Here is a 144,179-nt window from a genome sequence, read left to right as displayed (position 1 = left end):
GCAAATCCCCTGGCTATCAAACAGGCCCTTCAGTGGAGATAAAGATCAGGGTGGACAGGCACTGGGGGCCCTGTCTTAGGAAGCCCACTGCCAGGCAACACGTTTCTCTGGCTTCTTCCCATGGTTTCCCTCCATTTAGAGCTCTCTCCATCTGAGAGCTTTGCTTGGAGTGGAGTTTGGCAGGTGTTGTTGGGAGCTTCTAAGATGATCCCCAAGGTCCCCACCTCCTTGCATCAATGCTCTAGTGTAATCCCCTTTCCTTTAGTGTGGGCTGGACCTAAGGACCAGTGTCCAACAAACAGAATACAGCAAACATGATGGGATATCACTCCTGATACTGTTACTAAAAGATCATGGCTTTCATCTTGGGCACCTTCTTGTTCTGAGTGAAGTCAGCTGCCATGTTGTGAGCTGCCCAATGGAGAGGCCCACACGGCAAGGACCTGAGGGAGGTCTCCAGCCAGCAAGGCCAGTGAGACCAGAGAGAAACTGAGGCCCGCAGTCCAGCAACTCACAAGGAACTGAATCCTGCCATGACCACGTGAGTGGGCTTGGGAGAGGACCAGTCCTCAGTCAAGCTGTTAGATGACTGCAGCCTCAGAGAGACTGTGAAGCAGAGGACCAGCTAGGCTGTGCCTGGATTCCTAGCCCACAGAAACTGTGACATAATAAATATTGTTTTAAGGGCCGGCCTGTGGCTCACTCGGGCGAGTGTGGTGCTGATAACACCAAGGCCACGGGTTTGAATCCCTATATAGGGATGGCCGGTTTGCTCACTGGGTGAGCATGGTGCTGACAACACCAAGTCAAGGGTTAAGATCCCCTTACTGGTCATCTTTAGAAAAAAAAAAAAAAAACTATTATTTTAAGTTGCTAACTTTTGGGCTCAGGGTTTTTATTGCACACCAGGCTGTCTGCCCTACCCAGTCTTGCTTAGACGGAGTCCCATGAAATGAGGGTCAAAAGAAGGCAGGCATTAGTGATTCTGAGGTCTACTTTCTGGTTTCCTTAGGGCTCAGAACTGGGAAAGTGCCCTTAAGGGAGGGTACCTTTGCCATCTTAGGCCTGTTTTTTGGGGCCTAAGACCTGAGCCTAATCCAGCATCTACAGAAGCCTAAATGGTCTTGGGCTCAAGAGAGGGAGCTCATGGCTCTTGCTGTTCACAGTGGTCAGTGCTGAGACCCTTTATCCCCAGGACACAGCCCAGCTTCTCTCAGACATCTTGCATGTAGGAACTGTTACTCTCCGCCAGGACAAGGCAGGCAGAGGGTTTCCCCCATGGTAGGCCAGGACAGATTTGGTGCCCTGCAATCTCTACCTCTAGTTGGGACTTGGGACTGACAGATTTTGGGGGCTTGGGTCCAGGCAGAAAGATAGGTGACATAAGCAACCTCACAGAGCACTCACCAGACATAAACACAAACAGACCCAGATGTGCACTGAGACTCCCCTGTCCCTCTCAGACTACAGAGGGCCCATGTAAGGGCAGGCCCACATGGTTCCTGCTGGGGCTTCAGCCCAGGCCAGGACACTCAAGCGAGCCTGATATGACCCACTTTCTATATTCCTATCACCAGAATGCTTTGGAGTGAGAGAATCTCGCTCCAAGAAAGGCACTCTTCACTGCTTCAAGGCCAAGGGCCAACTCTCAGCAGTCTGATCAGGAGACCATGGGCTGTCTGAGCCAGGAAGGACCTTACAGACTATCTGCCCCACCCTTAAGCTCCTGGGACCAACTCCACCATTTTATACCTAAAGACTCAGGCCTGGGGAGAGGGCTTGACTTGCCCAAGGTCACAGAGCCTAGAAATGCCAGGTCCAGAATTAGAACAAAGGTTTTCTGACTCTCAGCACAGTACCCAGAGCCCTAGGCCAGTGATTCTCAAACTTTAGCTTGCACTGGAATCATCTGGAGGGCTTGTTAAAACCCAGATAGTTAGGCCCTCTCCCTGGAGTTTCTGATTCTGTAGGTCTGGGTGGGGACTGAGAATGTACATTTCTGACAAGTGCCAGGTGGTGCTGATGCTGCCAGTCAAGGAACACACATTGAGAACTAGTGCTGCAGACTGTCTGTCTCCCAAATCGCTCTCCTGATGGTTCCCCAAAGCACGGACCAAGGGCAATATGCATAGTCCCCGAGCACCTGTCCAAGCACCACCTCTTTTGAGGGAGTGGGTGTGGTTGAGAGAACCGTGAAGGGCAGCACCGTGTCTTGTGCATCTTTGCAACTATTTACCAAGCAGCTCCCGTATTTGCTGACCCATAAAACCCTCGGATGTGTATGAAACGTGCCACTTTTGTAAGGAAACAGTTTTGTAAAAATTTCTTTTTATCATAATCATACTGAAAGTATTTTATTTTCTTCAGGTAAATTGGGTATGGTATGCAGGAATATTTTTTGTTAAGAAAGCTACCAATAGGATGTCAATAGGAAGTGAAATGATGATCTCTGCTGTAATGTGTTTTGTTTCCATGTTTTGCCACTAGGGCCTGGTTTTATCACTGTATTTTACTTTTTTGGCACTAAAACTTCTATCCTTAAAATGATGCTTTGGATACTGGGTGGATCTATCAATGTAGATATAGATTCATATATGGATGTGAATTTGGATACAGGTTCAGCTGCAGATACAAATAAAGATAGAGATACAGACGTACAGATATAGATGTATGTGTAGATATAGATATACAGTTACAGATACAGATATAGGGTGTTCTGTGTGTTCTGGTGGTACGAGACATGTTTAACATGCTGGCCAGTATGGCACTTCCTCCCTTAGGACTTCATGTTGCTCACAGTGAAGGATGTGGGCCTGTCCCTCTTACCACTGAGTTTATGACCTCCTGTGTAGGAGGTAAGGAGTGACTATCTGACCCAAGGTTCATGGAGATCTTTGCTAAAAGGGCTCAGGATAGCAAGAGATGGGTTTTAAGAAGATAAGAGCCAACTTTTTGGAGGATCAGAACCATACAGAAAAACTCAAAATTAAGATCATGGAGCACAGCTCTGATCACATCACTCCCCACCACCCTACCACCTGTAGAAAATGAAAAGTCTGCAGCCTGGAAGACTTGGATGGGGCCCAGCACCATTCAGCTGGGCCCTCCCTCTCATGTCTCAAACTATGGGATGGTCCAGCCATACCAGATTTCTATGCACGGAGACTTTGCTCATCACTGTGCCCTCAGCCCAGATTGCCTTTTTCCACCTTCTCTGCCTGCTGAAGTCCTACCCATCCTCCAGGGAGCCTCACTCTTTCACCAAGCTCTCAGAGCCCAGGACTTTTATTTCTGGGCCCTGGGATCCCATGTGGCCTAATTCCTGTGGCAGAAGCTGCTCGTTGTCTTCCAATCTCCATTCTTCCCTTCCTCTATGGCAAGGATCAGCAAGCTCTAACCCGTAGGCCAAATCTAGCCTGTCGCCTGTTTTTGTGATGCCTGCAAGCACAAAAGTATCTTTTAATTACATTTTTAAATGATTGAGAAAAGTAAAAGAAGTATAATATTTTGTGAATCATGGAAATTATATCATATTCAAATTTCAGCACCCAGAAATAAAATTTTATTGCAAAGGAAGACATGCTTCATTTATGTATCATCTATGACTGCCTTCATGCTTTTGTGGCAGAGTAGGCAATGCTACAGAGAATGTATTGCCCGCAAAGCCTGAAATATTTACCATCTGGCCTTTTACTGAAAAACATTGCCAACCCCTGTTCTACAGTGTTAAAGGTGTTTTGTTGTTTGTTTGTGTTTCTGTTGAGCACATGGGCTGTCTGGTTAAAGCCTATATTGCCCAACTTCCCTTGCCCCTAAGTGTGACCATGTGACCGAGTTGTGCCAGCAGGTTGTGCCAGAAGTATGTTCCCTAAGGAGAGAGGACAAATCCCCTCAGTCCGTTTCCCTCTGCCTGGAACATGGATGTGGAGGAGAGTCAAATTGGACACCCCAAGATGGCAGAGCAACAAGGTGGAAGGAGCCTGGGTGCCTGGTTGACCTTGTGGAGTAGGATCGCCTCCCAGTCCTGGATGATCTGCCCTTGGATAGGCACATGAGAGAGCAATACACTCAACTGTGACGTGACTCTGAGACATCTCACATACGTCTCCCGTAGCAGACAGCAGACTCCCTGAGGGTAGGACTGAGCCTCCTCTTTCTTGCCAGAGCTCCCAGAACAGGGCCCAGCACATTTGAAATCTGGTTCTGCCCCTTATTAGCAGGTGACCTGGACAAATGACCTCCCTGGCCTGTTTCCTTGTCTATAAAATGAGACTTAGCAGCACTCTTGCAGGACTGTTGTCAAGTTTTGTGAAATGTGAGTGAAATACCTAGCCCTGTGCCAGCACATAACAGGAGCTAAATAAATCGTGGCTATTATCAGCTATTAGTTTTCAGAAATCTGATCCTGTCCCCTGCCACTCTGCTTTGAACCATTGGTTCCTGTTTCCCTTAAGATAAAGTCTAACCTCCCTACCATGACCTGGAAGACCCTTTGTGCTCCAACTCGGCCCACCTCCCCAGTCTCGTGGCTCATCCTTCAAACAACACAGCCAGATGGGGTTGCTCTACCACCCCGTTTTTCACTAGGGCTGTCCTAAGGTCAGAGTGAAAGGAGAGAAACGTGCCAAGTCCAAATGACCCCTTGAAAATGTCGTTAATCACTCATAGGTACGGTACTCAGACCTCTTACTTCTCAGTAAGACCAAAACATAACTGTTTTGAAGCCGTCCTTAACTACCCCACCCACCCCATCCATAGTCTCCTGAAACTCCTCCGCCTGGGCAGGCTCTCCCACTGTATGGTCATTGCCTGGCTGCTTCCAGGACATTTTTTTTTTTAAACTGGGCCTTTCCTCGTTTACTCACTGCCAGTTCCTAGGGCCTAGCACAGAATTTGGTGCAGAAGAGGTGCCCTGGGCGGGCGGGTTGGCTCAGCTGGCTACAGCGTGGTGTCACAGATGGCGGAGGGGGTCAGGGCTGCCTTCGCTTCCAGCAGCGGGCATCCCGGGAAGGGCGGGGAGCGCTGTGGGGCCTTCCCCTCCCCGTCGTCCTCTCAGACCCTTTCCCTGCCCAACAGGGCGCCACTGGCCTGTCCCACACCCTCTCTGCCGCCTGCCCAGTGACCTAATTATTGTTTTTTCTTCCAGCCCCGCGGAGGGGAAAACAGAAATTCCTGGTGGATGACACAGGCGCGGCGGCCGCCTGAGAGCCGAGCACGGGACCGGCTGGGCCGGCTTCGCCCGCCCTGAACCCGCCGCCCGCCCCGCCATTAGGGCCACGGGAACCCGTCATCAGGCTAAGTACAGAGCGGGCGGCGGGGCAGGCGGGGCGGGAAATTGCCGGTTCCCGCTGCCCCGCGGGGCCTGCGGGCGCCCCGAGTCTGGGGGCCCGGGGCGGGCGGGCCGGGGTCTGGGGAGCCCGGGGGGTCACGGGCGGCCCGCGGCCCGGGTTCGCCTGTCATTAGCGCTGGGACGGCCCCTGCTGGGGGACGAGCGCTGGCGGCGCGGAGGCCGCTCGCGGGGCAGTCGGGGGCGGCGGCGGCGCCAGGCGCGGGGCGGGCGGGCGGGCGGGCGGGAGGAGGGGCTCCGCGCGCTCAGCCCAGGGTGCGGCCCCGCGGCGCGAAGCCAGGCCGGGCCCGCGGCACCGCGGAGGACACGCGGCCAGGCCGGGCCCGCGGCACCCCTTCCCCGTTCCCGGCCCTGCCCCAGCTCTTAGAGAGAGCGCTGTGCTTGGGCCAGGGCCGGCGGTCCTACGCCGGGGGGATTGCTTAATCTGCCGCTCGCCATCCTTGGGCCCTTGAAGCTGGAGGGAGCCTCAGTTCCCCATCTGAGAAATGGGCGGACAACGGCTACGAGTGACATGCATTAGATGTGCGTGGGTCAATCGCCTGCTCCATGCCTAGCGGATAATAGATGCTCCATTTTCTTAATGCCTATTAAAGAGAAAGGCTCTCCGTCATTCATGCCTTCTGCTGATAGATACTGATTGAGCACCTACTATGTGCCAGGTACTGTGTTAGGCCTTAAGGTTAGAGTGGTGAATAGGACAGATAAAAATCTTACATTCTGGTGGGAGACAAACGATAAACAAATAAATACACACGTCAGATAAGATGGTGCTTCAGAGGGTGGTAGGTGTTATGGAGACACATAAAGAGGTAAGGGCAAAAGGCATTATCGTGGGAGTGGAGGAAGTTGTTCTATTTTAGACACAGTGGTCCTAGAAGGAAGGCCTTCCTGGGACAGTGCCCTGAGTGGAGAGCTGAGTTAAGTGTGGGCACCAGCAAGGCAATTATCTAAGAGAAGGTTTTTTGGATAAAGCAAACAGCAGGTGCAAAGGCCCTGGCTCCCCTCCCCACACCTTGCTGGTAGAATTACCTCTCAAGCTCCTGGGCTCCCAACCCTGACCACCTCTCCTCCAGCAACCAGGAAGGAAGCATGAAGGACAGATCTGGAGCCAGACAGACCTGGTTTTAAATGCTGGCCCTGCTGCTCTCAAGCTGTGTGATCTTGCACAAGTCACTTCACCTCTCTGAGTGGTATTTCCTACATCTGTCAAATGGGAAGAATAATGGTATGTCCTGTACAGGTTTAGGTGAGGATTCAATGAGGTGACACTGCAATGTTGCAAGTGCAGACTTGGGCATCCTTATATGCCCAAATGGATGGTCTGCGGAATCCCTAGGAAAACCTCAGTTTTTCCATCTGAGATTTGGATCTTTCTCTGAATTGGAGTGAAAAGTGGACTTACCTATCCCCTATCCTGGTGGTGGTGATGGGGAGACCAGTGGTAGAACCATGAGCAGCTTGGACAAACTCTGGGACGGTCCCAGCTGGGTTTTGCTATTGGTCACCCTCTGGAATTCAGAGCCCTGTTTATAGGAGGAGAGAGAAGCAGATGAACAGACAGCTCCCTGATCCATTCTCCCAGACTGTCCGAATCTCAGTCAGGCATTCAGTGGGGTTCAGAGAGGAGGCCTCCAGCAAGCCCAGGTCAGGGCAAAGCTGTCACACTGGTGAAGTTCAGATTTCAGGTTCTCACCCTCTTCCCCTGACTCCCTCTCCCTGCCTTCTTCGCTAAACTTGCCCTTACTTGAAAAAGGACGGGAGGTCAATCATTTTACTGCACACCGGAGGGGAGATTTTAATCCTTGGAGATACTCCGTCATTTGACACATGAGGAATCTGAAGCCCAGAGAGGGCAGGACTTTGCCAGAGGCCATGTAGCAGTCCTGGGGAATGACAAATCATGCCAGTAGACCCTTGATCTAGGGTAGTGGTGGTTTCTCTACTGTACTTCTTGGTCCATTTATATCCCTTTTATATATGAAAGAAACTGAGACCCAGAACTGTCACATGAATCAGCCAAGCCTTCCTAGGCCAATAAGCAGCAGTGGGGAATGAGAAATGTACTCTAGGCTGGGGTGGGGGAGGTGGGAACCTTTCAGAACCCCTCATATCATTCCTAGTCCCATCTGTTTTGAAGGTGATCAATGAACCCCACAAGGGAAAAGGCATTTGGGGAGACCTATGGCCATCAGCTCTTCCTCCTCACCCAGGAAGCCTAAATTTCCCCCATCCTGAAGGGCCTGCAATATATGGTTACTGTTACAGGCAGTAAACAAATATACACAAAATATAAGTTCAGACGGAGGTAAAAAAAAAAAAAAAAAAAAAGAGGCACAGCACCTGATGGGGGTGTTCACCTAGACTGGGTAACTGAGCAGAGGCTGCACGAAGTGGGGGACATGCTTTGTAGAAGTCTGGGGCAAAGGAAGCTCAGAAGGAGGGACCTGCAGAAGTCAAGGCCGTGAGGCAGGAACGTGCTTGGCATTTTCAAGAGAGAGCAAGGCAGGCGGTATGGCTGGAGTGACATGAGAGATGAGTGAGTGCGTAGGAAATGAGTCCGGAGAGGGGAGGGGCTGGATGAGCTGCCCACCTATTCTGTGTAGGCCTGTGTCCAGCTCCTGCCTCGGAGGGTGCTGTGCCCTCCCAGGGCAGCCTGGACACCCCCCCCCAGGAGCCAGTCACACAGTAGGTTGTCAGGATCACTCCTTTGCTTCTCCTCTTTCTGGCTCCCTCCACCCCTGTGTCTCCTCTACCTGTAGAACAGGATTACAAAAATGCGCACGGAAGCTGGCCTCCCCTGAAAAGACCTTAATCTGAAGAGTCAGAAACCTCTGGATTCCAGAACAGGCTCCACTGCTGAGTGACTGTGTGAGCTTGGGTGAGCTACTGAAACTCTCTGAACCTCTGTTTCCATATCTGTAAAATGGGGTTGAATATACCTACTGCTTAAATAGCTAAGGAAGCTAAGTGTATGCCTACTGCCGACCCAGCAGGTACAGTTGATATATATGCAAGAGAAATAAATGAACACGTCCAAAAGGCACAGACAAGGTGTTTGTGGGGTCTATTCACAATAGCCCCAAATGGAATCAACTCTGGCACCCATCAGCAGAAGAACAGTTAAATATGACATGGTATAATTTTGCAATGAAATATTACACAATAACAACAAAAGAAACTACCGATAGATGCAGCAACAGGGATGAATCTGACATATTGTTGAGTGAAAGAAGCCAGATTCAAAAGGTAGGTACTGTGTGATTCCATTAATAGGAAGTTCAAGAACAGGTCAAGCTAATCTATGGTGAGAGAGGTCAGGATAGTGGTTACCCCTGGGAGGTGCTGACTGAGAGGGGACTTGTGGGAACCTTCTGGCATGTTGGAAATATTTTATATCTTGATCTGGTTGGTGTCACGTGGGTTTATACAAATGTAAAGTTCATGGAGCTCAGCTCTATGAACAATTTGAGATTTGTGCAAGTTCTGCTATATAAGAGTACTTCAAAAAATGTTTGCGGAAAAACAAAATTAAAAGGTAATCTGAATCTTTCCATGAACTTTTTGAAATACCCTTGTATGTACATTATATTTCAATAAAAAGGCATATAAAAAAGAAGTCTAGAGAACCAGTGAAAGCTAAATAGGATTAAGAATGTAGACATGCAGGCCTCGAAATAGGCTCTTGTCAATATTCCTGCCTCCCTAGTGCCACTTTATGAGGGACAGGGGAGCCCTCCCCTGGCCTGGCAGCCAGGCTCTCGTCTATCCTGTCCTGCCATCAACTGCCATGACCACTTTCAACCAAGCATCAGCTAGGGTCAGATGATACTGTGCTGCTGGACCTTATTATTTTTTTTCTTTTATCTTTTTGGCTTACTTTTTTCTGCTGCTTTGCTTCATGAGGAGAAGATTATAGTGTTTATCTTCATTTAATGTGGCAACTCACTGGCATTCAGGTCCCCAGGCCTGGGGTGCAGTGGCAACCCTGGAGTGGGGAGTGCTCAGCAATCACGGCCTGGGGAGCAGCTTTCTTCCTATGCAGATGGCAAGATCCTCCACCGAGGAGCTTGAGGGCCTCAGGCTCACCCAGCAATGGAGTGGCAGAGCCCCACCCCCACTGCCCTTGTTCCCCCCAGGATCAACCGACTGGGGACACCTGTACCACCACTTCCCTTTCACCCTACCCCAAAGTCACTGTCCCAAGCCCAGAATGGGAGAGTGACTTCCCCAAGGCCACACAGGAAGTCTGTGGCAGAGCCAGGCCAAGCTACGAGCAACAGGAGGGTGAGAGGCTAAAGGCCTGGGCTGCCTGGGGTGCCAACCAAGCTTCCCCCTCAGGGCCACGGGGACAAGGCCCTTCCTGAGCAAAGGCTGGGGGTTTGTGTCCCCCCTACCGCCCATTCTGAAGATGGGGTCATCTACAGTATTAATGGGGGGTGCTTTTACTATGAACTTGGCATGGGAGGTGGGTTTCTCTGCCCCTGTACAGGGTGAACCCCATCACCTCATCCCCTCCTGTCTTGGGTCACAATCTAGGCTCTACCTCCCTTTTGGCCACTCCTTCTCTTGCTTCCCATAGAAATATCACAGACTGTCCCTGTTTCAGCTTGTGTGATCTTGGCTTGAGCCACTTGGTGCCACGCTAGGGTGGCCCGGGGGAGAGATGCCAGAGGAGAACATGGGACTGATCTTCCCTCCCTTCTCACCTGCCTGCAAGTGGCAGTTTCAATGTTGCCTCCTCAGAAAGACCTCCCCTGGCTGACCTCACCTCCACGACTCCAGGATTCTCTCTCACAGCCTGTTCTGTTTCTTCCCCAGCCTGGTCATTCACTTGCGGTTATCTTCTCATTAGTGCGGGTCTTTGGTGACAGTCTGCCTTTCCCTACCAGATTGGAAGTGCCTGAGGATAGGAGCCGTGTCTATTATGTTCACCAGAGTGTCTCTGGTGCTTGGTTCACAGGTGAAGATAGCTGTTTGAGGGATCAATGAATGAACGAATGAATGAGAAAGAACTACTTTGGTTGGGATGTGGATATCCAGGTGAGGGAGTGCTGGGGAGGGGAAGGAAGAGTGCTGGAGAGAGAAACAGAGTGACAGAGAGTGTGTGTGTGTGTGTGTGTGTGTGTGTGTGTGTGTGTGTGTGTGTGTTTGTGTGTGTGTGTGTGTGTGTGTGTGTGTGTGTGTGTGTGTCTCTTGGGCTGAGCCTGCATAGTTGCATGAGGTGTCAGAAGGAAACCTGGGATGGGGTTTGCAGGAGAGGGCAGGAAGCCCCAACCTCTCCCCTGTTGAAGGTGGGACACCTAGGAACTCCAGGCCCCTCCTCACCAGTGCAAGGCCTCGCTGTGAAACTCTGTGGGGTCCCTGTGGGGGAAAGGCAGCTCCTGGGTCCACAGACACAGGAGACACAAGTGCTGACTCTCCAACTGCACAGGACTCCTAGTCCAGCAGGGACAGCCACTCCTCTTCCTGCTGGGGAGGTAGAGGTGGCCCAGGCCTCTCCCTCCAGGCACACTGGCCCTCCAAGGGGGCTCTCCCTCAGGGCTTCTATCCTTGGGAGGCCCCAGAGAGCCTCCAGCCCAGCCCCCAGAGAGGCCTGGCAGCCTGTGGGATCACACAGGGAGCGAGAGGCAGGGCTGGGACTCACTCTAGCCAGGACCTCCAGCTCCCTCTGTCTACTGTGTGTAAGGACCTTATTCAGGCTTGCTGCCACAGGGAAGGCTGCCCCAACACCAGATCCCACACTCTCTCTGCAGTCAAACTAGGAGCCCAGTGTCCCCCCATGTAGTCCCAGGGAGTAGGGCCACTGCTGTCACGGCATTTTCCCTGGCAGGGCCTGCAGCCCACGTCTGATCATCTGGACAGTGTGCAGGGCACTGTGAGGACTGGCTTCAGAAATGCCTGTTCTGTTGGTCTTTGCAAAAGTGTCTTCTGACTCCCCCATGAGACTGGATCTTCCCCAGGGCAGGGCCTGTGCCTCTTCCATCAGACTGGAGACTCCTGGTTCATGGGCACCTCAAGCCTCAGGTCTCCAGCCCTTTGGCACTGAGTCTCACCCCAGAACTGCCTCCCCCCTGCTGATACCCCCTGGGTTGGAGATACCTCTTCATACACCCCCTCCTCCAGGCCATGCCCCTCTGCAGGCCTGGGGGTGGAGGCCTGGCCTGGGTCAGGTTGGGGTATGAGTGGTAGATCTTCCAGACCCCTCTTCCTGGAAGCTCCTTGTGGTCATGGGCCATGTCTTTTTCGTCTCTGTGTCCCCTGTGCCTATCACAAAGCCTGGCATAGAGGGAGTTCTTGTGACATGAAAGAGGAGGATGTATACAAGTAACTAGGGATGTCATTTGTGGGGATCTAGGAAGAGGTTCCAGGCCCCCCAATCCCCATCCCCCCCAACTCCCCAGGAGGCACAATCTGGAATTCCCTTGAGAGAGACACATTCCTTGGCATTCTCTTCACAGGACTAATTCAGAGGATTAGATTAGTTTATTCTGCTCTTGGGCCCAGAGGCCTAGGAACTTCTGAGAGCTTGACTGAAGATTTGAGTAGTGAGGGGTCTGGTAGACTGTTTCTCAACCTTGAGCAGGGAAGGGCTGAGACCCCAGGGAGGGACTGACCCCTGGAGACAGGCTTGGGCTGCAGGGGCTCTTGGGGCCTGTGGGAATAACAGGGCCTGTCTGGGAGGGAGCCTTTGACAGACGCGTTATCAGACCCTGTCGCCGGTGTTATCTGTGGCTTCTCAGCAGAGAAGGAGACACAGTCACTCAGACCACTTCAGGCCTGGAACAAAGCAGCCGAGTCAGCTGGCGTCCCCATGGCTCCACCGTTGTCAGTCCCGTGGGCTTGGCAGCCTGTGGCTCACACTGGGTGTTCAGGGGGGTGGCTAGCCTGGTCCGGCGACAGCTCGTCTGCTGGGACTCCCCCGCCAAGTGCCCTCCACTGCCAGGACCACCTCCCTCAGGCCTGATCCTCAAAGGGGGGTGAGGCATGGGGTCACCCAAGTCTTTCCAGGGCCCTGCTGAAATGTCAGCCACAAAGGAGGGGACAACAGAGGGGCCTATTCAAGAACAAGGGCCAAGTGTTGGCATGGAATGGGGGCTGGGGCCAGGCTGGTCAAATGTTTACTTGGAATGATTTGAGTGGGCACCCTCAGGCCACGAGGGCAGCTGGCGCCTGGCACGGGGCCCCTCTACCCACCACCATGGGGCACTGCAGGATTCAGACCCATCCCAGATGGGGCCCAAATCCAAAAGCACCCAGAGGGGGCTGCCAGCCAAGGCCTTGGCATGGTCCCTCCCTGCCAGTTCCTGCCCACTGTTGGGGAGAAGTGGGAGCTGGGAGGGCTGGCTCCTCTCATTCAGGAAGCACCTGCTTCTCTGGCCTGCAGGGTTGCCATGAATGTTTGGGCAGGTTGTACACTACAAAAGAGCATCTTGTCGCTGGAGCAAGTGGGCCCGAAACCCTTGCAACTAGGCAAGGGGCCAATTCAGCCCAGAGGCTGCTTTTTGTAGTTGCGTGCTAAGAGGGGCCACCTTTGTGTACTGGGCACTGAGGACATTAAGTTGACAACATGGTTCTTTTGGTAGGAGCTCACAGTCTGATAATGGTAAGGTTGCCAGATATAATATAGGATGCCCAGCTGGATTGGTCTTTCATATATGTATATTTGTATAAGTATGTGCATGCAGTATTGCAACGGGTGAAGCATCATGAGGGATGATTGAGGTCTGAGGCATCTCTCCCTACTGTCTGCCCGCATCATGTAGGGCCCTAGGGTGATGGAGAAGACTGGGTGGCTGCAGAGGAGCTGGAGGTAACAGGGGCGAGAAAGAGTGATGGGCTCCCTCTGGTGGCCGTGTTGAGGACGGGCTGGAGGGGCCAGGAGGAGCAGCCCACCTGTGAGGAGCCTCCTGCAGGCATCCAGGCAGAGAGGTCATGGTGCTGGGACCAGGGCAGCAAGTGTGGAGCTAGGGGGGAATGGCTGATTCTGGACACACGAGCTTTTTATTATGGAAAACAGCAAACATATACAAAAGCAGTGAGACTAGTACAAGGAACTCCCATGTCCACATCACGTCCACATGACCATCAGCTCATGGCCAATTTTGTTTCACATGAACCTTTTACCCCTCCAGGCAACTGGATTGTTTTGAAGCAAATCCCAGACATCATATTATTTTGTCCATAAAAATGTCAGTATATATCACTAAAAGATAAGGCTTGGATATATTTTGAAGCTGGAGCCACCAGGAATTTGCCTAAAAACCCCAAGCAGCCATTAAGAGGGAGGGGCCCCTGACCCCAGCAATCCCAGTGCTGTGCAGTCAGTTTTCTGGCTTCATGATCATCCCTCCTAAAGCTCTCTAGTCTTTTCCTCCCCTGGGCCAAGTCCTCTGAGGCCTGGGTCTCTTCTCTCTCACCCTCTTGTCTGTCATACTCCTTGCATAATGCTCCTCGGGCTGTGGTCTTTGGGTTCTAGCACGGGCTCTCCATGGGAAGCTCCGGACTTCTTCCCAAACCTCGCAGCAGCCCCCAGCCCTCTCCCCTTCCTGGTCCCTTGATAACGTGATTGTCGAATGTCTAGGCCTTCAGAGATGACCGCTCCCTGGGATCTCAGGAAATGCAGGTGCCCCGGGTGAATGTGAGGAAAGCATGTAAAAAGTCACAGACAAGGGACAAGGACACAGATTCAGATGCAAAAACCCTAATAAGTACAGGGAAGGTTCTTTGCTCTCCAGAAGGCTACCGTCTCCAGGAAGCAGCCTGCCTGCCCTACTGGGAGACTTTGGGGAGGCCACTTCCCCTCTCTGGGCCTGAGAAAAGGACATTTCATCATGTAGAGCTTCTGCCTTCTGTCCCTCCCAACAGATTCTACATCTCCAAAGTCCCTGGGACAGGAGGAGCTGGGGGGCAGAGGTGGGCTTCAGGAGAGGCTGCTGGGGACACACTGACTTCTGACCCAGTCACACACATACACATGGATCTCAGGAGGCAGACATAGTATCCCCACTTTATAGGACAGGAAAGGGAGGTACAGAGGAGTAAAGAAACTTGACTTGGTTCCTCCAGTTTGTAGGCAGCACCACCAGTGTGTGAGTCCAAGGCCAAACCCCCGGCATTGGTGCCCAGGTGCCTACCCAGTTTTGGGGGGCCCACCCCTGGGCAGTCCCAATTTTGCCAGCATAGTCCAGATTCAAGCCACCCTGCACCTCAGAGCCTCCTGAAGCCTGGAGCTCCCCAGCCCCCTCACGCAGCGCGGGGAGGCCAGTTCACTTTCACGTTTGGTTCACTTTTTCTCACAAGCCCCTCCCATGGGTTGGGCTCAGTGGGCGCCGGGCACACCAACATGTTTCTCTCATTTCATCCTCACAGCAACTGAGTGAGGTGCTATCCCCATTTTACTGATGTGGAAACTGATGTTCAGAGAGGTGCAGCAACCTGCCCAAGGCCACACAGCTCCATAGTGGTGTAGACAGGATTGAAAATATAGTGCTCCTTCAGCTATGCTGCAAGAAGTGGCTTAGGACAGTATCATGTCTAATGGCCTGGAGCTTGATGATCATCTTGGCTTCGGGCAGCAATTTTGCAAGTAATTCCTTTATCTTGTTTCACCTACATGATAACACTTGATCTTTCTAATAACCACTACAATAATCTGAAGACAATCTGGCTTTTACAGGTGAAGTGCTACATGTGCCCCCACCCCTGGGGGGAGACTGTGTTTTGAAACTTCCCCAATTTTCCCCAGTCTCTGTTGCTCCCTGCACAGCCTGCTGACGCTGGTGTTCTTCCAGCGCCCCCTACAGCCTTGCAGTGGCATTAAATTGCCCTGCTGGGTCATTTTGCTTGAAAAGTTTTCTTTCTCTTTTTAACTCAATACCTTTCTCACTTGCCCTCACAAGTTTGGAGCCACCTTGTCCCTCCTTGCTCAACATATTTAGCGATAGTTAAAGCATGTTTGTCTTCTGTAGTTGTGTCTTCAAGAAACTAGGATATAATAAAGGCTCCACAAATTGGGGAGGTCGTCAAGCTTGAAAGTCTGGATCTCCACCAGTCTGGTAGCTCTTTGGGGCAAGGTCTGTGTTCCCCCATTATCTTAGACTAGGGGTCTCCCAGGGAAGGGACTGTGTTTCCCACAATTCTCTGCCCCCCCTTCCCTCCATGCTGGGATGAGGCCCTTCAGAGCAATGACAGGTGGGGAAGAGGTGGCCTCTGGCCTCTGTTACCACAATGCCAGAGGGTGGCGCTCTGTACCTGCAACAAAGGATGGGAGTCCTGTGTTTCCTGAGGCTCGGGCAGGGCATAGAAGAGTGGGAAAGACCTGGTGAGATGCCAGCATCGTGCTCTTGCTGTGCACACAGGCCTGTCTCAGAGCCCAGAGGAACTTGAACTTGGGCAGCAGTGAGATTGAGTCTTTCTGCGGGTGTGTACATTTGAGTTGAAAACTGCGGCTCAAGGAGACAGGAGCCCAGGACTGGGCATTCGCTCTGGGCTTGGGGGGCAGGGTCAGGAGGGGAGAGGAAAGGCCAGCTCATGTCAAAGGCCCTGTGGTCTCCAGGTCTTAACCCTGAATGTCCTTCTGCCCATGGGTCACCCTGACTCTGAGGTCCTGTAGGTCCTCCAACTCCCCATTTCAAACATCCTGCCCACATTTATTCCTCCTTCTGGGTTGCTCCTCTTCTTAGTTTATTCATTCATGAGGCATTCAACATTTAGTTGATCATTTATTAAATGCCAGGGTTTTCTTGGAGGGGGGGAGTTTATTGTGGTATAATTTACATATTGTAAAATTCATCCCTTTTTAACATACAGTTATATAAGATTTGACAAATGTATAACAGATGTGTAAACACTACCACAATGAAGATACAGCATATTTCCATTAACCCAGAAAGTTCCTTCCTGCTCCTTTGTAGTCAACCCTCCCACCTCCAGCCTCTGACAACCTCTGATCTATTTTCTGTCTATATAGTTTTGCCTTTTCCAGGATGCCATGTATATGGAATCCTAAAGTATGTAACCTTTAAATTTGGCTTCTTTTACTTAACATAAATGCTTTTGAGAGTCATCCATGTCGTCGCATATATTCATAGTTTGTTTCTTTTTATTGCTGAGTTGTGTTGCATTTTCTAGATATACTACAATTTATTTATCTGTTCACCAGATGATGAACATTTGGGTTGCTTCTACTTTTTGGCAATTAAGAATAAGGAATGCCACTGTAAGCATGCACATGTAGGTTTTTGTGCAAACATAAATTTTCATTTCTCTGTTGGTTGGCTGGGTCACATGTAAATGTATGTTTAACTTTATAGGACTCTGCCAAACTGTTACTCAGAATGGCTGTACCATTTTCAAAGTAGTAATAACCTTAAAGTTTAAACTTTAACTTGAATGTCTTGAAAAACACCAGGAAGAATCCTATTCTTACCTGGAAGCGTTACCTTTTGGGCAAATGTAAGTTCTATTTCTCCAGGGTAGATGGCTAAGAGTGGGACTGCTGGGTTGTACATTAAGTGTATTGCAAGAAACTGCCAAACTGTTTTCCAAAGTGACTGGACCATTTTGCATTCACGTCAGTAATGTATGAGTTTCGATTGTTCCACATCCTTAGCAGGGGCAGGTTAAAAAAAAAAGTTTTACCATGAAATGTTCTAACATCTACAAAAGTAGAAAGAACAGTGCAGTGAACCTGCATGTACCTGTCACGCTGCTTTAGCGGTCCCCGCCTCGCTGCTGATCTTGTCTCAGCCGCGTTCTCCCACAATGACCAACTATTTTTACAGCAAATCCCAGATGCCATATCATTTTATTCATATTCAATATTATGTCTAAAAGATAAGGATTCTTTAAGAAAAAGAGCCGTGGTATCCTTATCACATCTAAAATATGTGCCATTGTCACACTTAATGTTCTCAAATATCTGGTGGGTACTCACATTTCCCTGATTATCTCCTGAATGCCATAACTTTTTTTTTTTTTTTTTTTACAACTTATTTGTTTAAGTCAGGAAGCAAATAAGATTTACACGTTATGATTGGCTTATATGTCTTTAAGTTACTTTGTTTAAAAGTCACTTGGAATAGTTCCTGTCTTTGTGGTGTTAAAGTAAATGAAAATGGAGACCAGGCCTGAAGAATCCCTGAGCAGACAAAGCCAGTTAGGCCTCATAAGTGACCTTATCCTTGCTTGATTTGCAAACATAAGCAAAACTTAACTTGAGCTATAGCTTGTAAATGTCTATGTTAAAGAAAAACAGAACTTAAGCGCAACCAATCAGAAGTAGCCAACAAACTTATAATTAAATAACTAGGGACTTTCCAATGGTATAGGCCAAAGAAGGCAGCTGTAAAACTGTAACCAATCAAATATTTTTTCTGCTTTACTTCTGTGTCTGTCCTATAAAAGCCTCCCCCTTGCGTTCCCTTCAAGGAGATCTTGCTTTTGGTTTGGAGCTCCCCGATTCATGAATCGTTTGCTCAAATAAACTCTTTAAAATTTTATTGTGCCTCAGTTTATTTTTTTAACAGTGGTTATGTCACTAATTCAATGCCTGGATTTATTTGTTTCATTTTGCTTTAGGTTTTCAGGAATTTATTTAAAGATTTTAAATTGTATTTATGGTTCCGAAGTCTATTACACAAAATAAAGTATATTCAGAAAAGTCTAAGTTTTGTGTCCTTTTCACCTACCACCCCCATAACTGTTCATTTTAAAAATTCTGCTTTATCCTTACACTGGCTTGCTATATATAATATACATGTAAGCATGCGTATTCATATCTGTCCTTCCTTTACTGAGATAAGCACTAGAATACAATCCACCTTGCTTTATTCTCTGTACATCCCACCCCAGCGATCTCTCCCCAGTAGTCTGTTGAGATCTTCCTGGTTCCCTTTTACAACCACAGAGTCCTCCATTGTGCTGATGACCACAGCCCTCTGCTGATGGATGTTTTTTTTGTTCTCAGTCTTTTGCTATTACAAATAGAATTGCAATAAAAAGCCTGTGCTTATATCTTTTGGTGTTTTAGCTAGTGTATCTCTGGGGGAGATTCCCAGCAATGGGATTCCTGAGTCAAAGGTTGAGTACACATGCAATTTTGCCAACTATTGCCAAATTCCCCTGCAAAGGAGTTGCACCATTTTGCATTCCCATCAGCTACGGCTGAGAGTGCCTGTTTCCCCACAGCCTCTGCAGCAGAACGGGTTGCCAAACTTTTGGATTTTTGCCAATCTGATAGGTGGGAAATGGTATCTCCCAGTAGTTTTAATTTGCATTTCTTTTATTTGTGTGACGTTGATTATCTTTTCATAGGATTAAGGGCCATTTGCATTTCTTTTTCTGTGCATTATCTGTTAATATTTTTAGTCCATTTTTCTAGGATATTGTTCCTTCTATACTTTTAGAAGCCTTTTATAAATTAGAGACAGTGCCTTTTCTGTTATACAGGCTGTGGGTATTTTCTGCAGTTTGTCATTTGTCTTATTTCTTTGTTTGTTCATTTATTTATTCATTCGTTTGGGGACACAGCTGTGAACAGGGTGGCCCTGAGGGGCTCCACCAACTCGCACAGCCCAAGTCAAAGCCTCGGACGGGTCCTGGATGCTCCCCCTCCCAACCTTCCCTGTGCTGTCCGTTCTGTCCCCCACGGGCCGCCCTGCCCCAGCCTGCCCCGACCTACTCAGGCCTCAGCATCTCCCAGTCTGAGCTCAGAGAAGGCAGAAACAAGCCTGGTGATCTCTGTAGCCCCCACGTGCGAGGTGAGTGAGTAAAGAAAGGGCGAGTGAAGGAGCGAATGGATGGACGGATGGGTCTTGTGAGGATAAAACAGCCTCTCAGCTCAGGAAGACAAGTCAGGCTGGAGCTTGGAAAACACTTTCAAGATCAAGGTTTCTTCACCCTTTACGCTCTCTTCAGATCTAACTTGAGTCTGAATTCTTGCTCCCAAATTGCTCACAGAAAATATATGATACCTGCTTCTTTTCATGATTTAAAAGAATGCCTGCTTATTGTAGAAATGTGGAAAATACAGAGCAGTACAAAGAAGAAAATAGAAATCATTCATTAACCCATTACCCAGAAGAAACCCCTGTAGACATTTTGGTGTATTTTCATTCAATTTCCTTTTTTTAAAGCACATTTTATACATACATGCATACGTATGTGTATGTATACACACATTCATATTTATACACTTCCCTTAACATTATAATATACATATTTTCTCATGGCATTAAACTTCTGCACATCGTCATAATTTTAAATGATCACGTGATATGCCATGAAATGAATGTATCATGTCCTAGCCCACCACTTAACCTCTCTGTGCCTCAGTTTCCTCATCTGTAAAATGGGGATAATAACAGTACCTCCTCCATATGTTCCTTATAAAGATTAACTGTGATTATGGTGTGAGAGTGGTAAGCACTCAGTAAGAGTTAGACATTTGTCATTATTATTATTACTATTATCTCCTAATTGTGGACATTTAAATTCTGATTTTATTCTATTGCAAGTGACACTGTGATAAATCTCTCTGCTCAGGGGAGTTTTGTGGGAGCATCAGAGAGCTTGTTCCATACCCCAGCCTGAAATTAAGCACAACAGGGATAGAGAGAGCAAGGTGTACTGGGGGACCTCTTGGCTGAAAGTTAGAATAGCAGAAATTGGCAACTGGCAGCCTGGGGAAAGGGCAGCCCAGGCAGGGGGAATGGCATCTGCAAAGGCTCAGAAGCTTGAAAGAGCATGGGGAATTCTGATGTGGTTGTTGGGGCAGCAATTCTTGTCCCTGTTTGACCAATGGGGTAATTGAGGACCAAAAAAGGGAAGCCACTTGTCTGACTGCATGGATGGGAACCAGGTCTGAGCCTCCCGACTCTCTGCCCCGTGCTCCCCACATGCTTGGATGCTGTCATGCCCTCCTGAAAAACATCTGCGCGCTTGATGGCAGGAAGAAGAGATGAGGAAGGGGAGGAAGAGGAAGAATTTGGGGCTTTCAATGGCTGCATGCCTGTGAGCCCCAACCCAGCCAAGGCCCAGCTGTCCCACAAGGCAACCTAGCATGCACTGGGAGGTGGAGCCCAGTCTCAGCTCCGTTTGTCTCCACGTCTTCTCCTGACACCTCCCGAAATGCAGACCCCTGGGCTGGCAGCTGGCAGGTCTCCTGAGGCTCCACTCTCCCCTCCCATTCCTGTATCCTAGGGGCCTTGTGGACAAAGGCTGGAAAGCAGGGGCCCATTTCAAGTTATTATCCAGAGCACATAATTAGGTGTTGCCTCACCCTGCCTTTATTTATTTATTTACTGACTGGTAAGGGGATCATAACCCTTGGCACGGTGTAGTCTGTGCCACGCTCAGCCAGTGAGCGCACTGGCCATCCCTATATAGGATCCGAACCCACGGCCTCGGTGCTACCAGCGCCGCACTCTCCCGAGTGAGCCACGGGGCCAGCCACCCTGCGTTTATTTAAAGAGGGAGTGTGAACATGGTTCCCAGTGCTTCTGCCAAGAGGAAGGAGCCCGAGAAGTCCAGGGAGAACTAGGGGCTTGGGCAGCATGGGGTTTGGGGTCTTTGAGGCCTGGCCAGCCTGAGGCATAGGCTCTGACAAGTGAAGTTTGTGGGCTCCTGAAAGTTCTCCAAAACCTTTCCTGCCACCTGTTACCCCTCAAAGTCCACCAATAGAATCTCAGAGGATTTCTAAGTGCTAAGGAAAATGCAAATTAACACTTCTTGGAGCACTTCTACCCTTTATGGTCTGAATTTGAGAGCTTTTCAGTAGAAGCCCTATTGCTGTCTTAGTCCAAACATTTCTGTGTAACTCTTTCACATACTGAGGAGCTCCTGCCCCCTGCAGTTTACAGAGGGTAGTGCAAGGATTGGGAGATGTCAGTCCCACAATGGCAGAAGCTCTGCACCCTAGGTCTTGGGAATTTATCTACTCATGGGACCTGGCATTTCTGAAAGGCCATTATGAGTTAAACCTCAGACTCAGAATGTATGAACGGGAGGGATACCTGAGATTTCTAGACCCTTTCTCTTATGGGGCAGAAAGAAGAATAGGGAAACCTTATATGTGGCAGAAAGAAGAATAGGGAAACCTTAAAGAAGGGAAGGGACTTATACCCATACTACTTGGTGGCAGAGCTGGTACTAGAACACAGGACTCCTGATTTCAGCTCCAACTCTACAGGGCTGTAGAGTTCCTCCTTCCATCAAAGAGCAGTGAGGGGACATTCAGCACCAGCCAGGGTGCAGCCATGAAGAGCTCACAGTTCCTGCCCTTGAGGAGCTCCCAGAGGCTGATGAGGACATGGAAACAGGAACTCACCTGAATCAGGGTGAGTGGGGGTTGGCAACGGTAGGTCCAGAGAACTGTGGAGAACAGGTTGGTGAGAGAGACATCAGAATGTTTCTAGACAGAGTTAGTCCAGGAGGTTGAAGGATGAGTGGGACTTTTTTACCAGGAGAGTTAGGGAAGGGTATTCCTGGAAGGGAGAAGGGCAAGGGCACAGTCCAGGAAAAGGTGGCTGATTTCTCCTGCTCCCCAGTGGATTTCCCGGGGCTGTAATCAGGATTCCCAGGATCCAGGGCAGACCCTCCCACCTCAGGGCCCACGGACACAGTCTGTAACCCTTATGGGAGCATACATATCTACAAAGAGATTGGTTGGACACGTGTGTTTTAATCTAAAAGAGTGACCCTCTAATGGTGGATATGCAGGCATGTGACAGATGCTGAACAAATCCTTTCTGGGGCAGTGGTGGTGTAAATGCTTGTAAGTGTGTACTGCCGTGTGTGTGTGTGTGGGGGGTGCCTCTTCCTCAGTCTTAATTCTGTTGACTTTCAAATTGCAGTTTAAGAGCCATTTGCTCACATCAAACTGTGGAGGTGGCCACTCTGTCCCTCCCTCATCTGGACCATGTTCTCTCTGATCCTCAGTTTACCCACATGTACAATGAAGCAGGTGGGCTTATCTGTCTCTAGGGCCCCTTCTGCCTGGGGCGGGTTCTTCAGCCCAGTCTCAGGCTCTCCCTTTGCTGGGATGGCAGAGGTGCCCTCTGGTGGCCAACATTGGCCATGCAACCTTGGACCAGGCATGGCTCCTTGCTTGGCCTCTGTGGGGGGGGTGTGTGTGTGCACGTGTGTGTGAGCCTGCTTGTGTATTGAGAGTGGTAACACAGGATGTATGTGACAGATTCATGATCCATAGAATGCAGGATCTTATCCCCTAATGAAAACACAGGCAGAGAGGTGGAGGCCATTTCAAACAAAGGAAAAGCTGGCAAAACCTTTCTGGGGCCTGCCTGGGGCTCCCAGGGTTACAAAATGCCCTGGGCCATCTTCCTGCTCATACACTGAGAGCATCACTCCTCTGCTCAAAATCTCATCCTGTTGCTCCTCTGTGAAACGGAGTAAACATCAAACTCCTGGCCCTCCAGAAGCTCACCCCTGCTTGGTAACCCCTGTGGCCTCATTTCTTACTCCTCTCCTTTCCTGTCCCACTCCAAGTGACCTACCCCATCCTTTCCCACATCCTAGCCTCTGCTTATGCTGGCTCTTTTCCCAGAGTGTCCTACCCTCTCCTTTAGTCCCCACAGCACCTTTCAAGACTTGGCTAAAATGCTACCTCCTCCAGGAAGACTTCCTGAATTTTTCCACTTGGGTCTGCACTCTCCTTCCTTTGAGCCTCCTGGCAACTTTGTCTACGTTTGTATCCCGGGATGTAGAGAGTTTATAGTTTACCTGGGTAACTTGTGTTGAGGATGTACTGTTTGTGCCCCCTCCCTGAGAACTGGCTCCTTGTCTGCTTCATATCTGGGTCCTTCCAAACACTGAGCCCTCTCCACTGGCATCCAGGCTGTCCTCTGCAGGTCCCTTCTTCCCACTCCTCCCCTCTGCCTCCTCTGTGCCCCTGGCTTCAGCTGGTAGGGGTTGCTGTCCCGAAAGGAGGTCTGGCAGTAGAGGAGGAAGAAATGAGCCTTGGGCCCTACGTGTCAGCAGGCAAATGACCACCCAACACCCAGGCTCCAGCTGCTGAGCTGTGTGTGGGAGGCTGGGCACTGGGTGCCTAGAACGAAGGGTAAGGCCCAGGTCACTGTCTGGCTCTTTCTTTCAAGGACAGAGGTAATAACTACAGCCGAAACGGTAATATTCCAGGCTATTTGTAGAAGTCGCTACTGTCAGTGCATGCTCTATCACGTGAAATTCTCACACACATACTTTTAGATGGGGAAACAAGAGCTCAGAGAGGCTGAGTAAATGCTCAGGATCACACAGTCCTGAGTGTGAGTGCTCAGACGCAGTCGCCGCCTGCCAGCTGTCCCCATGTCCTCTGGAGTACTCTGCTGTCGTTGTGCCTTACACATAGTAGGCGCTTGATGAGTTCCTAGATGAATGTATAACTGTCTTGTACACTTTGACTTCCAGACCACCCCAGGCCCATGTGTGTGCCTCTGTGTGTGGGAAGACTGGCAGAACAGGGATAGTCTGAGAGCGGAATGGGTCTGCGGCTGACAGGGGGAGGTGGTGCCTGCTGTGCAGGAGGGGTGAATTCCCTGACTTTGGGTGCTAGGGGTTACTATGTCCTGGGCATGACGAGGACTGGCACCCACTGGTGCACTGTCCCAGTTGGGTGGGATCTGTGATGCTGTAGCCCGTGGATGTCCCACAGCTTCAGGAGCCGCAGGGAGGTCCCATGGCCAGGAGGACTGGCCTGCAGGGTGAGGACCTGGAATTAACCCAACTTCTCTGAGCAGCAGATGCTAGGTCAGGAGTAGCTGTGCAGGAGATTTATTAGGGATCACGTGTGTGAGGGAAAATGGGGAAGGAGCCAGGGGAGGCTGGGGGGCTGGCAGACCACAATGCAGGCCTGTCACTGACTGGAAGGAGACTGTGGGAAGTGCAGCTTCCGCAGACATGTGCCTTGGTGACAGGTTTTCGAGCCAGGGGCTGAAACCATTGGTCGCTTATACTGCTCTCAGCCAGCGATCTGAGAGGGGCATTTCCAGGTCACCACAGATGTTCTGCCTCGCAGGGGTCCTTTTGCCAGCCTGGCCTGGAAGACTGCCACCAGCACCCACAGTCAGAGGGAAGGAGGTTTCAGGCCTCTGTCACCCAGGAGAGAAGTTGATTGGCCCAGACTGGGTCAGATGTCCAGCTCTGGTCCAGTCAACTATGGCCAGAGGATGGAGCACTGGCCCAGCTGACCACTCCACAGGGGCTTAGAGCCCGATTTCTGAAGTGAAGGTGCCCATGGAGCTGGTGGTGCCATAGGGTGTGGGCACTGGTAGGGGAGATAAGGCCGTGTGAGATGTAGGTGGCACTCTTGGTGAATGCGTCCTCTCACTGTGACACACAGTGGCTCCACCAGGCCAGGACCCTTGCTCATCTTGGGGCTGGGGCATGCACACTGCCTGTCCCCGAGGAGTGTTGGGGCAGGCCTGCCCTGCTATTGCCCACCCTAAAAGGCTAACCTCTGCTGGCCAGGACAGGCCCTACACCTACCTGATGGCCACCACTCCAGGACAGGAACATCGGGATCTGTCTTCCCCATTATTCTTGAAGCCCCTAGTAGGTAGGAACCATTGAAGTTAAACAGCTCGAGCTCTTGTCTTGGGTTTGAGTCCAGCTCTCCCACTCACTTGAGCAAGTCCCTTATCTTTTTGGGCTTCAGTTTCCTCCTCTGTCACGTGGGGATTATCACACTAAGATGGTGAAGAAGCCATATGGCATGGCGGTTTGGGCTTCAACTTTTGAACTGATTTGAATCCAGCTTCTCTAGTTACTTAATCTCTTGAAGCCTCAATAGATGGGAATAAAGAAGATTCTTTTTCTTTCCCCGAAAGTTAAGTGCAGGGATTCAGTAAGAGAATGCCTGGCCAGCTCTGAGCACAGATCCGGTAAGTCACTGTGATGTGGCAGTGCTATGTGCAATGTGCCAGGTGTACTTGTCACCTCCTATCTTCACCTCTTCCCCAGCCCCACCCTTCATGTCTCTCTGGCTAATGGGTCTAGCAGTAGTTGGTGTCTGGCCCACCACAGTGACTCCACTGTGCTCGGAGAGTGGGACTGCATTGCAGACCTCCTGCCTGCATAGCCCGCTCTCATTTATTCCGTGTTTGTTGAGCACTTTCCACATGGCAGGTGTTTCCAGCCACCTCAGCACAGCAGGATGTGTCCTGGGGACATCCTGGGAGAGGGCATCAGGGCAGATGACACCAAGGACCGGATCCTCCTCGCGCTCCACGTCGTCCACCTCAGCACTACATAATCCCCACCCCTACCCAAGAACTGATGTGTAGCCCTAAGATGAGGTGTCCTCCATCCAAGCGAGATGAGGACTCGAAATAGAGATGCAGTTCGGTCAGGCAGGGATTTCTCTATTTCTCATACGCCTCTGAGATTCCTACCTGCCTCCCAAGGGTAAAGGGACCATCACACTGGTTCACACAGGTGGGAAGAGGTGGCTGTCAAAGAGAGTCAACCCAACATTCATCTCTACCTCTGCAATACTGGCAGCTAAAAGACAACAAAACTTTAAATATTAGGGAAAAGATTTGTGACCCAAGAATCTTCATCCCAGGCAAGATACCATTAATTCTGTCAGGGCATTTTCGGGGCACACAAGGACTGAACAAAACACTCAAACCAAATGAGAAGTGAGTTAGAAGAGAGATCTGAAGAGAGGCGATGGAAAAGTGTAGCAGAAGGAAGGAATGGAACATATACAGCCACACGTTGCTTCGTGATGGAAATACGTTCCACGAAATGTGTCGTTAGGCGATGTCATAGCTGTGCGAACACCGTAGAGTGCACTTATACACACCTGGATGGTACAGCCTCCTACCCACCTCGGCTATGTGGTACAGCCCATTGCTCCTGGGTTACACACCTGTACAGCATCTTACTGTACTGAATACTGCAGGCAATTGTAACGCAATGGTAAGTATTGATGTATCTAAACATAGAAAAGGAACAGTAAAAATATGATTTAAAAGAAAAAAATGGCCCACCTATATAGGGCACTTACTATGACTGGAGCTTGCAGGACTGGAAGCTGCTCTGGGTGAGTGAGTGAATGAGTGGTGAGTGAAGGTGAAGGTTTAGGACACTACTGTGCACACTGTAGACTTTCTAACCACTGTACACTTAGGCTACACTAAATCTATAAAAAAACAAAGTAATCGTGTTATGACATTCTGACAGCTATGGCATCACTAGACAATAGGAATTTTTCAGCTCTATTATCTTATGGGACCATCATTGTATATACAGTCCTTCATTGACCAAAATGTCCTAATGCAGTACATGACTGTAGTTAAATCTAAATTAATGGTGACAAATGCGATTAATAATTTGTAGTTTTTAGTAGAGATTCTTGAAACAAAGAAAGTTGTACTGTAAGGGAAACCTGTTAAGAGCTAGCAATGAAATAACCCACATCTGCACTGTCCATATGGTAGCCACTAGCCACATGTAGCTATTTATAAACATCCTCTTTTTCTGATGGCTGGCCAGTATGGGGACCCAAACCTTTGACCTTGTGTTACAAGGCTGTGCTCTAACCAAGTGAGCTAATCTGCCAGCCTCCACATGTAGATATTTAAATGCATATTAATAAAAATGAAGTAAAATCAAATATTCAGCTCCTCAGTTGCACTAGCCACTTTTCAAATGTTGAATGGCCACACACGGCCAGGGGTGACTGCATTTGAGAAGATATAGAACATTTCTGTCATTGCAGAAAGTTCTTTTGGATAGTGCTTGTCTAAATGATCCTGGCAAATCCATGAAGAGAAAAGGGTGTTTTGGAGAGTGGAGAATAAAAGTCTTCTACAGGTCTTCTAACAGGAGAGAGGGTAAGTGAACAAGCAAAACCAGCTGCAAAGTTGAAAAAGCAGAGTAGAACTTCTAAATTTCTAAATAAGAAGTGGTGATGGAAAGTGGTGGTGGGATTTGAAGTAGTGAATAAAAGGAAATTTTACCAAGCCAGGAAAGGAAAAGGAGGAAGAGGAGAAAACTATGATGAATAGTAAATATGAAATCAGATGGGAGAAATAAAACTCAGTTTATCAGCTATCACAATAACTCTGACCTGGATGAATTCCCCTATCAAAAGTCAAAGATGCCATTTCCAGTGACAGCGTGGAGTGGATGTGCAGAGAAATATCCCCTGGGACAGAACATCTAAAAATTGTGGGTAGAATTAAGAATATATATATTTTTAAAAAACATAGCTTAGATGACAGAAAAGAAAAGGAAATGTCAGTGTTCAGAAGCATCACGGGAATTGAGTCCACGGGGGGAAATATGTCTGGGAGCCAATGTTTGACCAAAGGGTATCTTCCCATGCCTGGTGACCCAAAGCCTGGGTTTTAACAGGGTGCATAGCTCAAATCATGGAAGATAATTCTCAGGGTCCAAGCAAAGTGGGAGGTAGGCTAGAAGAGCCCTGCAGAAAGCTGGGATCCCAAAGGGCTAGACTCTCTGTAAAGTAGGAAAAAAAGTGTCCCCAGGGGCTTGTCCACCTCTGTCTTGACTGGGGTTGGAGCAGAGAAAACAAGCGTCTTCCCTGAGAATGTCTAGGACAAGCCCGATTTCAAGTGGGGGTGGTATCAGAAATCACACTGCCTGTGTTGCCTCCCCACAAAACGAACTAAAAACGAAGCTTAACGTGTTCCCCAGCTGCCTGATGAAGCAATTGTGAATCTCCCTGGAAGAGCACACTTCAAATCTAGGTTTCAAAGTATTCTCACAGATAAAGAATTCCAAAGAAACAGGGGTCACAGTAAAAAAAAAAAAAAATTATTAAACAGAAGGAAAAATAAGCTATATGAAATGAGAGTCAGCAGAAACAATATTGCTAAATCAGACCAACAACAACCAAAGATACTGGAATTATCTATTGTACAAATAATACAATAAAATTAAAATGTATAAAATAAATATGTACAGAATAATTACGTGTGATTTGCTAAAAGAAATTAAAGATATTAAAAATATAACTCCATACAGCATAAATATGTACAATCAATATGTGCCAATTAAAAAAGAAAAAAAGAAAAAAAAGAATATCCTCAAAGGAAAAAAAAAAAGAAAGAAAGAAAGGGGCAATTGAATGTGTGACAAAAGAATGAGAGACTATCAAAAGTAATCAGGTGAATTTGGAAATAGACCATATAAAATTTCTAGAAATGATAAATATAAGTGAAATTAAAACCCAATGATGAAGAGTCAATTCTAAGAAAGATAAGTCAACACACTATACCTTATACCTACTGATTGTGATTTTAAACTATGGACAGAATGAATGGACCATCTATCTCAGGACTTGAAAAGTAAATAGCAGCCAATAGGTAGGAGAAAGAAACAAGAATTTTAAGTATGACTGAACCGGGGTTTAGTTTCCCATTTTTTTCCTCCAGTACTGCCTGGCCTGGACTCAATAGCAGCTTAAAACCTGGAAGAGTGTGCCAGGCATAGGCAGACAGAGCTCCAAGACAGAGCTCCAGACAGAGGAGGAAGAGCTCTTTTTCTGGTTTGAAGAGCAGGAAGGGGCTCCTAAAGCTCAGAAGTGGAAAGTTTTCCTGTGTATTTCTTCTTTTTTCCTATCATCTCCCCACTTCAACTCCCAGGCAATACTGCCATGCTGGGAGAGCCAATGGTGACATCAGCACCAGCCAGGTAGGTGCCAAAATTCAGAGGGAGAGAAAACTTCTCTTACCAGAAGACATGGGCAAATCCCTATTGCCTCATCCTCCACCCACCTACCCCACCCTCTGTCCTCCTGCTGCTTGTTTCCAGACACAGATGCAGTCATAAGAACTACATAGCAGGGTTCTGGCTGACGGACTGGAAAGAGAGGTGCCGGGGCCAGAAAGTGTTGGGGAAATTGTGGAGAGGAGAGAGTACAAGAGAGTGATCCCATAGGTTGTGTATGAACTTTCAGGATCACCTCCAAGCTGTGCATGCATGAATCTGACCCCAAACAGAATATGAAAGCCTTTGAGAACTGAACTATCGGGTAGACTGTCACCCAGGTCCCAGACTGGCCACTGGTGCTGCACATATGGAATCCACCTGAATAGCACTGCAAAGTGGAACTGATATTGGAACCAGATCTTGTGGGTTAGAACTCATGGCCTGGACCTAACCTAGGTCAATTGTCTGCTAAAATTAAAAACAACAACAACTATTCTCCTTACAATTTAAACAAGACCCAGAGTCTCATAACATGATATTCAAAATGTCCAGGATACAATCTAAAATTATTCAGGATATGAAGAACTAGAAAAATCTCAACTTACAGTAAAAAGACAATCAGGATATACCAACCCTGAAATAACAGATACTGAAGTTATTTAAAGCAGCTATTATACCACCCCTACTCCAAGAAATAGGGGTGAATACTCTTGCAATGAATGAAGATAGAAAGTCTCAGAAAAGAAATAGAAGCTATAAAGAAGAAACCAAACAAATTATAGAACTGAAAAATACAGTAACCAAACAAAATAAATAAATAATGATAATAACTGGACGGGCTCAATAGCAGAATGGAAATAACAGAGGAAAGTGTCAGTGAATTTGAAGTCAGATCAAGAGAAATAATCCAATCTGAACAAGAGAGAAAAAAGATTGAAAAAATTGAACAGAGCCTCAGGGACCGGTGGGACAACACCAAAATGTCAATTATTCATGTCATCTAAGTCATAGAAAGTGTGGAGAAGGGGAATAGTAATTTAAAAAGTTATGGCTGAACACTTCCCAAAATGATAGGTTCAAGAAACTTAGCAAACTTGAAACAGGATAACTCAAAGAAATCCACTTCCAGGTACACGATAATCAAACTTCTTTAGAGACAAAAGAATCTTGGAAGTGGTCAGAAAACAACAGTGCATTACATGTAGGAGAATGCTGGTTGAATGACTGTTGATATTTCATCAGAAACCATGGAGGCTAAAAGAAAGCGAAACTACATTTTTGAAGTGCAAAAGAAAAGAACCAAGGGATGCAAGAGAGGTAGGGACTATGTCCCTGGGTGAGGACCTGGTCTGTCTATAGTAGCAGCGGGAACACGTTAAAGGGTTTGAAACAGAAAGGCATGATTGGGATCATGTACGGACAAGATCATTCTGACTGCACTGGGGAGAATGACTCGGTCGGGACGGGGGTGAGGGTGGGCAAGAGCGGATGTGACCGATCAGATATTGGCTGTCTGGCCTCGGCTGTCACGCAACTTCTCTGAGCCTTAATCTCCTCACCTGTGAGAGGGGAATAACACCACTGTGTTAGCCTACAAGCCCCCAGTGAGGATAAATGAAATCGATGTAAAGTGCCCGGCACAGGAGAGGAAGTTCAACAAGCGTGGCTCCCTTTTGCTGTCACCCTAAACAAGGTGAAGTCGCTAAAACAGTTTTCAGTGTCTTCTCCCTTCTTCTCTCTCCCTCGTTGGGTCTTTCACTCCCTGCCCCACTTGAGGAACGTCTATGATGGGAATCGAGTGTAACTTGAGTCTGAGTGCGGCAAAGTCACGCTCTGGGTGAGAAGCGCATGCAGGGAGCATAAGGGCCGTGTGTCGAACAGGACTGGGGTCCTGGGATCAAGTCCCACTCCCCCGCTCTGGCAATATTTTTGAGGCTGCAGCTCAAAGCTGTCCGGATCTCTTAGAAGATAAACAGGAATAAAAACCTCCCTTGCAGGACTATCATTTCTGAGGGAAGCACAAAAAGTACTTTGCAACAGGAATCCTTTTTCTCTTGCTTTCTCTCTCTCTCTCTCGCTCTCCTTTTTTTTTTTTTTGCTTCTTTTCATGTTGCTTCTGGAACATAAACTAGTTCAAAGCTACAAGTCATTGAGCCCCAAGACATTAGAACCCACCTTTGAAAAAGCTCCCCCATCTTCTCATATCCTGGGAGAATGACAATCAGAAAAATCATTCATTGGCTGCACATGGCCTGCAAAAGCTGTTTTACATGCTGGTCACTTTTTTTTAAAAAAATTGAGGTTTAGTATAAACTGAGGAAAGTTCATCACATTCTAATCTCACTGGTACAGCTCAATGACATTTTGCAAATGTAACTACCACCCTAATCAAAATCTAGAGCATTTTCAGCATTCTAACTTTCTATGTGTCCTCTTCCCAATCAGTACCACCCCTGCCCTCAGAGGTCATGATTATTCAGACTCCTCACCGTTGATTAGTTTTGCTTGTTCATGAACTTCACAGACAATCTACAGTATGTACTCTTTTACTCAGTGTAATGACCGTGAGAGTTAATCGTATCATTGCATGTAGTTGTAGATGCTCATTAGCATTGCTGTATAGCATTCCATTGTATGCATATACCACAGTTTATCCATTATCCTGTTGATGGATATTTGTGTTGTTCCTAGGTTGGGGCTGTTAGAAATATTGCCACTATAAACACCATCTAGCACAGGTCTTTAGGGAAACATGAGTACTCAGTTCTGTTGGGCCTATGCCCAGGAATGGAATTGCTGGGTCATAGGTTGCACATATGTTCAGCTTTCATAGATACTGACAGTTTTCCAAAGTGGTTGAACCATATTGTATTCCACCAGCAGCTAAGTGACAGAAATCTAATTCAAACTAGCTCAATCTAGAAGAGTACAGGCTTACACAAACAAACCATGGGACAAGGGAGGGCGCAGCTGCCTCAGGGTGTGTGGGAGACCCTGCCAAGTTCTCTTTGCTTCTGTCTGCATGTCAGCACTATTCTCTCTGACTAAAGACTGGCTTCCCCCACATGTCAACCTGGCCTCACATGTCCCAGCTCCACTGTCATAAACAGACAATCCCTCTTCCCTTAATTCCAATTCAAAAAGTTCCAGGGAACTTTTGCTCTACTGCAGGGGCAGTGCAGTTCAGTGGAGGGAGCAAGGCAGTGGGGTCAGCTGTCTGGACTCCATTCTCAGCTCTGCGCCATCCTCTTCCAGCTGTGTGACGCTGAGCAAGTCACCTAACCCCTCAGTTTCCTAATGCATAAAGTGAAACAAACACCTTCCTCAGAAGGTTCTTGTGAGTTTACGTAAGTCATAATAGTTGAAGCCTCTTGCCCATAATAGATGTTTAATAAATGTCCCTTTCCTCCCTACACCTTCAGAGCAGTTCTTGCAGAGTTGGGTTGTGAATCCTCCCTCCTCATGATTCTTAAAACTGTGTTCTGTGTCTAAGGGCTTCTTCTCCTTGTCACAGGTTGAGACAACAATGACCAGGGAAGAGGGTCACCACTCTGGACAGGACATGTACCTTACTGGCTCCTTCAAATTACCGTGCACCGGGTTCAGTAGAAAAGGAGGGATTAAGATGCTGAATCAGTTAGGAATGATGTTAAAGGTAATTCCCCAAACAGCAGCTTTTCCTCTGAGAAAAAGAAATATGGGGATAGGCAACTCAGTGCTGGCACAGTGGGTCCTCAATGCTGTCGGGGCCCAGAACCCTTCCTGCCACCATGGTGCCACGCTGGCTGTTCTGCTTCTAGCACAGTCACCCACTGTTCCGAAGAAGGGGGAGGGGGTCCAAAGGCACATGGCTGCTGAGCCTGCCCTCTTTTAAGGGGCTTTCCTAGAAGTTTCACCAACAATCCCCCTTCATGTCTCATTGACCATGTTGCACAGCCGCCATGCCAGGGGTGCAAGGGAGCTGCAAAATGTCCTGCAAGGTCTCCACAAATATTAGCTGCCATGGTCCAGAGGTGGTGCCAAAACCACACCGGCAGAAGCCGGCAGCTTCTTCTGGGTAATTTTGGGAATGTTGTCACATGGTGGAGAAGAGACCATCACTATGGAGAACACATTTTCCCTTCCAGGATGTCTGGCTAAATGGACATGGAGAGCAGGTTCCAGTAACAGAGCTGAGAGCATCAACGTCAGACGTGCAATCAGTAGAGAGAAGAGCTGCCTGGAGGAAGAGTCACTGAGTCCTGCTAGCAGCTGTGTGCTGAAAGGGCCAGGGCCACCAGTCAGTGCCCACTGAGGCCATCACCATAGCCCCTCCTAAGGAAAATGCCCATGTGCTCCTGGCGGCCATGTTCTGTCTGGAATGGCCTTGCTCCAACCCTTTCCTTTGGTCTCAGTTGATTGGATGAAAGGCTGGCACCTACCCCATGAGCAGCCAATCCACAGCTGGCTAACCGCTGGGCTCTGGAACTCTTGTAGGCCACTCAGATTGCCTGGTTCAGGAACTTGACCTAATTGTATGGAAAGAATTTGCAGGTGGGAGCAGAACAAAAGGAAGTCGATATCTGACATCTGGGAAATGTTCTGCAGCAGGGTGCGGTGAGCTTGTCCTAGATCTCGCAGCCTGGGCTGTGAAGGCTCCAGCTCAGATCTCATGCACTTTCCTCCTACCTCCCAGGGGTCTTCACCACAAACTCCCCCGACTTAGGTCCAGAGGGCCTCTGCTCCGTGCAACCAAACATGCTGGCCCTCGGCAGTTACAATTCAAGGTCATGAGGTGCTTCCAACAGAAAATCATCAGTCGGTTCCAATGATGGGATTACAGTCAAGCTTTTCGAAGTTTATTCTGGTAAGGGTGAAACTCTTGACATTATTGTGAATATTCTTGCAAATTCAGTTAAAAAGTTCAATACTGAAGATTGAATTATTTGTGTTTGCAAATATAAATATAAATTTTAGTAGAGCACAGAGGCAAAGCAATGTTCATATCTAATTAGGAAATCCACGGAGCAGAATTGAGCTTGGAACTGTTGGTGGTGCACATGTAGCTGAAAATTGGAATAAAGCTAACTGTAATTGTGTGTCAATTGAAGTAGAAACTGTAGCTGTCTATATGTATATATATGTACTCCTATGTATGTATATGCATACGTGAAGAGTAATTATACTACAATATTTTTGTGGCAAAGGTGATGTTGAATATAAAACACATTTCTCAATGGCAGCAGGGCCAGGACTAATACTTCAGGTGCAAATTTTAAGGGGGCACAAACAAAAACTCAGTAATTTTAAAACAATATTTACAAAATCAAAATTAATGCAAAAGTCCATGATGAACAAAATATCAAAGTTTAGGTAGAGGCAAGATTAGTATTATTAATTTTTCTTTTTGCCTCAGGCTCCAACACGGCATGGCAGAGAGCTGCACAAAAGCACTCGTTCTCTTTTTGCTATCTGTCTGTCGTCAGTCAAATTTTTTAAATGTTTGAGTCTTTGAAGAATTACTTTGTAAACCATTTTAAGTGTTTACAATAGAATCCTCTAAATTTTGTTTAAAAGCAGTTGAAAATCTTTAATCAGAGTATTCAACAAGGGTGCCAAAATGAATTTTAACTTTTGACATTTTTATCACATTTCAGGTATTGAAAAGAGAGCTTTTAGCAAATTTCAGTTATTGTACGCTAGAAAACAATTACATTTATGTCTCAAAAGCAAGGGAGGAGCTGAGTAAATTAAGTAATGAGAGTTCAAATGATGGGCAGGATTTAATTTAGAAATTCTATAATTTTTTCTTTTTGGAATGTTTTGACTTGTGAGAAAAATATCTTGATGGTGCTCCTATTTTTAATTGGGCAAATTTATATTTTGTAGTTGGATTGAAGGGAAGACAGAAGGCTGTGGTTTTGCAGCATCTACAATTGGCCAAATGTTAAACAGAATGACAAAGTCAACTGAAGTGATGAGTTTTAACTTCTCATAATAGTTGTTAAAGTGAAAAGACACTCCATGTGAAAATATTTGGGCTGAAATAGTTAACTCATTTCTATCTAAAGAAATTAGAATTGAGAATATTCTCCATGTAGCAGAATTTGTTCTGAGCTTACCAGGTGCCTCTGCAGAGAAACTGTGTTCTCGTTAAACGTGTTATGATCTACAAAGAAGAGTCATGAAGTGTGTCAACAATTTCCATTTTATTAATCATAAAAAGTAACTCAAAGATGATAATAGGCACTTCTTTTGAGATAGGAGGTGCTCAGTTTCCCTGGGTTCAGATTTCAGGACACACCTCTGAGTTTCAGGTTACTCCCCAAGGTCTCGGTCCCCTGCTCTAGGCCCTCCCCTAGAGGAGAGTCATTGTTGCTTATTGTACCTATTTTTGGTACCAATGTGGAGAGATTGAGACTACAGGGAGCAGATGTGTGCAACTGCAGTGGCTGAGCATGATCAAGAGAGAAGAGCTTATCCAGATTTATTTAATCCCAGTAGCCAAGCATACTCAGTAAAGTGGAATTTATCCTTTAAATGACCTTCCACTGGAGGTGCTAGAGAGCCCTGAATATATTTGAATACATTTGGTGCAAGTGGTGCAATCTGACAAATAAGCATGCTCTAAAAAGAGACCAATCTAGCATTTGCAAGTCTGTCTGTCACATTTGCAAGTCTGTCACATAACTGGGAGCCACCCCCGAGTTTACTATTCATTAGGTAGCATGAATATGTATAGACAGCAAAACTATAAAAGTTGAATCCAGGAAGAAGACAGGGTTGTTGCTCATTTTCCTTGGGGCCAGCCTGCACTTTGCCTCACCTGTGGGGTGTGTATGCTTTACTTTTGTGTTAAACTTACTTTTAGTGGGCAGCTGCTTACTCTCTTGAGCCAGCCTGCACTTTGTACTATATCTTAAGTATGTATTTCTCACTTTTGCATTAAACTTGATGCAGCAGCTCTCAGTCTCTGGAGCTGGGCTGCACTTTCCCTGTAAAGTCTGTATCTTTTATTCTCTGTATTAAACCTTGCTGTGGATTGATTGAATTATTTCCCCCAAAGTTCATATATTAGAAGCTTAATTACCACTGTAACTGTGGAGGGTGGGAAATCCTATTACGGTAATTGAAAGGTGGGGCCTTGAAGAGGTGATTAAGGAGATGGTTTAATGGTGGTCATGTGTGTGGTTCTGAGGGCTTTAAAGAGTAGAGCATGTGGGAGTCTCTCTCTCTGCTCTGGCATTTTCTGCCATGTAAGATCCCTGTGTTGCTGTAAAGCCACCACAAAAGAAGACCCTCACTAGATGTGTTCCCTGGACTTTGGACTTCCCAGCCTCTGAAACTGTAAGCAAATAAATTTTGTTTTTATAAATTACCCAGTTTCAGGTATTTTGTTATAAGCAACTGAAATGGACTAATACAAACCTGTTTTCACTTTCTACTATGACTCTGCTCTTGAATTCTTTCCTGTGGCAGAGTCAGGAACCTGGTAGAGCACAGGGTAGGTTGAGTCTGGCTATCGAACCTCGCCAGACCCTCTCCTCCAGTATCACTTTGAGAGGAAAAAAAAGAGAACATATATTTTTAAAAAACACACTCTTTAGAAAAATACCAGTGACAGTATTAGAAACAGATATAGCTAAGCAATTCGTTAAAGTACATGAATATGTACCAAAATTTTTTTCATGTACAAAAATTATTTTTATGTTACTTTTAATGCTCAGACAATAAATACAAAAAATTTTTAAAAATTTAATGTATACTGATATGTTATTTTTAAAATAAGCTTTTAATTTTAGAATAGCCTTATTATCAAAAAGACAGTAAATAAGAAATGCTGGTGAGGATGCAGAGAAAAGGGAACCTTTATACATTGTCGGTGGGATTGTAAATTAGTACAGCCATTTTGGAAAACAGTAGGGAGTTTTCTCAAACAACTCCAGATAGAATTCCATATAACCCAGCAATCCTACTGCTGGGTATATACCCAAAGGAACGGAAAGCATCATGTTGAAGAAATACCAGCACTCCTGTGTTCATCGCAGCTCTACTCACAATAGTCAAGATATAGAATCAATGTAAATGTCCATCAACAGATGATTGGATAAAGAAAACGTGGTCTATATATGCAATGGAATACTACTAAGCCATAAAAAAGAATGAAATTCTGCCATTCATAGCAATGTGGATGAGCTTGGAGAAAATTATGTTAAGTGAGATAAGTCAGGCACAGAAAGAGAAATACCACATGTTCCCACTCATATGTGGGAGCTAAAAAAGAGAACAAAACAAAAACAAATAATAATAGTAAGTTGAACTATTAAAAGAAGAGAGAAGAACTGTGATTACTAGAGGTGGGGAAGGGGAAGGGGGAATGGTGAGAGGCCAGTTAATGGACACAAAATTACTGCTAGACAGGAAAAATAAGGTCTATTGGAGTACAATCAACCCAGGAATTTATAACTAACAATAAGTTACTGCATGTTACCAAATGCCTAGAAGAGAGATCAAATGTGCACATCACAAAGAAATGATGAAGTTCCGCAATGATGCATGTGCTAATTCCTATGACTAGATCATCACACACTATACACGTGTACTGAAATGTAACTCTGTACCCCATGAATATGCACGATCAGTATGTCTCAGTAAAAATTTTCTTAAAATTTCGTAATAGCCTTATATTTACAGAAAAATTGTGAAGATAGTACATTTTCCTTATACTCACACCCCACTTCCCCTATAATTAACAGCTTACATCAGTAGGTGCATTTGTTATAATTAATGAACCAATATCAATACATTCTTAGTAACTAAAGTCCATACTTTATTCAGATTTCCTTAGCTTTTACCTAATGTCTTTCTTCTGTTCCAGGATCTCATTCAGGATACCACATTGCATCTAGTCATCATGTCTCCTCAGGCTCTTCAGGCTGTGACAAGTTCTCAGCCTTTACTTGTTTTTACTGACCTGATAGTTCTGAGACGTGGTGATCAGGGATATTGTAGGGTGCCCCTCTGCTGGACTTCGTCTACTGCTTTTCTCATGATCAGGCTGGGCTTATGAGTGTTTGATAAGACAGGATGAAAAAGCCGAGGTGAAGTGCTGTTTCCATCCCCCATAACGAGTACGTACTGTCAGTACAATTTATCCCTGTCGACGTCGGCCTTGGTCACTTGGCTGAGGTGGGGTGTATCAGGTTGCTCCACTGGAAAGTTACTCTTTTTTTCTCCTTCCCATACTGCATTTTTTAGAAGTAAGTCTGTGTGCGTAGCCCACTGTCAGCCCACCCTCCCCTTCTGCATAAATTATTTGGAATTCATCTGCATGGGAGACTTGTCTCTTCTCCCTCATTTGTTTGTTTATCCAATCATTAATTTATAGCACTGTGGACTTATGGATATTTACTTTGTACTTTGGGTTATAATTCAATACTTCTTTATTGATTTTGTTGCTTAAGTTGTTCCAGCTTTGGCCCCTGGGAGCTCTTCCAGTTTGCTCCTGTGTCCCTTTGTCACATCCCTTCATTGTGGGGTTTTCATTTCTTTGTTTTTCTTTTTAAAAAATTTTTTTTTATAGCATTTCTTTATTTTCTGGCACTACAAGATGTTCCAGGTTTATCTTGTGTATTTCCTGCCCCTGTCCTAGAATCAGACATTTCACCAAGGAGCCCTGGTCCCTTTAATTGGAGAATGGACTAGAGACCTAGATTTGGGCTCCAGGTGTGCTTCTGAGGAGTCGTTGCTTCCAGGCTCTCTAAGCTGACAGAGTAAGGAAATGTGTGTATACAACCCATTTGTGTACATGCATCTATAAGTATTTCTATGTGTAACCATCTGTATCTATATTAAACTAAACATGAGCCCATACTGATGTCTCCAGCTCGAATTCATTACCACATGGATTTTTCTAGCCCATCCTTGCTTGTCTGCAACCTTTCACTCCCACAGTGAGAAATCTGGCTCCACCATCCACCATTCATTTACTTAATTGTTCAATTCCTGTATACATATAGTGGTTTCAGAATTGTTAATTTGTACCCCTGTGAGATGCCACTTTATCAGCTAAAGTACTGTTCTCATGTGCAGGTTCCTCTGTCTTTAGCTGTGCAGACCCCACTCATTCCCAGTGTAACTCAGGCCAGCACCACCTTCCCCACCCACTTCAGGGAGGCAGTTTCACACATTTGTAATACAATGAGTCTCTTTTGTCACAATCTGTGTTCCATCCTGGGATTCCCCCAACATCCTAAATTATTATTTTTGAGTTTTGTACACATTGAGGTCCACTCTTGTGGTATAAAGTTCTGTGAGTTTTGACAAACGTTCAATCTCATGTATCCACCATTACAATGATATACAAAATAGTTTCACTGCCCTAAGAAATCCACCTCCTATACTTCGTTCATTCAACACCTTCCCCACAAATCCCTGGCCACCTGTCTCTTTAGTTTTCCCTTTTCCAGAATGTCACATAAATGAAATGAAACCGTGTAGTATTTAGCCTCTTCAGACTGGCTTCCTTCACTGAGTACTGTGCACTTAGCATTCCATTGTGTGGATGTGGCACAGTCTCTTTATCCATGAACCCATCGAAGGACATCTTGGTTGCTTTCGGTTTGGGGTGATTATAGATAAAGTTGCTATAAATATTCACGTGTAGGTTTTTGTCTGAAGATAGGTTTTTAAAGTCAGTTGAGTAAATGCTCAGAAGCATGGTTGCTGGATCATATGGCAAAACTATGGTTAGCTTTGTAAGAAGCTGCCAAAATGTCTTCGAAGTGGCTGTCCTGTTTTGCACTCCCACCAGTCATAAGCGAGAGTTCCCTGTGCTGTGCATCCTCTCTAGCAATGGATATTGTCAGCTTTCTTTTCAATCCATTCTAATAAGTGTGTGGTGGTATCTCATTTTAGTCTACATTTCCTTAGTGACAAATGATGTGCAGCATTTTCATGTGCTTATATGCCATCTGTATGTCTTCTTTGGAGAAATGTCCAGATCTTTTCCCATTTTTTGATTGTGTTGTTTTGTTTTCTTATTGTTGAGTTTTAAGAGTTCTTTGCATATTTTGGATATAAATTCTTTATCAGATAGGTGTTTTGCAAATATTTTCTCCCAGTCTGTACTTTTTGTTTCATTCTCTTAACAGTGTCTTTCTCAGAGATATATGTTATTTTTTAGAAATAATTTTTCTGGGCCGGCCCGTGGCTCACTCGGGAGAGTGCGGTGCTGATAACACCAAGGCCCCGGGTTCGGATCCCATATACGGATGGCCGGTTCGCTCACTGGCTGAGCGTGGTGCTCACAACACCAAGTCAAGGGTTAAGATCCCCTTACCAGTCATCTTTTAAAAAAAAAAAAAAAAAAAAAAGAAGAAATAATTTTTCTTTTGAAGATAGCTCTTAAACAGAAATATTTTACAGGTCTATGAACACAAAAATCATCTGTCAGTCAATAGTATATATTTTTTAAAATTATTTAATTTAAATTATTCTTAGCATTCTCTTTCACTACTAAAATATCTGCTTTGGACAATGAATTGTGAGATCACCAAATTTCGGAGGCAGCAGCCAAGAGTGGTCCAGCTTGGGTACTTTCTGTACAGTCTTTGGGGATGACAGGCAGCCAGGAAGGTCAGAGATCTGTCCTGCTACAAGTGCTTACTAGCCAGCTTGGCAGCCCCTTCCCTTCCTGAACAGCATGAGGCCTGGGTTTACTGTGTTGCTTTAATTGGACCCCAGGGGGAGAGGTGAGAGGCCACCATCACCAGCCTGGCCTCTTGGGCAGGCTTTCCTCTTAGGCCTACTGCTCTTCTTGCCAGAGCTCAAACCATTGAGGATGTGGGGCCTTAGCTCTAGTTAAACCAGTAATCACTCACAGATCTCTACAACCCAATAGGACTTTTCCACCCAGTATCTCACACGTTCTAACCTCTGCAGGGCAGAAAACAATAGGCCTCTGTAGTAATTGCTACATCCCGTGGGCTCCTTATTCTTCGTGTGTGTGTGTGCGCGTGCTTAGGTATGTGTTTTACACACTTTTAAATTACAAAATTAGAATTATATCATACACAAAATGTTGTAACATGCCTAACATGTCATGAACATCTTTTCATGCCAATGCTTATTTAATCTGTTTCAGTTTTTTTAAATTAATTAATTAGTTTATCAATATACAATGTAGTTGATTTTCGTGTCCCTTTACCAATTCCTCTTTCCCCCCTCCCTTTCCCTCTCCCCCGACATCAACATCATATCTGTTCACTTGTCTTAACAAGTTCAAGGAATTGTTGTGATTGTGCGTGTTGAGAACATCTTACCATAAACATCTGTGATTCTGCCTGAGGGTTTTTTCCAGCCTGTCCTGAAGGTAGGAGGAAAGGGCTGGGGAGTTAATGCCCCTGAGAGCAGCTGTCAATCAATAACAAATGGCAGATAGAGGATAAATAGTGTCCTCTCCTCCTCTCTCTTCAGGTGGGACAACTTTGAAGCATGTTCTACAGGGTCTCCTGGAGTTTCCTGGTGGGACAAGTCCCAGCAGCCCACAGCAGTGACCTGCTCATTAACACGCAGGCACTGGTGCCCTTTCCTTCCCTCTCTCTCATCTCCACTTTCCTACTGTGCTTCCTGGGATCGCCTCCCAAACAAACTACTTGCTCTCAGATTCTTGTCTCAGTGTCTGCTTGTCTCGAAGAGGCGAAGCAATGAGTCAAAGTCACTGGACTTGAGGTCTCTTGCTTCTGAACTGATGCAGGTGTTTTTCTTTTTACACTCATATAACAACGTGAGCAGCTCTGTCTTGGGCTCTTTCTGCCCCATCCCTGCTCCCCAGAGAGACCTGAAGCTCTTTCCCCCTGAGGCTGAAGGGGTCAGGAATAAGCAAAATGCGACTTGTCACAGAGGAAGTTAGGCTTAAGTAGGGGCTCCAAAGCAGCCTCTGGAGGAGAGAGAATATAGGTCCTGAGGCTGGGTTTCCAGCTGCAGCAGCCTTGATAAATGTAAAAGTTCTGTGAAGACTTGTGTCTTCTCTTAAAAATGGTGCAAAATCTGCGTTCCACTCCTCAATATATGAAACATAATGTTGGAAATTACTTACCGGTGAGTAAATGTGGGCTCCAGGAGGAGGGGTCTTGTTTTCCCGCATCCCTGCACTCTCCAGCGGGAGAGGTCAGAAGCGAAGGGAGGGCGCTGCCCACCGTGAGGCTCTTTCGCTCATGCCTCTTCTGTCTTCACTTAGCTCACACGAGTGATTTCTCTGTGTCATTACAATCTCTTCAAAAACATTGTTTTCAAGGTTGTACAATAGTCAATCTGGTGGCTATTTCAGAATTTGCTGAAGCAGGCTCCTACTGTTGATCATTTAGTTAATTCCAATGGTCAACGCTCTGTGATGAACACCTTTGCATATGGAACTTGATGGAAGTCCTGATTTCCCTCTTCGAGTGGATTTTAGGAGAGCATGGTGCTTCAAAGCATGGGCTCTGGAGCCAGACTGCCGAGCTCTTCCATATACTCTTCCAGGCACTGCCCCTTGCACCTGTGGGACTGGTGTGACTTGGGAAAATGACGAGGGGCTGTACCTCAGTTTCTCATGGTATAGGAAAAACCCAGTATGGGAACTCCGGGCAACTATGAGGGAGCTCAGATGAGGGGAACAGGGGTGGATGCAGGAGAAGGGTGGGGGGGACAACACTAGCCCACTCCCTTGGCCTCTCCTTCCTCCCTATCTGCTCTGTACACACTGACACCCTGTGTGAGGCAGAGGGGTCAGAGACATCAGCTGCTCCAACTTTCTCCTTTTTAAAAAAAAAAAAAATTTATTATTATTATTATTTTACATTCTAAGATGTTGTTGTGGAGCAGTTGGGAGGGAGGGGGAGAGGAAGCATGGAGGGGGACAGGGTGGGAGGAGGAGGAAGGAGGGAAAGGGGTGTGGTCAAGGCCCATGGCACCCCCACCTCATTCTGGAAGGGCAGCCTAGGGGACTTCTGGTGGTGGCTTGGTTGTGGCTGAGCTGGATGCAGACTTCAGAGGGGTGTGGCTGAGGCCCTCGGCCCCTCACTACCCTGGCTCAAGAACCCAGGGCACTTCTGTGGTGGCCTGGTGGTCATCACTGGGCTGGATGTCGATGTTGGGCAGGGGGGGCATGGCTGAGGCCCTTGGACCCTCCCACCCTGGCTTGAGAGCCCAGGGTGCTTCCAGCAGCAGCCTGAGGGTCCTTGCTGGGCTGGATGCTGACATCAGGGGAGCATGGCTGAGGCCCTCAGACTCCCCCCACCCTGGCTTAGGAGCTTGAGGGGCTTCTAGTCCTTCCAGGTTTTATAGGTGTTCTTTGGTGGTGTTAGATTTTTACTACTTAATATTAGAAATCTGTCTCTGATCTGTGGGTTTTTTGTTTTTTTCTCTCAGTTCTGTGTTGGATTATTTGCTGTTCCCACCACTTAAACTCTGCACTAGAACTAGTTTGTTGTCCTTTGCTGAAAAATGGGAGAACTTCTTGTGGGGACCAGCACTTGAGACCTGTGGTTGAGCTAAATTGCTGCTTTGCTGCTGATTCTCTGGGGAAGGCTTTTTGTGCAGCTCGGGTTTTAACTGTTGATCTGATAAGCACTTCCAGGTCTTGTGAGGTCTGGTACACCTGGGTTGTGTGAACTCTGGTCTGGGTCTGAGTCTTTTCAGTGAACTGCACCCCCTGCAGTTCTGTATTCCTGACCAGTCTCCTCTGAGTGGGCCTGTGCTGACTGGGGGGGCAGATTAGCTGTCCTTGCTGTGCCCCAGTGTTTCCCTGGTGGGCCCATCTCCCCCACCACCTGCACTCCAAACACTTCCCATGGAGTGGGCCATGCGCTGGACCGTTTCGATGACTCATCGGCCTCTGAGTGGCTTCTTTTTTCAGTTGTTGTGGCTCCTTGCTCCTATGCGGGACCATGGGAACCCTGCTAGTGCTCTTGCTGGCCTGGGGGCCACCAAGGCCCTCATCTCCCCTGCAGTCTCCAAGCAATTTCATCCAAAGGGCACAGCTGCAGCTTTTGCCAGCTCTTGCTCCATGTGCTTACCAGGGCCAGCCTTGAAATGGTCAGAGCTCAAAACAGTCGGAGCGGTCCTTTCTTTCTCTCATTGTGGCTTCTCCCACCTTCATGCACTTTGTAGGTCTCTCCTCCTCCTCAACTGAGCTCTAGCAGCCCCAGCTTGGCTGTCGTTGCTTTTTAATAGATGTAAATTGGTTGATTGTGGGAGAGAGTGATGCTGGGGACCATCTATTCCACCATCTTGATTGGAAGTCTGACTTTCTACTTTTATAGATCAGGAAACCGAGGCCCAAACTGATCCAACCAAGAGAGCCAGCAGAAAACCTGAACACCCTGACTCTGAGCCTTGTCTCCTCACCACCCTGCAGCCCATGGGCCAAAACTCAGTTCTCAGCCTGTCCCTGTGCTTAGACCCCTCCTTGTCTCCCTTACTCTGGGGTGGAGATTCAAACTTGGAGCCCTTCCTGCTCTGGCTCTGATGGGCGGCCCTGTTAGAACAGCACCTGAGCACGGTGAAGGAACATTTTGCCAAAAATAGCATGCTGTTTCCAGAAGGGAGGCCTCCTTACTGAAGACTGTCCTCGAAGTGGCATTTGAGTTGGGCAGACAGACTTGCTGCTCATGTTAGGGAGCTGAGGGCATGTCTTGAGCTCAGTAGGCGCCAGCCCTGTGCCTGCTGCTGTGGGCACCGTCACGGAGAAGGTGAGGCTCAGCCCCCTTTCTCACTGCTAATGCACGTGAGAAACTTACACCTACCCTTAAGCCTTTTCCCATCCCTGATCTTGCTTGCCCCTCACCACAGCCCCAGGGATGGTGATCTTCTCTGCATTTTACAGGTGAGGAACCTGATCACACAGGTTGTCCAAATGCCGCAGACGCTATTGGCGCCTGTCACTTCCCCTGGGCACTCTGTTCCCCAGCACTCCAGTGGCTTCTCCCCGTGCATAGAGCTGCAGCTCAGCCCAAGTGGACATCTCTGCAAGCACCCTTCAGTTAATGAAGGTCCGAGTTGAGGGATAGATACCCCAGTGTCTCACCTTAGGCGGGGGGGAGGTGACTCTGGGGCGTGTGCCACACCACCTCCCAGCGGTCCCCTGTGGGACTGGGCTCCAGCTGCCCACGGTAGAAACCTGCTCAGTATCACACCGTTTCAGCTGCCCTCCCTCCCCTGCCTCACTTCCGCACTCCTCGGCTACTGCTTCCGGGGCTGTCCTCCCAAACAAACTCTTGCTCTCAAATCCTAGCCTCAGAGTGTGCTTTGTGGAGGGGAGGTGGTGGGATGCGGCACCTAAGCTAAGAGAGTAAGGCCATCCTATTAGGAGCCTCAGGATTCCAGCTCAGATCCGATTCCAATGCAGGTGCTCTTGGAACATGGGAGAGGGTTTATGAACCCTTAAGTGAAAAAAAGTAGAGCCCTAAATTGCTCACATTTTGTAACTACAGCTATGTAAAAATATGTGCCTAGCTCACGGGTAAAGGTGGGACAAGAAGACACACACATGTGGGTGATATTATTGGGTTTAGGGTGAGCATCTTCGCTCTCCCTGAGGAGAGTTCTAGAATCAGACTGCCCTGGGTTTGGATCATGCCTCCCCCGTGATAGTCTCCCAGTCATTGTGAGGCCACGCCAGAGCGTACAGAGGAAGGCCCAGAACTTTGGGCAGAAGGAAAGTCCGAATCCTCAAGCCCTTTTTCAGCACCAGTTCACTCAGTCGAATCCTCTGCTCACCCCCCTACTCCAGCTGCTCCCTGGATCAGCACCCGGCCTCTGGAGTAGAGGCCCAGGTCAGATGTGGGCATGGACTCTGGTGAACTGGGCGCTGAGTGATTGACCCAGGGCCATCACCTCAGGGCCATGGAGGGCTGACACTTGGGACTTTACTACAGCTGCCACTGCTGGTGCCTGGGTATCAGAAGCAGTGTCCTGCCCCTTAAATTGCCCTAATGGTGGGAGCTATCCATAGCTTGGGTGATGCCCTTGTCTGACGCTGGGTGATGTCATCAATAACAATGGTGCTTTGTCCTTGGATGGTTCCCACCTAATAAAAAACTCCATCAGTGGGACAGATGGGTTGCAGGAGGGGATGTACCATGTCAGGCTCTCCTTTTGTTTGGGCTCAGGGACACCAGCTTCTAAAGACCAGATTCCACAGGTGGGGGAGTGGGGAGGGTACAGGCCACAGCTGCCAAGGTGATGGAGGCCTAAAGGAGATAAGGGGATGAGAGGGGGTCAGACTGTGAGTAATGTGAGACCCCAGTGCTGGCTGTCCCGTTGCCAGCATCTCCTTTTGAGGACACCACAGAGGACAGGGTGAGCTCAGGTGGATCATTGGGAAATTATTGACCCTGGCTTGGCCCTATGCATCCAAGCTGAAGGTGGCCTCCCAAGGCCTGTGACCTGGGAGTTCGAGCAGGGGCCCTGGGGTGTGCAGGGTGAGTGTGGCCCTGACGTGTCCCCTCCAGGCCAGTGGACAGGGTGGGACGTTTGCTACACACCTCCTTCCTTGGCTCTGAGCTATGTAGTTCTTCTTTCCCCACATCCCACCCTCAGTCCTCCCTATCCCACCATCAGATGTGACCACACACTCACACACAGTCACGCCAGGGGACATAGCAGGTGGCCCAGGCAGGGGTGGAGTCAGGCGCTACCTCCCATCCTCTTGCCACTCTGGACAGGGAGGTGACGAGCCATGTCATGTCACCAGGCTGAGCTGAGAGGAGTCAGCAGGGCTGCCTTCATCCCCACCATCATGGGAGAAAGGGACACTAGGCAAGAGGGTTTGTTCCCCCAAGGGGTCCAGGGGCACATTTCTCCCTCTGGACTTGGGGCCAGCACTGACCCCCCCAAACTCCCAGAGCCCACTTTGTGATGGGTGACTCTGGGTGGCTCTGACATTCCAGGCCGAGGGGAATCAGCCTGAGACTTCTGTGGACCCATTCCCTACAGCACACTGAGCTCAAGGTTGAGGGAAAGCAGGGGAGATGGAGAGCCCCCCTCCCAGTGGGGTCTGCACATGGTTTGCTCATCCTGACAAGTCCTGAAGGCTTTTTGTTAGTGGCCATGTCATGAAAACAAGGTGCAGGGAGGGACGCCGGGGTAAGGGTGGGTCTGCAAGAGGCCTCGGGCAGCCTCCCTCATGCCCAGTCCCTTCTAAAAGCTGCACTCAGGAAGAGCTGACCCCTTCCCTATGCCCCGCATGGCACAGACAGAGCCAGTACCTCTGAGGAGGAAAAACCTTTATTAGGAAACAATGTGTATCCTGGTAAGAAGAAGCCATCAGCACACAGAGCGTGTGCAAACATGAGGGAAAACAGGTTTTCTCTGTGACTCGGGTTTTTCTGGGGGAAAACCTTTCCCACCGGGAAAGGGGTGAGAAACATGTTTGATCAGATGAGACACCTCTCTGATGAAGACAGCGACTATGGAAGTGGACAGGGTGGCCTGAGGCTCTCACCACCTGCGGCCTATGCCGGCAGGGACTGGCTGGGGACACATGGTCCCTGGGCAGTGAGACCCAAATGCTGTACCTGTCTTTGATCCACCTCTTCTTGACAGAATGGCTGTGAACCATGGGGGTGGCATGGTGACTGCAGGCCATATTTCTCATCAATCTTTGCTCTGGGTAGGAGGAACCCCTGTGGTAGCAGGAACGTCCTCCCACTTGGGCCTTTGAGTCAGGAATATCATGGTGAAGCCCCATTTTCTCCTCTACGTTCCATCCATCAGTGGCCCTGGGCTCCTGGGCTTCAGCCACCCCATTGTCCACAAACACTCTGCTTGGGACTGGTCCCTGGCTCTGGGCAGTGGCTGGTGTGGTCTTGCCTTTTTGCAGAAGATCTTCCTGCCCTTTTTTTTTTACTGGGGAAAACCCACTGCAGAAAGTGCCTGATCCTTTTCCTGAAGTGGCTTTTTGGGGATGCCTGTCCCTTCTCTGGTGGGAGCTGGGAGGACTGGCCACTTAAGGACAGTACTGACTCCCTGTCCTGGGTAGGGTGGCCTAGTCCTGAAAACCTTTGTTCACGCTCTCCTTGTGTGGGCCTCCTGCGGCCCTGTCTGTTGTCAATAGGGCCAGACATCTTGCTCTGATTCCACTTCCCCTGGCTGCTCCATCCCCTCCACAAGAGGCCACATGGCCCCGGGGAAGGCGATGTGTTGCTCCTGGACATGCGCTGGGAACTGGACAGAGAGGCCTGAGAAGACAAATTTCTGCAGCAAGGAGCACCCCAGTGCCGTGGTCTGGAAGGAGGACTCCAGTCGCACTGTCTTGAGTCTGCTTCTCTGACTCTGCCACCACTTAGAGCTCAGACTCACCAGCAACCTGGGTCTTAAGGCATGGCTCTCCTGGATCCTGAGTTACAGAAATCTGGACGGTGAGGGGCTGTCGCTGGCCCCTACACACTCTGACCTCTGATCGACATTATCAGTTTGGGAGTTTGCCATCACAGTGGCTCCCAAGGTGACTTCCCAAGCAGGGGGCTTCTCCTCCTTGGCTGCCGCTGTCTTTCTGGCCTCCTTGGCCCATGACCACTGGGGTCCTGTGTTCCTCTCCAGCGTTGCTGTCCTGTGGCTGGTGTCTCCTGAGGTCCTGCTCACACTCTGCTCTTGTGGCTCATTCCTAGACACTTCTGTACTTGGACTCAGCTCTAGGCTGCCTCTCCCAGCCCCCAGCACATTTGACTGTGCCAGGTTATGCCCATGACATTGCATGTGAGGGGCTGAGAAGGCCACTTGCCCTTCTGTCCAGTTGGAGGGGCCTCTGAGGGCCCACGTTTGTCACCAGATGAGGTCTCTGTCTTGTAGGCAAACCTCTGGGCTTCCTTAGACACAGGTGAAGGGGCAGGGAGAGGACTGCTCAGGGTGGAAACTGATGTTTTTGTTATCACCTTCTCTCTTGGGTGTTTCTGAGGGAGTTCTCCTGGGAAATTGGCCACCTCGGCTATAGATTTGGCCCCAGATTCACTGTTGGCTGATGAGGGAAAAGGACCAGGAAGGGACAAGGGTTGAGCCTTTTTCTATTTAAGGATATTTGGGGGCCTACGGACCTTGAGGGACAGGCTCCACGTGTACCTCACCTGAAAACTTTTAATACATGCTTCCAGCACCAATGGCTGCAGGTCAAGGAGGGAAAGCTCCTGGGAGGTGTTCACATGGGATACCTCACCCTCGGAGGATGCTAGATTTCCAGTCTCCATATGAGTGTTTGAGTTTCTTCTAGATGCTTCTTGTCTGAATGTCTTCTAGATGCTTCTTGTCTGAGCTCCTTGGTAAATCCTTTCCTGAATTACTTCTCAATGTCCTCATCCAGTCCCTTTCTGACTTTTTCTCAGATTTGGTCCCTAGAACCTTCCTTAAGCTGCTTTACAAAGCCCTGGGTAGATCTTCTAGGTCACTCCCCAGACAGTGCCTCAGATCCTTGATTGAGATCTTCAAAAACCATAACATGGCTGGACTCATGGGTCCCATTTTCTGCATGTTCTGGCTACTATCACCTTCAAACACAGGGGGTCCATGCCTGTGCGTTGCCTGACCAGTGACTGGAAATTTGTCCTGAGGTTTTATCAGGTGCAGAGACATGTGGGGCCTGTGGGGCAGCCCGCAGCAGTGCTGAGTGACCCTCTGGTGAAGGTCCTGAGGCTGTATCAGGTGCAGAGGCACATTGGGCCCATGGGGCAGCCCACAGCAGTCTTGAGTGACCGCCTGGTGTAAGTCCTGTGGATGTATCAGGTGCAGAGACATGTGGGGCCCGTGGGGCAGCCTGCAACAGTGCTGACTGATGCTCTGGTGATGGTCATGAGGCTGTATCAGGTATGGAGACAAATGGGGCCTACAGGAGAGCCCACAGCAGTGCTGAGTGACCCTCTGGTGAAGGTCCTGAGGATGTATCAGGTCTGGAGACACGTGGGGTCTGCAGGGCAGCCCGCAGCAGTGCTGAGTGACCCTCTGGTGAAGGTCCTGAGGATATATCAGGTCTGGCGACACATGGAGCCTGCAGGACAGCCCACAGCAGTGTTGAATCAACCTCTGGTGAAGGTGTCGCTCTAGCCGCTTCCAGAGCTCAAGGCTGATGCAGTCTCCTGAGAGGCGGGAGACTGACTCATGTTCCTGGAAGGCCCTACTGTTGGGAGCGAGTTGGCTAAGGCTTCCTGAGGTTTCTTGACCACATAGGGTAAATCCCTTGTACTTTCTTGTTCCCTCTTCAAAAGGTGACATCGCATGTGGTGGATGGAAGTTGGGTAAGAAGTTGGGCCCTCTGCTGGTTTGTAGGGCAAAGTGCTCCCTGGACCACAATCTGTGGCGTGTAGCATGGTGGGATGCGGAGACGGGATGAGGTATGGGGCTGGCTCGGCTCTGGGTCTGAGCCAGAGGTGAGGGCTTGGACAGTGGCGAGGCTCGAGTCAGAGGTTGGAGTTGGGCCACATGGGGGGACCAGAACTGGGGCTGAAAAAGTTGTGGACATACTTGAGTCTGAATTTGTACCTGAAAGTAATTAGAGAGTTCATTGAATAAAACAGAGAGAAACTGTAGTGGGGGACCAGAAACCCTGATTATAGCCACCAGAGACTCACGGTACAGAAAGAAGAGGCCCCAGAAGAGCTGGCTGCATTTCTGCTGTAAGTGGACCTCTAAGACCTTGGGGTAAGAGAGCGAGAGCTGCTGGGGACTGGCAAAGCTTTGAAAAACAAGCTCTGGTTTGTCTTTCTTGCTCCAGAAAGGTTGTGGGGTTCTGGTGTCCCACTCATCACCCAGTGATTTTAATGTATTCCCCAGTGAATCCAGGGGATAGTCTGATTCCTCCTTTTCTCCTTCCTTTCAAAAATTCAGTTCTGCTGTCCTGGCAATTAGTATGACCAACAGCTTCTGGAGACTAGAGTTGACCAAAGTGAGGCCATCAGCCTCCATCTGCCAATGTACGAGGTCTCCCCAGAATGAGGCCTCTGGTAGGTGGAGGGAAAGATGTTCTTGCTGGGATTGGCTGTTGTGATAAGGCAGGGAAGAACAAGGCCTTGGCAGCCACTTGCCACCAGGAGAGGGCTGAGATTGGACAACTCAGGTGAACAACGCCCAAGATCACTGGGACAGGAGAAGTCAATCAGCAGCTATTGTGTGTACACAGGCTCTGTGGGATGGCGCCCAGCAGGAGTGACACTGAGTGACACTGAGAAATAGCCAGGCTGGAGACTGCTGGAGGCAGATGGGAGGCCATAGGGTCCGGGGATTGTGATAGGGAGGAACAAGTGCAAGTGGCTGGGGGGACAGGAGGTCTAGTGGGAGCAAAGGCTCTGGTGGTCCAGAGGCACTCAGGGGTAAAGGTGAACCAAAAGAAACCAGGGAGGTTGTTGGGCCTGGTGATAGGGTGGAGGCCACAGGCAGAGGACACTCATCCAGAGGAGCTGGGGCAGCCACTGGGGATAAGGTGATGGGACCAGCGTCTTCCACATGCTCCCTGCATGGCTGCTGGACTCTGACAGGTGCTGGTTTGCACACCTCACTCAAAGGATCAGGGATCTCCATCAGGTGGCTGCAGGAGACAGGAGACACATGCTGCAGCCAAGAGCAGATGGGCCAGGAGTGGCACCTGCACCCACGGCCCATCCACTGCCCATGTGCTGACTTCACACAGCTCCTGCAGCCTCTGCCCCAGGGCTTAAGTCACATCTAGTCCCCTTCCTTGGTCCCTCCCTCCCACGTCAGTCCCAGGTCCTGAGGTCACATCAAAGGCCCTGGTAGGAAGGAGGACATGGGAGAGAAGGAGAAAGTTCCTCACCTTTGCAGATGTGAGATCAGGCCCTGCGCTTCCTTCAGTTCCCCCAGGCCATCTCTACAGGCTGAAATCAGGAGACTCAGTTATGGTGGAGGGAAGGGCCTGGGGAATCTTATAGGAGGCTTAGTGGAATGTCCCTTTAGGTGAGACTGTAGCAGATTAGACCGTGGATCCCCAGTATCAGCGTCCAAGACCATGTGATCCCGGGCAGTGAGAATAAGGCACACGGATGGGTAGCGCTTTGTCATTTACAAAGTGCTTCTATATCCAGCACCTCATGGCCCTCACAACTGCCATCTGAGGGAGGAAGGATGGGGTCATCCCAAAGAGGAATCAACCTGAGCAACGTTAAACAGCATGTCCACAGTTGGACCTGAGGTCCCACCTCCACTGGTCCACTCCTCCCCCCACAGCCCTGCTGGGCAACACCCCTTCCCTGGTCCACTGTGGTTTCATTCCCAGCACAGAAACTGAGAGTTACCCCAGATTCTGATCTCCTTCCCAGAACCCTCCTTCTCAGGCCTCTGTAAGGACATCCTCATAGAAGTGACCCTTGTCTCTCAGGGACTTGTGAGGTCAAGTTACCTCCGGGGCTCCAGCAGAAGGGCAGAGCCTTCCCTTGCAGAGAGGTACTCTTCCTGCTCCTGCTGCTCCTCATCTCCACCTGACGCTGAGAGACAAGAAAGAATGACGTCTGGGACCTGAGTCTCACTCTCCTCCCCCTAGACAAGCTGCAGACACACAGTGTTCACGAACAACACGACTTTCTACAGTTAGCTGACGGAGCCCTGTGCTCTTTTCTTGCCTTTTACTCATTTTTAACATGGACAAAAATAATTCCTGTTTTCCTTCCATGAAAAATGCAAAGAGGGATTTTCTACATGAGATCTACTGTGGATGTCCTCAATTCCTCTGGAAACCCACAGGCTAAGCCTGGATCTGAGCTGTCAGGTAGGATTCTGCCTTCCAAGGCCGGAGTCACCTCCAGCCTCTGATGGGAGGCTGTCAGGGGCCCAGGAAGGACCTCATAAGAGCCCAACACAGAGACAAGACTTGGCCCAAGGCGCCTGCCACAGGAAGGGACTGATGAGCCAGTGCTCAGGGCCGGTCCTCCCATGGAGATCTCAGCTCTCAGCAATCCCGTTCTAGGCCACAGAGTTGAGTCTCGGTGTTTGACCTTGCCCTGGCCCTTCCAGCTGAGCAGCAGAGCTGGTCTGAGAGCTTTGGACAGAAATCCTAGTGCCCACTCTCACCCCTGGCCTGCCCTGTCTGTCCCTAGAAGGATACTATTCAAGTCTTTCCTGAGACTTGGAGGAGTGGAAATAGTAACGGGAAGAAAAGAGAGAATCACTGTCTGTTGGGTCTGGGCAGAGGTTTGCTTACCTTCCTCATGCTCCTCTTTTTTCTTGGTAGAAGTAAGGATAGATACTTCTGGATACAGCAGGGTAACAGGAGGAAGTGCCCCAGGCCACCCAGGAAGGCAAGGGTGATGATGTCTATCTCCCAGGAAGTAGAGCTGGGGCTCAGCCAAGTGGCTCTAACACTATTCAGAGAGGAGATTCTGCATCTTCTGAATCACACTGCTGCTCTCAGGCAACTGAGCTCTTGCAGTTGCCTTTGGTTCTAGAGCCCAGGCCTGCATCACAGAGCTGTGACCTCATCACAAAGGGCTCCTGGGGGGGGAGGGGAAAAAGAAGAAGAGGCTGAATCACATCCCCCCCCTCCACCAGCCCAGTGGTTCCCTACTCCACCCTACAAATCTTTATCTGGGGATTTATTTTTCCTTGATTTTAAAGGGTAGATTTTCTGGACATGAAATCCATGGTTGACAATTTTTTTTTTTCAATTAAGCTTTTGAATACGCCTCCTAGATCCCTCCTTCCAACTCCACCTGCTCAACCTGTCACAGATAAACCTTCATCAATTTTCATTTCTTTCCCCCTCGAACCCAGATATTATCTGCTTCCTCAGAGATTTCTGCTTGAGCTCCATCAGTTTCATAGTTTTTGAGAATTTGGAGTTGGCCCTGAAGTTTTTGTTATTTCCCAGTGATTATTATTCTCAGGATCTCCTCTGACTGCAGGCTCAACTTTTTCACATAGTATGTTCTTGCCCTGCATCAACTTGGACATAGAACTTAAATTTCTTTTACACTTCAGCTTTGGTTGAATAAAATTTTTATAATTTTTGTTTGAATTAATCTTTACTATCTTCAGCTAGAGCAACTTAAGATATACAAAATGCATGAGGCTAAATAAGTATAAAAAATTGAAATAATGAAAGCTTCAAAGGATGTTTTTATACATTTCCAGTATTTTCACTTCTTAAATCAATAAAAGTTAAACTACACAAGAAATTTTGGAATATTCTGTCTGCACACACACATCCAGACCCACCCCCTTTGACAAATCAATCCAGTATTTTCATACGTAAGAATCAAGCATTCCTTTCCTTTCAGTTCCAAGGCCTTCCTTTAGTACTTGTTAGGGTAGGACTGCCAGCAGCACATTTTTTAGTATTTTTTTAGTATTTGCTTATCTGGGAATTTCTTTAATTTTCCTTCATTTTAAAGGGAAGATTTTCTGGACATGGAATCCTCAGATGACTTTTTTTTTCTTTAAGCTTTAGATATGCCATCTCACTGCCTTCCCCCCATTGTTTCTGATCAGAAGTCAGTGGTTAATCTTATTGTGATCCTTTGAACAAGAGAATTTTTTTTCCTCTTGCTGCTTTCAAGACTGTCTTTTCACAGTCTGACTGTGATGTATTTGGGAGTGGATATATTTGTTTTCAGTTTACTAAGGGTAAACATTGACTTTGTAGATTGCTGTTTTAAGTTAAATGTGGTAAGTTTTCAGTTATTATTTCTGCAAGTATTTTCCCCTTTTTTCCTTCTTTCTGAGATTCTTTTTTCCACATATGTTGGTGTGCCTGATAATGTCTCATGGATCATTTTTCTTCAGTCTCTTTTCTCTTTGTTCTTTAGATCATGTAATTGCTATTAATGCATCTTCAAGTTTACTGATTCTTCTGCTATCTCAAATTTGCTGTTACCTTTCTCAGTGAGTTTTTTATTTGCCATTGTACTTTTCAATGGCAAAATTTCCATTTTTTTAAATAAATAATTTCTAGCTCTTTATTGGGTTTCTGTATTTATTCAGTTATTGTAATTACTCTTTCCTTGAGTTATTTAAGTATGGTTTCCTTTACTTCCTTTAAGTATTTACACTCGCTGCTTTGAAGTTTTTGTTTGCTAAATACAACACCTGGGTACACTTAAAGACAGATTCTACTAACCATTTTTTGTTTTTTGGGTTTTTTCCCACAAGTATGGGTCACACTTCCTTGCTTCTTTTCATGTTTTGTAACTTCTCATTAAACACTGGATATTTTAGATAAGATATTGTAGCAACTTTGCAGGCTGATTTTTTTCCTCCTGAGAGTTGTTGTTATTGTTTTGTTTGTTTAGTAACTTGCTTGTACTAAATCTGTGAATTCTGTAAGCAATGTAGAGCCACAGGTGTCTCTGCTCAAATTTTTGTCTTGTTATTATTTTGATGCATGGTTTCCCAGGAGTTACCTTTTTATCTACATGCATGGTATTCAGTCAACAGTTGTCTGAATTTGCACACAGACACCTTGAGTGAGTGAAGCTTCCACTATTTGGTGATGATGTGTGTGGACAGGGAGCACATTCAGAATCCTGGCATGACTGGTGTTTGCCTTCTACCAGGCTCTCCTCTGCACATGCACTCACCTCCACCATTAGTCGGGGATGTGTGGGTGGTTTGGATAGGCTCTGGTGTCTGATGAGACTAGTAGAACTGCTGGTCCTTCCTGTTTGTTTGCACAAAGTCACCAGTTTGTCTGAAAATTCTCCAAATCATATGAGTCCCTCTGGCTGTGATAGCAGAGCTGCTGGCTTCAATGGCTTTCCTCAGCCTGACTGAACTACCACACCAACAGAGCAGGGGCCTGGGGACTGTTAGCAGCCCCTAGAGGGAATGTCACAGACTTAAATTGTTCTTACTTGTAGCCCAGTAGTTTTCATGAATCATCACTTCTCAGTTTATTGTGATTTTTTGGTCTTACCAGAATACTGAAATTGTTGCTCTTGACGATTTTGTCCAGCTTTATACCTGCTCTCTGGGGACAGAATTTGTTGATATCTTTCATCCCATCATCCAAAACTAGTGTTCCCCATGAGTACCTCTTCCTGTTGTTGTGTTTTTTCTTAATAGAGTTTATTTTTTAGAGCAGTTTCAGGTTCACAGCACAGTTGAGCAGTAAGTACAGAGAGTGCCCATTTACTGTGTCCCCACACATGCGCCACCTCCCTGTCTATTGATTTCCTACATGACAGTGGTACATTTGATAAACCTTTGTTGATGCGTCTTTATCACCCAGACTTCACAGTTTACATTAGGGTTCGCTCTTGATGTTGTATGTTCTACAGGTTTTGACAAACACATAATGACATGCGCCCACCATCATAGTGCCATTCAGAGTATTTCCACTGTCCTGAAAATCATCTGTGCTCAATTTATCCCTCTCTCCACCAACCCCTGGCAATGACTTATTTTTTTACTGTTTCATAGTTTTGCTTTTTTCAGAATGTCATATAGTTGAATCATACAATATATAGCCTTTTCACATTGGCTTCTTTCACTTAGTTATACCCATTTAAGGTGCCTCTGTGTCTTTTGATGGCTCGATAGCTCATCTCTTTTCAGTGTTGAATAATATTCCATTGTCTGGATGTACCACAGTTTATTTATCTATTAACCTCCGAAGGAAATTTTGATTCTTCCAAGTTTTGGTAATTATGAACAAAGCTTCTGTAAACAACTGGGTGCAAGCTTTTGTATGCACAGAAGTTTTCAGTTTATTTGAGGAAATACCAAGGAGTGTGATTGCTGAGCCACATGGTAAGAATATGTTTTGTTTTGTAAGAAAACTGGCCAAGCTGTTTCCCAAAGTGACTGTACCATTTTGCATTCCCACTAGCAATGAATGGGAGTTCCCATCGCTTCACATTTTCACCAGCGCTTGGTGTCAACATTTTGGATTTTGGCCATCCTCATTAGGTATGTGTTGATATCTCATTATTGTTTCAATTTATGATTCCTTAATGGCATATGAGGTTGAGCATCTTTTCATATGCTTATTTGCCATTTGTTTCTTCTTTGAGGAGATGTCTGTTTGGGTCTTTTTCCCAGTTTTCAGTCAGATTGTTTGTTTTCTAATTGTTGAGTTTTAAGAATTCTTTGTATATTTTGGATAGCAGTCTTTTATTAGATCTTTTGCAAATATTTTCTCCCAGTCTATAGCTTGTCTTCTTCTCATTCTCTTGATATTGGGCAGGTGGAGGGGCTGTGTCAGTGGCCATTAACATCCATCTATAGCCTCTCACCTTGACCTGTCCTTTAGGTCCAATCCTCATCTCCTAGTCTTCATAGTGGCTTATGGCTCTGTCCCCACATGGCTTGTCGTGGTTGCCCAGTATTTTATGGGCCATCCCTTCAACTGAGCCTCCAGCCTCATGCTCTGAGGTCTTCGGTCCCTTCACTGTCCATGTACTACTCTCCAGTTCCCCAATTCTGACCTGTAAGCCCCCAATTTCAGGGCTCTGCTGAGATCCAAAACAAGGTGATACTAATGCAGTAATAATCTTCTGGAGAAATGGGCACACACAGGCAAAAAAAGGAATTAATGACACAAGGCTGGTTGAACTCAGAGTGGGCACCTCTAGAAGACTTATTGAACCTACAGGGATCACACCTCCACTGAAAAGTGCCTCAAGGGCCACCAAGGAGGGCCAAGGGCCATATTGTGTTATTGTCCCAGTCCCTGGCCCTGAGCAATTGGACCAGTGATGAACATGGGCTCCAACCTGGGCCTATATTAGTCCATTTTCTGTTGCTTATGATGTAATACCTGAAACTGGGCAATTTATAAAGAAATGAAATTTATTTCTACAGTTCTGGAGGCTAGGAAGTCCAAGGTCAAGGGGCTGCATCTGGTGAGGACCGCCTTGCTGGTGGGGACTCTCTGCCGAGTCACAAGGCAGTGCAGGGCATCTCATGGCAGCAAGGGGGCTGAACATGCTCACATGCTAGCTCAGGTCTCTCTTGCTCTTCTTATAAAGCCACGAGTTCCACTCCCATGATGACACATGAATCCATTAATCCATGGATGCCCTCATGACCCAATCACCTCGTAGAGGCCTCACTTCTCAAAACTGCCACATTGGGGATTAAGTTTCAGCATGAGTTTTGAAGGGACGTTCAAACTACAGCAGAGACTACCAGATTCCTGACCAGGGATGAAGAACTGAGGTGCTACCTGATAGACCCTTCATGTGGCAGGATTGGCTCCATGTACATTTGGAAACTGTGAGATCTTTCTAGGCCTTATTTCTACTTCTCCTGTCACCTTCACCCCCTCTCACTACAAACTGGCCTCTTCCACAGAGCAGTACACACAATTGCTGAAAGCTCCTGAGTTTTACCTCCTGAGCCTTCAACTATTGGAGAAGGACTGACTCTCTAGGTCTAATGAGAAATATTTTGGGACGGACTCTGATTGGCCCAGCTTGGGTCAGATGTCCACTCCTGGCCCAATTGCCTCTGGTCAGGGGGAGGCATGGCAGGGTTGGGTCATGTGCGAATGCCACTGCATGCTTTGCAGCAGCCTGGATACCAGCCTGCCCCTTGTCATGGAAGAGACCTTACCTCAGCCCTCAAGGTTGCTTGCTGCAAACACGGCGTTGAGTGATGGCTCGGGAAGAGTGGTTAGGGCCTTGCACTCTTGGTATATGCAGCAAGAATGTGTAGGGACACTCAGGGACACTCAGGACCTGTGGCGGATTGCTTCCTCCCGATAACACTATGAGTTTAAAAACTCATATTACCTCCATTTTTCAGGACAGGAAATGGAGGCTTGGAGAGGTTAAGTGACTTGCCTGAATACGCCCACAGCTGGTAAGTGGCTCACTCCACTGGGGACACTGAAGCAAAAGCCAGGACCAGCCAGTGAACTCTGTGACAAGGTTCAGGGCTGAATATTCTGGGGGTTCAAAGAAAGATCAATGACACTGTATTAGTCTGCTCAGGCTGCTGTGACTAAATATCAGAGACTGGGTGGCTTAAACAATAGACATTTATTCCTCACAGTTCTGGAGGCTGGGAAGTCAATGATCAAGGTGCCCACCCATTCGGTTCCTGGTGACGGCTTGCCTCCGGCTGCTTTCTAGTTGGGGCTCGATGGTCTTTTCTCAGTGCATGCTTGAGGGGGGCTGGGGGGGGGAGAGAGAGAAAGAGAAAGAGAGAAGGAAAACTTTTTGGTATCTCTTCTTATAAGCACAATGTTATGAACTGAATGTTTGTGTCCCTCTGTTGGAAAAATAGAATAGTTTGGTCAGGGCCCTCACCTTGGGTCCAGTTGGGTGTGGTTCAGCATCCTTTGTAAGCAAATTGTGTGTGTGTGTGTGTGTGTGTGTGTGTGTAGTTAGTGCGCATGTGTACCAATGTATCTTTTTAGTTTTGTTGCTCTTCTTGTGTTCTTGAGAGAGAGAGGAGTTTGGTGAAGCAGGGGGGTGGGCGTCAGCCTCAGGTGTCCACCTGGCGCAGCTATGCTTTCCAACCTGTGGCTCCCAAGGACGTTTTGTCCGGTTACCTAGCTCATAGACCTGTGTCAAGGGGTCTGGTGACCCAGCCTGGTGTGTGAAGGGTTTGTGGCCCAGTCTATGAATGAGCTTGAAGGGTCTGGGAGCTCCAGACCCAGCCCTAGCTCAACAATTGGTCCAGTTGGTACAGGATTACTGGCAGGTAAAAGAGCCCAACAACTAGCGTGGTTGCCTAGCTTTACAATTGGCATCACGAACAGGATTAAGAGCTAGACAATAGGCGCTGTGAGGATTCCAGGCTTTAGTGTAGCCAGATACCCTCCAAAATTCGTATGTTGAAATCCTAACCCCCAGTATGATGGTATTAGGAGGTGGGGGCTTTGGGGAGGTGGGTAGATCATGAAGGTGGAGCCTGCTTGAATGAGATTAGCCCTTATCAAAGGGACCCCAGAGAGTTCTCTTGCCCTCTTTTTGCCACGTGAGGATACCACAAGAAGCCGGCAGTCTGCAACCTGAAAGAGGGCCCGCACCAGAATCTGCCCATGCTGACACCCTGACCTTAGACTTCCAGCCTCCAAAACTGAGAAATAAATTCCTGTTGTTCATAAGCCACTCAGCCTATGGTATTTTATTGTAGCAGCCAGAACTGAGACAGACAATAATCCTATTACAAGGGCCCCACCCTATGATCTCATTTAACCCTAATCACCTCCCAAAGGCGCCGTCTCTTAATACATCACATTGGGGGTTAGGATTTCAACATATGAATTTTTTGGGGGGGGTGGATATAAACACTCAGTCCATAACAGACACTTTAGCCCAAAGCAATCTGGCTATTATAATGAACTACCTAAAGTGTCATCTTTCTTATTATGGAAGTAACATGTGCTTGTGTTAGAAAAAAAATTTAAGCAGGAGCAAAGGGTGGAATGTGACAGACCGCCTCCACTCTTCCTCCCCATAAATAACCACTGCCTCATGTACAGGGAGGCCTCTTTAAAAACTTAGATTGGAAGCAAGTGGAAATCACAGTGCTTATTTCAGACAAAACATCAGTTATGCTGTGGGAGCATTTGGATTGTAGTATTTTAAATAGCTTAGAAGTATATTTTATATGTTGATTTATTTAAGGAAAGAAAATTAGATGTGAAAATCTCTAGCCTAAGATTTTATCCTCATCCTTGAAAGATGGCTGGAGACCAATGCCTTAGGCTAGTTCCCTCTCCAGGCTGTGGGCCCATGGCCTGAGGAGGACAACAGATGTGACCTCAAGGGTTCAGGAGTCCCCAGCAGCCCTCTGGCTGGCCACAGTCCCTGCCAAAACCCTGCAGACTCACCCCTAGAAGGCCCTGAGAGATCAGTAAGTCCAGCCCCTGCACTGTAGAGATGAGGAGCTGAGGCCCAGAGAGGGCATGTTGACTACTCAGGGTCACACGGCCCAGGCCCTTGAGCACGCAGCTGAGGCTTCTTAAGCCCTCCTTACACTGTAGAACTTACGGTGAAAGTGAACAATGCACAGCTCCAAACCTGGGCCACTTTTCTTCCCCTTCCCAGGGCAAAGGGAGTTTTGGACAAGAGCTCCCAGTGAGAGCAGGCCTAAGCAAAGCAATGGGTCTCTGCTCATGGTGGACCCACGTGGTCCCTTCTGAGAAACATGCCGGGGAGGCAGCGTGGGTCACCTTTAGCGGGCTTGAAGAGCCAGACAGTTCTGCACCCAAATCCTGGCTCCGCCTTCCCTTGCTGCAGGACAGTGGACAAATTACATCACCTCTGAGCTTCAGATTCCTCATCTCTGAAGTTTGGATAGTAATAACACCTGCCTCAGAGCTTGACATGGGGCTGAAGGATGTGGCATGTGTAAAGTATTCAACACGCTGACGTGGAAGGGAAGTGGTACATAAACAATAGCTTCTTGTTACCGTGTCTATTATTACTAATAAGCACTTTCCAAGGAGCGCCTCAGTTTTCAAAACAATGGTGCAATCATGAAGTCAAGATGGATTTGCGGTTTTTGCAACTACCCAAACCCAGCCAGAGCCGGATGGGGGAGGCTGGTGGTGCCTAGAAATATGATCGAATGGCTCCCTGTGAATCCACACAATGGACTTGCCTTAGTGCCGTTTGCTGGGGGAGCCCATTAAAGAGCAGCTGAACAGAGTGATCGTCCAGGGTGAGCTGTGCCACCTCCCTCCTCCCAGGCCAGCTATCTTTCCAGCAGGGGCCCTGAGCACTGCCAGCGCCTGGATCTGGGCCTGGCTCCAGCATGGAGATCCCCAGCCCTCCCCTCTACCCTGGTCCTAGCTGGGAGAGAGAACACGACCTCACTGGCTGCTGCTGGGCTGTAAAGGGAGGCTGTGAGGGGACAGCAGATGGCAGCCGCATGCTCAGCTGTGCTGGGACGCCAGGAGTGTGGAGGAGCCTTAGTTACCATGCCTCAGGCTCTGCACTCACACACATGCACACCACAGCACCTTTAGTCCAATTTTAAGGGGTTTGTGGATGTGCCCATGCCTGTGCCAGAGGTGGCCGAGGATGCCAAGGTGGGGAGACCGAGGTGGGCTGGACCCTGAGGCTGAGGGACAAGTGGTGGAGGAAAGCTTGACACAGAAGATGGATTTTATGTTTGGGGTAGAAGGGAGCCATGGAAATTTGTGGAGGAGGATGGTAATCAGGATGGAGTGGTTTTCAGCAGGCAGCTCTGGTGGGAGTGTGGAGGAGTGGGGCTAGAAACAAGGCTGGGAAAGGCTGACAGAAGGCAGCTGCCGAGGTCTCCCGAGGTCATCTTTCTCCCTGTGCGGTGGCTGTGGTTTACCCCAAGAGCGCCCTGGGAGAGCTGTTCCTCTCCCTGGGGCTTCATCTGCCAAAGCCACCAGCACTCAACCACCATTTCTCTGCTCACTAAATTTTTCATTAAGGAAAATGGTCAGCGGAGAACAGCAGCTGGGTAAACTTTCACCAGTGCTCATGTGTGGGGCAGATTAATGAGCAGCTGCCCCCTCCTCAGTCTCCTGCTCCGGGCATTGCACTGCCCTGCGTACACACAGGAGTGCATAACACCCCGGGAGCACACACGTGCGTCCACAGACACATGCACATGTGCACACCTGTATCAACACTGTCAGATGGACACATAGTGCATAACACACACAAGTGTGCTGTGAACATAGGAACACAGGCACACGTATGACATAGCACAATCCAGGACTAGGTGCAGGGGCTTGGGAGCCAGGCAGCTGGGTTTGCATCCCAGCTCTGCAACTTAGTAGCACATTACTTAACCTTCTCAAGCCTCAGTTTTCTCCTCTGTAAATTGTGGACTAAAAGCAGACCCTCCCTCAGATGGCTGTTGGGAGGGTGAATAAGCTTATCCATGCATAGTGCTTAGTACAGGGCCAGGCACATGATAAGCCCTTCTTCAGGGTTAGCTATTCCCATTTCTCATTATTGCTAGGAAGGACAAACACGGGACAGCACAGCCCCAAAAGGATCCTCCTTCTCAAACTCTTTCATCTCTAACTCCCACCCCTTTTATTTATTTATTTAAAAACAGTTACTTTTTATTAGCATACTCATTGTTACAAATCATACTTATTCTTTATGCCCCTTATCCATTCTCTCCCCTTCCCCCTCCCCTCCTCTAATAACCATAGATTTGTTCTATCTGGTAGATTAACTGATCCTCTGTTGGTTTGTATCCTAGATGATCTGTCCAGTACTGAGACAGGTGTGATCAAGTCCTCTCCTATTATCATAAATCAGATGCTTCTTCTATTATTCTGGAGGGTGCTTTGTGCAGGGAAAAGACCACTTCATTTTTGGGGGGGGGGTGCTCCCTGGTGCCTCTCCTTGTGTCAACGAAGGTGAGAGTCTGACGTGCCATCTGCACGGTGGCTGTGACTGCTGCTCTGGAGACTAGCCACTTTTGTGGCAGCCATGGCAATTTCGGTGGCTATGGAGGACTACCCATGTGACAATGTTTTTCAGTGTCCTCTTTACCTGGTTGCAACTCAGTTTGGCTTCCCCCAGCTCCACGCATCAGGGCCCTGGTGGGTTCCCGGGGCGGTGGCAGCAGCTTGCCTAGTTGCAGCTGGGTTCAGCTTTCCCCTGCTCCACGCTTGGGGTCCCAGTCTCACCTCTTTTAAAGCTCTCTTAAGGGTGAAGGCTTTAAGTTTATCCAAGTAGTGTTGTCCACTTACTTTTAAATTGTGCACAGTGGATGTTCATTTCCCACTTTGCTAATGGTATACCTATCATTTTAGGGGCTCATCAGAAATATCCATCCTACAATCCTGCAGAGAGAAGAGAAAGAAGCAGGGGTGAGAGATGAAGGCAAGTCTGGAGGGTGGCTGTTTCTGGTAACTGCCCTTCCTCAGGCCAGATGCATCTTTTTGGCTCCTCCTAAACCACATCCATGGCCATCCAGCAAATTCTCCTTTTTGATTAAGTAGCTTTAATTGGTTTCTGTTACTCGCAGCCAAAGCCAGTCCAGAGCTGGGTGAATGAGACCCGGCTCCTCCCTTCCTAGAGCTCAATCCAGTGCAGAGACAGGCAGGTAGACAGGTTGTGACAGTCCCCTGTGAGATGTGGGGTGATGGGGGGCAGCGGGCAGCAGGAGCACAGAGCAGGGGCCTGAGCCTAGTGTGGGTGGAGGGAAAAGGCTTTCTTCAAGGACGTGAAGGAAGGTGAGACAGGAAGGAGGGCGAGACAGCAGCCAGGGCAGGGGAAGCAGGCGTCAGACACCTCAAAGCCAGGAGGGCCTACCATATTTTATACATTGACATCACTATCTATATATTTATGCCTACCATAGACATTGATAATCCTGCTGCTGAAAGAGCTTCACAGCCCTGTGCATTTCCCCTCATGTGGTCATAGTGCAGACAGTGTCATTCCCCTATTCCCAGGGAAGGAAACTGAGGCCCCAATAGCTGTACCTTTTCCTTCCAGCAGATTCCAGGAAGTACCTAGAACCCCAGGCTAGCTCATGCTAGGCATCCATCTGAGGCTGTGGGAAGAAGGGGAGAAGGAGGCACGTGTGGCCCCCACAGAGGCAATAAGGACCAAGGGGACCCTGTTCTGGAGGTGGGAAATCTTCCTGAGGGAGGGGCAGAGCGAGCAGGCAGCCAGCGCCTGAGCAAAGGAAGAGCTGCACACAGGTGAGGTAAGGGGTCTGGGTAGGGACTTCCTGGGCCCTGGGGGCCTCTGGTAGGATACATCACATTGGGGGCTGCAAGGAAGGTGGGGGAAGGGGGCCAGGGGAGCTCTGATGGCCTACTGCATTTATCCCACATCTGTGCACCTGACCCTAATTTAAAAATATTTATGTCTGTATCTATATATAGAGAGACAGACAGAGACAAAGACGAAGAGGGAGAGTGATTGATTAACTTTGTGCAGGCACCATATCAGGTGCACAGCACCATCTCATTTCATCATCTCATCGTGTGAGGTAAGTATTCTTATTCTAATTCTTCAGATGAAGAAATCAAGGTGCAAAGAGTGATGCCACATGCCCAAGGTCACACTGCTGACAAGTGGCCACAGAGTCGCCATACTATGGTAAAAGCACTTGGGGCCAGCACTCATCTCGCCAGCAGATCTACTCTCTGAAACGCAGCCTGTGAGCAGCCTGTTAAATACAGCTCGTGGCTCTCATTGGAGCACGTGCCATCCTTTCAACAACCCTGTAGCATCATTAACCTCACTCTTCCCCACCTCCCTTCTGAGTCCTGCTCTCCTTTTCTCTCTCTCAGAACTTATTCACTCTTAGTTTACACAATTGTAACAAGTGGTGTGGTGTAAAGGGCACCGATCAGCCAGGAGTCCTCAGGGCAGAGAATCTTAAAATCACAATGTCCTTCATAGAACACTATGACACTAGACACACTTAACTCCATAGTACAAAAAAAGGGCAAATTTACAGAAGAAAATATGACTACATATCATGTCTGCAGGGTAGCACATCTTAAAAATATATATACACAGAACTTAAAATCAAGAAAATGCTTCCTTTCAATTTTTTTCCCATAAACTTGAGAAAATCTCTCTATATGATGATCCAGGCAGGATACCCAAGTCCAATGCATTCCACAGGTACCCAGTTTGAGAACATCTGGGCTAGAGATGGGAGACTATGGTTCTAGCACTTGCTTGGCCATCACCTTGCTGTGTGACTTTGGACAAGCCACTCACCCTCTCTGGGTTTCCATTTCTTCCTAGACACAGTCAGGGGCTGAGAGTGGACCAGAGATTATCTGAAGTCCTTTTCAGTTCCACCCTTCAAGGATGGACTTGATTCCTGCCCCTCAGGGTCACATACAGGGTCTCCATGGGACAGCATCACATGCTAAGTCACCCTTCCCTCTGGTTCCCTATCTGTGCCCCTACCCCTGCCCTGTGGAAAACCACAGAATGAAGCTCTTGGGCCAAGAAAATGCTGCTCCTCTCTCTCACCAGAGACCCCTATCTCCCTCTGCCTCCTCAGACTCAAGCCTCAAGCCCCCAAATAATTGTCTAAGGGAGATTCAGGCTATTAAAGTAATTTACATAGTAATTAACAAGGTTCCATTAGTTGATTCCTGGAGCCAGAACACTCTGCCTCTATTTCCCTTTAGGGGTCCACAGTCCTGGGCTGGGACTGGGGTTTGGCTGGAGTTTGGCTGCTGAGCAGTGAGGGGAGGAATTTTCCGTGCTCATGTGTCACAGCTCCACACCCAGGGAAGAGAAATAATGACTGTAGGAGGGCCCCAGCTGGCTGGGTAATGAGGTCTGGGGCAAGGAGGCACCTCATGAACACTCAGGGCCTGAAACCCCAAGAAGAGCAACCGCAAGACTCACAGCCCTGTGTCTGTTCTGCAGCCCTGGGCCTGGGGCCTCCAAGAGGACCTCATTCATGACAACACACAATTTCTCATGTCCTTCTGGGCCTCCTGATAATAAGTTACATGTGTGACCCTAAAAAGGTACAGCTCAGGTTATCACCTTTGAGCCTCTCAGCAACCCTGCGAGGGAGATTCTATCTTCTCCATTGTGGGGAGGAGGAAACTGAGGCCCAGAGAGGTGAAGTGACTTTCTCAGAGTTGCACAGCCTGGGAGTAGCAGAGTGGGACGAGAACCTGTGTCTTCAGGCACAACCCAGCTTCTTCCCACTTGGCCAGTGGTTTTTAAACAGCTCCGTGGGACCCCAGGGGACTCTCAGAGTGGTTGGAGAAGGCATTATTGAGAGGATTGGCAACCCTTCCCCATATTCCCCCAACTTTAGCAATGGCAGTTATTTAGTGTTGGAGGGTTTTATTTGGATTGCATTAGCTAGAAAAGCTTTCAAAACCACCACACTCCTACAAAACTGTCCCAGGAAGAGATACAGGGCACTTGATTGCACATCTCCACTTGTGAATGGAGGCCCTTGGAATTATGCAACACGACATGCCTTGGGTTGAATGTCCCCCCAAAACTTAACCCCCATTGAGACAGTGTAAAGAGGGTGGGAAGTCATGTTATGGCAATTGAAAGGTGGGGGCTTGAAGAGGTGATTAGATTGTAGGACCATGCCATAGTAAACGGATTAATAATGGTGGCCATGGGCATGGTTCTGAGGGCTTTAAAATGAAAGTGAATAAGGAGTTTGCTCTCTCTGTTCTGCCATTTTCACAATGTGATGCTCTGCTGTCACTGTTGCCACCACCAAGGCTCTCTCTCTGCTTCCATCATCTTGCAATGTGAGACCCCTGGGTCACCGTCACTACCACCAGAAGCATTCCTTGGACTGTGGACATCCCAGCTTCAGAAACTATAAGCAATGAGTTTCATTTTCCTTACAAAGTACCCAGTTCTGTATATCTGGTTATAAGCAACAGAAATGGACTAATACACGGTAGAATTGACTCTCTGAGACTCTGGCACAGGGTTCCATATCCCTGGCCCTTGGTCTCCCACCAGGCTTCCTGCAAATTAGGCCGAGGACCCATTCTTCTCCCACTGAGCCTGCCTGTGTGGGTCCCGTCCTGCTTGCTGCTTCCAAGCCACCCGCTGCCTCACTGTTCTGTGAACACCTCTCTGGCTCTGTTGTCTCTATGGAGACTGACCAAGGAAAAGGAGATGAGGACAAGGGTGGGGAAGTGACAATGATTCCGGGGTCTCAGCAAGTGTTGAATCATTTTCCTACCATATTAGCAAACATTTCTAGAGCTATAAGAGCTAGATCTCAGGATTAAGAAGATACATGAGCCCAAGTCCCGCCCGTGGAGAGCTTTCGGTCGCCTGCAGGGGATAGACTCATCCACAGTGGTGCCCCACAGACTACATCTGGGAGCAGTGCGGGGGGTGTTGTGCAGCCCAGGAAGGGACAGGAGGAAGTGGGTAAGCTCTGATGGGGACAGCAGGGGAGATGTCAGGGAAGAATACACAGAGTTGGAGAAGCCTGAGCTGCTTTCAAAGTAGAGTCTGAAGGTGTTTACCAAGGGGAGGGGGAGGGAGGCACATTCCAGCCAGAGGGAATGGCGAGCATCAGGGTTCCAACCAGGAGAGCAGAGGGCAGTCTTGGGGTTTAACACAAGTGTGTGATGTGAAGTGGCAGGAGTGGGGCCGGGGAGGCAGGTGGCAGCCAGGACAAGGGGCTCAGGGAGGGGCTGTGGCCCTCAGGTCCCACTAGCTTCCTGTTGTCCTCTGTGTTTACCCCCACTCAGGTCTTCTTTCCTTGGGGCACCCCGAGGGGCGAGTTAGGCTGGGGGTAGGGGTCAACAGGGGATTCACAGTGCAGGAGTTCCCCCACATTGGTGCTCCCACCATGATGCTCTCCTGTCCCCTGGCACCTGCCCTGAGCTTTGCTCCTGGCCAGAAGCTGGGCAGTGGGGCTCAGTGGCTGCTTTCCTGGAAGCCTGGGGACAGAGAAGGGAGAGCCAGACCTAGGGAGTTAGCAACTGCTCCTTTTTGGGCCTTAATAGCTCCTTCTAGACAATAACGGGGTAGTAGCAGATGATGCCAAAGTCCCTTCCAGACTGGTGTCCTCATTTGTAGACAAGGAAGCTGTGTATTTTAGTTTGCCTCCTCCTAGATGCAGAGCCTGAAGCAAGGATTTCAAGCGAGGAGTTCATTTGAGAGGTGATCCCAGCAAGCGCTGTGGTGATGTAAGAAAGGGATGGAAAGGAAAGAACACAGGGTGCTTGCTGAACAGGTGCCACCATGGACAGCTGGGGCTCAAGCATCCAGGGAGCTCTGGGATGCTGTGGGGCACCGGCCTTCAGAGGGGTCCTGTTCAAGGGAGAGGAGGCCGGGGTCTTCAGCCTCCAACTCCTGTCTTTTGTTGAGGGCTGCTCTGGAGGCATGAACTCCCCAGAATGTGTGGCCTGCCCCACCTGGTGGCAGCGTCCTCCTGCAGCCAGGGGAGGTGTTCAGAGGGTGGCAGAGGCTTGCAGTGAGAAGCCATTGGCATGAAGGCAGTGGTGTGTGGGGACCGGTACTTCCAAAGGGAGGTTAGACCAGCACTGATGGTATATTCCTCAGAAACTGAGATCCAAAGGAGCTGAAGTGACTTTCCCTGGGTCACCCCACCAGTTAGCAATAGGCTGGACCATGAATGTCTTGAAGAAACAGCAAATGGTTCAAATCCATGAGACTTTGTTCCCTTCACTGAAAAAGTCCCCCTCATCTCCATCTTTGTACTCAGTCCCTGAACCAGTGCCCAGCACATAGTAGGCCCTCAATACACAGAGGGTGAGCTGACGTTTGGCCATTTGCTGTGTGGCATGGGGCCATTCCTACACCCTTTTGGCTCACAATTTCCTTGTTTGAAAAGTGGGCATTCTGCACCCACTCTGCCAGCTTCCTAGGGTTGCATCAAATATTCAGCACGATGCATGGATGGCACGTAGTGGGTGCTCAACAAGCGTTTGTGCCTATGAAGAACGTTTGGGCTCTAACCCCGGGGGCTGGTCACCCTGGTTAGCCAGCAAGAGTACATTGTGAGTCAAACGACTCCCCTGCTGGTCTGAGGTTGGGCTTGCCACCCCCCCCCCCCCCTGGCCCCGTGCAAATTCCTGGGTCCCTGAAGCTCATGAGTCAGGTTTTCCACCTCCTGCGATTTCCCAGCTCCCTGCCAGCCAAGCTGTTTTGCAGACCCAATCCATAATGACAGATTCTTCTCTCCTGACCCTCCACTGGTGAAACCGCAGAAAGTATTTGAAACACGCAGGCTGGGAATGTGCAGGCTCCCGTTCACCCAGGTTGGCAGGGGCCAGCGATTTCTCAGCCAGCGTTTTGACCAAGACTCCTGCAGCTCAGGTTTCCAATGAGCTCATCAGTCTGACAGTGTTTATAACTTTTCCTCCTTCAGAAAATTAACCCTACGGCAGGTTCTGAATCACCCAGTCCCTGCAAGCACAGCCTTCTTGTTGTCAGAGGTGTGGTTACAGATGCACCTCGGGAGGTTGGTCTTGGCCTGGGTGGGTGCTGCCCATGTGGGCCCAGGCAGTCTGATTTGGAGGCTTCTCTGCTGAAAGGGACACGCAGAAGTCTTCCTATCCATCTTTTGCCTCTAAAAAGATATGGTTAACCCATTCCAGGTCTCTGCAACTTTGTTTTAAAAATATCCTCCCATGAGAAGGAAGGAAAGGAGAGAGGATGGAAAGACTAGGGACGCTGGCCTGGATACACCCAGATGTCAATTGCCCATCTGCTCCCACTTGCTTCCCTCATCTGTAAATGGCAACAATAATCCCCATCTCCAGGTTGCTGTGAAGTTTAAGTGGCACCCTATGAAAACACCTAGTGTGATTCCTGCACACAGCAGCGCACAGTAGTTTTCTCTCTCTCTTATTCCCTGGTCATGGATACTACTGTTTCATCACAAAGTTGTTTTGTGAATGAATGAATGAATGAAGGTCTTCATATACCTAAACACCCTTTGCTCTTGCTGATCCCCTACTTATCTTGTCAAGTCAGCAGTTCAAGGCCATGCAACGAATACGCACTGAGCATCAATTCTGTGCAAAGAGCAGAGATAGGCCTCACAGGAGCTCCCTGACAATCAAGCCACAGTCCCTGTTGCAAAGGATTTTCTGGTCTAGTTAGGGAGCAAAAACCACGGGGAAATGACAGGGTGGGTACAGTCATGTTGACTGGAGGAATATTCAGAATTATTTCACTCACTCACACATCTTCACTCATTCCTACACTAAGCATTTGCTTCAGGAGAGCCTGGCCACCCCTCACCGCTGATGGTGGGTCTGGGGGCTTTTAAAGCAAGCCCTTTTCTGTATACATCCTTGGTTCTATTTGCTGTAAAGTGACACATGAAAGTGCTTTGGAAACTAAAGGGCCTGCTCTTCCCTCTAGAACAACCTTCCCACCTCATTTACCTGAAGAATGTAGGGCCCAGCCCAGAGGAGGCGGGCTATAGAGGATTCACATGCTTGAGGTTTATTGGGAGGCATGTTCCCAGGTGCAGGGGGTGAGGGAAGCAGATGGGACAGTAAGGATGTGGTCTCAGCTGGAGGCCAGCTTTGGCCTGATCCCGTGGGGAAGCTGGAGTGGGAACTGCCTCTCAGATCTCAACCCTCAGCCCCCTCAGTCAAGCGGGCCAGCATCTGCACCCCCATGGCGCTTAGTCTGATGCAGAGGGGGCAGGCAGGGGTAATTTCCCAGGTGAGGAGGCGTCTCTTTGGCCAAAGGGAATTCTCTGCAGAAAAGGGCACCTGTGAGCTTTAGCAGACAACATTCCCAGCACTTGGGTAATGAGTGCCCCAGACAAGGGTAGGGGCCTGGGAGGGGCACCACAGCATTCGCAAGGGAAGGTCCGGAAGGAATGTCGAGAACTCCACCAAATCTTTTCCAAACTGTGTACAATGTTCTGTGAATTTGTCCTCATCTTTCTGTTTTTTGCTGAACATACTCGCTGGGAGAGACTGAGGAATGCAACAGAAGCCACACACTTGTGGGTGGGCCAGGGCAGTGTCCCAGGTGTGGGGCCTGCGTCGGCCTTGGGGATGGGTATAGGTCTGAGAGGAGAGGGAGGTCTGGGCTCTTCCCCACTCAGCACCCAGCATGCCCGTGTCCTTTATCCACCTGGTGACCTTGACCTCCCCTGCCCCACCCAGGCCCAGTGGGCCTCTCCCTCTGCCTTAGTCAGCTCAGCCTGCCATAACAAAGAACCATAGACTGGCACTTAACAACAAATTTGTTTCTCTCTGTTCTTGAGGCTGGAAGTCCAAGATCAAGGCGTGGGCAGATCCCCTGTCTGGTGAGGCCCTGCTTCCTCATAGACAGCCTCTCACTGCAACCTCATGTGGCAGAGGGGGTGAAGGGTCTCTCTGGGGCCTCTTTTATATGAGCACTACTCCCTTCATGAGGGCTCCACCCTCATGACCTAATCACCTCCCAAAAGCCCCACCTCCTAATACCATCACCTTGGGGGTTAGGATTTCAGCATATGAATTTTGGGGGGCCATAAACATTCAGACCACAGCACCCTCCTTTGAGCACCTTCAGCAGTTTGGATACACAGATGGGCCAGGCTGTGAGGACTTGCTTTGCCTCCTGGGGTTGACCACGAACTCTTAGAAGCAAGAGCTTTATCTTTTTTTGGTTTTCCAGGTGCCTAGCTCAGTGCCTTGGCATATAATAGGTGTCCAGTATATATTATTGAGTAAATAAAAGAACAGATTCCTTAATTTTTCTATGAAGTGGGGGAAAAGGCCAAGACCCCTTCTGATGTCACCCTTTGCAGAGGGCTGCTCTCATGTTTATGTCCTTGCCCTTCCCACCTCAACACCCGCAGCACCAGCCAGGGTGAAGCCTTCCCTTGGCTCACACTAATCCTGTGTCACTGCCTCTGGCTAGGGTGGCCAGTGGGACAGAGCAGGACGAAGGGTCCCCACTGGCCTGGTGTGCTGAGTCCTTGGCCTTGGCCTTGATTTATATGAAATGTGACTACTTCACTCAAAGCCTAGTGCCTGGCCTTGGTCGGTGCAGGTAATGATGATATAGGCTCATTTATGCAAGATTATCCTTTTATCACATTTCCAGACTCATTTATGAGGCTCATGTTTCCCCCCGAGGGCATCATCAAGCAAGTTAAGTTGTACTATTTCCCTCCCGCAGCGAACTGGCGGGAGCCTCCCTCGTTGACGGATGAGGCCCGCTGCCTTTGCCAAATAGGGTCGGCGTGATGGATCTTTTACTTGTGAATATTATAGCTGGAAATTAGCATGTTTATTGAGGTAGAATGTGTTTGTTTACATTCCACTACCCATGGCATTACCTCTTATGACCTGACTTATTTAGTTGAGGATAAGCACAAATGATCCGCATTTTGGCATCCACAAAAAATTAATGAACTTCCAGATATAGAATTCAGCCTTAAGTAAACACACCAGCGAGGTGGGTGGGGGCAGAGGGGTCGGGAAGAGCCCTGGGGGTTTGGGTGCTGAGCAAAGTAGACCTCTTGGTCCTTTGTTCTGACCTGAAAGGAGCAGGCAGTAGGGGGATGCAGGAAGGGCGGGGGAGGTCCCAGGGCCAGATTGACGGAGGAGGGAGGAGATGGGAAGAGGACAGGTGATGAGCCATTTTTCCGGAGGCTTTGATCAGGAGTGCATGGGCAAGGACGAGGAAAACGCAGGTGAGTGTCGATGACAAGGCCACGTGACCGGCTAGAGCCTGCTCCTCTCCTGACTCTTCGTCTGCAACAGCTTTGAAACCCAGCCTTTCTCTTCACCTCTGGTTTGCTGGTAAGCAGCATGATCTGGGGTGAAAACACTCATCAACTCAGCATCCTTTTGCTTTAGAAGAAGAAACTGAGGTTCAGAGCAGTGGAAGGGTTTGTCCAAGGTCTCGGAAGCAGAGGCAAACAAGAAGCCAGCCTCCCGAGGCTCATGCTGCCTTCCCTTCAGCGTTAAGCCCAAGGCCTCGCTTCTAAAAAGATTCAAGGGATGGTTCCTCTAGAGTGTTGCTTCAGGGAGCCAGAAATGCCTTGTTCCCTGTACCTGGTCAGTGGACACCTTCAGAGGTGATGAACCGCAAATGTATCTTGTTACAGATGAGGACACCAAGGTCCAGAGAGATTTACAGATTTTCCCAAGGTCACACAATGGGACAGAAGGGACAGAACAAAGATGAAAATCAAGTATTTCAGCAGCAATCCTGCATTTTCATTATACCCCAGCTGTCATAAGTAAACCTCCTCCCCAGTCTGTCTGCCCTTGCCGTGGGCAATCAGCCAATGCACAAGCGCTGGGGTAGATCAGAGGCCTGAAGTCTCTGTCAGAAGGGGCTAGGAACATGGGGGTCTGGGATCTGTAGTGAAGACCCCGGGCTGGGTGAGCAGATAGGGCTGGAGACAGTTAGGAGCGGGGTGACGTTGCTGCAGACTGTGGGATCCCTCTTGGTGCAGAAAGGGCATGCACAGGCAGTTCTGAGATCATGGTTTTTAATTCTTTGATAGAGCAGGAAATCTTGCTCTACCAGTTAGGGATAGCATTTGACAGCAGGTCACCAAGACCCAAACAGCTTAAGGCTTAACAGAAATAAAACACAAAGCAAAACACAGAAGATGAGGCCTATCTTGTCCTCAGGTACTGTGAAATCCACACTTGTTGCTGGGGCAACAAGTCCAAGATGCCATCAAAGACTGTAGCATCTCCTATCTTTCTTCCCTGCCAAGAGGCTCTGCTATTGGCTGCCAACCTCAAGGTCACCTCATGATCACAAGATGGCCATTGGAGCTCTGACCAGCAGGGCCACATTCAACGTGGGGAAAGAAGGAAGGGGGAAGTGGGAAAGGTGCCTACCAGCTGAGTCAGCTCCCTTTTAAAGGAGACTTCTTAGGAACCTCACCCAAGAAGAGAACAACTTTGGCTTTTGTCTCATTGACCAGCATTGGTCACAGGGCCAGACCTGTCTATAAGGGAGGTTGGCAAATGTGGATTTGGGAGCTGGTACATTGCTGCCCCAATCAGGGCTGTGCTGGGAAGGAATGAGAAAGGGGAGAGCAGATAGAGGGTGAGCAAACCACAGTCTCGGCCTCCTGCCCCCAATTTGCCAGGCAAATAAACCAAGGCTCAGGGAAGGAAGCACTTTGCCCAAGATTGCACAGAAAGGTAAAGGCTTACCTGAGACCAGATGCCAAAGTTTCTGACTCTGAGACCAATGCATTCTGCTCTCTGTAGCACATACCTGGCCCTAAACATTAATGCTGTTGTTAACTATGTGCCAGGTATGATTATAAAGGCTTTTCTGAGCTTACATCATTTAATCCCATAACAACCACTTGAGGTAGGCATAACAGAGGAAGAAACTGAGGCTTGGTGAAGTTAGGTAACTGCTCCAGGTCACAGAGCTAGTAAGTGCTAGGGTGGCTTTCAAACCCAGATTCCTGACCCAAGCTATAGTAGGTTAGTGCCCATGTTTCAAATGACCAAGGAACGTCCCCAGTAAGCTGCTGGGTGCAGGTGGTCTCTCCTGGTGCCCCTATACCGTCAGGAATGCCTTCAGTGTGCTCCAAATAGTCAGCGGCGAGCCTTCCACCACCCGAGGGGGCGCTGGCTCCCCACCCACCTGGCTGGCCTCCCTCTCCACAGCTCCTCATTCCAGCCAATTACTCCTAATGGAGTGATATGAAATGTAACTAACTTGGGGAAATATCTGTATACTTTAATTAAATCAGTTCGCAATTAGCCATCTGAGTAATGAGGCTAAGGTGCTTTATCTCCCTGTGAGATGGCGGGCCAGGGGACCCACAGGCAGAAGGATTTCGTGTGCATAGCGTGGTCCTGGTGACTAAACTCCTCAGGGATATGTGGGCAGGTGCTGGAAGTCTCAGGAGAGGGTTTGGCCCAAATTTACTACAATTAAATAAACATGCTGCCTCAGAGAGGCGCTACTAATTTGTGGGACTAAATTTTTAATGGCTACAGCATGTTTTCTTAATAAAGAAATACCAGAGCCTTTAATCCAAACACCTCATGGCAAAGGACTAAAAATTACACATGTCCATTGTGCGACCCCAAGCCCCAGACTAGGCAAGTGCCTGGCTGGGCAGGTTGGCTGGTGTCCAGCCCGGGGCTCTCCCTAGGGGCTGCAGCTGGCAGGCAAGGCATTTGTGTTGGGAACAAAATTTAAGGGGGCACCAAAATACTCAGTAACCAAGTAATATTTTAATGTGATGTATTTTTAAAATTCATAACTAATGCAAAAAATGGATGATAAATAAAATTTCAAAATTTTATTTTATTTATTTATTTTTTTAAAAGATGACCGGTAAGGGGATCTCAACCCTTGGCTTGGTGTTGTCAGCACCACGCTCAGCCAGTGAGCTAACCGGCCATCCCTATATAGGATCCAAACCCATGGCCTTGGTGTTATCAGCACCGCACTCTACCGAGTGAGCCACGGGCCGGCCTAAAATTTCAAAATTTTAAATGAAGACAGGGTTACCAACAGTGCCATGCCAATCTACATTGGAATCTAAGGCAAAAGGAAAAATCGGTAAGTAATAGTGATCTTGTCTTTATTTAAAATTTTGATATCTTGTTATCATGGGGTTTTTTTTGCATTAATTTTGATGTTTTAAAATATTATGTATCTTGGTTACTGAATTTTTGGTGCCATCTTAAACTGTGTTCCTGCGGGTGAGGACTTCACTTGCCTCTCCCTTGTCCCAGGCCTGCTGGCTGGGTTGCCCCTCACAGCTTGTGTCTCCTTTGGTTAAATGACCATTCTGTGTGCCCCTGCAAGACCCAGTGGGGTTCTTAAGGGCTCTAAGTGGCAGACTTCATGGTGGCTGAGGTGGGGTGGCTCGTGGAAACCTAGATGCTTAAAGCAGAGGGCAGTTTTACAATTGCTCAAGCAAGGCCCAGACACCAGAAACAACTGGCCAGAGGTCACACAGTGGGTTTGAGGCAGAGCTCAAGCTCGTGCTCGACTTTCCTACTTCCCTACAGGGCTATTTCTCATCAGAGGATGGAAGGGCCTTTCATGTGACCCAGGGTGAAAGTCCCCTCCATACTGGGAGGTCCTAATAAAATGACCCAGGCTGATGGTTTTCACTGGCTGACCCAGCCTCCCTCCCCGTTCTGAAAACCCCCTTTCCCTTCCAGTGACTTGTACAGAGTTGGCCAAGGGTCCCAATTCTGGCCATTAAGACATAAGCATAAGTCACTGGGTAGGGCTAATGGGGACAGACTCAGCGGATGTCCCTTTGGCCCTTTGCTCACTCCCAGCTTCATTCAGGTCTTGGCTCCCTGTCACCTCCTCAGAGAAGCCTTCCCTGGCCACCTGTCTAAGCCAGCAGCTTCCATCACTCTCCATTCCTTTTTTCTGCTTTATTTTTTTATGGCCCTTGTCAATCACTACCTGCTATTAGGTTAGGTAATTAATTGTTATTTGCCTCGTCCACAGCATTAGCTCCATGTGGGCAGGGCTCTTCTGTCTTGTTTCAGGCTGGATCCCCAGTGCCTGGGACAGTGGTTGGCACATAGTAGGATCTCAATAAATATTTGTTGAATGAACGGACATACTCTGAGCCACTTGGTCCCCAATCCTCTGCTCCTGCCTCTGACATCTGCCGGATCTCTGAGGCAGCAAGCTAACTTTGTCCCTAGAATTAGGATTTCTGCCGCCTCTGGCACAAGTTCTCAGTATCTAATTTGTGAATTCCCATGACTGATCCCTCTGGTCCCCTGCAGTGGACAGAGACAGACTGGACACCTCAGATGCCAACCAGCTGCTAGCTCTGTCTCACCGGACATCCACTCCCACCCCATGCCCAGGGCTGAGTGGGCATCCTCAGGCAGTGATGACACTGTGTGAGGACATCCCTGTTTCCTCTGTTGACAATACATCAAAAGCTGTTACCCGCTAGTTCTCATTTCCAAAATGAAGCCTGCCTCTAAGAAAACAAAATGAATGGGTTTGGTGTGCCAGATTCCATTAACTGGCTACCCGAACTAATCAACAGCAGGAACTCAAGGAAATTGCTGGAGCAAATTGAGAAGCCAGATTATTTGGGTTTCTTGATTGAGATTGGGAGAATAATTATTTGAGGGTTCCATTTAATAAGCTTTGTTTACTAACCCCAGATCCTGTTTTGATATTTCTGCCTTGATTATTGGGTGTATGGTCACCCTAATAGAAACAATGTTGATGTTACTGCTGGAGCTCCTCTACTCTGTTCTTTTCATTTTATGGGAAAGGAGCTTCTGCAAGGCCCCCAGGGATTTAGGGACTCCCAGCCAGGTGCTCCATTTGTGAGAAAACCAGCAAGCAGTTCAAGGAGCCCCAGAGGGCATCACCCTGCTGAGGTTGGCAGTCAGTGCATCCTGAAGGAGGCTAAAGACCCGAGTCTCCTCACCAGTTAAGGAAACATTTGTGATGGTCGAGGGGGCAGCATCTCACTGACTCCAAGTCCTGCGGCTTCTTGGGAGGGTAAAAACGGCTGCCACATAGATGCCCACTTCTGCTGGGAGCCCACCTTTCCTGTAGTTACTGACAATGCCATGGAGCCAGAGTGTTACAGAAAATCACTGTGTGTGAGAACAGTCTGGAGAATCACCCAGTTCTTTAGCAGCCAGGGCTAGAATCCAGGTCTCCAGAGTCCCCATCCCTGGGCTGTTGATCTGGGTGGCAGCTAGGGCAGACCCAGATGGACACCCCTGGCAGATACACTCTGGCCCTCCAGGTGACCCAGGGAACAGGGCAGGAACAGACAGTACAGGAGCTGGAGAGCCAGAAGAGGCTGGAAGACTGGGGGCAGCCAGGGAGGTTTCCCGATGGCAGAAGGGATGCTCTGTGCCTGAAGAAAGAGAATTTAGTGGGTGGAGGGGTATTTGTCATCGGTGACAGTGAGTGGGAAACCAGGGTGTGTGAGAGGCATTCAGAGGAAATTCATTCATTCTACACATTGTTTTGAGCCCTTATGATGTACCAGGTTCCTACATATGTCATTTATTTTAATCCTCACAACAGCCTCATGAAGGAGGCAGTAGTTATATTTCCATTTGGCAGTTAGGGAATAGGTCCAAAGAAGTGAAGTAATTTGCCCAGGTTCACATAAGAACTGGTAGAGAAAGAATTTGAGCCCAGAAGTAGATATCTTTCCACTACAAGACACGCAAATCTCTCATAATGGATTCCTAGGAATGGGCGTTCATGGGGAGGTTTGGGGTGAGCACATAGGAAAGGTTCAGGGTGCCAAAGATACCCTGGGCCCCCACCACTGTTGGGCCCTAGCTCCCTCTTTCATGTAAAAGCCTTTCCAACACTTAAAGAAAGCCTCCTGGGGCCAACCCCGTGGCTCACTCGGGAGAGTGCAGTGCTGGGAGCGCAGCGGTGCTGGGAGCGCCGAGGCTGCGGGTACGGATCCTATATAGGGATGGCCGGTGAGCTCACTGGCTGAGCGTGGTGTGGACGACGCCGAGCCAAGGGTTGCGATCCCCTTACCGGTCACAAAAACAAAAACAAAAGCCTCCTGATTCCTCCAATCATTCACGTGTTTGTTCCTCCCACAAACAACTAGAACCTTCTCTGTGACAGGTGCTGCATGGATATTGCGGATATAGAAGTAAATAGGATGTGGTCCCCTCCCCCCAAGAGTTGTCGAGCAGGGCCTAGATCTGTCTATGCCTCCGTGTGTAGCTTAAGCATTATTCATGTGAAATGACTACAGCCTCCCTGAATATCTTGGTCCCCCACCCAGGAGTTCTCAGGCTGCAGGGCTGGTCCTCTAGAGGTGGCCTGATGTGCACCACGACAGTGGGTACAGCACCACACCACCTCTACCCAACCCTTGCATGAATACAGTCTCAGCTGACTGTTCTCTTAGCAGCTACACTGCATTGTTGCTTAGGAATCGGTTTATGGATCACTAAAACCTTAGGGATTTTAAATAAGAACCTGCTGTGTTCTCCATCCTATACTTGGGCAATTGATTCAACCTAAATGGGGATCATTTTTTATCTGTTAAATTTCAGCCTGTTTTTTTGTGGCCTATTAAACATTTTTCCAATCCAGATTTTGTCCCTCAAGTGCTTCTGTTGTTGCCTGGAAATGCAGAAAGTCTTCTTTTAGAGTCTTTATTCAAAGCAGTGAAAAGCAAAATAGATCAGAGGTAAGGAGGGGCCCTACACTGTTTCACCAGAGACTTCCTTGCAATCAATTGCTCCATATTCCGTGTGCAGGGTTGATTGACCAGCTTGAATCTGCATGTTTCAGCTCTCATCTTGCCCCATCTCTTCACTTTGTTCACAAGGCTAACAAGAGAGACTTACAAAATGCTTGATGGAAATCAAAATGCATTATGCTTAAATCATCCCATTAGAAGAGAAGACAGGTGAGTTTGGCATGGCTTTTCCTAGTGAATCCCCACTAATTCCTAGTGGTCACCATTTCTTTTCTAACTGCTTACTTATATACCAGAAGAATACTATCAATTGCAAAAGAAAGTTCTACAAAGGGAGGAAACAACTTTGCAGGTCTGGGATGACATGATTCCATTGCAGCAGGAGATGCAGCAGGAGAAGGTGCAGATATGGAAGACATTAGCAAAGGAGGTTGCATCGGGGAGGTTGTGCCCGGAATAAAGCCACAGGAAGTTTTCCATGAAAGAACAGTCTAAAAACTGAATCTGGAAAAGATGGTAGAAACAGAATGAGCTGGAGCATTTGGTCGCTTTTCAGGATCTAGGCCATGGAGAGAATGCCCGTTGGCCCACTGAGTACAGCAAGGGCTGAAGTGTGCAGCCCCCGGACTAGAGGCGGGTTATACCCAAGACATTATGCAGCACTAGGTCTTCTGGGAGCTGAAGGTACCAGAGGGCGGGACGGCAGCCAGAGCTGTGGGGCATCTTTGGAGGCATTATGCTTGCAGCTGCTCAAAGAGGCAGGGTTTTTAATACAGGTGTCCCCTCAAGTCCTGGTTAATTGCTTCCTGGGCCTCCAGCCTGCAAATCTCCCTACAGGCACCAGAGGCAGCGTTTGCCATAATTGGTATAGATGAGGTTTTCCAAAACTTGCCACCTGGTGGCTGCTATAGGAATCACAGAACAAATGCTTAGAAGACAAGCATTGGTTAAGATATGAGTGCGTGGGATAATGCTTAGGATAAATCATTCAATCTTCAAGAGACTGTGCCAGCTTATTTTAGTGTTTGTAAAGTCACCATAACTGTAAACAATTCTAGGTGGTGAGAAAACCACTCATGGAGGGGAAACAAAGAATGAAGACCAATGGAAAGAAATTAAACAGAAGTATTTGTGTGTTGGGGATGAATGGAAGGGGTTGATCAAACAGGATAGAAGACAAAAGGCAGAAATTTAGAAGGAAATGCGAATGGATCAACCTAATGAAGCTGGGGGAATTCCTGGGCCTCCCTCACTTTGCCACTGAGTTTAATTTAACAAGCCTGTATTAAATTCAGAATTGCTTCTCAAGAGGTCGCCATGTCTGGGTGATTTGGAGAAGCTGTTCTTCATCAAGCTGCCCAAAGAATTCGGCTCTTCAATTCTGTGGCATGCTTGGAGTCTTGGGAAAGAAGTCTTCCAACCTCATCCATTCAAAACATTTTTTTAAAAAATTGTGGTAAAATACACATGACATAAAATTTACCATCTTAACCATTTTTAAGTGTATGGCTTAGTAGTATTAAGTCTGTTCACATTGCTGCGCAATCATCACCACCATCCATGTCCAGCGTTCTTTCATCTTCCCAGTCTGAAACTCTGAATTCATTAGATACTAACTCCCTGTCCCCCTTCCCCCAGCCCCTGGCAAACATACTCTGCTTTCTGTCTCTATGAATCTATCTGCTCTAGGTACCTGATATAATTGGAATCCTACAGTGTTTGTCTCTCTTTGCAACTGGCTTATTTCATTTAGCATAATGTCCTCAAGGTTCATCTATGTTACAGTATGTGACAGACTTCCTTCCTTTTTTTTTTTTTTCTGTCTTTTTCGTGACCGGCACTCAGCCAGTGAGCGCACCGGCCATTCCTATATAGGATCCGAACCCGCGGCGGGAGCGTCGCTGCACTCCCAGCGCCGCACTCTCCCGAGTGCGCCACGGGGTTGGCCCCGAACTTCCTTCCTTTTTAAGGCTGAGTAATAAATACTCCATTGTATGTATAGACCACACTTTGTGTATCCATTCATCTGTTCATGGACACTTTGGTTGCTTCTACCTTTTGGCTACTGTGAGTAATGCTGCTTTGAACACGGGTGTGCAAATATCTCTTTGAGTCCCTGCATTCAATTCTTTTGGGTATATACCCAGAAGGAGAGTTGCTGGATCATATGGTCATTCTATTTTTAATTTTTTGAGGAACTGCCACACTGTTTCTCACAGCTACCTCACGCATTCTTGTGAGGAAATGTCACCTCTACTTAAGCCAAACACAGAGCCCTCCAAGGAGTGAGGATTAGAGAGTTCCTGAGGTGGAACTCCATCTCCAGCTGGAAAGGAAGGGATTGTATTTTTCCGATTTTCACTAAGAGGGAAGTGAAGCCTCCAGCCTGAACATAAATAGTACCCATGTATTTAAGTCAAATTTCAAATCCTCCAAGGTTGGAGCAGAGAAGAGTCTAGATTTCCACTGTGGGATTGGATGAGATAGAGGCCCAGATAGGGATTTGGGGAGCACTGTTCTCTGTCAACGTAAAGTCTAATCCTCTTGACCTTGGAGGAATTTGGGATCCGTATTGAGGCCTGATCAGATGCGGAAGGAGAATACAAGCCTAAAAGGTAATGAAAAGATTCACAAAACCATTATCTCCTACCCTTATATCCCTTCTCTTGCTGGAGAGAGGACAGCTCCTCTGAGCAAAAGGGTACTGGAACCCATTTCTGCGATTGCTCTACGTCACCTGCAGGGGGCAGCCTGGCATAGAGGAAAGTGCCCCTTGGGACTCAGACAGCGCTTGGTTTAAATCCTTCCTCTGCTACTTACGGGTCATAGGACCTTGGCCACGTTCCTCAGCCTCTTTGAGACTCATTTCATAGTGCACAAGGCCAGCGATGATCACGTTGAATTACTAGCTTGTTGTAAAGACAACATGACGTGGCAGATATACAGTGTCAAGCACGGTGCTCAGAACTTAGAAGTTCCATGGCTATTCCCTTTCTTCCTTCCTCTCCAATCCTTTTTAGTTTTTTAATTAATTGTACATATCCGTGGGGTACAGCATTGAATATCAATACCTGTGTGCAATATGGGATGCTCAAATCAGGGTAATTAGCATATTCAACATTACACAATGCAATCGTTTTTTGCAGCCCTTCACCAGTTTCTCACTAACCCACCCTTCCCCTCCCCCCTTCCCAATTCTGGTGTCTCAGTTCTGTTCTCCCCTTTTGAAAGCTCAATGCATTATTGAGATTGTCGTGTCTTTCCTTCTTTTTATTTATTTGTTTATATTTTTAGTGCTCACGAGTGGGGACATGTGGTATTTCTTTTTCTGTGCCTGGTTTATTTCATGTAACATAATTTTCCGTAAGTTTATCCATGTTGCTGCGAATGGCAGAATCTCATTCTTTTTTTCTGGCAGAGTAGTATTCCATTGCATAAACACACCACATTTTCCTCATGCAGTCATCCTCCAATCCTTTCTCTATTACTGACTTTGTTCATGTTCCCCCAGAGTTTTCATCTCTCCAGGCTACCGGGCCAGACTTTGGGGGCTGTTCTCACTGACAGTGGCTTCACCTTTGAAAATTTCAAGTTGGATTCTGGGTCCTCAGATTTAGCTCAGACACATGCTCCTCTGGCCTCCCAAATCAAAGCATGACTGGGGTGGGGGGATGGAAACCACTCCTGTTGGAGCTGATATCAAGGCCAATGCTCTTTCTTCACCATCTCTTCTGGGTGCAGACTTTAGTGAGAGGAGCTTGCCCAGTCCAGGTGGACACAACCAGACCAGCCCCTGCCTTGTCTGGCTTTTGTTAGGTTGTGTCACAACCTTAATGTTACTTAACTGTAGAGGACTTTGGGATATGTGGGTGTGTGTGTGTGTGTGTGTGTGTGTGTGCGTGTGTATATGTGAGTCTCTGTGTTAACAGCAATTTGTGATAGATGCCTTTGGCGTCCACACATTCAATAACACCCACACTCACAAAAAAAGAGGCAGGGAGGGGACTTGTTTTTATGGGAGATAACATAACTGCTTGCAATTTGGCTATTCATTGTATCTTTGGCATTTTATGTACTGCATTAGCGGAGGCAATTTCATGCATATGGATATAATGCATTAAGTGGAGGCATTTAAATATAGTGAAACTAATTTTATGATGATTAGTTGAAGGAAAACATTGCATTCCTATCATCTATATAGAAGCCAATTTGCATGAAAATGCCCAAAGTTGCTATGCCAACATTTTCTGTGCTGCTGGTCGGGGTCGTCTCCGAGTCAAGACTTTGTATTAAAAATCGGTCTCCAGTGCCCATGTCTTTTAATTCATTGCAAGCTGTAGGCCATTTGCTCACAAAGCGCTCGCAGTAAAACAAATGAATAGCTAAAATACTCATTTGCATGATTCCCATTTGAAAACGATTCCCCTGAAATTAAAAAAGCGTGTTACTCGGTTGTGAAGATGGATGGGCCAGTGAGGCGGGCAATTAATATTTTCGGCGTTCTCTTTAAAGCCCTCCCAAGACTGAGAACAGCACATGCCAGACAAATTGGGCCCCACCACAGTTTCAGGGGCTCGGCGGCAGCAGCTTGCTTCCACTGTCTCCCCTTTATTGTCTCACTTACATTATGCAGTAATTAAAACTATTTACCATTCCTACTTATCTGCCATCTGCTACCACGGAAGCTTCCTTTTCTTTAGAAAGCCTTCTTAAAGAGCAGCGAGAAGAGGGGAAGGCTTGGCACTGACTGCAGCGGCTGGGGGGTCAGGGGTCTTCTTCCCTCCCCCTGCCATGTCTGCCTCTCCCTCCATGAAGGGAAGGACAGAGGCAGCCACCGCGTGTGAGGCTGAGTTTCTGAGTGCATTGATGGCGTGTGGGGCAGGAATGTGCGAGCACAGCTTCCTCCATCTTTGTGGGGAAAGATGGCTTAGAACTTTGGCTTAGACCTGGGGTGATCTGCATTTCCAGGGGGGAAGCCTAGGCCTGGGTCCTCTCACAAATAATGCCTGAAAAGCATCTGGGGGCTTTGGCCATGCAGCTGGGTTGGAGCCACTCACTACGGTTGTATAGGTTGTTCATTGCACAGACATGTCCAGCCCAGAGGGCTGTGAAGGCTGAAGTCCATCCTGTCATCCGTTCACCAATCTGAGGTCCTGTGGGCTGTGTCCTCCTCAGGTAGGCACCTTCTTGTAATTCGCACAAGGGCACTCTGTGCCTGAGTCCAGGGCTTGTCTGAGGGAAGCCATTTTGAAAGCAACCTAGTCTCTGTCCCTCTTTCTGTGGCCGTTGAGGCCTCCCTGACTGGTGTGACCATGGGGCCTGCCTTGCCCAGGCTTAGCACCTGCTAAGATGTGCAAAGAGCAGCCTCCTCTGTGGACATTTCTGCTACCTCCCGGGCCTGGCCCCAAAGCCAGCACAGAATCGTGTAAGGAGAAGCCATATGCGGTACGAAATGGGAACCACCTCTCACCGGGACAAACGGTGGGCGTGGAGCCCGCAGATGTGCAGCAAACGGCAAGTTCTGGGAGGACAGGGCCTGCATCAAGAATGCTTTCTGCTTCCTCTTCTTTTCAGAGCCTACAGCCCGTGCTGGGCACACAGCAGGGTTCCCAGAGTACTTGTTGAATTAAGTTGACAGAGAAGCTTTCAGCCTTGAGTTTCCTGCCCAGCCATGAAGCCACTTCTGAAAGTCCATCCAATAGCCTCTCTTAGCTCACATGTCATCTTTCCATTTGAGTGGTCTTTTCCTGGTACATAGTCAAAGGGTTTGGATTTGCCTAGAACTGAGCCGCTTGGCTGTGACTTTGCTGACTTCATTCCCCACAAGATGCCTCAAGCCCTTGCACAGCAGCACACTGCATCTGCCCTAGGCCTAGAACACTTCTCTCCCATCTCATCTCCTATAATTTCATTTCTGCCTCTCCATCCTCTTAGGAGATGGGACCTTGTTCGCCCAGTCCACAGACTCAGCCCTCATGGCCTCAACTCACTTATGTGGGTTTAAGTTGGTGCTTGTTGTAACTGTCCCACCCTCCATCACCAGGTGGCTCTCTGTTAGCCCCAATTTTTTCATTCTCCGAGGATGAAAGTCTCTACTAGTCTCGGTTTTCTCATCCTCCTGGCCCTGGGCTGATCAGAGAGGATGCCTGGCCATTCGTGATGGAATGATAATGCTTTATTGATGATGTTGGTTTGGTTTCACACAACGAAAGATCATTTTCAAAGAAGAGCTTTGTCCAACAGTGGTGTGGACCATCTCTGGAGTTAGTGAGTCCCACATTGTCATCACAAAAGATATGATGGCACCTGGAAATCACACTCAGAGTCTCCACCCCAACACAAAGTCTCCCCCAGGCACTGAGAGCTCTCATACTGTCTAGACTAACCAGAAACTCATTCTCACAATGGGACAGAGAAAGAATGTTCACAGATGGTGTGGGTCATCAAATATAATTAAAATAGATAAAATACACATCTGGGGGAAAGGCAAGACTTAACCTAGAGGACAGCTCTCTCTAAGGCCAGGCCACAGTCACAGAGTGAGCAAGGGTACTTCTGTGACATCTCAAATGTTGCCACATCAACAGCTGCTTATACGACCACCAGCCTTCTACTCAAACCTCAGCCATCATATTCCTGGGCTTCTACAGACTGGCCAGGGTACCAGAGGCAACCCGTGTGCTGGAAACCTTGGAGTCCATAGCCCTGGGTTGGGATCTATCCTCTTCCATGGACTGTCTGACTCTAGGTCAGCCATTGAAAGTCTCTGCTGGTCTTGGTTTTCTCATCCATTAAATGATTCATGCCTGCCTGTCTTGAGACAGGTTGTCATGAGCCCATTAGTAGCACATGCGATTTCAATGCCCACTGTGTATCCCCAGAGCAGGTGTGTGCCCTCCTGGAGCAGATGGAAACATGTTTGTGCACTGAGAGAAGCTCTGCAGGCAGAAGCGTTTAAGATGACAGTTGCTCTTAGCTGCACCTGAGCATAGTCTAGCTCTGCAATGCAGAGTCAGGCACTTGAAAAACAGCCTAGCCTTGCTGAGGAAGGGCAATATGATTATACCCATATCTAACACTGCTGAGCACCCACTCTGTGCCAGGCCCTGCACTAAGCCCTTCACACCAGGGACACCCAGTAACACCCTGCAGCAACTCTTATGGTCCTCATTTTACTGATGGGAAAATTGGGGCTCAGTCGGGTTAAGTTTGAGTCCAGTGGCCTTCCTAACTTGCTGTGTGACCTCGGGCAAGTCACTTGACCTCTCTGAGCCTCCATCTTCTTTTTTCTACCCCCACATCTGCTGCAGTTCCCCAACTCACACTGCCTTTCACATCCTCCAGATGTGCTCAGATCCTCTTCAATGCTGCTAAGCCTGCATCTCCTGGCAAATTATTGTAACGATTGTTATGAAGCATTGTTATTAAGATGTAAGCAAGAAAGAAGCATTCCTAGTTGCTGAAGAAGACATTAGTAAAAGTAAATCAGGAAGCATGAATCTGGAAGGGAGGGGAACGAATGGGCACAAAATTCAAAATCACCCCCACAGAAACCTTCACCTGCTTCATATCTGGAGGAATTGGCCAGAGAAAAAGGAGGAAAATCCAACCACTCACTTAGTAACTACTGCTAAAGATCAATACTCGACCAAAATAGAATCCCATGTAGGAAACGATCTTGCTTCACAGCGCTGGAAAAAAAAATTTAACATAGAGAAGCCATTTAAAGCAGAAAAAAATGTTTGTATGTAAAAGGAAATATTTTAGGTAGGAGTTGAATACCAAATGATTTTGGGTCTCTGTGGGGAGTAATGAGGCATGGCAAACACACAATTCTATATGCATGTAATATTATCATCGCACGCCTCGGAAAGCTTTTAAATCACAGAAATGCAGTTAGGGACCATTGTACAAAATAAACATCCCACTTGGTGTCTTGCCTGCCCTAAGTTCCTTGATCTAGAGCGGCACTGCCAGATTTTTACAGCCCCGTAAATTAACGTGGTGCTGATTTGATTGAGCTAAATTAATAAGACTTGTGCTTTGTTGCAAAATAACTATTACTGTATGTTGTGGGGACGCGCTGCCGATAAAGAAATTGCTGCCTTTAACAATCCCACTGAAGTTTCATGGAGGATTTCAAAACCAATTTTAATTAAAACAAAAGCTGATGTGTGGCAATAATGTGGGTGTTAAGGAGAGAAAATGCAAAATGTCTTTTTAAATCTATTTTAATATGTCTTAAGGACTGGATGATCGATGTGGTGGGAGCCGGCGGCTGACATAGAGCTGGGAGGCTGCCTGTGCTCCTTGCCTCAGTGACGGTGGCACCTCAGGCCACCCGGTGGGCCTTGGCGCTGGTGCACAGCTTCCGGGCCAGGGCTCGTCTCCCAAGTTGGGGCTCCAGGGGGAAGACCCCCTTTCCAGGTGCTTTTGCAATCCCAGAGACCCTGGTGAAAGCTGAGCCTCATTCTCCTGGACACTCGGGGCTGGAGCAGAGGCGACAGGGCCACAATCCCCAGGCCTGGCCCTGGCTTTGAAGCTTAGGCTCCTCCAGCTCCCCACTCGCCTGTGACCAGCTCCCTGGATGCTGCCAGCACTTGAGGCACCTTCTGGGAACCCTGAGGGGCTGGGACTTTATAAAAGAAACAGCTAGAGTGTGGCAGCAAGCAGAAGGGCTCATGCCCTGAGGAAACTGAGGCAGAGAGGGCAGGATAGGAAACCTGCAGACAGACAGAGCCAAGGAGACCTGAGACCCACAGAGAAGTTGGCCGTGGAGGCCCTAAGTTGGAGCCATAGGGACACTTGGGGCCAGAGGAGGCCTCAGAGCAGGGCAGGGAGTGCTGCTGGGCACTGGGGCAGGAACATGAGTTTGGTCTGCCCGTGAGACCCCTTAAGGCCCAACCTCCCATGACCTCAAGTTTCTTCAGCTGTAAAACGGGAACAATTTACGTCACACAGTTGCTGTGAGGATTCAGCGAGGTTGGTACCTGGTGCACAAATGCCTAAAAATGATAATTACTTATATAAAAACAATAGCAATAATACTACATTCCTTTTTACTTGCCATGTTTGAAATCAGAGAGAGCCCTTTCTTGAGGTGCTGCTGTACGATATGTACAATGATAACATGAACAGATACTAATATTTTGAGGCCCGGGGATGTCCGAGGTGCTGTTCTGAGCAACTAGTTCACCAGCAGTGGCTCATCAGTTCTCATGTTGGAGTGAGCAGGACTGAAGCCATACTGGGACCTAAAACTGCATGGGCTCTAAAAGATTTTAAAGGACACAGTTTTTTCCTTAGCATCTGTTTCTGAGTTCCCTCTTTTCCCATGGTTATTTGATATTTTGAACCTTGGTTGTGCGGCAAGATGACATTATTTACATATGTAAAGTTGTTTTCCAGTCAGTCTGGAGCTGCAGACTTGCCACAAACAACACTCATACTATCCAGACCCTGAGAAATCAAGGAAGACATCAGTAAAGCTATGCTGATTCCATTCCTCCAGCAGGACTGTAAGATAACAGCAAACACAGGAACAGAAACCAGATGGAGCCTTGGAAGACCTTGCACCTGGCTCCTTGCAAGGAGCCCCCACAGCTCACGTCCACCTCCCTCCTGCTTTTTACTTCCCACATTTCATTCCCTCAACCCTGTCTTTAAAAATCCATCAGTAAATCTGAGTCTTTGAGATGGCTTTAGTCTGGCCGCTCTCCTTCAGGTTTACCAGATAGGTGGGTTAGCCTAACATCTCTCTTCAGGTCACAGTATTCCTGAATAAAAGCTGACTTTCATTTTTACCAACATTTGACTTTTGGGTCATTTGTTTTTGTTTGGGGTAGGCAGCTGCACTTGGGTTTGGTAACAAGACTTTGGTGAACCTAAGCCGGGAGCTGAATGCCCTGGGTTCTATAACAGATTTTGGTGAGCCAAGCCAGGGATTTTGTATGGGGCAGGCAGTGGGACTTGAGTTGGGTAACGCTCACAGCAGCCCATGAGTCCCCGAGGGGAAGAGGCCTGTCACCCAATGTGGTAAGTGGTGGAGCTGAGATTTGAATTTGACCCATGTGACTCCAAAGCTCTGCTCCTGACCATTTTGAAGGTCAGTGGCCTTCAAACTTTTTCAAACATGGGCCTCAGTAAAAAAAAAACCACACTCATTTTTCCACATGACCCAGTGTACGCACACACAAAGACCCACACACTTAAAGTACAAATTTCACAAAATAATACCCTTATTTGTATATGATAATATTTCCATTCTATTCTAGTTCCTTTTTAAAAGAAATTGTTCATGAGCCATACAATTATAACCCATTCTTGCGACTCAAGCCCCCAGACTGGAAAACGCTGCACACACCCATGGCCGTGTGGGAAACTTCCTGTGTGTTGTATCATCTGACCATCCCACCTGCCCCAGAGGTGAGTAGTGCTGTGCCCATTTTACAGATGAAGAATTGAGAGTCAGGAGTAGTGATTTGGCCCCAGCCCCCGCCATCCCCACGCTAGCACTGGCCACACAGCTTGTCCCCACACCTCCCTACACCGTAAGCTGCACTGGGGGAGCACCATGTCTGCCTTGTTCCCTCTCAGTGTCCACCAGTGCCTGGCATGGAGCAGCCCCCAGGAACCGTTTGTTGAACGAATGAATGAGCGATGGGGTCAGGGCGCCAGTTCTGGAGCTTGGCCTCCACAGCCCACTCTCTTTCTGGCTGGCAGGGCTCCATTCCAGAGTTTTCTCCAGCTTCTCTCTGGTGCTGCCTGTTCCTCTGCAGGAGGCCTCCTAGTGTTTCCCAAAGGAGGGCTGACTTGGCCTCAGGCCTCCGCCAGGTGGAAGGTTGCAGCTGAGAGTAGGAGAAAGACTTGCAGGGAGATAGGAGGTGGCGGTCTCTCTCAGGGGACGACTGCAGGGAGGCTCCCCACAACCCTCCGCTTGGGGAGCCAGCTGGAGTGAGGGGCTTAGTAGTGCAGGGAGAAGTTGGGACCATTCAGAGGAGGTGGAAAGAGAGTTCCCGGAAGAGCAGAGGGAGTGGCTGGAGCCTGATCTATTTCCAGGAGCCTGCGGGGAGGTGGGCCTAGCCGTATCCTCATAGGGCTGAGTGTCCTCGTGGGGCAGTGAGGAGACAGTTGCAGGCAGAAGCAGCAGCCCAGGACACCTCTGCCTTTAAACACGGAGGGAAGCTGGGCTGCCTGTCGTCTCCACCGGCCCAGGATTTGCAGCTGGGCTCTGGATCCTAAGGATCCTAATGAGGGGGTCCTCATGTTCCAGATGGCCCTGGGTCTGGATGAGTCAGGAGAGAGGCAGGAGGGAGGGCAGGGCTGGGGAGGAGGAGCATGGGCCGCATCCTTAGTGCCGGCAACCCAGCCGAGGGCCCTGAGCTGTGGGGAGACTGCATAGGAGCCGTGTCTTAGAATGACCTGGGGAGGAAGATGGTGAGAGGAATGGATTGGAAGGGAACAAGGCCCCTTAGGAGCCTGTCCAGTCCTCCAGGCCCGAAGCTCTTTCTCCACAGGGAAATGTTCGCCTCTCTCTGTTAGGCGAGACCAGTCCCTCGGCTGTTTCTTTCTTGGGTTTTATCCTAAAGGGACTGCTCTGTCCTATTGTAGGAGATTCCACTTGCCCCAGCACCAATGCAGAGGAGATCCCGAAGGGATGAGCCAGGTCCTTAAACAGCTGGGTCTCCACCCCCAGCAATAAGGTAAGGTCCTCACCACACTGTGGCTGTCTCATCCTGCAAGCCTCTCAATAACACCCTCCTCGGAACACACCTACACTGGCTGGGTTACAGGGTCCAGCATCACTCCCACCCACTCTCCCCATACAGAATGATGAACCTCATCACTTCGGAGACAGAATACCTGAGTCCCAGTCTCAGCTTGGCTGCTTCATGGTTGGGGGACCTTGGGCAAGTTATTCCAGCACTCTGAGCCTTAGTTTACTGGTCTGTAAAATGGGATTATGATAGTACTTACCTTATGGGGCTGTCCCCCTCTGCTTGCCACAGCCTGCAGGGGTCTAGAGGGGAGAGAGCAGGAGCGTTCCTGACCGGGTACACTCACTCTACCCAGGCGCGCTTAGGACCCACATCTCTAGCCTGACATTAACTGGATTTTTCTTTTTTGTTCTCTGATTTTGTCTTTAAATCACCTTCTTTCCTTCTCTCATTTTTAGGTTTTTATCATCTCTGTTATTTTTTCTTATCTAGCATTCCTATTTGGACCCCTATTATCAATCCTTTTTTCTTTTCACTTAAAAAGTTATTTGATTATCATTTTTACATTTCGAATGGGAGCAGCTCTTTTAGCTGCTTCAAGTGAATTCCTGTCACATGTATTTTTAGTTTTTATTTCACCGGTTCTAATATTTTATTTTTTAAGATCAAATTGATTTTATTATTTATAAACTCACTATTTTCAACTCTTGACTCTTTAACATTAATTTTTTGAGATTTTTCTCATTTTATTCTTAATTCTGATCTTTTATAATTCTCTTATTCTACCTTTATCATCTGACTCCTTTATTTTCCCCTTCTCTTGCTGCCTCTTTGTAAGTCTCTCTACCTGGGGATGGGTGTTAACCCCAAGAAACAGGATGAAAGGACACAAAGGGAGTCATGTTGAAGAAGGGCCCATCCACGCCTTGGCGTGATTGGATGCCTTGCCCCCACCGTCTTTGCGGTTGTCAATCTGACATGCCCATTTAAGGAAGGGGCTTCAGATCCCTCACCCGGGGGTCTCACAATGAGCTCTCCCCAGGTCACCATTCCCATGTGGTCTCAGGACCGATCCATTGGAATTGAGTAGATTCCTGGCTATTCATGTCAACTGAGGCTTAAGAAGAGCTGACCTCTTAAAACCTGTACGTGTCACTGTCTCAAGCCTATGAATCTGGGCCAGCCATGCCAACAGTGATGCTTGTAGATGTCACCTTCTAATATTAATCTGTCCACTTCTTTCCCCCTTCCTGTCTCTGTCTGAGTCACCCTGACCCCTGCAATAGCTTCCAGAGTGTTCTACCCAAATCTGTTCTTCCTCCAATCACTTTTCACACAACAGCCAGAGCTATCTTTCTTGGCATGACATCTGGTCATGTTGTCCTCCTGCTTAAAAGCCTCCAAGGATCTCGGCTTTAAGCCCTTCTCTGCTCTTCCATCCCCTGAGTTCATGCTGTTTTCTCTCAGTATGTCTCCTGCTGGGTCTCCTCTCAGGACTCCTTGAATGCCTGGCATGGGGCCAGGCATTGGAAGTGCAGTGTGTACTCCAGGGAACTCTCCTTAGAGCCAGACCCCGAGCTGGGCACTACAAAACCAAAGAGGAATCAGACTTAGGCCATGACATCAAGGGGCCCCACAGTCCCAGGGAAAGACATACCCTCCTCCATAGACTTCAGGGACAATGAGAAGAGATGAGGGTCTTCCTGATGCCAAGTGGCAGCTCCATGGGAATCCCAAGGGGCTAGGGGGCAAGGTGCTAAGGGCTCAGGGCCATGCACACAAAAGAAGAGATCTAGTTAGAGATAAAGACCTGAGGCCAGGCAGGTGCTGGAAGCTGATGTCAGAGCATAGTGTAGGAACTGGGGCCAGGAAGAAGAACTAGGATGGAGAAAAGTGAACCAAGTGGCCACCAAACCAAGGTGAGGCCAGGCAAAACAGTGGAAGGTCAGAAGAGTCAGGACCATCCTCCCTGGAGAACATGGACCAATTACTGAGGTGCATGGGTAGGCCTCATGTTCAGTGGCAAGGAACCCCCATCATATTCAGCAGGAGTTTTTTCCCAACGCTCACCACCCCATTACTTGTACCACCCAATGGAATGGACCATCTTACCTCCTGTTTTAGTTTCTCCAGTTGAGAAGACATGCTAATCTGGGGTTGTGAAAAAAGCATATAGCAAACTTTTATTTCTAGTAATGTGGCAAGTTGGGTTATTTAGATGAACCCTCATGGTAGAAACAATTACAAATGCTGAATAAAATTATAAACATCTTTTTTAAAGCATTAAAGAGCTACAAGGTAGTAAGAAGCTACAGGCCAAAAGCTAAGAAAGCAGGAACTCTGAGAACACTGAAGCTACTTGTGACCTATAGGCATTTGCCCAACCAGCAAACTTGAGCTTCAGTTTTGACAACATTGAAGATTTTGGGGGAGAGAAGATAAAACCCAGTGCTCAGCAAAGATGAGGAATCTAATAGGACATCTTCCCTCATAAAGGAGGGACCCTAAAGGGAAACCCTCAGCTAAGTGTGAACCAGAAGGAAAACTACCTCACTCCTCCCATGTTCAGGAACTGCAAGAAAAGTTTCCTTGGTTCTGAGCAGAGCAGAGGGGAAAAGAGCATTCATGAAAAGTGGATTTACAGCCCAAATTTACATAACCTGAATGGTCAGAATAACCATTACCATTAATCGAATTTAAAGTAATGTTTGATTGGTAATGTCCTTAGTACCTGGCAGAAGCAAATGCAGTCATTTCATCCCAGACATCAAAGAATTACCAAAAATAATTTTCCAAGGAATATGAACAAACAACTCATTAAAAATAACCAAGGAAACAAGGCTTCATAGTGAGAAACAGCAGAAACAATAGCAGAAACATCTGCAAGATTTCAGATATTGGAATTATCAGACAGAGAATATAAAACAATAAAACTTACTCTGTGAAAGGAGGAAAAAGACAAGATTAATAATATCTGCAGAGAACAATAAAATGTTTTTAAAAACAAAGAGAGACAGCAGATTCTAAAAAGAAGGAAATATTACATGTAAGTAATGAAACATAATAATTGAAGTAAACAATGGATGTGTAAAAATAGCATATTAGACATAGCTAAAGAGAGAATCAGTGAACTAGATGAATTCAGCAAAGGGAGAAATGGAGATGGGAAATATGAAAGAAAAGTTAAGAAATATGAGAGATAAAATGAGAAGATCCAATATACATCAAATTAGGATTCCAGAATAAGAAGAGTGAGAGAATGAAGCAGAGGCAATAATGGCTAAGAATTTACAGACCTGAAGAAAGATACCAATCCATAGTTTTAAGAAGATCATTGAATCTTATAAAGGTTGAATAAATAAAATTCACATGTAGGTTCATCAGGGTGAAACCGAAGAACACCAAAGACAAAGAAAGGATTTTTAAAGCTGCCAGAGAAAGGGGGAAACTAGGTTACAATGTATTTAAAAGAAAAAAGCTAGGTTAGCAGCTGACTTTCAACAGTAGCAGTGGGAGCCAGAAGATAATAGAATAGTTTAATATGTGTTGAGGGGAAAAAAACCATCAACCTAGAATTCTATAGCCGGTGAAAATTCTTTCAAGAACAAAGTAAAATTAAGGCTTTAAAAAAAAGAAGAAAAATGGATTTAAAGTGTTCTAAATCCCTCATGTAGTTCAGGAGAAAGGTAAGGGTATTGATTATGTTAGCTATTGATGAATTTTGAATACATGTGCTGTAAATTCTAGGTTAACTATTGAAAGAACAGAAACAGAGAATATGCTTTTCATAATAATTAAGGAAGCAATTTTGAGTGGTTAAAAACATTCCATTAATCCAAAAAAGTAAAGAAAGGAGAATAAAAGAAACATAGAAATGGTGGGGCATATTAAAAGCACAAAATAATGTGGTAGGAATAAATGCAAATATATCAGTAATTACATTAAATGTAAGTGGAATAAATACTCCAATTAAAAAACTTAAGATTATAAGACTGGATTTAAAAATACTAGAAAAACATTTAACCTGCAAGATATATCCAAATGGATGGATAAAAACATATCATCTAAACACTAAAAGAAAGCTGATATCACTATATTAATATCAAACAAAACTAATCTTTAAGGCAAAAAGAATTGCTAGACACCAAAGAAAAATTACGGTATGATTCCATTTGCATGATGTTCAAGAAACAGAAAAAGCTAAACATGTATAAAGAGAGGCAAGAAAACAAAAATCACAGAAGTCAGGATAATGGTTGCATCTTGAGGGGAAAGAAGTTGTAATCAGCAGGGGGCACACAGGAGTTCTAGGGTGATGGCAAAATTCTTGGTCTAGTAATCTGGGTGGTGATTGCTCAGGTGTTCACTTTATAATTATGCTTCATACTGTATATGTACATTTAATGTATGATTTATTCCACAATTGAAAGAAACTGGACACAGTTCTAGACCCTTTTCCATCATGTGGAATTCATGAGTTCTTTGACATTTCTCTCTTCAATAGGTGGAACCTAATTTCTCTTCTCTTGAATCTGGACTTGACTTAGTTAAAACTCATTTCTTAACAACAGAATAAAGTGGTAGTGATGATGTGCGACTTTGGAGATTAGGCCACAAAGGCACTGTGACTTCCTCATTCTTTTCTCTTGGATCTCTTGTTCTGGGGGAAAGCCATGTTGTGAGGACACTCAATTAGCTAATGGAGAGGCTAATGGGATGAGGAACTTCAGCCTCCCATCAATAGCTAGGGGAGTGAATTTCCTTGGAAGCAGATCCTCCAGCCCCAGGCAAGACAAGTGACTGCAGCTTCTGCTGATATTCTGATTGCAACCCCACAGGAGACCCTGGGCTAAGTTGCTCCCAAGCTCTTGTCCCATAGTAACTGTGAGTTCATAAGTGTTTGTTATTTTAAGCTGCTGGGTTTTGGTGTAATTCAGCAAGAGATAACTAACACATCTCCCTAACTTTCTGTGTGACCAAGTTGCATTTCCTCTTTGGGCCTCAGTTTTCTCACCTGTGTGGAGGTACAGAAAACTGTTCCCCAAAGTATGGCACTTTGGCATGCTGAGTGCTTTGAAAATTAAAAGGCCTCAGAAATAAGCCTCAGAATCAAGGTCCCTCTAAACTTGTCTTGTTCCCCTTACCCCAAGGAAATGATTTTCTTTGGAATTTCTTTATCTAAGAAAACTTCTTTTCAAAAGGAATGCAGTTGTCTAGGAATCTCATCAAATAACCAGGAAAAGTTAACACCTCTCTAGGAATCTCATCGAATAACCAGGAAAGATTAACCCCTGGAGAAAAGAAGAAAATGGGAGGTTACCACATCTGGACAAGTTTTTCACAAGAAAATATCTGCCTCTCAGGCTCATTCCCTGATAATTATTTACCATCCCTCAAAAGAGATGTCTACATTCCCTTCTCCCTCTACCCAGTGAAGACAGTATTTAAGCCTCGACCATCTGGACCCTCTGCCAGGCTCGCACTTTGTGGGGGGCTTCCATGCTCGTGCATGTGGAATAAAATTTGTTACATCTCTTTTTCCTACTAATCTGTGTTTGTCAGTTGATTTACAATGAACCTCAGGAGTTTGAAGGCGACGTTCTCCCTTGGCCCCGACACCTGCACAGTAGAGAAGTTGGACTAGACTATGAACAGCAAATGGTTTCATCTTGCCATAGAAATGCCAATCCGTTGGTGCAGAGAGAAGGATTCTGAGGCTGTACCTAAGATCAGGGCGACAAAGTGCAGCAACTGATTGGAAGGGAGCAGGAGATTGACAGCTTACCCTGAGTATTTTATCCAGGCCCAAGGATCACTACATCCAGGGGAAAGAACTTCCATTGCATCCTCCTTCTAACACAGGCGCCTTGTCCTCCCCAGCCCTCATGTTTGAAATCACTCAATTAAGAGGCATTGGCCAGGGCTCTAGAGGTAAACCTGGGTTCAAATCTTGTCTGTCACTTAATGGCTATGTGGCTTCCAGCTGTTTGCCTCATCTTTAAGCCTCACCTTCCTCACCTACAAAATGGAGATTTCTCTAAGGATTAAATGAAATGCTATGGCAACTAGCCAACTGGTTCATCAAGAGTCATTGACTCACAAATCATGCGCCCATTCTTGAGCTAGTGGTGTTTTGAAGGATATAAAGAAATAGCCAAGAGTCCTTGCCCATAAGGAATTGGCTGCCTATTTGAAGAGACAAGTCTTGGCCACATGGCACCATTAGAGAACATTTCCAGCCATCACAAGTACAGTTCCTAATGGTCTAGAGTGACTGGAAATGATCTAGTGGTTCTCAAAGTGTGGTCCCCAGACCAGCAGCATCAGCATCACCTGGGAACTTGTTCAAAATGCACATTCTCAGTCCCTACCCCAGACCCCTGGATCAAATACCCTAGAGGTGTGTTGTAACCATCCGTCTCAGCAACTCTGATGCATGCTCAAGTTTGAGCACCACTGCTTTAGGAATTCAGGACACAGAGGGACCCTGAGAGGCCTATTGGAGGATCTGGGATTTGAACCATAGAGAATGACTGGAATTTGGATAGACAGAAGAAAGGGCAAAAGTGATTTCAGGGAAAGGCAACAACGTGAGCACAGGCAAGGAGGCGGGGCAACTGGGCATGCGCCGGGCGCAGCGAGGAAACCAGCTGGATGGAACAGAATGCAGTTGGTGTGATGAGCAGGAGGCAGGGTCAGGTAGGTAGGGCTTCAAATGCCAAGCAAGGAGCTTGGCTTTGATGGATGGAGCAGGCTACAGGAGTCATTGCAGGTTTTTGATCAGGAAAGTGACAACAGTCTAACATCTCTTTTAGACCCACCAGCCAGCATGTCCTTTCCCAGGTCTCACTGTGCTCCTCCGAAGCCTAGGAGACCCCTGCTAAGAGGCGAGGAAGCCAGGAGGCAGGGAGGCGGCAGTCACACCAGCCTCCCTCCTACAGAGGGCCTTGGAGCCCCAACTCAGCACGGGCCTGAGCTGCTCCGGCAACCACGGGCTGCAAGCAGGTATTGAATTATGAATGGACGTTGCCCAGAAATAATTGCAAACATTATTGCCCCCCACACATATGTGTCCTCCGTGGGGCTGAGGCAATAGATTTTGTTGCTTTAACACTCCAGGGTCATTATAAATTAGAGCTATCACATTAACAGTGGGTCAGGGGACACAGGGAAAGGGAATCCCATTTGAAAGCTCTAAAAGGGACAGACCCTTCAACTACACACGTTGGTTACCCTCAACTTTCCTTTCGTGTGATCTATTCCACCCATCCCTATTAAATAACTAATTATTTAACATCTTTTAAAGCTTTGTTATATATTAGAACAGGCAGGACACAAATGAGTGCTTTTAATAATATAAAAGCCCATTAGCTTCATTTACTGTTAATGTTAAAATAAACATGAGGCAATTTAGATATACTATTCCAATTTCACGGAAACTTTGATGTTTTTCTTCTCTAGTCACATAATTAAGGGAAAAACTACTAATGATATTAAGTTTGTACAGTGTTAATGACAGAAACAGGCACAAGCTGAAATTACAGCCATTAATATAAAAAAATAAAATATTTAACAGGGGAGATAGATGAGTGCAATTTTAATAAACCAAAATGAAGAAAATTAATTTTAGGAAGTTCCACAGTCTTTCACATGCTTCCATTACACCAGCTGTCTAATGCATTATTTTTGTGGTCTGGATTATTTATTGATGGTCTGGAGGAATGCCCTGGTTCTTGTGTATTGTTTTGTGGATGGTGAAGATTTTGCCTTTATTTGTTTAATTCTTTTCCTGTTCCCTTTACTCTACTGCCAGTCCCCAAACCAAAATGGCTTTATCTACAGTGTATGCTTTGACAGGAGGCCCTTGCCAACAACATGTGGGTGAGATGCAAGGGATGGGATACAGTAACCTACTGAGGCAGCACAACCATTGACTGCAAGGGGCTGGGTTGTCGCAGTGGCTAAAGCATTGCAGTTGCCTCAGGGGTGACAGTTAGCTTCAGAAGGATCTCCTAGGTCTGGCTGGGACAGCTACTGATCCGTCTTCAGCTTTCCTCTATGCATCATCAAGGAGTTCCCTGGGAGGCAGGGTCCTGTTCTCTAGCTTGCCACTTGAAGTGGGTTGAATATTGTTCCCCCAAAATTCATGTCCACCGGGGACCTCAGAATGTGACCTTATTTGGAAACAGGGTCTTTGCAGATGTAATTAAAGTAAGGATTGAGATGTGATTATACTGAATTAGTGTCGGCCCTAAATTCAATGAGAGTGTCCTTATAGGAGACAGAAAAGATGCAGAGACAGAGAGAAAAGACGGACGCAGAGACTGGAGTGATACTGCCACAAGCCAAGGAACTTGCCTGAGGCCACCAGAAGCTGGAAGAAGCAAGGAAAGATTCTTCTCTAGAGCCCTCAGAGTAAGTGTGGTTCTGCTAACACACTTGCTTGATTTTGAACTTCTGGCCTCCAGAACTGTGAGAGAATAAATTTCTGTGGTTTTAAACTATCAAGTTTGTGATAATTTGTTCCAGCAGCCCTAGGAAACGAATCCACTGCTGAAGAGCAATGCCACAGAAATGAGCTTCCCTGTTGCATCTCATGAAGGCCGCGTGAGGGTTTATGGAGGGGGCAGAGGGACAGGACTGCTGCGAAAGGAGCAGAATGTGAAGGCAGAACTAGATCCAGCTGCAAGGACAGGAAGTTTAGACAGATGGCAAGATGGGGCATCTGTAGCACACGCAGCACATGGCTTCTAGCCATGATGACAGAAGATTGTCCAGACAACCAGAAGACATCAAGATGGACCATCCCAGAGAAATGGGGAGGAACCCTGGGGCCTGGGAGTAGGTCCTAGGCAGGTTGCTGAGCTAGTGACTTGAACCCAGGGTGGTAAGGCCCGGGCCTGGCCCTACTTGTGAGGCACAGGGTGGAAGTGGGTTTTTTGGGAGCCAATCCCATGCCGACTTGTGAGAACAGCAGCATGTGAGCTGATGATTCACAACAGGTAACAGAACACTTACCGTACGGGAGGCAGGCCCAGCATCAGCACAACCCAATGCGTTACCTCGTTTTAATGACCCCACTCTGTAGACAAGGAAATGGAGGCTAGGAGAGATGAAAACTGGCCTGCCTGGATCCTACCTGATCACATACCTTTCTGCCCTGTGCTCATCAATGTGTGGTGATGTCGCTCCTCATGGTCACCAAGTGGCTACTGCAATGCCAATGGGTAAATGTTGGTTATCAGGTCCAGAGGCAGAAAGGGACCTCTTTCCTCTTCTCTCATGTCTTTTTAAGCACAACGTTCTTGCAAGTTCCCCCAACAAATTTCCCCTCACATTTCACTGGCCAGAATTAGATCTCATGCTCCCTCCTCAACTAGTACCTGGCAAGGGGAATGGGATACTGTGATTGGCTTAGACTAACCCAGATCCATCTCCCCAGGACAGAGGCTGCTGTCACTGGCCAGGAAAAAGGGGACCAGCTGACCAAAAGTGGAAAGAAGGGGGATGAGTCTAATCACCTGACTGCTCCACCATCCTGTCCTCTGGCAGGATGTTGGGTGCTGGGGTGGCTTAGGCACAGAGGGGCACAGGTCAGGGAGAGGTCAGGGGAGGCCTCCCAGAGCAGGTAGGGTGCTAAATGAGACCTGAAGGGTGAGTGGACTTTCCCAGGTATCAGGTAAGGCAGGACCCAGACAGAAGAAACGGCCTGCGCAGTCACAGACAGGTGGTGGTGAGAACATGGCACAGCTGGGGACAGAAAGTGATGAGTGTGATTTGAGCCCAGGGGAGTGGTGAGTGACGTGACTGCCAGGTCAGCAGGGATGGAGCAGGGAAGGCCTGGTAGGGTGTATGAAGGCCTGGGTGTGTGGCTACAGTGCCCACTTCGGGCCAGAAGAGGATGGAGCCAGGGCTGTGGGTCTGGAAGAAGGGCCCGTGGGTGATGAGCGCCATGGGGCAGAGAACTGCAAAACCCCTACAGTGCCCATCTCTGGTCCTAGCAGCGATGCCTGCCCTCCTCTCCACTCTCCTTCTCTCCACACCGGTACAGCCTTTGTTGGTATCACTGAACAGAATCCAAAGAAGTAAAAATATAGGCTCTGCCTGCAAGGAGCTCACTGCTTACTTTTTTTGGCCAGAACAGGCATCTGAACCCTTGACGTTGGTGTGATCAGTACCACTCTCATGCTCTAACCAGCCAGCTCATTTTTCTTTTATTATGGTAAAAGATATATAGCAAAAAATTTGCCATCTTAACCACTTTTGAGTACACATTTCAGTGGCATTAAGTACGTTCACATGATTGTGCAACTATCACTACTGTCCATCTTCAGAAATTTTTCATCATCCCCAATGGAAATTCATTACCCATCGAACAATAACTCCCCATTTCCCCTTCCTTCCAGCCCCTGAAAACCACCCCCTGGTTTCTGTCTCTGTGTATTTGACTGTTCTAGGTACCTCACATGTGTGGAATCACATGGTAGTTATCCTTTTGTGACTGGCTTATCTCACTTAGCATGTCTTCAGGCTTTATCCATGCTGTAGCCTGTGTCAGAATTTCTTCCTTTGAAGGCTGAATAAAATATTACTCATGCCATTGGACTTTTATACCACACTTTGTTTATCCATGCATCTGTCAATGGACATTTGGGTTGTTTCTGCCTTTGGCTGCTGTGAATAATGCTGCTATACACACGGATATGCAAGTGTCTGTTCAAGGCCCTGCTTTCAGTTCTTCTGCGTACATTCTCAGAAGTGGAATTGCTGGATCATAGGGTAATGCTATGTTCAATTTTTTGAGAAACTGCTTCACTGTTTTTCACACCATTTTACACTCCTACCAGCAATGCACAGGGGTTCCAATTTCTCTCTATTCTCACCAACATTTATTTTCTGTTATTTTTGACAATAGCCATCTAACGGGTATGAGTGGTCCAGCTCAGCTTTGGAGCCAAGGCAAACCCATGTGAAAATGAGCCAACAGTGAAGCACTTGAAACAATATCAGTAACCCTGGGGAAAGGCAGGGACCAAGCAGAGAGCAGAAAATCTGCTTGTGGATTGTGGATTTGGGAGGTGTGAAGGATGCCTCAGATCCAGGAGGATGTGTTCCTTGGCCTCCAGATGCCAGCAGCACCCCCATCTCCTGAAGGGACAACCCAAACTGTTCTCAGACATTGCCAAGTGTCCCTGGGGGTAAAATCCGCACCCCACCCCCATTGAGACAACCAGTGCTCTACACACAGGCCTGAGCTCTGGTACAGCCCCTCATTCGCTTCTTATACATTTCTGAGGCACCGTTCATGAGTTAGGCCCTGGGAATGCAAACTTTCATTCTTCATGGTGCTTCTCCTCAGGAAGGAAGCTCATAGTATAGCAGGGGAGGCCGGTCATGGGGTGATGATGGCAGAAGAGCATGGGGGGCTCTGCGAGGTGAAACAGAGGCACCTCACCTGGCCTGGAGGAGAATGCAGGAGCCCAGTCCTGGTGAGAGATGCCTGCATGAGGTGAAGAGAGCAGGGGCCTCATCTCATCCGAAACCCTCCATGATGCCCACCACTAGAATTCAAGAATGCGTTCTGGGAGTCACGGGCAATGGGCTCTTAGTCATTAACACTTGGCCTGGACCAGTTCTGCGGGACAACCTCTGTCACTCGCTGGCACTCTTCTGGGCTTAGCTGAGTGGCCACCTGCTCCATGAACTTCCCTGGAGGGCTTAAGTAAAAGTGGTCTCCTCCTACAGCCTGGAAGGAATGAGACCTATAAGTTAGGGTGAGAGTGGAGGAATGCCAGACCTGTGACATCTGTAGTGCTCGGAACTGGACGCCCTGGTGGGGCAGTGCGTTGGGGTCCAAGTCCTGAGACGCTGGCACACAGGAGTCTGACCACAGAGGGCTGGGGCCTGGGGCCTAGGAGGAAAGAGAGTGGAAAGGTATTTAGTCTAAACCCCACCTTCCCCACAGCATGGTCTCTTGCTGATCCTGAGGGTACCCAAAGGCTTTGAGGGCATGCCTGATCCAGTTGTCCTTACTCAAAATGTGGCCCATGGACTAGTAGCATCAGCATCACCTAGGAAGAAATGTGGAGAGTGAGGCCCAATGCTAAACCTGTTTAAGCAGAATCTGCATTTTAACAAGATCCCCAAGGATTCGTGTGTACTATAAAGTTTGAGAAGCACTGTTCTAGAAAACAAGAAATCTGTATTTATTTAGGGAAGCCATTTACGTGGGCCTCCCATGCTAGACAATGGGGAGGATACCATGTGGGGCAGGTGTAATCTCCCGTGGTGACTACCTGCTGGCAAGGAGACAAAAGTCCCACAGCCTCCTCCCCTGGTAGCCCACCGCCTTAAGAGCAAGGAGTTTAAACTCCTTTGCCCATTCACTCAAAGCCCTTGACAATCAAGACCTCATGTCCCTTTCCTGACCCTTCTTTCAGGATTCCCCTCTGGGTACCCCGAGCCCTTGCCAAACTGAACACCAAGCAGTTTTCTCAGCACACTGCTTGCCTTCCAGCTCTCTGGGTCTTTGTCCAAGTGATCCTTGTACTGTAAAGCACCTTCCTGAGTCTAAACCTTGCAGGGCCCACTTCAAGGATCACCCCCTCCTGGAAGCCTCTCCTGGCACTGCCACACAAGTGAGCTCTATCTCCTGTGACCTCTCTCCCAAGCTGTTGCCTGCCCCTCTCTTAAGGACTGTATTCTGTCCCCCATCTTTAGCCATGTGTTCAGCTTAGCCCCTGGCAAGACTAAAACCACCTGAGTGCAGAAGTCAAGTGCAATCACACTCTCAACGCATAGCCAGAGGAGAGCTCAGTGAGCATTGGTTCACCCACTGATGGACTGACCACGGACAACAAGCAACGGAGGCAGTGGGTGTCGGCCCCAGTGACATAGTGGGGGGCCCAGTGGGTACAGGGAAGTAGAGAAAAGAGCCCAGCACTTACTGAGCATTAAACTATGTGTTAGGCACATAACATATATCATCCAAGTTCATCCTCAGGCAAACATTTTGGGGCCTCTGTTATTACCTCATCTGACAGATAAGCTCAAAGATATTAAGCAACTTACCCAGGGTCACACAGAGAATAAGACACTGATTTGGGATTCGAGCATCTAATTTGTCTGGCTCCATAGTCCATCGGCTATGCCATGAATTGGTCTCAGAAAATATGCAATTCTGGTTGTGTAATATAAGTCAATGTGAAGCTAAGATTTATCAAGCTAAAGATAATTTTGAGGTCATCTGATCTAGCTACTCACTTTTTACTGCTGGTAAACTGAGACTCATAGCAGAGAAATGATTTGCCCAAGATTGTGGCAAAGCCAAGACCCTGCATCTAGGTGACATCAAGGCCCAATCTCTCTTCTCTGTACTGGACTCAGGGAACAAGACATCTCATGGCTTGGGTCATCAGGGAAGCCATCCCAGAAGGGAAGAGCTTTGACCTAAGCAGGGATGAGAAAGGAACTTAACTGGGTATCTACCTCATGCCGGGCAATAGACATATGCTATCTTATTTAATCCTCCCAACAGTCCTTAGGATCATCTCCATTTTACAAGGTTAGGAGAAAATGTGAAAGTCTTTGAAATGAGAAAAAAAAATTACTGGATATCTTGAATAGTGCACCTTTCTGGGTTGTCTGGGCCTTGCATTGTCTTTGGGCTATTTTACAGACCTATAAGTTGTAGAAAACTAGTGATAATGCAAATGACTCTTGTCTATGGAGATACAAATAAGTGTCTGTTGGAATGCAATTGATTATTGCCCTGAGGATATTGGCCAGTTTTGCAAATATTTGTAGATTCATTTCAAATTGCCTCTGTGTGTGTATGTTCTTTGAATTCTCTTTTGAACCATTTTCAACACCTTACTGGTTCCCTCATTAATTAGTGAGTTAAACAAAATTTTTGATACTTATTCATCTTTACATTTGTACTAAAGTAATTATTTTAGACTTGCAATTAAGATGGTGGAATAGATGTTTTCCAGCATCACCCTCTCCTACAATCAACCAATTTACAGCTATTAAAAAGCGATGACTGCCAAGGTGGGGCTGCTGAGCTCAGGGGAAGAAGAGAGACCTACAGAGTTCATGAAGGCAGGAGAAGCCATGATGAGAGAAAGAAAGAACCACTCCCACCATTTTGAGCCCCGACCATTTCAAGGCTGGCCCTGGTGAGCACATGGAGCAAGAGCTGGCGAAAGCTGCTGCTATGCCCTTTGGATGAAATTGCTTGGATGCTGCAGGGGAGATGAGGGCCTTGGTGGCCCCCAGGCCAGCACAACCACTAGCAGGGTCCCTGTGGACCCATATGGGAGTGAGGGGCCACAGGCGACTGAAAAAAGGAGCCACTCAGAGGCCAGTGAGTCATCACAAGGGAATGGTGCATGGCCTGCTACATGGGAAGGGTTTAGAGTGTGGGCAGTGGAGGAGACAGGCCCACCAGGGGGACACTGGGGCACAGCATGGACAGCTGATCTGCCCCCCAATCAGCTCAGGCCCAGTCTCTCGAATAGGAATATAGAACTGCAGGGGGTGCAGTTTGCTGAAAAGACTCAGGTCCAGACCAGAGTTTCCACACAACCCAGACATATCGGACCTCACAAGACCTGGAAGTGCCTACCAGTCCAACAGTTAAACCCTGAGCTGCACAAAAAGCCTTCCCCAAAGAATCAGCAGCAAAGCAGCAATTTAGCTTAACCACAGAGCTCAAGTACTGGTCCCCACAGGAAGTTCCCCCATTTTAGAAGTAAGCAAAAGACAACAAATTAGTTCTCATGCTGAGTTTAAGTACTGGGAATGGTGAATAATCCAACATAGAGCTGAAAGGAAAAAAAAACTCACAGATCAGAGACAAAGTTCTGATATTAGCCAGTAAATATCTAGCATCACCAAAGAACACCTATAAAACCTAGAAGGACCAGGAGCAGGCTCCCAAGCTAGGGTGGGGCGAGGGCTGAGGGCCTTAGCCACGCCCTTCCCCCAACCCCGATGTCTGCATACAGCCCAACTATGGCCACCAGGCCACTACTGGAAGTGCTCTGGGCTCCTGAGCTGGGGCAGTGGGGAGACTGAGGGCCTCAGCCACACCCCCCAGACGTCTGCATCCAGCCCAGCCATGACCAAGTTGCTGCCGGAAGCCCCCTGTGCTCCTCTGCCAGAATGAAGGGTGTGCCATGGGCCTCAGCCACACCCCCTTCCTTCCTCCTCCTCCCACCCTATTCTTCTCCCCTTCCCCCTCCCCTACCCCCAATTGCTCTGCAACAACATCTTAGAATGTAAAATAATAATAATAATAATAATAATAAAATTTTTATAATAGATAAATAAAAAGAGAGTGAAGAGGTTAGTGTCTCTCTCTGCTCCACCATTTTCATAATGTGATACCATGCATCGCTAAAATCACCACCAAAGAAGGTGGTCACTTGATGTGTTTCCTGGGCTTTGGACTTCCCAGCCTCCAAAACTGTAAGCAATAAATTTAATTTTCTTACAAAGTAAAAAAACAAAACAAAACAAAACAAAAAAACTGATTATTTTACCTTTAAGAAAAAATTCTTTAATATATGAGATAGCAAAACTTCAATGTATCTTGCCCAGGGTCACAGCTTGTAAGAGCTATAGCCTAATTCCAAACCTTATATTTTTTCTGCTACCCACCCCCTTCCTAGCTTTACATCTGATTTACAAGGGTAACAGCTGTGTGGTCACTTTAATCACTTTAACCTCTCGGAGTCTCAGTTTCCTCAATCTTCTACTGAGAATCTATAACCCACCGTACTTACCTCAGTTATTCAAATTGAGTCATGCCTATGGAGGCACTCTGAGAAAGATGGAAGCCCGTGCACAGTAAGTGTACTATTATAAAGGAGGCCCACTTGGCTGTGGACTTGGAATTAGAAGATCTGAGGACAAATTCTGGCTCCACCATTCAGCAGCCCTGTGACCTTTCTCAAATCACTCAGTCCTGTCTTGGACCCTCAATCCCCTCAGCTGTCAAATGGGGCTGACCACTTGAGAGCTACCCTGAGATGCTGTACGGGTGGAGTGAGACAAAGGGTGTGCAAATGTGCTACAGACAATAAGTGCTATAGAGAGGTTAAGCCTTAGTGTGATTATTACTGTTGTTCGTGTCCTCACTTCAACTACTGTGGAGGGCATGGGTGGGGAAGTTTGAATGCAGGAGCTCTTGTCCCCTCTCCCTCTGGTCTGCTTCTCTGGCGACAAGCCAGGTCTGCTAGGAGCAGGGGCTCCCACCTTGAGCTCTCTGCCCCTCACCCTTCTCTCTACATCCCTCAGCCAGGCCACCTTCATCTGGAGGCACTTTCCCAGTGAAAGCTGGGCAGGGATCCTTTTTCCCAGGCCCCTCAGACACACTGCAGAGCCAGTGCTGATGCTCCACAAAAAGGTCATTCACAAAACCTCTGCAGCAGCAGCTCATATGCACTCCCCAGTTTATTATAGCTCCACGATGACTCTGCAGCCCTGTCTACCTAGATATTTCCCAGAGATAACTTTTCACCAGGTGTGAGCTTTTCCAAGCTCGCCCAACTGAGCAGGTGTGGGCTTCCTACTTTGTGCTGTATGAAAAGCAGAAGGAAGGCCTGGTCTCCAGCCCTCACCCTTCACTAGGAGAGAGCGTCCCAGAACCTGGGGGGCAAAGGCAGGCAGAGATGATCAAGTCCAAAGGGCTCCAAACCAGCCTGTTAGGTATTAGAATCACCTGGGAAGCTTTTAAAAATCCAGATTAGAGGAACTCTGAATTGAAATATGAAAGGGTGAGGCCTAGCAAGGTTTATTTTAAAAATCTTCCCAGGGGCTTCTGATGCCCAGCAGCCTGTTTTGGAAATTACTCTTCTAACGCATTCTTCTTTCTGCTAACAAGGAGGAGCCCATGATACAGAGGTGTTAAGTTCAAGGTCACTCAGGTCACCCCACATCCTCTTTTGGATCCATTGTTCCAAAGGGATAGGTTCTTAGGGGGCTGGCATTTTCTCAGAGTAGAGCTGCTGCGGGGGTGAGAAATGGGGAAGGCGCTCTTTTCTGCATTCCAGAACAGATCTGACTGTGAACAAACGAGAAAGAGCTTTAGCGTAAGCCTGGCTGAATGGATAATTAAACAGATAGCAAAATGGAATGCAGTTCCACACACCTCCCGGGAGCCGGCTGGGGGAGATAATATGCTTTCCTGTCGTCAGAAGGCACAGGAGGAAAAACAACTGGGCCTGGCCATTGGCCATTTAACAATATTGCTTTTGTAAACAAGTTGAAAAATCCAATAACTGTAAAACTTATAGCATGTCCTTAAAAGCCTGTCGCTTTCCCCATAAATGGATGAGCATTTCCAATCGAAGGTGTTCTAATTAAGCAGTCTACATCCCCAGGGTGGTGTGGCCATCCTCGAGAAGGATGGTCTGATCCCTCCCAGTGGCCTCAGGACCTAGGGTAGGGGTGGCAAGCTTGGGGCACAGCCATGGCAGTTTTTTGTTAGTTTTGTTAGTAACTGCACCATATGATAGCTGAATAACTCTCCTCCTTCTTCCTGTGGTCTACAACTACTCCAAAGAACAATCTAGCATGAACTCAAAGAAGCAGACTCTTAAGATGGAACCACAGCAGTGAGTGCCCACCAGAAAGGCAGCCCTTTAATTAATAAAGAGACCCTTTGGTGGTGGAAGCAACAAAATAGTACACAGTCTAGATTTAGGCCTAGAGGAGCCCATCTCTGATGGGATAACACACACACACATCTGGACAAGGGAACCAAAGGGAGGAGGCAAGCTCTGAGCAAATGGAACCGAGAGTGGGGCAGGTGCCCAGGGGCTGGGGGTCTTCACGGAGGAATCACAGAAACTCAGGACTGGATGGGATTCCACAGACCATTTGGTCCAAAAGCCCACTCCTGCCTTCTGCCTCCCCTGTCCCCATCTACGTGGAGTTGGGCCAAACTTCACAGGCTAAGGGCACAGTCCTCTGCAGACTGCTCTCACTCCAGACATCAGCCACAAGCTCAGGGGTGCCCAGGGCCACTCTTACTCTAAACAGTTGGCTACAAATTCAGGAGTTCCCACAAACAACCTCAGGTTTGATAATTTGCTAGAAAGACTCACAGAACCCAGGAAAGCACTATACTTATGATTATAGTTTTTATTTTTATTGTGGTAAGATATACATAGCATAAAATTTACCATCTTAACCATTTTTTAGTGTATACAGTTCAATAGTGTTAAGTGCACTCACATTATTGTGCAACCAATCTCCAGAACTCTTTTTACCTTCCAAAATTAAAACTCTGTACCCATTAAATAATCACTCCCCATTTTCCCCTCTCCCTAGTCCCTGGCAATCACCCTCTACTTTCTGTTTCTATGAATTTGACTACTGGTACCTCCTATAAGTGGACTCATACAGTAATCATCTATTTGATCATTACAGTTTTATTACAGCAAAAACTTACAAATCGGAACCAGCCAAAGAGAGAGAAATATAAAGTGAAGTCTGGGAGGGTTTCAAATGCAAAGCTTCCATCATTCTTGGATATGCATTACCCTCTCAGCGTTTAAGTGTGAAAAACTCAAAGGGTATTGTTATCCAGGGCAGCTTGCTGAGTGTGGGTGTCCTGAGTTTTTGCTGGAGTCTCATTTACATAGGCATGATTGATTGAATCATTGGCCATGTGGCTGAACTCAATCTCCAGCCCCCCTCTTCTTCCAGGTCAGGTTGATAACACATGACTCAAAGCCTTCTAATCACACGATTGCTCTTTTTGATAGAGGGGCCCACCATGAGTCACCTCATTAGCATAGGAGGCCCACTGAATAAAACTGAATGAACACTCCTATCACTGGCCAGGCAAATTCTTTATTACACACCCTCCAAATATTGTTGTCCTTGTCCTGTCACTCCTCAGGCCTTCCTAGGAGACCACTGACTCCTGGTGAACACCCAGGGGATCTGGTTCTGGGCCTGGTCTGGTCATTTAGCTCCATTTGTTCTTTGGCAAGTCACTAAACCTCTCTCTGCTATGTGTCAGTTCTGGGAAGGCAGGCATGTTTGTCTTTTTCACTGGTGAGTCCCCAGGGCCTGGGACAGTACCTGACAGGCACATAATAGGAGCTCAGTCAATATTTATAGAATGAATGAGTGAATACACTTTGGCCACTTTACCTGCCCCAAGAGGATTATTGTCAGAGTCTGGTGTGGGGGCCCTTTGGGAGCTGTGAGGCACTATTCAAAGGTGAGGGGCAGTAGCTGTTACTCTGACCATAACTGGGGCCGTGGCTAGGTTAGCCTCTTCCAGGGAACAGATGCAGCCTATTAGAAGAGACTCTACAGACCTCAGGCTTTGATTCAAGGGAGTAACTGTGAGAGGAGGCTGGCAGGAAGGCCCAGGGGTGTTTTTCTGACAGCTCACCAGGACTACTGCCTCAGCCCCATTTCCAAAAAGGCCTCAGTTCCCTGGAGAATGGATAGGAAAAGCCAACCTGCTTTTTCTCTTAAAGGACAAAAAACATTAGGTAAACATGTTGCCTCCTGATATTTTACAGGTCTATTTGCATCAGCTACTCCTTCAGTTCTCTATTTGGCAGATGAGGATGTTAAGGCTCAGAGGTTAAGGTCTCATGGCAGCAAGTAAGAGGGCAGCTGTGACTCTGCTCCTCAAAGATCCTGGGCTGGGCTGGGGGTGAGCAGAGACCTCGCATGGACCCCAAAAGATATGTCCACGTCCAGCAACCTGTAAATGTGACCTTATTTTTTAAAAAAAGCGTTGTAGTAGATTGAATTATGTCCCCCGCAAACTCATTGAAGCTTGAATTGTATCCCTCACATTTTATGTATTAGAAACTCGGCCCCCACTCTGACTGTTAAGAGGGTGGGAAATCCTATTACGTAATTGAAAGGTGGAGCCTTGAAGAGGTGATTGGATTGCAGGAGCCATGCAGTAGTAAATGAATTAAAAATGGTGGTCCGGGCTGTGGTTCTGAGGGCTTTAAAAGAAGAGGACAGTCTGTCTTGCTCTCTCTGATTCCACCATCTTGCAAAGTGAGACCTTTGGGTCGCTGTTGCCACCACCAGATGAACTTTGGACTTCCCAGCCTCAGAAACTGTAAGCAATAAATTTCATTTTTTTTATAAATCACCCAGTTTCAGGTATTCTGTTACAAGCAACACAAACAGACTAATACAAGGGTCTTTGCAGATGTAATTAAGTTAAGGATCTCAAGACGAGATATCCTGGATTACCCAGGTGGGCCGCCCTAAATCCAATGACAAGTATCCTCATAAGATGCACAGAGGAGAGATGGGGAGAAGAGGAGGAGGCCATGAGAAGACAGGCAGAGGTAGGAGTGAAGCTGCCACAAGCCCAGGGATTTCTGCAGCCACCAGAAGCCAGAAGAACCAAGGAAGAATTTTTCTCTAGAGCCTTCAGAGGGAGCACAGCCCTGCTGGCCCTTGGATTTGGGGTTTCTGGCCTCCATAACTTGAGAGAATAAACTTCTGTTGTTAAGCCACCAAGTTTGTGGTAACTTGTGACAGCAGACGTAGGAAAGTAATACAGAGACCCTACAATGTACCCCACATTCAGGACAATTCTGTCCTGGCCTCCCCTCAGGACAGACATAAAGCGGGACTAAAGGGAAACTGAGGCAGGCACCCAGACAGAGGGGGCAGTGAGAGGCTGTGGCAGATGCTACTAGCTGCTCAGCCCACAGGCCTCGGCTGCCCGGTCTCTGCACAGCCATGCACTGAGGGAAGAGACTGCATGCTGATTAGCCAATCGCAGTAAGCCCTGTCTCCCTTCCCAGTGATTGGTTAAGAGGTGGGCATGTGATCCTGTCCTGGCCAATGAGAGGTGAGAGGAAAGATTTCCTAGTTTCCAAAAAGGAACGTGGGGGAGGAGACAGACTCTCATTCTCTCCTGGACCTGTCCCGGTGGACGGAGCCCCAGTAGCCACCTTGTGACCACAAGGAGTGAGCTGGCTCGCTGAGGAGGGCCGAGGGCAAAAGGGCAAAGGAAAGAACCTGACCCCCCGGTGGTGTTGTCCAGCCGCTGAGTAGTCAGCCCTGCCCTGGACTTCCCGCAGCAGCGATAACAAATTCCTTCTTGTTGGGCCTTTTGGGTCAGACTTTTCTGCTACCTGCAGCCAATCCATCTTCACTCAATGGTTTTCAAGCATTTGAAACCAAATCTCATAGTGAAAACCTTCTACATTGAAACCCAGTACCCATATTCATATAGAGAACTGAAACAAATATTTCACAAAATAGTACGTATAGCACATTCGGATTCTTTCTATCTATTCTTTTTTTTAAATTGCTGGTCACAACCTAGTATTGATTGATTGATTTCATGACTTACCAATGGTCATGATACACAACTAGAAAAACACTATCCTAAAAAAAAAATACAGAAATAAGTGCCAGAGAGAGAGAGAGAATTAATTAGAGGAAAGGAGTCAAGTGGCCCCGAAGGAGGCAAAGTCCCACAGACACTAAAATATTACTGATGGCACTGAGGTGCCTTGGGCACAAAGAAATACGGAGATAGAGTGGGATACAGGGCGTGAGTCAGAGAAACAGGGAGAGAGGTGGACGGGAAGGGCCAAATACAGACACTGACACGATCACCCTGAAAAGAGCAGAGAAGGAGACAGCTGAATCAAGCGGAAAACACAGAGGCTCGGGGATGGGGAGGAAGAGACAAAGAGATGCAGGAAATTAAAAATGAGATGCAGAGACAGAAACACAAACAGGTTGGGAAATGGAGATTCTGAGAATGAAACCCAAAGAAGAAACATCCCAGACAGAGCTGGAGGGGGCCGAGGGAGACGGGCCTGTGCACAGGCACTGGTCTTGGAGTCCAGAGTCCAGGTCCAGGGCCGGGCTCGGCCACTCACCAGCTGCGTGGCCTTGGCTGAGTCACTTGGCCTCTCCCGGCCTCTGCCTCCTTCTCTGAGAAGCAGCGCTAGCAATCCCTCCCTCACACGAGTATGGAGCAGGTCGTGCTGCAACGGATGCACGAGGACTCACCGTCTCTAACAGGCTGTCCTCACGGACCCCGACCCTGCCTGGACGGAGAGTCTGTAGCTGCCACCCACCCAGAGCATCCCCAATGTCCCTCCCCTGACAGTCCCCTCCCCCGCTCCTCTGCCCAAAGGAGGGAAACCCATTTCCCTGGGAACAGCTGTGTTTCCTCAACAAACAAATGTTCCCTTAAAACGTTTCTGAGGAAGAGCGGATGGTAATGAGCGAACATCTGGCCGGGCGGCACACTCTCGTTTTTGGCAGCTCCGGAGCCCGTCAAGTGACTATTCCCTAATGTTCAGCACATCCCGGCACCTGCTATTCCCAATCAGGCTTGTACCACTACGCCTCGATTAAGAGCAGATGCGGGGCTGAGCGACAGAGGAGGGAAAGCGCCCTCCCCCAGCGTCCCTCTGCGCTGGGGACCAGCAGCGGCCCCAGCGTCTGCCTTCACACCTCACTCGTCCATCCATTCGTCCAGCTACCCCTGCTGTGGCCTTTGAGGCGACAGATCTGAACGATAGATCCTTTGCCCTCAAGTTGCTCACCATCTCCTAGATGGACACACTTCTTCCCTATGACACAGAGGTTGCCAAACTTGTTCTGTAAAGGACCAGATAGAAAATATCAGGCTTTGCAGGCCACGTGGTCTCTGTTACAGCTCTGCTGTTGTAGTGTGAAAACAGCCGTGGACAATGCATGAATGAATGAACAAAGCTGTATTCTGATAAAACTTTATTTACAAAAATGGTGCGGGGGACTGGATTTAGCCCATGGGTCATAATCTGCTGACCCCTGCTACACAACAGCACCCTGAGTTGTGGTAGTCACATCTTGAGGTATCTGCCTCAACTGTCCCTCAAGCACTGTGCTACATGAGCCCTACCTGTCTCCCATCCCTACCTCACCCCAGGGGGACACAACTGATTGGAACAGGGTGACACCTGGCCCAAGCTGGGCCATTCAGAGTCTTTCCCCAGACTTAGGAATTGGTCTAAGAGGATCAGGTTGAATCTAGAGTTGATGTCCACTGGGAACTGAGGGGGACCATCTTCCTTCTGCCTCCTGGACAAAGAAGCAGAGAAAGTTGGGTTGTAGAAAGTGCAAGACTACTATGGTCTGGATATTTGTGTGCCCCCTAAATTTGTATGTTGAAATCACCCCCAAAGTGATGGTATTAGGAGGTGAGGCCTTTGGGAAGTGGTTAGGTTATGAGGGCAGGGCCTTCACGAATGGGATTAGTGCCTTTATAAAGAGACCCCAGGGAGACCCTCACCCCTTCCACCATGTGAGGACACAGAAAGAACGTGCCATCGATGAACCAGAAAGCAGGCCCTTACCAGATACTGAATCTTCTGGCATCTTGATGTTGGACTTGCAGCCTCCAGAACTGTGAGAAATAAACTTCCATTGGTTATAAGTCACCCAGTTTATAGTATTTTGCTAGAGCAGCTCTAACAGACTAAGACAGTAATGAAGTAGCCCATGTGGAGAGAGAGGCTGCCCAGAATCCCAATCTCAGACTGCACCTTCCCATACTGAGCCCTGCCTAAATCCCAGCCTGTGTTCCCAAAGCTCCCCTGGATTCTTATTAAAGTCTGCTTCCCTGTTTATACTGGCTCGAGTTGGTACCTGCTTCCACTAACCAAGCAAGGCATTCCAAACCACTTTCTGCTTCTGCACCCCATTCATGCAGTTAATTGGTTTTTGTGCCAGGGCTTCTCCTGCAGTAGATACCTATGCAAATGAGATATGTCCTTGCCGTCCAGCAGCAGATAGGTAACAATGTAGGGGAGATAGTAGGGGAACATCGATGCTGTGAGCACAACCCACAATGTACCGATGAGAAGTGTATAAGCTGTCAAGGAGAGAGGGGTAGGGAGCAGGAGGTGGGGGAAATCTGAGACCCTTGGCAGAGGAGGGCCATCTGTAGGCCTTGCAAAGTGAGCTGACTTTCACTGGGCAGAAAAATACATGGAAATTGGCAAGAGAATAGAGCAATGCTTTCCAAATCAGGTTCAGAGAACTTGATCCCAGGAGGGGTTTCATGGTATCCATTCTCCCCTTCTTCCTTACCCAAAGACCTCTGATTCCATTCAAGTGATGATGTGCCTCTTAAAAATACTCAATCTCCCAGGCTCCTTTGCAGCTGGGGTGGTCATGTGACACACTTCTGGCCAATGAGATGTAAGCAGAAGTCTGCTGGGGATGCTTTCAGGACAACAAAGTTCAGACTCACCTTTGCTCCTTGCCTTCTCCTTCTTCCTGCCTGGAATGTAGCTGTGGTTCCTGAAAGGGCTGCAGTCATTTTGCAACCATGGGGATGGAAGCTACATGTTAAGGATGACAGAGCAGGAAGCTAGAAGGAGCCTGGGTTCCCAGTGCCGTGTCTGAGCTACACATCAGCCCTGGACTGCCTCCTTCTGAAGGAGGTGGTTCTCTTGCTTGAAGCTCAACACATTCTTAACTAATGCAGTGCTTTATAATAAAAGGGTACTGTGGACCAAATGAGTCTGGGTATACCAATTCCCACTGTCAGAGATTCACAAAAATATATTAGGTTATTACAGGCTCTGAAAACTCTTAATATAAAGATAACTGTTTAACCCAATGCTTCCCAAAATGTTTGTCCACCCATAGCCCCCCACCTTTTCTAGGACACCAATGGATATCCCAAGGAACACACTTTGGAAAACAAGCTATAGAGGAAAGAGTATGGGTTTTGAAATCAAGGGGATTCTGGGTTGGAATGCTGTGTGGCTTCAGGCACGTCACTTAACTTCTCTGAGCCTGAGATTCCTATTCCATAAAATGAGGAAGGATCATAAAGATTAAAGATAATTCAGGAAAAACAACTGCCCTCATGCCTGGTTTCAACCAATTCTCATTAGCTGCTAGGATTATGTTTTGGAAAGAACATGGCATTGGAGACAGAAGACCCCGGCTTGAGGGATGGTTCTACCACTTCCTCTGTGACCCTGGGCAAGTGACTTCACTTCTCAGAGCCTCCGTGTTCTGAACCACAGGACAAAGCATATAATGTCTACTTGGGCAGGAGTGGGTATCTGGAAAAGCCTGGCCCAGGGAGGTTGCTCACCCAATGTTGGTGGTGCCATCTGAGCTCAGAGCTCTGTCACCAGACCCTGCCTCCAGTCCCTGCAGGCCAGCTCTGTCCCCTGAGAGGGCTACAATACCCCAGCAGCTTAGCATAGCAAGCTGGCCAGGACATGCTTCTGTGTTTTCATTTTGTTAGGTGACTGTCTTGCCACCCTGCCCACCTCTCCCTTTCCCTCAGGGATCACCATTGGCCCATCCGGGAACTCCCAGTGCTGACCCTCCAGCAGCCCTGTCTCCTACAGCCCCGGCCTGAGCTCAGAACAGCCTCCTGCCTTTGCTGTGCCGGCTCCCCAGCCAGCACTGTCGGGCAGCCAAACCACAAGGTTCACACAAGAGCACGCATACGCGGTCTGAAGATCCAGACTGAGTCTTGACGCTGCCCCATGAGGAGCCTCAGTTTCCTCTTCTAGAAAAGGAAGGGGTTGTAACAAGCGGTCTTGAAAATAGAGACGAGGAGATGATAGGATTTGCTCCACAGAGTTGTGAGGAAGATTAAGTGGGGGAAATGTGTTTGTAAGTGACGCATGCAACATTCATTGGTTACTATTATTTACCATTTGTCTTCCAGATTCACTTTTGAGGCCTTCTCCCTTCTGCAGAGCCCAGAGAGTTACTTTTATCTAACATTTATTGAGTGTTAACTATCTGCTGGATACCCTATTTGTAATATTTTATTCCATCCTCCCCCAAATTCTATGAGATAAATTCTCTTTTTATTCCCATTTTTCAGTTAAGGAAACAGGCTTGGAGAGGCTAGGTCATGGCCCAAGATCAAATGGCTTATATATTGCAGATCTGAGGCTCAAATCCAGATATTCTGGTGTTAATGCTTGTGCTTCTGACTACAGGACTATCCTGATTCCCTGTTGTCTGTCAAAACCTGTCTATCGATCCAGCCTCCAGACAGGGGAGGCAGATAATATCTTGCTCATCTGTCTCAGGAACAGATCTTATACCAGATTAGCCATTTACATGTTAGTATAAACTGGCACCTACTTTCTGAAATCCTTTCCTGATCCCTCTCAGGCCGAGGTCCTTGCTGCCTCCTCTGTGCTCCCAGAGCTCCTTGCAATTCCAAGAGCTTCTCCAATCCAGCTCTCACCACACTGCATTGTAAGCATACTTCCCGGCCTTCCTTTGGAAAACTGAATCTGTGGATTGGCCAAGAATTATATTTTTTCATCTCGTATTGCAATCAACTGACACAGCACTTGCCACTGAGCAGACACTCAGTAAGATCTGATGAATGGACAGATGAAGTGAGTTTATAAAACTCCCCTAATGAAATCCACACACACAAATGAATCTTGGTGTCAAGCAATTTTCATTTTAGCGAAATGACAGTGACAGAGATACTTGGAGTCAGGGCTGGTCCTACCAGGAAGAAACTATAAATTACTCCCCTACTACTCTCAGAAATTCTCTCACCTAGTTGCTATTCACTGTTGGAATCTTTCCTTTCACTATAGGCAGGTTTTCTTCCCCCTGTGAAGCCCCTGCCCTTCCTTTAAACTTCTGTTCAAATCCCATCTCCTTTCAGAAATCCTCCCAGACCAAATCCTGATCAATCCTCCTTGTCTCCGAACTCCTGGGTTCTACTGTGGCCCATTTTATAGCCAGACAATAATAGAAACCAACCGTGGCTAACTTAAGCAGAAAGAGAATATATTGGAAGGCTATTGAGCAGTGCAGAGAACTGATGAGAGGGCTGCAGAACCAGGCCTAGAAAATGGGCAGGAGTAAGGGAAGCCGGGTGGTAGATCCACAGCCAAAGCCATGCTATAGGAATATCCCAGCTAGCTGGCCTCTACCACCACCACTGGAGGCCACCTTGCTGCTGGGAGGAGAACAGAACTGTCTATACCTCTTTTCATGTCTCACTTATACCAGCCTCCTGGTTGGGAGAAGCAAATGGGCTGAGCTTAGATCACATGCCCATGCCCTGAGGGCAGCAAAGTGGGGCTCTGCCCCCACCAGACACACACAAGGGTATGTCGCACAAACACAGGAAGGGCTCAGGGTCCACCACAGTCCACCCCTTTGGCTGCCAACCTTCACACATACCCTTCTCATGTTCTCATTCTCTGCCACTGTGTGAGAATGGAGCAAATGCACCAGCTTCTTAGGAGGGGAAACCCACAAGGCTGGGAGATGGACTGGGTGGGTGAGGGAGCAGGAAGCATTACAGCTTGTTCCTAGGTTTCCGGCCATCACACAGTGGGGCCCTCAAAGAGGACTAGGGGTGGAAAAGGGCTAAGAGCCCACTCTCCCTGCACCCTTCGAAGGCTCCTAGACCCTCCTGTTCACCGAAAGCATCTTCCACGGCTCCTCTCAGGGCCCTTCTACCGGCCACGTCTCCCTCCGCAGCAGCCCTCACCTCTGCCCTGGTGCTGCTGCTTCCTTTGACAATGCCCAGGACACTATCATGTGCCTTCTGTGCCCCCACTGTGCTGGGGCTTGCCATCTGCCCCGTAGGCTGCCTGCAGGCTGGTGAGGCAGGTTCCATCCTGCTCATCTCTGGCAGAAACTCAAGTCTGAAGCTTGGAGAGTAGAGGCTGGGCTCACACACCACCCATGTTTCTGCCCTCCCCAAACACCTTCCCCAGCTCAGGCTACCTCTGTCCAAAAGGCAGTTTTTCTAATTGGCTGATTCCATGTAGGAAAGGTGAGAGGGGGTGTTTGGGGGCAGGTAGGGATGGGCATGCATGAGGGTAACGGACTTTGGCTTCATTATGGGTCCCGGAGAAGGCTTCCTGCTGGTGACGCTTGCTCCCCAGGTGGAGAAAGCACAGGCCACCTGCAGAGACCCCGCTCCCTGAGAGCAGAGCCCACGCTGGGAGCCTGCTCTGGGCAGAGGCTCAGCCCCAGGCAGGGCCAGCTCTGGTGGGGTGGGGGAGGGCTCCTGCCCTTGTACCCTCCTGCCAGGGTGGGCTGTGGGGAAGGAGGGCTCTGTGACCTGTGCAGCATTGGGGGCCCCTTAGCGAACAGTGAGAGCGCAGAGGAGAGAGAAGAGGAGGAGGGAACCAGAGAGGAGCACTGCTTCCCTGCATCCGTGCCAGGCTCCGCATCCGCCCTCCTTCCCTTCTGAATGTTGGAGCCCTAGGGCTCCCTGGGGAGGCTGCTGAGGTGAGCCACATCTCCTACCACTTCCCCCAGGCCCCGGGCAGGGCAGCCAGCAAAGCTGTCCTGTGTCTGTGTCCAGTGTGTGATGGGGTTGGGGACAGGGAGAAACAGTTGCTGAAGACACACAGCTGCCAAGCTGTCCTTCCGACTTCAGATGCAGCTGCTACCTTGATGCCACGGAAAAGAACACAACTCTCTCAGGCAACAAAGTCTTAATGTTTTCTCTTTAAATTATGTTTTAAGATAACACCCTTCTACTCTGATTCAGCTAAGGTGTATTGAGCACCAGCCAGCTGCCAGGCTCCTCGTGAGTGAGTGGGTGAGCTGTAACACGACTCAGAGGCCACGGGGTGTAGTGTCCAGAACACAGACACATCCCAGCCCCGTCACTCACTACCTGTGCGAGCTCAGATGCATCGCGGCTCCCTATGAAGCCTCAGTTTCCCCATCTGGAAAATGTGGCCAATAGTCGCTCTCTTCAGGGTAGTTGTGAGGCTTTGAGATCATGTCCTAAAGCATCTGGCCATGGAAGGTGCCCCCTAAGTGATCAAAGGCACAGTAAGCTCTTACATGAACATCGACATTACTTGTTTTCTAGAACATATGCCATTTACACAATGAACGTACATTTAAAAAACAATGATGAAGAAAAAATGAAACTTGAACTCTGAATCTCCACTGCTGCCCACCCCCAGACCCCCAGGAGCCTGGTCCCTCTCTGAGGCACTCACTCAGTTCCCACGACTGGTCTGAAGTCTCCTCTACACTTGGGTCTAAGAAATGTCACTGTTCCTCACTTCCTAAATCCAGCTGACCTGTACCCTTATGCCTCTTGTACCCCTTTACAATTTCTACAGCGCTCTACATCCCACCCCCTTCTTTGATCCTATAAAAATTTGACACATGGTGTCCCAGGACATGGGGCAGCCCATAGTCCAGGTTGTCACATTGATATTGACATTGACATTGACACTGCCCCTTCCTCTGCAGATGGCTGCTGTGGGGCCTGGTCATTCTTCTCTGTCCCCTGCTTCATAGGGCTGGCTGCTAAGATGCTCCACTCTGCTGTCTGCACCTAGAGCCACCAAAGACCCCTTTCTAGGCTGCTGACTCCTACACCAGCCCATCGAGACCCTGCCTGCATAGGGGAGCAGGCACAGGACCCCACCTTGGAACCCACAACCCCCTCATCTCCTCTCCCAGTGGGGTGTTGAAAGGCACCCACCATCTTTCAGATACCTGGTTACCATCCCTCGGACCCTCAAATGCATCCTATCTCCCCAGTTCTCCCCCCCCACCCCCCCGCCAGGAAAATCCAGATCCGCCCCCGGATGGACCAAACCTGCTGACAGCCCCTGAAACATACAAAGGCTGTTACCTTCACCAACCTCTCTCCTACCCAGGAACTCATAGGCTTGGACTCCCCTTCCTGAGAAGAGGGAGATAGATGCTTTCATTTGCTTCCATCACAAAACTATGATATTATTTATCTTTATTCACAATTCACCTTGAAACCTGTGCTGCTCCCCTGGGGCCCACCTATCTGCTCAGCTCCACGATCTCTGGAGAAGGAGCAGATTCCCTGCTAGCCATCCACCAAGTGCCCAGACACCTAAGGTGGACTCAGCTCCCAACCCCAGGCCAGGATTCACTCTCTAAGAGTGACACTAAAATGAGTTTGTACTCGTTGCTCTGACAAGGGTCACGTCCAAAGTAGGAGTGGGAAGAAACCACAAAGACTCAGAATCCTGAGGGGGGTCATAAAAATCCATCAAGAAGTGAGCCCACAGGTGGCAGAGTGACCATATGATTTGTCATCCACTTGGGAGAATATCTATGTTTGGTTGAGTGACCAAAGGATTTCTCTTCCAAACTGGGACATTCATGAGTAAGAAAGAGGGGTCATTAGTAATTCTGCTGGGCAGCAGGTGTAAATCAGGCTTTCCACAAGCAGTCTTGGACATGTGGTCATCCTTCAACTGGAAACTGGTGTCTATTATTTCTCTCTCATTAGCTCCTACGAAAGTCTGGGCAAGTTTCATGGTCTCTGTGTAAAAATAAAGAAACTGAGGTTGAGAGCAGTTTGGTGATGTGCCCAAGGCCAGGCAGCAGGGTAGGGCAGTGTCTGCCAGCTGGGCTCCGTCCTCTCCAACCCTTGTCACTGGCCCAGATCCTTATCATACTGATTCATAGTTTACCTGTCTGCCCAGAAAACCCACAAGAGGCCCGACCTCAGGGCAGTTCCCAGCCTGAGCCAAAAAGGGACACTTCTGGAACCCTGAAGACAGGAGACACAGGTATCTTTAGGGTCTAGCGAGGAGAATCCCTGGCCAGAGGCAGGGACCTGGATGAGATGACCCCTGAGGACGTCTACAGCTGTGGGAGAATAACAAAGCCCCAAACCGCACCTGGTGCCAAGTGCTGCATTGTGCCATGCAAACCACACGAGGGCACCCTTGTACCAACAAAGACGATTGCCTTGAGCTCTTCTCCCAAAATTAGAGCCAAGGCCCTTTAGCTATTTGTTACTTGAGTGTTTGGTTGTCTTAATTTTTTTTTTTTTTTTTTTTGAAACACTGTCATACATACAGAAAAGTTGCAAGAACAGTAAAAGTAATTTTTCCCCTGAAACATTAAGAGTAAGTTGCTGAAATGGTTCCCGAAGTCCACTGAAGTCCTTAACATATATTTCCTGTAAACAAGGACATACTCTGACTAACTTCACTACAGCCATCCAAATCAGAAAATTAACACTGAATCATACTCTCTGGCAGGAATCGCACAGAGCTGTTCTAGGACGCTGTCTTATTGCAGCCTACCAGGTGGCATGACTCCCACCTGTCCCATTCCAGACGATGTTCACTCATCTCACTTGATTAGGGTGGTGTCTGCCAGACTTTTCCACTCCAGTGTTATTCTTTTACCCTCTGGAGTTGGTATGTATTTTTGTGGAAGGTGCTTTGATACCATGTAACTATCCTGTTCAATTTATTCCTTTATTTGTTCATATGAGCGTGGACTAATGTTTTATTATTTTACTCAGTAGGTTATAATCTGTTACCAATATTATATATTTGGGTGCTCAGATTGTCCCAGATTGTCTCAGATTGTCTCAGTGGGAGCCCCTTCAGGGTGGTATGTGTGTCCTTTTGACATGTCCCCATCATTCCATGAGCACTTCCTTGCTTTCCGGTACCACAAGATGCTCCCGGCTCATCTTTCTCTGCCCCAGTTCTGAATCAGCCATTTCTCCAAGGAGCCCTGGTTGCCAAAGTGCAGAAGGTATTTAGAAGCTGAGATCTGGACGCTAGGTGTGCTCATTGCTATTGGGCTGTCACTGCTCCCAGGCCCTCTCAGTGGTTAGAGCTAGGGAATGTACGTATATTTATGTTTACACCCATACACATGTTCACATCTATATTTATTTCTCTACCTATATATATCAACGTATCTATCTACCTATTATCTAATCATGAGTTTAATCCGACACTTCCAATTCCAGTTGACACCACAGTTCAATCTACTTCTCTCCCTTTCCACATTTGTAACCCCCTTCCCTGACAGTGAGGAATCTGGCTCCTATTGTTTTTAATATAGTTATTTGATCAATTCTCCTGTAAGTAACCAACTATCTATCTCTGCCACCACGCATCCCCTGAGGATGCCCTGCTCACCCCACTAGGCTTTGACACTCCTCCATGGGTCACTGCAGCCACCTTCCTCCCCAGGGATGCTGTCCTCACCTGCTCAGGCTCCCACACCTCCCACCAGAATGCCCCTCAGTGGGGGTGCCCTGCACACCCCACATGGTCTTTAGCACTCTGGGCTGCCACTCCCCATGGGCACCCTCCTCACACTCCACAGGCTCTGGCTCCTCTCTCTGAGTGCTATGATTTGCATGTGTCTCCCAAAGTTCAGGTGTTAGAAACTTAATTTCCAGTACAACAGTGTTGAGAGATGGGACCTTTAAGAGGTGATTAGGCTGTGAGGACTCTGCCCTCATGAAGAGATTGATGCCATTACTGCAGGAGTGGGTTTCTCATAAAAGGATGAGTTCGGCGCCCTTCCCTCTCTCACCCATGTGGTGCCTTCTGCCACGTTATGACACAGCAAGAATGCCCTCACCAGATGCAAATCACTGATCTTAGACTTCCCAGTCTCCAGACTGTAAGCCAAATAAATTTCTGCTCGTTATAAATTACCCAGTCTCAAGTATTCTGGTTTAGTAGCACAAAATGGACTAAGACACTGGCCACCCCAGACCCCCACCCCAAGAGGACACCTGTGTTATGTAGCTCCCCCTAATGGCTTTTGAACTGTCCAGAGGAAGAGAGGGAAATGAAGAGGAAGAGCTATTTTTATAGTTAATTTTTTTACAGTTTTATTTTTATTTTTTAAGTCACCTTTTACTGTTTTCTGGTGAGTCCTGGGAGGCAGTAAAAGTAGGTGTGGGTGCCTAATCATTCCACTCATCTAGCCCCTAGGGCAGACTGACTTTTTGATTGCCATCTGTACCCATCTCAGCTCTCCAGTTGGTCTGTGAGACTCTGGCTGGACATCTTGGAGAAACTCAGTACATTTTTGATGGACAGATGTGTCCTTTCCATAAAGGATCTGGCCAAGAAGGGATCTGTGACAGCTTGTCATCAATCATTCAGTCAACACTCCATAAATTAGAGGGGCCCCAGTCAAGACTTCCATCTTAAGGGCCCGCTGACCTCATCCTGCCCCTGGAGACCTTCAACCACCCCCAGGCTGCTCCTGGGCCTGGGCAGCCCTTCTCAGAGGCAGAATGGTGCCAAAGTCTGGGCTCAGCTTTGGAGCAGTCGTGACTGCCTCAGCTCGCTGCCTGACTACTCCTTGCATGCCCTTGGGTAGATGTCTGACTGACATGCCTGAAAATGTAATATGGGGATGCTTAGTGCTGTTCTCTCCCTGTTTCCAGGTGTTTCTCAGCACCTGGGTGATTGGGTGGGCCCATGTGACTAGTTCTGGCCAATGATTTATGAGCAAAAATGCTGTGAGTAACTTCTGAACTGAATCATATACTTACTGATGCCAGATGCTTCAGAGCCTTCTTCCTTCTGCTGTGGGATCAGTAGTGTTTCATATGGCAGCTACTCTGCCAGTCTGGGTCTCAGAGTGAAAGCAAGGATGACAAGGAATGGAAGTTCCAGCCAACCTGCAAAAGTCGTGAGTGAGAGACCAAATGGTGCTGGCCATGGGAATGTGAGTGCCCTTTGTCACAGTGCATAGCCTAGCTTCCCTGACCGATACACCTCACAGAACGGTGAGAACTCAGTGGTAACACATGTGCATGTGCACAGGTCTCTGCCTGGCACTCAGCAGGTACTCAAGAAGTGTGATCTCTTTGGTGGCTCCAGGAGACCTAAGAGACATCTCAGACCCAAGAGTCCACATCTAGACCCAAGAGCCAAAGGTCACTAAGGGGGCTGATGTGGGGACCCTCAGGGGCAAATGAGCATACATTTCTTCAACTCCTGGCTCAGTGCTGGGCTCAACTAATGTGTATCAAGCAACTACAAAGACAAGAAGCCATGTCTGGTTGGGGTCTCAGACACGAGGGACCATCTTATGTACAGTGGCAAGTTACAGGAAGACAGAGCTGTGGTTCTGACACTTTAGGGGTACTGGGCCTCTTGGAGACTCCAGAGAGAGCTGTGGCTTCTGTGCACCCACCCACATGCTTTTGCATACACTTTCAGGGAGCTCTAGGGTCCCAGTTAAAATGCCTAAGCCGGGGAAGCCCAGAGGGCTGTGCTGGCTGACAGGCTCCTGGCCACAAGTGGTCTTGGGGAAGCTTCCTGCAGGACTAGGCAGCCACAAAGCCTGGGTCCCTGCCCCCCAGCAGCCTCCAGTCTTGGCATGGGGGAGAAAAACCCGCCACCCGGTTGGAGAGCTGTGGCCTCTGGGAATGTTCGTCCCAGCTTGGGTTTTGAGGGAATTCAGAGATGGTAGCTAAGAGGGGCAGGGTAGGTGGGGGGAACCACCTCATCCTTGCTCACTGCTCGACAGTCCGAAGAGCCCCTCTGTGTCCACGCACTCGCACTGGGTGGCAGTGGGCGCCGCAGCTGCCGTCAACCCGCTTCACAGGAGTGGAAACAGGCCCAGAGAAAAGAGCTATTTCTTTGATTCAGCTCCACTGGACAAACTTTCTTTGCTGCTCCTATGTGTCCAGCCCCACATCAGGTGCTGGGGCTCTGCACATATAGCACCACAAGGGCAACAGACGTGCAAGCAAATGAGGTAAGTGACACATTAAAGTAGGGGACGGTGTGGACCTGGTAGTGGTGGGCGTTCTTGGGTGTGGGATGGGGAGGAAGTGGTGAGAAGCTGCCAGTTCTGAGTCCACAGCTCTGGGTTTCCAATCCACCACAGTCCAGTCCCTCCGGGAGGACGGGAGACTCTGATGTACCGACGGGTGGGGGAGGGAAGGCATGGTTGGCAGGAGGAGCAGCGGAAGCAGGAGCGCAGCGGTGGGACTGAGTAGGGGCAGGAAAGGGTGCGTGAGGACACAGGGCAGACCATGGGGCCGGGGGGCTGGCAGTGTCCCACAGCAGCAGGGCAGGGGCTGTGGAGACCTGGGTGAGTGGTGGTCCCCTTTCAGGGAGGGGCTTGCTTCTCCACACCTGTCCTGGAGCTCACAGATGGGGTGTCCCAGCATTCTCTCACCCAGGGGCCACAGGCAGACACTCTCATTTGGTTCCATTTCCTGTTTACATGGCCTGGTTGCCTTTGTGATGCCCTTTCCCACCTGCGACCGCATCACATCCTGATGCCCATCCTCCTCCTGCTGGTGTTGTCGTGGGCAGAGCACGGGGACCTGGGATGAAGCCCGGGCTCCACCACTGATTGCACTTTGGCCCTGGGCCTCAGTTTCCTCATCTGTAAAATGGGGATTGTAGTGGATTGAATTATGTCCCCCACAAACTCATTGAAGTTTAAATTATGTCTCCCAAGTTGTATGTATTAGAAACCTAGCTGCCACCATGACTGTTAAGAGGGTGGGAAATCCTATTATGGTAATTGAAAGGTGGAGCCTTGAAGAGGTGGTTGGGTTGTAGGACTGTGCAGTAGTGAATGGATTAAAAATGGTGGTCAGCGGTCGGCCCCGTGGTACACTCGGGAGAGAGCGGCGCTAGTAGTGCCTAGGCCGCGGGTTTGGATCCTACATAGGGATGGCCGGTGCGCTCACTGGCTGAGCGTGGTGCAGATGACACCATGCGGAGGGTTGCGATCCCCTTACCAGTCAAAAAAAAAAAAAAATGGTGGTCAGTGGTGTGGTTCTGGGGACTTTAAAAGAAGAGGAGAGTCTGACTTGCTCTCTCTGTTCTCTCTGCTTCCACTATCTTGCAATGTGAGACCCCTGGGTCACTGTCACCACCAACAGATGGACTTTGGACTTCCCAGCCTCAGTAACTGTAAGCAATAAATTTCACTTTTCTTTATAAATCACCCAGTTTTGAGTATTTTGTTATACACGACAGCAATGGGCTAATGCAGTGATAATGCAAACACTTGCTCTGCCCATCCCATAGGTCCCCTGTGAAACTCAAATACGGAAATGGGTGTGACAGGCCTCTCAAAACTGGGCAGTTCTTTAAGTAGGTATTTATTTCAGAGAGTAAAATCTTACCCTTCCCAGGCAGCTAGGCAAAGCAGATAATTTTTATTGCTCTTTTATCATTTTTCTTTTTCATCATCATTCATTTTGCTGTTCCCTGTGCTTCAGTGAGGAAACTGAGGCACAGAGAAGTTGAGCTGGGTGAGTTCCCACAACCAGTGAGTGGCAGAGCCTGGTCACAGTCCAGGTCCTGTGAGTCTGAATGTAGTCTCTGCTTCACCAGGTCATTTCCCTACACAACCCCCAAAGAAAAAAAATTTTCTATGGATTCTACTCTACTGGAAAGGACTTCCCCAGCTCTCAGGGTCCACCTCTCTGGGAGCAGATGAGCAGGTAAGGTGACATCACCCACAAATACAAACAGGAGCTAACTGGACACATTGGAGTTCAGGGGACAGAGGGAAGCCCATAATGAGCTGAAAGCTGGAGTCTTACAAGGTGTGGCAGAAACGGCTAACTTGGCTGCACCATCTAGCGGGGTCAGGCTCTTTCTGATCTTGAAAGTGGCCTTGCCCTCAATTCCATGCCCAAGAGCTAGGTGACTCATGGAGGCCTTGGTCTATGGTTATAAAATATGTCATGCCTCCATATGCTCCCTAAACTCAGCCCTGTGCAGCCACCTGTGACTAAGCCTGCCTTAGTCAACAAGTAAGTCAACATGCTGGGACATTTGGTGGGTGAAAGCTGTCGAGGATGTTGGGGGGCTGTTGTTTTTTCTGGCACCAAGATCAGGATGACTAACACAGGCATGCATAATCATGGGAACAACCCCTCCTACTTACGGAGTCTTAATAGTCTTCAAAACATTTTCATACACATGATCTTGTTGATTCCTGCAGCTATTTTGTAAGCTAGGGAGGACACAGCTACTCACCCTGGTGCACAGAGGCTTATGAGTGCAGAGAGAGCAAACAGCAGCACTCAAGCCACTCTCTTCTATTCTCTTGCTCATGGCAGACCTCATTAATCAATCCTACCTCTCTTACCAGTTCATCTAGGATGAGACCTGAGAATCTTTCTCAATACTGCCCTTCAGGCAGCCACTACCCATTGGTCGAAGACTGCCATCCCAGGTGTAGTGGAAGTCAATTACCTACCTGGGCGACCTCGGGCAATTCTCATTAGTTTCCCATCTGAAAAACAGGGAGATGGAAGTCCACTGTTTCTGTGGAATGGTCTGTTGACAAGTCCTGCCTCATCTTCTCTGCTCCCTTAGACACCGCTATAGCTTAGTATCTTGTTTCCTCTTGCATAGACCTCACAATGGTCTCCTCTCAGGGCTCCAGTGCGTTTTGGAAACTGTTGCCAGCATACTCTTTCTGAAGTTCTCTGCTCAAGAACTTCCCAAGGCTCTCCGTGGCCTTACCAAGAGAATCCAATTGCTCAGTGACCTGATCTGGCCCTTCTCATCTCCAAATGTGATTCCCAGTCTCCTCTTTAATAACCCCAGTTTTCAGCCAAAGGGAACATTGGTTTGTCCCTGTGTATGGCCCACACAGTCCCACGATCCCACCTCTGGGCCTTTGCCCATGCTGTTCCCTGTGCCTATGCTGTTCCCGGTGCCTGTGGTGCCTGCCCTCACCACCACCTTCCATGTCTACTTCTCAAAACCTTCTCCATCTTCAAAAGCCATCTTAGTAAACACTACCACCTCCTTGACAACTTCACAGCTTCCCCACAATAGGGGGTGCCCTCTCCCTCTAAAATATCAGTGCATCAATTTTCTTTTTCTCCTTCCACACGACTATCCCTGCCCCTCCCTCAACCTGCCTTACTCACCTAGGAAATTCCAGGTGACTCACAGCCAATGCTCTGGATAAAAAACAGGAGACTCACCTGGTTTTTCCCCCTTCCTTTCAAATACAAGCCATGAAGAAGGCATTCACAGAGACCGACTATGTGCTAGGTGCTGGGGGAGTGGCATCTGGCAGGGGCTCTTGGCACCCTCAGGAGTTCTCTCTCCCTAGCAAGGGGTGCAGCCATTGAAGGGGTGGCTTCAGTTCTGAAGAGGGATCACCTTGGCAAAGTCCATGTCCCTGGTGGTCATGGGGGATGGGGGAAAGAGGAGCACTGAGGCCAATCAGAGAACATGGTTCCTTCCCTCTCTCTAAAAATCCCACATCCTCCTTCTCTCCAGGAGCCCTCGTTAACTGTGCACTCTTACTGAGAACTTACTGGGGACAGTGAGGACCCAGACCTGACTCAATTGTAGGGACAAAAGTGAAAGACATAAGAGAAAGTCCTGGAAAAGGAAGTTGGGCCACAAGGAGCAGGTGAGAAAGATTTGGGCAGCACCATCTGCTCCTGCTGGCTGAATATCTTCATATAAAGACCAAAACCTCCTTGACTTATTTCTAGGCCTGGAGCCAGGTGTCTGGGCTTTCCCTACACCTGCCCTCACACATGTGACACCAATGGGCTCGGGCAGTTTCCCCTGGAGTAGGGATGACTCTTTCAGATGCATCTACATCAGAAGGGCTATGCGGCAGCCCTGGGTTCAAGTTCTGACTGTGTCACTTACTAGCTGGTGACCGTCAGCAAGTAGCCCTGTCTCTCTGAGCCTCCATTTCCTTGCTTTAAAATGGAGCTAGTCATCACAAAAAGACAAATATTGTATGATTCTACCTATGCAAGGTACCTAGAGTAGTCAAATTCATAGCAGAAAGTAGAACAGTTACTAGGGCTGAGGGTGGGGGAAAAGGGGAGTTGTTTTTTAAGGGGTACAAGGTTTCAATTTTGCAAGATGGAAAGAGTTCTGGAAATGGACGGTGGTGATGTTTATACAACAGTGTGAATGGGCTTAATGCCGCTGAACTGTGCACTTAAAAAGGGGTCAAGACCGAGGCTGGCTGGTTAGGTCCGTTAGAGAGCAGTGAGGTCAAGGATTCGGATCTCCTTACCAGGCAGCTGCCAAAAGAAGAAAAAAAGACTGGTTAAAATGGTAAATTTTATGTTATGTGCATTTTATCACAATTAGTTTTTTTTAATATAAAAAATGGAACCAGTAAAAGCTCTTCCCTCATGGGATTATTATGGGCATTGAATGAGTGGATCCCCTCAATCACCGTACAGTATCTGAGCTGGAAAGGACACTGAACAAGTTCTGTCCCCTGTCTCCTCATCCCTTTTCCTAAGAGGGAGGCCCGGTCCCTGGTCCCTGTGGCTGAGGCTGCAGGGAGGGTCAGGGACAGCTGTAGCTTGTGGCCTGTGGACTGCCCGGGTGGAAGGGCGGCCCTGGGAGGCAGTGAGCTCCAGGGCAGAGGCGGTGTGCAGCCACGTGCTTCTGCACCCAGGACTTGGGCACTCTCTCAGCCTGACCTGGCTTGCCTGGCCCCGCCACCATCTTCAGTGGCTGTGGTCGGATCCTGGTCATTCTGCCTCGCCATCGGGACCACGCGGCAGGAGCACCAGTCGCTGTTGCCCTGGGCTGAGCTGTGCCGGGGCCACGTCCCCCTTCAGGAGCTGATCAGGGGTCAGACTGATGAGGGCTCATTGTCGCCCTCAGCGCTCTGGGCCACCGTCCTCCTCTGTAAAGAGGTCTGATGGTAGCGCCCCTTCCGTAGGGTCGCGATAGCGCACGACGTAACGGGAGGAAAGGCTGGGAGCTCAGCGAACCCTCAGCAGGTGGGAACTGATAGGAAGCGTCGGTTTCTGAGTGTGTAGTGGTGTGTGTGTGTGTGTGTGTGTGATATGTTTGTGAGAGAGGGAGAGTCCAGTCCTTACCTCAGGGAGCTGGCGTCCTCCTGGGGCCAGGTGCCTTCCACACTGTTTCACCCCTCAGCCACCACCACTGTCCCCTTGCCCCTTCAGAGCAGGTGAAGAGCCTCAAAGACCCAGATTCTCTGGGGAGCTCCCAAAGGACTGTAGTGCTGAGCATAGTCCTCTCTCCCTACACAGAGGCCCGCAGAGGGGCAGAGACTACCCCAGGACCACAGATCTTCAGTCCAAGGAGAGCCCCTTCTCTGCCCATTCCCCACGGAGGGTGTTTGGCTCTGCCTACCCTGCCAGATGCAGCTCTCAAGCTGGCTCCACTTCCTCTGTCCCAGGGGAGTTTACTCAACCATAGGAGACTCTCAGTAAAGAGGAAATCTCTGCTGGTTGTCAGGAAGCAATTTAGAAGTGATGAATTCCCAGAAGTAGCATCGGAAAACCCATCCCAGGACAGCCCCGGGTCTCACCTGGCTGGTGACAGCAAAGGGTACTGTCGTATCAATTCCCTGCCTAACTTCCTGTCAGCCCTCCAGGAGAAGAAGCCCGGAGGCTGGAGTCCAGCGGGGTTGGGGTGTGAATGAGACTGAAAGCCAGGACCAGCCCCTGCAGTTGCCTGTTTGCATGAAGACAGTGGTAGTCGTCACAATTGGACAGTAACAGCAATAATTGTAATAACAAGTAAAAAGACCTAATTTATATTGTGTACTTGCTGTGGGCTGCAACACTGTTTTACATGTTTGATGTAGAGTATCTCCCTCAGTCTTTACCATGACCAATGAAATAGACGCTATTATTATACCCATTTTATATAGGAGGAAACTGAGGCTTGGAGAAGGGGAAAGCCACATGGCTGGCAAGAGCCCACTTCACGGCCACTCTAAAGGCATCTATCTCCAGGCCCAATGGGTGAAGGACGCAGAATCCTGGTCTCAGACTCTTGTTGTGGGGGTCAAATGAACCAGTGTGTGCAAAGGCACGTGGTCACCTATATATGTGAGCTATTCATAAAATAGTGGACTCTCTCTAGATAACCTTAAAACCAACATATCACCAATACTCTTTTTCTTCAAGAACAGTCAGCCGGGTCAGATCTTCCCAGGGGAGGCCAAGGAAGAGGATCGTTTTCAATGAGAACCGTTTCAGCCGAGTGGGAGAAGCAGGCTGAGTTAGAACCAGCCTGGACTCATTGAAACCAGTCAGCATTGCTCTGATCTGGACAGAACTGGTTTAACCCAATTGTATTTAGCCAGAACCAGTTGGAACATCCAGAATTTATTTTAAAAGGTTAAAATTGATGTGATCCAGTCAGATCATGTTAGAACCAGTTTATATCCTGATGTGGTCAGCATTAGAATGAGCTAGAAGTGGCTTGGACTGGCTAGAAGTGTTTTGAACCTGTTGTGACTGGTTGGAAGTGGCCAAAATCTGTCTGGACTGGTCATAACCACTGGCTCTGGTTTTACAAGAGCATGCCTCATTTCTGTAATTGAAGGTGGGTGCAGTGGGAGAGATGTGAGGAGGATGAGCGAAGTAGATTTGGAAGGTGGGGGTGGTTAGAGCCAGGCTTGGCCCTGCCTGGGGAGGGCCTTGAACACGAGCTGAAGAGCACGTGACGCCACGTGGATATTCACTCTAGAGTGCTGCACGGGCCACACGCTGTAAATCAATTAGCCTCTCACACAGTGATTAATGGGAGGGAAGCTTTCTCACTTGTTCTGGGTAAATTATTGCATATGGAAGCACATCGTTGACATTATGAGTTCTTGCTGAAGCATGAAATTTCTTGAAGGCGGCTCCCTGAGGAATGTGGAGCCCCTACAGCCTCCCACCCATCCCACTCCCCGCTTCCTCCTCACCTACCCCTCCTCCTCGCCAGCTGTGTCTCTCCAGGACGAAGGGCTCAGGAGGAAGTATTTCTGCTCTGCCTGCCCCCCAAAGTCCTTGTGAGAATCCAGAGATGTGAAAGGGCTTTGAAAACTAAAGCATGGCAAACACACACATGATTCTGGTGGACGCAGAGATGACCACCCACACTTGCCTCCGGGGTGTGGCCGGGGGTGCGGTCATGGGCATGGTGCTGTTCTCAGCACTTCGTACAGGGGGTGAGCTGGGAAGGGCCAGCAGGCTAGGGGACATCTGCCCCTCAGACCCCTCTTCGGGTCCCCGGAAGGTGAGCTGTGAGCTCCTGCCCACCGTCACTCCTGAACTAATTGCCACCCGCCAGGTGCCTGCCCTGTGTCCCTAGCTCTGGGGCCACCATTAACAACATGTTGCAGCAGTTTTACGAAGCGTGGCTCGGAACAATTTTACACCTCATTTGATTTATGTTCCAGATTTGCTCCTCTCTCAGCGGCTCCCTCCCTCTTTAGAGACAGTACGTGTTACCCACCCTGGCTTCCCTGTCCTCCCATAGTACCAGGCCCCTGGACCAGGAGAGACCAGCTGCAGACAGACTCTGGGTCCTGAGCAAATAGCACGCAGGGAGCACAATGGTCCTCCCTGCCTGCTTTCTTTCTGGAAGATGTCCCTGAGCCAGGACATCTATGATGAAGGGCTTCTCAGGCCTGGTGACCAACCTCCACCTCACAGGTGTAGAAACTGAGGGTTAAAGAGAGTCAACCTCAGGGCCCTCAAGACCCTTCTGAAGGTCACACAGCCAATCTGTGGCAGACACCTGACTCTTCTCTCAGCAGCAGAGAGGACAGGGTCTGCACTGGGAGTTGAGGCCAATCATGAGCCGGCCTCCTTGGCAGCAGGACCTGCTGGACTGGACTCTCCATTGGGCCAGTGGCCTTGCCTGAGGCTGAGGAATGGCCACACTAAAAGACCATCTGGGATCCACCTCCCTCATTGCAGAGGGAGGGCAGGGAGGCTCAGAGAGTGGGAGTGACTTGCCTCGAGGCTCACAGGCTTCCAGAACTCCAGTCATTCATTTCTGTTTGCCTCCCAGGAACTAGGTGTGGTATTAGGCTGGGAGGATATGATGATGGACGAATGTGACAGGCCCAGTGGCTGTCCTCATGGAGCTACAGCTCCACGGCGGAGGCAGATAAGCCCAATGTGGTGAGGCTGTGGAGGCAACGTGTTGGCCCCAGCAGCGCACCCCCTCCTCATATTTGGGGAACTCCCCTTGTAATGCATCTTGGTTGAAGGCAGAGGCCACCTCCCCTTCAGAAGCTAGAAAGGCCAGAAGCTGACCTTTCCAGCCTCACTTGAGGCATGTGACCAAGGTTTGTACAATTAGATGTGCCCATCCCAGTTTAGACTGAGGAACTGGTGAAACAAGGAAGTAGAGGACTAGGATATTCTCTGTGGCCGCAGGGCTGGGGCAGTTGCAGTAAGATCAAGTGCCTGGGGGCACAGGTGATGCTGATGGCATTACTGTGCGGGTCACACATAGCATCCAGTGTCCAGTGCTGGCCTGCAGGTGACCCCTGGCCAGTTCTGGAGCTTGACCTGGGCCATATTGCCCTCTGTGCAGCTCTGGGATGATGTTCCAGCCCACCTGAAGACACGTTTAAGGATACAAGGCTCTCAGTATCCTTAAAAAATAAACTTTTTATTTTGGAAACTTTTACACTAAAGTAGGATAGAACAAAGAACCCGCATGCAGCCATCACTGAGCCTCAACAATTATCCACGTTACTGTTAATCTTGCCCTCTACACCTCCCCATACACATTTTTTTCTCAAAAAATTTTTTAATAAACCACTTTCTAGAACAGTTTTTAGATTTACAGAAAAATTGAGCAGATAGAACCAAGAGTTCCCATACTCCCATCGCATTCACAATTGCCCGTCATTAATGGCTTGCATTAGTAGGTATACTTGTTATAAGTAATGAACCAATATTGATACATTATTATTAACTGAAGTCCATACTGTATCCAGAGTTCCTTAGTTTTTAACCTAATGCCCCTTTCTCGCTCCAGGATCCTGTCCAGGACAGCACCTTGCATTTAGTTGTCATGTTGCGTTAGGCTTCTTTGAGCTGTGACAGTTTCACAGACTTTCTTTGTTTTTGATGACCTTGACAGCTTTGAGGAGCACAGTCAGGAATATTGCAGGATGCCCTCTGTTGGACGTGGCTGTTTTTCTCATGTGAGACTGGGGTTTTGAGTTTTTAGAAGGAAGATCACAGAGGTAAAGTGCCATATTCATCACCTCCTTTTAAAGGTACCTACTGTCAAACATGACCTGTTGCTGCTGATGGTGACCTTGGCCACCTGGCTGGAGCAGTGTTTGTCAGGTTCCTCTTCCGTAAAGATGCCCCCCCCCCACACTTTCCATACTGTGCTCTGTGGGAGGAAGTCAGCGTGCGCAGCCCACAAGTAAAGGGTGGGGACTTGTGCTCCCTTTCCTTTAGGGTGGAATGTCTACATCATTTATTTTAAAGCAACTTTCTATCATTTCATTTATATATGCTTTAGTATATATCTCTAACAGATACAGATGTAACATATGCACACATACGCACACACACACACGCAAACTATATTACTAGTGCAGTGGATTGAATGTCCCCCCAAGTTCAGTGAAGCTGCATCCCCACTGTATCTGTTGCAGGTGGGACGTCCTATTACTACAATTGAAAGGTGGGGTCTTGAAGAGGTGATGTGATCAGATTGTGAGGACCATGCCCGCATAAGTGGGTTAATCCAGTTCATGGTTTAATGGCGGTCATGGACTTGTTTCTGAGAACTTTAACAGGAGAGCACGTGAGGAGCTCTCTCTCTTGCTCCTGTCTTTCTCTGTGTGATACCCTGCATCACTGAAGTCACCATCTCACTGTATGTGTCCCTGGACTTCGGACTTCTCAGCCTCTGAAATGGTAAACGATAAATATCGTTTCGTCAAAAACTATCCAGTTTCAGGTATTTCCGTTATAAGCAACAGAAATGGACTAATACATACTAATATTATACCACCCAACACTATTAACAATAATTCTTTCATATCATTTACTATCCAGACCATGTTCAGTTTTCCCTAACTGTCTCCAAAAAAAAGTGTTTCTATGGTTGGTTTCTTCAAATTAGGATCAAAACTAAATCTACTCGTGTATGGGGGGGTCTTCAAAAAGTTCATGGGAAGGGCCGGCCTGTGGCTCACTTGAGAGAGTGCGGTGCTGATAACACCAAGGCCACGGGTTCGGATCCCATATAGGGATGGCCGGTTAGCTCACTGGGTGAGCGTGGTGCTGACAACACCAAGACAAGGGTGAAGATCCCCTTACTGGTGATCTTTTTAAAAAAAAAAAAAAAAAAAAGTTCATGGGAAGATTAACATTATCTTTTAATTCCATTTTTCCACAAAGCTTTTGAAGTATGCTTATATTTGGTTGACATGACCTGAAATCTACTTTCTTTTTTTTTTTTTTTTTTTTTGGTCTTTTTCGTGACCAGCACTCAGCCAGTGAGTGCACTGGCCATTCCTATATAGGATCCGAACCCGCGGCGGGAGCGTCACAGCATTCCCAGCGCCGCACTCTCCCGAGTGCGCCACGGGCTCGGCCCGAAATCTACTTTCATCTATAGCCATGTTCCCTACGTTTTTTGGTCTCATACCTCTCACTTCCTGAAAAATTAGGGTTATTTCTTTCAGAAAAGTTCCCATCTCTGGTCTTGGCTGATTGCTGTTTCATAGTTTCGTTTAACATGTCTGCTGACCTCTGCATTGGTAGTTATATCAGAGGCATGCTCAGATTCAGATCCATATTATTGGTAAAAATACATCACAGTGGTGCATCACATCAGGACACATAGATGTTGCTGAGCTTGATCAGGGGTTGAGATGTTGTCAGCATTTCTCCTCCTGGTTTTAGCAGCTGCTAAACAATAAGACCCATAGCCTCTTATTAAATCCCTTCCCATCCTAAAGAAGAAATTTCATTTCTGCTGCTTGAAACAAAAACTCTGATGGATAAATCCTGGTGCCCAGTCTGATGCTTTTTAAGCTGAAGTTGGCAAATGCCTGCGTAAGTGCCAACTCCTGAGATGGAGGCTAAGAGTGAAGATTCTGGAGCCAGAACTGCCTGGGTCAGCTCCCGCCTCTACCACTTACTAGTGGTATGCTCAGGACAGCTTTACTCAGAATCCTCATCTGTGAAATGGGGATGCTGCTGATGATAGCAATGCCTAGCTCATAAAGTAATAACCAGAATTAAAGAAGTTAATATATGCAAAACACTTAGGACAGTACCTACCACCCAATTAAGCACTAATAATTGTTAACTAATATGATAATAATACTAATAATTTTTAATGTAATTTTCTTTATTTCCTAGTTCTCTTCTGGCTCTGCATTTTCTCCTTGGGTAATTTCACCTATTACTGTGACTGGCTATCATCTTTCCTAATACCTCAATACTAAGAACTAACTTGACTGAAAGACACCATTGATATAATGGCTTTGTTTTCAGGGTGTCATGGTGGTGAGGAGTAACCTAGTGGGCTTTTGGTTGTGGCCCTTCCTAGTCATAGGACTTAATTTGCATACATGCCTCTGTACCCTAGGGAGAAGGACGTGTGAAGAAAAACTCGGGCCTTGGGCCAAGTGCTCTGAGTGTTAGAAACTGGACACTACCAGGACAAGGAGGTGGACTTGTCCCTGCCACCCTTGGGGAGTGTCCCCTGGTGGAAAAAGAACTCACCCTTAGTTACAAGGGGTTAGTAGACATGGTTTCAGCTTCAGGACCAATAATATGAAGCTGAAAAGCGGTCCAGTGCCTGAATCATTGAGTGGCTGTTTCCAGACATCAATTTGAGAGATTTGGGCATTTTCTTTTTAAAAATCTCTGCAGCACTATAATTGCTATTAGGGAATTCATTGGGAATTCCTCTGAAAGGGCATGTGGAGAGAGGTACCTGGGTAAGGGATGTAAGAGCTGCACTGAGACAGGCAGGGGCTTTAGCAGCTATTGCTGGTAGCAGCTCTACAGCACTATGGCTCCACTCAGAATCCCTCTGAAGGGCAGTGGTGAAGGGAAATCCTACCAGTGGGAAGGACATTGAGCATGGTGCCTGGCTGTTTATCTTGCCTGGGAGGAAAGATGGCTACAAGACTGGATCTATGTTGATTTATGGACAGTGGCTAATGGTTTGGTCAAGGACTTGAAAGGGACTCAATTGAAAATTTGATGATCAGGAGTTCTAGGAAAGAGGTGTTTGGATAAACCTCTCCAAATGGACTCAAAGGTGAAGGTATTTGTATTCCAAGTGAATGCTCACTAAAGAGCAATCTCAGCAGAGCATGACCTTATAATCAGGTGGATCAGATGACCCACTCTGTAAATATCAATGAGCTCATAAACAAAGTAGCTATGACAGCATGGATTGAAGTTCTGCATGGGCCCAGAAACATGGATTTCCACTTATCAAGACCAATCTGGCTACAGTTACTGCTGAATTCCCAACCTACCAACCAATGGTAGAGACCAACATGGAGCCCCCCATATGGCACCTCTCTCCAAGGGGACCAGCCAACACCTGGTGGCAGGTTAATTGCATTGGACCACTTCCATTTGGGAAAACTATTTTTCACTGGAATAGGTGAATATTCTGGGTATGGGTTTGCCTTTCCTATCCACAATTCTCCTGCCTGCCTCACCATCCATGGACTTGCAGAATATCTTACTTACTGTTACAGTATTTCACACAGCATTTCTTCTGACCAGGGAACTCATTTCACAGTTGCTGAAGTGCATCAGTGGACTTGCGCTCATGGAAGTCACTGGTTTTACCATGTTCCCCATCATTCTAAAGCATCAGCCTAATAGAACAGAAGAATGGCTATTTGAAGACTTATTTACGGTGGCGTCTAAGTGGAACTCTTTGCAGGACTTGGGCAATGTCTTTTGGGAAACAATGTATTCTCTGAATCTCAATAAATGGTGAAGTTTCTGCAAGATTCAGAGGGTCCAGTCATCAAGAGGTAGAAATGGGAGTGGCTCTTCTCACTACTACTCCTAATGACCCACTAATGACATTTTTGTAACTTTGGTTTCTTTGGTTTGGAGGTCTTAGCTCCCATGGAATTCATAGAAAAAGAAATACAAATGGCTAAAACACATGTGCAAAAATGATCAGCTTCTTAGTAATCAAATAAATACAAGTTAAAATAATAAATACCATTTTATCTCAATGCTAAATGCTAATAATATCTAACGTTGATAATGGTGTGGATAGACAGGTTTTCTCATGCACTCTTTCTAGAGGACAATAGGTTTTAAAGGCCTTAAAGTGTGCATGTCTTTGGTCAAGTGATTCTGCCTTTGGGAATTTAGTTTAGTGGCTCCAGTCTGGCTTTAAAGCCCAGAGTTTGAGCCAGGCAAACCTGGGTATGAATTCTGCCTCTGACACGTACAGCTGTGTACAGTGGGTAAGCTGGATCTCTTCCAGATAGAATACACACTAAAAATGTGGGAGCTATTATCACTCTTAATGAACGATTATAGATGTTCCCAAAGAGCTAACCTCTTTATGGGTATTCATCATAGTGTTGTTTATAACAGCAAAAAAAAAAAAAAAAAAAAAAAAAATTGGAAATCACCTAAATATACTTTAATTGAGGATCATCTAAAAAATTAAGATGCATCAGTTGAATAAAATACTATGTAGCTTTTAAAATGTTTTAGAGGAATATTTAATGGAGGGGAAAGATATTAATGATACACTATTAGGTGAAAAAGCAAATTATAAAATAGCATATATTGTATGATGTCATTATGTATATCATAAATAGAACTAATGTTTGAATGATATAAAATATCATGGACATGGAAAATGGGAAATTGGGTGATTTTCAATTTCCCCTTTTGCTTGTCCATAGTTTCCAAAAGAATTTTAAAGACAATGTACTCGTATTGCATTTGTAATATAACCCCCACCAAACCAATGTTTGTTTGTTTGTTTTCCCCCAACCGGTAAGGGGATCGCAACCCTCGGCACGGTGTGGTCTGCACCACGCTCAGCCAGTGAGCGCACCGGCCACCCCTATATAGGATCCAAACCCGCGGCCTCGGCACTACCAGCACCGCACTCTCCCGAGTGAGCCATGGGGCTGGCCCCAAACCAATGGTTTTAAGGTGGAGAGGAGAGGGAGGGACAGGTGAGCTCTGCATGCCTCATCCCAGGCAGGCTTCTACAACTGGGAGGATGATGGTGGCAGGAAGGGGATTTCAGTCACAACATTTCTGTCATCTCTAGGTCATGGCCCCTCCTTGGCATGATCCTATCCCTATCCCCATTCTGGCCGCCCTCACATGCTAGGCCTGTAATGGCCGGGAGAGAATTCCCTGACCCTACTCATCGATAGGATAGGAGCATGTCGCAGCAGCCACCCCCATGCCTGAGACCAGACATGCCATATTCAGGGCATCTGGCAGGAATGTACCTGCCTGGGAGAAATGGGCCCTGACCCAACACCCTGGGCCTGTGTGTATTGGCCACAGTTCACAAAGACATTGAACTTCAGTCCTGCAGATTGAAAATATTTTTCAGTGGAGCCCAAGTATTTGACTGGAGAAATAATAATATTCCTTCTCTGGATGTCAAACATCCGGATAAATAGAAGCCTTTTTTCCACCTTCTCTCTTCCCCAAGTGTTACAAAGGATGCTCTGACACAGGGTTTTGGAAGGGACTCACCCAGCCAGGGCGAGGGCCAACTTGAGCCACAGGAGTGCTTATTTTTAAAAGAAGAGGGAAATCTGTGGCCCATCACAGGTTTGCTCAAAGGGCCTGGCTTCCTCAGAAGAGAGGGTGCAGGACGACTCAGAGTGGTGTGGTGGGCAGCCAGTGGTACTCGTGGCTCAGGTGTCCAAGACCCTCTGCAGCAGGCGGCTGGGGCAGGGCAGGGGGGTGGGGGGAGCCTGGCAGTGAAAGCCTATCACACCCAGAGCTAGGGTTGGGGTACAGCCAGAGTCAAGGAGCTTACGGGGTCAGGAGTAGAGAATGTGGTGGAGGGCAGACATTAATTGAAGAGCTCCCATTATTTTCATTGAACTGGAACCCAAGGCCTACCAAGCCACAGAAAACCAATCTCACCCAGCAGCTGGGCAAATCTGGAGAATCTGGCTAAGCCCAGAGAATTAAATGAAGGGATTCCTACCAAGTCCTCCCCCAAATATAATGCATTAGCGGGGTCCACAGGAGAATTTCTGGGAAAGAAAAGAGAGGGGAGAGCGACCCTAAAACTTTCTCAAGTCTCACAATGATTCATTCAAACCTTCCCAATTCCTTGGATTCCTTTGAGCACCATCTTAACCAGTTCAGCCCGTGTCCCCTAGGCTGGGCTTTCTGTCTCCTAACTCACTTTCTATCTGCACATCCTGGGCACTGTCTGCTTCCAGACACATGGGCACTGCAGCCTTCTCCAGGGCCAGGACAAAAATACTTCCTTCCAATGCTTCATCATAGTGGCTCATCCTTAGGTGACTGGCAGCACTTGGGGCCAGACCCACTGACCTCTCTTTTCCTTTGATGAGACACATTGGCCCTTCCCCATCTCAGTGTCATACCTCAACTCTAATAATCATAGCCTCACAGGCAAAACCAGCACTCACTGGAGTATCCTTCTATGCAGATGCTCAAAATGAAGACTTATGTGCTTCGATTTGATGGAACAATCTTGAGCCTCTTCACCAGAGGTTCTTGGAAACCCAGTACAGTGCCCTCCCTGTTCTTAGGGACTGAACTTAGGCCAACCTGCTGCAATGCATGTAAATCCTTACTCCTCTGCAGATGCCATCCCTGAGCCCTATTGATTCGACTATGAAACTACATCACCCATCTGTCTACTCTCCACCTTCACTGCCTCTCCTCTGGTTCAAGTCACCTTTGTATCTTTGCCAGGATTATCACAATAACCTCCTCCCTGCTTCCACTCTGGCCTCCATCCAATCCATTCACTGCGCAAGTAGTTCCCCTGCTGTATTAGTCCGTTTGTGTTCAGAATACCTGAAGCTGGGTAATTTATAAAGAAATGAAATTTATTTCTTATGGTTTTGGAGGCTGTGAAGTCCAAAGTCCAGGAACACATCTGGTGAGGGCCTTCTTCTTGGTGCAGAGTCCCCTGGAGAAGCAGGGTGTCACTTGGTGAGAATGGGCTCAGCAAACGTGAGCTAACCTTCTGCCTGGCTCTCCTTTTAAAGCCATCAGAACCACACTCATTGCCACCCATTTAAACCATCAATGGATCAATCCTATCATGAGGGCACAGTCCTAACAATCTAATCACCTTTCAAAAGCCACACCTATCAATTACCATGGTAGGATTTCCCACACTCTTAACAGTTACAGTGGAGATTAAGTCTCCAACACATGAAACTTTGGGGGACATATTTAACCCACAGCACCTGCTTAAGACTCATCCCTGGTCTGCCATGGCTCTCAGAATACAAGCCAGGCTCCTCACCCGATGCCTGCCATCTGTCCATTGCCTGCCACACATTTTCACTCACAGCCCAGCCACACTGGCCTTCTTTCTGTCTCTGGGTGCCACCATGCTCTGGCCTCAAGGCCTACCCAGCACTGTTCCCACTGCCAGGAACACCCTCTCATCACTGGTCTGTCCCCTTGTTGCCCTTTGTCCTTCAGGTCAAAGCTTCCAAGAGGCTTTCTCTGACTGTCCAAGCCAAGCATTCTCCTCTTCCCCCTGGCACTTACCATACTTTAAAGTGTGTATCTAACTGGGCATTTACTTGTTCAATATCTGTCTTGACCACTGGCCCATGAGCTCCATTAGGGCAGAGACTGTATCCTCATGTTCATCCTGTGTGACAGCACCCACATAATAGATGTTCAAAAATATCTGCTGAGTGAATGAGTAGGTAAACAAAATAGAGATTGGGCTGCAACAGGGCAAAGGGCACAAGGACGTGGTGTGATTTAAGAACGACCCTGGGGTCTCACAGCCCTTGACTGGCATCTGGGCTCCACATTCTAGCTGTGTGACACTGATTAAATTTCTTTACTTAACCTCACAAAGCCTCAGTTACCTCATCTATGAAATAATAATCATTGCAAGGTCATTTTGAAAATTAAAGGTAATGTATTTAGAGAGTCTTACCCAGTGCCTGGCACTAAATAGTTCTATTCAATTATCCTAAAAACACATATTGAAAGCGTATGTGTTCCAGACCTGAGCCAGGGTCTAGGGGCCACACAGGCCCTACATTTAAGGAGGATACCATTTAGAGGCTCTATAAATTGCAGCTATTCATAGTGATAGAACTACTACTAATAATAACAAACAGAATGTTAGGAAATTCTCTAGACAGAGGGAATGAGCCAAGCCCCATGGAAGCCCGCCTGGGAAAACCATGAGGATGAGAGAAGGGAACATGGTGTGAGGAAAAAATACAGGAGCTAGTGTGTGTGTTACTATAAATTGTCCTTTAATCTTTCTTTCATGGTTGGCTTAGATTTTCCATTTAACTGAATTCAAGAATTCTCTGATGAGAGTATTCATTCATAGAATGGATATTTGTGTGTAGGCTGCTTTCAGGAGGGGAAATTCAGAGTCGAGTGCCACATGTTCTCTGCCCTCAAGAAGCTTCCAAGGGAACAAGGCACACAAAAAACCCTACCAGAAGGCAGCCCTAAAAGAGACATAGGTGCTTCAGAGACAAGATCAATAACCTCCACGGGCAGATGGCATTTCATAGACTGAAGGACACACAGAGGAGAGAGAGGGAGGGGGAAAGCACATGACATGGTGAGAGGAGGATGGGATATGCAGTTGACGGTCTGTTTCCAAATCCTGGCTTCCAATCTGCCCTTACAAAAGTCAGTTTCTCTGAGCCTTAGTTTTTCTCAACTGTAAAATGGGAATAATAATAACAATAACGCTTCTCTACATTGCTGTGATTATTTTGTCTCTCTCTCTCTCTCTCTCTCTCTCTCTCTCTCTCTCATACACACACACACACACACACACACAAGGTTTCCTGGAAAATGTCAGAGCCATGGCACTAAGACACGCCTCTTGAGGTTCTGGTGAGCTCTCCAGAAAGCTCGCCCTCACCACTCTGCTCCCCCTGTGGTGGAAAGGTAGACTCCCCAGGCTTGGAGGGCATGTGGTTAGTGATGACGATGGACGATGGTGGTGACAGCGGTCATGCCACATTCTGCCTGGCTCACCGCTCCACACCCCTCTACTTAATCCATGTGAAATAGAAATGACACTTCCCCAAATCCAACCCCTCCCATCCAGTCAGAGGACTTTCAGGAACCCTTGGCTGGATGTGGCACCCGAGCCAGGGTGGGACATCCATCCAGG

The 144,179-nt window shown here is 48.0% G+C and overlaps 1 pseudogene; it reads right to left on the bottom strand.

The window, feature by feature from the left end:
* Positions 1–47,405: 47,405 nt before the first annotated feature.
* On the bottom strand, positions 47,406–128,784 carry LOC134372574 (spermatogenesis-associated protein 31E1-like; annotated as a pseudogene).
* Positions 128,785–144,179: the final 15,395 nt, after the last annotated feature.

Source organism: Cynocephalus volans, chromosome 3 (assembly GCF_027409185.1).
Source record: "Cynocephalus volans isolate mCynVol1 chromosome 3, mCynVol1.pri, whole genome shotgun sequence".
Lineage (NCBI taxonomy): Eukaryota > Metazoa > Chordata > Mammalia > Dermoptera > Cynocephalidae > Cynocephalus > Cynocephalus volans.
This window is presented reverse-complemented; position numbering and strand designations above follow the sequence as displayed.